General features: G+C 37.0%; 9 protein-coding genes and 2 long non-coding RNA genes across 14 annotated transcripts; 1 reads left to right on the plus strand and 10 right to left on the minus strand.

Annotated features, from left to right (window-relative positions):
* Positions 1-23,158: 23,158 nt before the first annotated feature.
* On the minus strand, positions 23,159-27,064 carry LOC122035949. The gene is made up of 4 exons (XM_042595108.1): positions 26,408-27,064; positions 25,774-26,338; positions 25,613-25,692; positions 23,159-23,296 (listed from the first exon to the last, which is right to left on the minus strand). Exons 1-4 carry the CDS (start codon positions 27,062-27,064, stop codon positions 23,159-23,161), a joined length of 1,440 nt encoding a protein of 479 aa, XP_042451042.1.
* Positions 27,065-41,835: 14,771 nt separating this feature from the next.
* Positions 41,836-42,869, plus strand: LOC122035969. The gene is made up of 3 exons (XR_006127295.1): positions 41,836-42,343; positions 42,427-42,471; positions 42,547-42,869. It is a non-coding gene; the product is annotated as an uncharacterized LOC122035969 (long non-coding RNA).
* A 20,479-nt stretch (positions 42,870-63,348) lies between these two features.
* Positions 63,349-65,146, minus strand: LOC122035964. Of its 3 annotated transcripts, XR_006127290.1 has the most exons (4): positions 65,006-65,146; positions 64,711-64,896; positions 64,175-64,383; positions 63,349-63,362 (listed from the first exon to the last, which is right to left on the minus strand). It is a non-coding gene; the product is annotated as an uncharacterized LOC122035964 (long non-coding RNA). The 3 variants fall into 3 exon arrangements; XR_006127289.1 differs by lacking the exon at positions 63,349-63,362 and having other exon boundaries at positions 63,995-64,383; XR_006127288.1 differs by lacking the exon at positions 63,349-63,362 and having other exon boundaries at positions 63,998-64,343; positions 65,006-65,139.
* A 3,474-nt stretch (positions 65,147-68,620) lies between these two features.
* Positions 68,621-69,190, minus strand: LOC122035950 (zinc finger protein ZAT10-like). The gene has a single exon (XM_042595109.1). It carries the CDS (start codon positions 69,188-69,190, stop codon positions 68,621-68,623), a length of 570 nt encoding a protein of 189 aa, XP_042451043.1.
* Positions 69,191-77,166: 7,976 nt separating this feature from the next.
* On the minus strand, positions 77,167-78,670 carry LOC122035951. The gene is made up of 2 exons (XM_042595110.1): positions 77,975-78,670; positions 77,167-77,907 (listed from the first exon to the last, which is right to left on the minus strand). Exons 1-2 carry the CDS (start codon positions 78,668-78,670, stop codon positions 77,167-77,169), a joined length of 1,437 nt encoding a protein of 478 aa, XP_042451044.1.
* Positions 78,671-83,581: 4,911 nt separating this feature from the next.
* Positions 83,582-87,114, minus strand: LOC122035952 (zinc finger protein 36-like). The gene is made up of 2 exons (XM_042595111.1): positions 86,363-87,114; positions 83,582-83,735 (listed from the first exon to the last, which is right to left on the minus strand). The coding sequence occupies exons 1-2, from the start codon at positions 87,112-87,114 to the stop codon at positions 83,582-83,584; spliced, it is 906 nt and encodes a 301-aa protein (XP_042451045.1).
* Positions 87,115-91,801: 4,687 nt separating this feature from the next.
* On the minus strand, positions 91,802-94,087 carry LOC122035963. Of its 2 annotated transcripts, none has more exons than XM_042595124.1 (6): positions 93,884-94,087; positions 93,522-93,580; positions 93,145-93,280; positions 92,979-93,051; positions 92,340-92,406; positions 91,802-92,230 (listed from the first exon to the last, which is right to left on the minus strand). In XM_042595124.1, exons 1-6 carry the CDS (start codon positions 94,033-94,035, stop codon positions 92,199-92,201), a joined length of 519 nt encoding a protein of 172 aa, XP_042451058.1. In that variant the 5' UTR covers positions 94,036-94,087; the 3' UTR covers positions 91,802-92,198. The 2 variants fall into 2 exon arrangements, with proteins under 2 accessions (XP_042451058.1, XP_042451057.1); XM_042595123.1 differs by having other exon boundaries at positions 92,328-92,406.
* Positions 94,088-109,657: 15,570 nt separating this feature from the next.
* On the minus strand, positions 109,658-114,832 carry LOC122035953. Its single transcript, XM_042595112.1, has 4 exons — positions 114,137-114,832; positions 113,333-114,058; positions 109,972-110,056; positions 109,658-109,905 (listed from the first exon to the last, which is right to left on the minus strand). The coding sequence occupies exons 1-4, from the start codon at positions 114,830-114,832 to the stop codon at positions 109,658-109,660; spliced, it is 1,755 nt and encodes a 584-aa protein (XP_042451046.1).
* Positions 114,833-129,046: 14,214 nt separating this feature from the next.
* Positions 129,047-129,700, minus strand: LOC122035954 (zinc finger protein AZF2-like). The gene has a single exon (XM_042595113.1). It carries the CDS (start codon positions 129,698-129,700, stop codon positions 129,047-129,049), a length of 654 nt encoding a protein of 217 aa, XP_042451047.1.
* Positions 129,701-135,211: 5,511 nt separating this feature from the next.
* LOC122035956 (zinc finger protein AZF2-like) lies at positions 135,212-135,856 on the minus strand. Its single transcript, XM_042595114.1, has one exon. It carries the CDS (start codon positions 135,854-135,856, stop codon positions 135,212-135,214), a length of 645 nt encoding a protein of 214 aa, XP_042451048.1.
* A 2,699-nt stretch (positions 135,857-138,555) lies between these two features.
* LOC122035945 (KAT8 regulatory NSL complex subunit 3-like) lies at positions 138,556-140,824 on the minus strand. Its single transcript, XM_042595104.1, has 6 exons — positions 140,595-140,824; positions 140,229-140,287; positions 139,851-139,986; positions 139,682-139,754; positions 139,031-139,096; positions 138,556-138,921 (listed from the first exon to the last, which is right to left on the minus strand). The coding sequence occupies exons 1-6, from the start codon at positions 140,744-140,746 to the stop codon at positions 138,694-138,696; spliced, it is 714 nt and encodes a 237-aa protein (XP_042451038.1). The 5' UTR covers positions 140,747-140,824; the 3' UTR covers positions 138,556-138,693.
* Positions 140,825-144,179: the final 3,355 nt, after the last annotated feature.

Genomic DNA, 144,179 nt, shown 5'->3' on the forward strand with positions numbered 1-144,179 from the left:
TCCCGTATCTACACACCAGGTGCTTGTAGATAACACCGCTAAACATGTTTCAACAACTAGAGTATGAGATATACCTTTGTTTTGGTTCTTACGAGGACAATCCGCCTTCCAATGTCCCGGCTTGCAGATGAAGCACTTGCCCTTCTTCTTCTTCATTCCAACTTTAAATCCAGTACTTCGAGATTTATTTCTTTGTTGAACCAGTTTGTTTCTTCTTCTTCTTACCTTTCGGTTTAGAAGTAGAACCATTTTCAAGATAGTGAATTTGAGCATTGTGACGAAATAACCCTTCTGTGAAGTTCCGTCAGGAGTTCCCCTAATGAATAAATCCTTTTATTCATATTATAGTTCAGGAACTGCTCAAAACTTCTAGGTAGGGTTTGGAGGATCATATCGATCCGGTTTCCCATCAATTTCTCCTCCAAGGATCTCTATTTCGTTTCGGATAAGCCATCATGTTTAGGATATGATCCCTTACAGGAGTACCCTGCATGGTGGCTGTCATTATCTTTCTCATAGCTTCTTGTCTAGAAGTCCTATCCTGATGACCAAAGAGTTCCTTGAGATTGTTCATAATATCATAAGCTGTTGGTAAATCTTGATGTTGATGTTGCAATACATTTGACATTGAATCCAAAATGTAACACCGCGCCATCTCATCTGCTTTTACCCATTTCTTTTGATATTTAATTTCCTCTTGGGTAGATTCACCAGTGGGTGCATCAGGGCAAGGCTCAGTCAGTACAAACTTATAGCTTTCAGCAGTAAGAACAATGTCTAGGTTCCTTTCCAATCTATGTAGTTAGGACCAGTAAGTCTGTTCTCTTTTAGTATGATAGCCAGTGGGTTGAAAGTCATCCTAAGAATCACAAATAACTTTTGGTCAGAACTCTAAATTTAGAATAATATTGATTCCTCAAACAATACTATTTTAAATTAACCAACGCCTTAAAACACCGAGAATTTTGTATGCCACGATAGTGTGGACGTATACAACTTCAACATTTGTAAAAGGAGGGTTTTACCCATTAATTTTATTATCTTGTCAACCTAACTTTTTGACAAATAAAATTAAAAGTTGGTTTACTTTGGTCACACGAATAATAGCAGTGACTTCGATGGGGAGGATACTATTAGACGTGCCTAAGTGTGTACCATTACTTGACACTAAGTCCATTAATAAGATTGTGCCCCTTCCGATGGGGAAGATCACACGCTCTTAATTAACTTCCTATAGTCATCCAAAAATAGAAGTTTAATCTAGTGATTCGCAAACAAGCTCATCCGATATGGAGGAAGGCACTCAGAGCCAACGCGCAAGCTTGTTGCATCACTTATAAACCAGTAATGGAGACCGTGGAATTTATTTAAAAATAAATCCCTCTCCCACTTAGTTATTTATAAATGAGGAATTTTAACTATGCTAGCCTACTAAACTTGTAAACTAACATGCACAGACAAGACAATATAAAAGCAATAAATAGAAAATCTAATTTTCAACTATTATGGCTTTTATCTTTAATTGTCCTCCGTGTGTTGTCATCCGAAGCTGCTGCCATATTTAGCCACCGCCATCGGGTCTAACTGTCGCATCCATCTTGCTCCGAGTTCCGCTGCGCCTCTGGTCCTTAGAAGGTTCCACGCTTTGCAAGATTCGATCCGCGACATAAATAGAATTTTACATTTTGATCCTATATTCCATAAAAGGAATGTACATGTATCTAGATCAAAAATAAAATCCTAATAAAACTAAATACAGCTCCTGCTGTATTTTAATACAATCATGCACACACATATAAATTGCCCTTGACATGTCCAAGGGTCCAATCACACACATAATTAACTAAAAGTCATAATAGTTGGATCCTGCATCCATAGAGTTAGCACATCCTACTATTAACCTGCCTAAATTATGTATGACATGTGCATAATTAAACTAAATACCAAATACACAGAGGCAAAACCCTAGCTCTGATACCACTTGTTGGTTGCTACTCGGAAAGCCTATAGGTTCCACTGTACAAAAATTTTGTACAAAGATCTGAACCTTTTCCTAGCTACCATGTGTTCTTTTAAATTAAATTTTGGATCTCCTGCGGAACTTAACACGTTTGATCCAAAACTTAATCTATTTGTTCTTTTAGGTTTTGACTTGGATCTCCTGCGGAACTTAACACGTTCGACCCAAGTCTCCTTAAGTTATTAATTCCATTAAATATTAATTTCCATAAAAGGTTCGACGTGGCGAGGCACATGGCCTTCTTGGATATGGGAGCAACCACCACCGACTAGACAAAACCTTTAATAGAAAGCTAATATTTAATTTCCTAAAATAACTTTAGGTTAACCAAAGAGAACAATCAAATCACAAGGAAAAGAAAGAAACAAAAGAACACAACTTCGAAAAAACATATTCGAAATACTAGAACGTAAGCCTCTTGTATTTGGTATTATTTCCATAAATAACTAGCATGATGCGGAAATAGAAATTACTAGTTATACCTTGTAGAAAAAACCTCTTGATCTTCTACCGTATTCCTCTTCTAACCTCGGACGTTGTGTGGGCAACGATCTTCCAAGATGAGAAACCACCAACCACCTTCTTCTCCTCCAAGCAAGGTTCGGCCACAAAAGAAAAGCTTCACCAAGGAGAAAAACCAAAATACTAACCAAGCTCCAAGAGATGCTAGCTTTCTCTCCTTCTTCTTCTTCTTCTCCGAGTAGTATCCGGCCACCACAAGAACTCCAAGGGAGAGGGAGAGGTTCGGCCACCACAAGAGGAAGAGAAGGAGATGATGGCCGGCCACACCAAGGAACAAAAGAGGGAGAGGAATAATAGATGTTGTGTCTTGTGAAGGCACCCTCACCCCTTCTTTTATATTCCTTGGCCTAGGTAAATTAGGAAATTTAATTACAATAAATTTTCCTTAATTTCCTTGACATGATTTAATTGAGAAAAATAAAATAATATTTCCCCAATTAAACAATGATGGCCGGCCAAAACAATAGGAAGCAAATTGGACAAGTTTCAATCAACAATTAAAACTTTCTTTATTTGTTTCCGGAAATTTTTAAAAAATAAAATTTCTCTTTAAAATCTCTTCATGGTTAATAAAAGGAAATATCTATAATTTTAATTTTATTATCATGTGAATAATTTTAAAGAGAAAATAAAACATCTCTCCAATCTACAAATAAGGAAAGAGATCTAGTCTCTTTCTTTAATCTTTTGTAAATCTTTTACAAGAGAGATATTTTAATTTTAATTCTCTTTTAAATTAAATCTTCCACATAATAATAAACATTAAAATTAAATTTTCTTTTTTAATTAATTATGGCCAGCCCTACTAGCTTGGGTTCAAGCTAGGGCCGGCCACCTTAAACCCAAGCTTAGGCCGACCCTAGCTTGGTTCCCAAGCTAGCTTGGCCGACCCCCTTTAGGTGGATATAGAAGGTGGGTATATGTGGGTATAGTACTCTATAAATAAGAGGCTACGATAGGGACCGAGAGGAGGAATTGGTTTTGGTCTCCCGATAAAATTAAGCATCCCATGTTCGCCCCGAACACACAACTTAATTTTATCAATGATAATTCATTCCACTAGAGAACTATCATTGAACTACCGCACCAATCCCAAATTACATTTTTGGGCTCCTTCTTATTATGAGTGTGTTAGTCTCCCTGTGTTTAAGATATCGAATGTCCACTAATTAAGTGAGTTACTGACAACTCATTTAATTAATATCTAAGTCCAAGAGTAGTACCACTCAACCTTATTATCATGTCGGACTAAGTCCACCTGCAGGGTTTAACATGACAATCTTTATGAGCTCCTCTTGAGGACATTATCAACCTAGTATCACTAGGACACGGTTTCCTTCTATAATCAACAACACACACTATGAGTGATACCATTTCCCAATTTATCGGGTTTATTGATTCATCGAACTAAATCTCACCCATTGATAAATTAAAGAAATAAATATCAAACATATGTGCTTGTTATTATATTAGGATTAAGAGCACACACTTCCATAATAACTGAGGTCTTTGTTCCTTTATAAAGTCAGTATAAAAGGAACGACCTCAAATGGTCCTACTCAATACACTCTGAGTGTACTAGTGTAATTATATAGTCAAGATAAACTAATACCTAATTACACTACGACCTTCTAATGGTTTGTTCCTTTCCATTCTGGTCGTGAGCTACTGTTTATAATTTATAAGGTACTGATAACATCATCTTCTGTATGTGACACCACATACTATGTTATCTACAATATAAATTAAATGAACAACTACAAACAAATGTAGATAATTAGACCAAATGTGATTCTTTATTCATAATGAATGTTTACAAAGCTTAGGCTTTCAGTATACACTCCAACAGGTTTAAGGTCGCCACTCGACTGCTGATGACGACTAGCGTTTAAAGTCGTCGCTCGGCCGCTGATGACGACTAGGATTTAACATCACCGCTTGACGATTTGACGTAGACCAGGGTTTAACGTTGCCGCTCAACAATTTGACGTGTCGTTCGACTTAAAGTTTATAAACCTTGGTTTTATTCTCATCCTGCATTTAAAGAGGATGTACAAATATATTGTTATTCACTTGCGTGCCTTATCCTGCTCTGTAAGGTTGGAGGTGATTCCCGCATCTCGGTTGTTCGAGAAACCTTCCATCCTTGCTCTCCAGGTCGGCCGCTATGAACGTGGTTGCCTCCGTCTAGCTGGGATGGATATGCACTTCCTCCTTTTCTTTGTATACCAGAGTGAGAGGCTTTTCAGTAATAGTGTTTACCTCTATGCGCGGATTCTTTCAAGTAGCCTTTGTTTCGGACTTGACCATTTTGACGAAACATCATCGAGCGACCCGCTGGTCGCCTTTAACTTCTCCCACCTGGTCGTCAATCAAGAATTTGATCTTCTGATAGTATGTAGATATTACTACTCGGAACTCATTGAAGGTCGGTCAGCCTAGGATGACGTTGTAGGCTGACGGTGCATACACCACTATGAAGTTGGTGGTCCTGGTTCTCCTCAATGGCCCCTCTCTCAGCGAGATGGCCAACCTTGCTTGGCCGATCGACAAAACTTCGTTGCCTGTAAACCCGTACAACAGGGTCGCTATGGGCAGCAGCTCACCTCAATCAATCTGCAGCTGATCAAACATCTTCTTGAAGATAATGTTCACCGGACTTCCTGTGTTAACAAAAGTCTGTGAATAGTGTAGTTGGCGATCACCGGTCGAATAATCAGAGCATCATCATGAGGGATTTCCACTCCCGCCAAGTCTCTAGGACCAAAGCTGATCTCCGGTCCCTCGGCCCTGTCCTTGCTGCATCCAACAGTGTGGATCTCGAGCCGTCGAGCATTTGATTTCCTTGCTCAATTGGAATCACCGCCGATCGGCCCACCGGCGATCATTCCTATTTCTCCTTGGGCAGTGTTGCTTTTGTTTTCTTCCTCCCGAGCGGAATGCCTATTTCACTCAGCTGGGACTCGGGAGGGATCGGTGATATCCCTCTGCTGATGCTGATGGCATCGTTCGGGCGCCCATCTTTCGTCCTCTCACCACCCAGTGGATTGGTGTCTCTCTTGCCGATCAGGAGATGAGGATCGGCGACGATATCCTCTGGGTGTCGATTGACTGATGATCGACGTTAGACCGCGACAATCGTGCGTGTCGTGTGTTGCCGACTAATCAAAAGAACAGAACATCGGCATCCATACCTTGCCTCTTGCCGCCTTTTGCCGACCGGCGGACACATGTTATACGGCATGTGTCCTGATCTCCAGGTGTGGTCATGCTCCCTCTGCTCTTGGCCCTTTGGGCGGTTGGTGGCTACTCGTCGGACGCTACTCGAGTGCCAGTGGGCTATTTTTGAGGGAGTTTGGAACAAACCCCGATAAAAAGGGATGGGTGCGGGCAGCACTTCCCCGTGCGTGCCGGGCGTGTTAGAGTGTATACTAAAAGCCTAGCTTTTGGTATAAATATTTATCTAGAAATAAGAATCACATTGGTCAAAAGTCTACATTTATGATAAATGTAGTTGCTCAATTAATTTATATTGTAGATAACATGGTGTGTGGTGTCACACACAGAAGATCATGTTATTGGTTCCTTATAAATTATAAACAGTAGCTCACGACCAAGATGGAAAGGAACAAACCATTGGAAGGTCGTAGTGTAATTAGGTATTAGTATATCTTAACTATATAATTACACTAGTACACTTAGAGTGTATTGAGTAGGACCATTTGAGGTCGTTCTTTTTATACTGACTTTATAAAGGAACAAAGACCTCAGTTATTATGGAAGTATGTGCTCTTAATCCTAATATAATAACAAGCACATATATTTGATATTTATTTCTTTAATTTATCAATGGGTGAGATTTAGTTCGATGAATCAATAAGCCCGATAAATTGGGAAATGATATCACTTATAGTGTGTGTTGTTGATTATAGAAGGAAACTGTGTCCTAGTAATCTAGGTTGAGAATGTCCCCAAGAGGAGCTCATAAGGATTGTCATGTTAAACCCTGCAGGTGGACTTAGTCCGACATGGCGATGAAGTTGAGTGGTACTACTCTTGGAGCTAGATATTAATTAAGTGAGTTGTCAGTAACTTACTTAATTAGTGGACATTTGTTATCTTAAACACAGGGAGACTAACACACTCATAATAAGAAGGAGCCCAAAAAATATAATTTGGGATTGGTGCGGTAGTTCAATAATAGTTCTCTAGTGGAATGAATTATTATTGATAAAATTAAGTTGTGTGTTCGGGGCGAACACGGGATGCTTAATTTTATCGAGAGACCAAAACCAATTCCTCCTCTCGGTCCCTATCGTAGCCTCTTGTATATAGAGATTTATACCCACCACATACCCACCTTCTTACCCATCCAATGGGGCCGACCAAGCTAGCTTGGAACCCAATCTAGGGCCGGCCAAGACCAAATGGATGAGCCAAGTTGGTGGCTGGCCAAAGCTTGGGTCCCAAGCTTAGGTGGCCGGCCATTAGAATATTAAAAAGAGTTTTTATTAAAATTATTTCTTATGTGGATATCATGTTTTTAAAAGAGAGTTTAAAAATTAAAAATTTCCTTTTATAGCTTTCTACAAAAGATTAAGAGAAGAGATTAATCTCTTTCCTTATTTGTAGTTTAAAAGGATGGTTTTAATTTTTGGTAAAAACTTTCCTTATTTGTAAATCATCTACATGTTTAAAAGAGAGTTTAAAATTTGAAATCTTTCCTTATTTGTTGATTAAAGGAGGATTTTAAATTTTAAGAAAACTTTCCTTTTAAATCATGTTCATGATTTAAAAGAAAGTTTAAAAATTAAATATTCTCTTTTATAAGTTTCTACAAGAGATTAAGAAAAGATTTGATATCTTTCCTTATTTGTAGATTAAAAGAGATTTTAATTTTTAGAGATAACTTTCTTTTTATCCACATGTTTAAAAGAAAGATTTTAATTTATTAAATTTCCTTTTTATAAACCAATCATGAAGGGATAAAAATTATTGGAGAAATTTTATAAATTTCCGGAAGCAAATAAGGAAGTTTTAATTTGTGTTTAAAATTTTATTTGCTTGGAAATTTTATGGTGTGGCCGGCCAAATAAATTGGAGAAGAAAAATTATTTTTAATTAAATAAAATTTTCCTTTTCATGGCAAAAGAATTAAGGAAGTTTTTATTAAATTTTCCTTATTTGCCAAGACCAAGGATTATAAAAGAGGGGGTAGAGGAGGCTTCAAGGCTAACGAATCTATTCTATTTTTCTCTCCCTCTTTTCTTCTTCTTGTGGCCGGCCCTAGCCTTTCTCCCTTCTTCTCTTTTGGTGGCCGAACCATACATCTCTTGGAGTTCTTGTTGGTGACCGGACCTAGGAAGGAAAAGAAGAAAAGGAGGAAGCCTCATCTTGAAGATCCCTTGGAGTATTGGTGGTGATCAAGTTCTTCTTCCTTGGAGGTGGTTCTTCTTGTGGCCGAACCTTGCTTGGAGAAGAAGAAGGTGCATGGTGGTTCTCGTCTCGGAAGATCGTCGCCCACACGACGTCCGGGATAAGAAGAGGAATACGGTAGAAGATCAAGAGGTTTTTCTACAAGGTATAACTAGTAATTTCTATTTCCGCATCATGCTAGTTATTTATGGAAATAATACCAAATACAAGAGGCTTACGATTCTAGTGTTTCGAATTTGTTTTCGAAGTTGTGTTCTTTTGTTTATTTCTTTTCCTTGTGATTTGATTGTTCCTTTCGGTTAACCTAAAGTTATTTTAGGAAATTAAATATTAACTTTCTATTAAAGGTTTTGTCTAGTCGGTGGTGGTTGCTCCCATATCCAAGAAGGCCATGTGCCTCGCCACGTCCAAACTTTAATTTAAAATAATATTTAATGGAATTAATAACTTAAGGAGACTTGGGTCAAACGTGTTAAGTTCCGCAGGAGATCCAAGTCAAAACCTAAAAGAACAAATAGATTAAGTTTTGGATCAAACGTGTAAAGTTCCGCAGCGATCCAAAGTTTAATTTAAAAGAACACATGGTAGCTAGGAAAAGGTTCGGACCTTTGTACAAAAATTTTGTACACTGGAACCTATAGGTTTTCAGTAGCAACCAACAATTGGTATCGAGCTAGGGTTTTGCCTCTGTATTTGGTATTAGTTTAATTATGCATGTCATACATAATTTAGGCAAGTTAATAGTAGGATGTGCTAACTTTGTGGATCTGAGGATCCAACTATTATGGCTTATAGTTATTATGTGTGTGATTGGACCCTTGGACATGTCAAGGGCATTTTATTGTGTGTGCATGATTGTATTATAAAATACAGACTGTATTTAGTTTTATTAGGATTTTATTTTGATCTAGATACATGTACATTCCTTTTATGGAATATAGGATCAAAATGTAAAATTCTATTTATGTCATGGATCTAATCTTGCAAAGCGTGGAACCTTCGAGGACCCGCAGTGGAACTAGGAGCAAGATGGATGTGACAGCTAGACCCGGTGGCGTTGGCCAAATATGGGAGCAACTTGGGATGACAACACACGGAGGACAACTAGAGATAAAAGCCATAATAGTTGAAAATTAGATTTTCTATTTATTGCTTTTATATTGTGCTGTGTGTGCATGTTGGTTTACATATTTAGTAGGCTAGCATAGTTAAAATTCCTCATTTATAAATAACTAAGTGGGAGAGGGATTTTTAAGTAAATCCCATGGTCTCCATTACTGGTTTGTAAGTGATGCAAACAAGCTTGCGCGTTGGCTCTGAGTGCCTTCCTCCATAACGGATGAGCTTGTTTGTGGATCACTAGAACAGACTTCCATTTTTGGATGACTATAGGAAGTTAATTAAGAGCGTGTGATCTTCCCCAACGGAAGGGGCATAATCTTATTAATGGACTTAGTGTCAAGTAATGGTATACACTTAGACACATCTAATAGTATCCTCCCCATCGGAGTCACTGCTATTATTTGTGTGACCAAATGAAACCAACTATTAATTTGTCATAAAACTATGTTGACAAGATAATAAAATTAAAGGGTTAAAACCCCTCTTACAAATGATTGATTTTGTATACGTCCACACTAACGTGGCATACAAAATTAACGGTGTTTGAGATAATTTTATTTGTCATAAAGATACGTTGACAAGATAGTTAATGGGTAAAACCTTCCTTTTACAAATGTTGAATTTGTATACGTCCACACTAACGTGGCATGCAAAGTTCACGGTGTTTGAGGTGTTGGTAAATTTAAATAATATTGTTTGAGGAATCAATGTTATTTTAAATTCAAAGAGTTTTGACCAAATATTTGATCAAAGACAGATCAACTATTAATTTTATTCGTCATAAAGTAAAGTTGACGAGATAATAAAATTAATGAATAAAATATCCTCTTCGATTTTGTATACACAAAATTCATGGAGATTTTAAGGAGTTGATCTTGACCAAATGTTTTTGATTCTTAGGATGTTTGTCAATCCCTAGTAGTCATACTATAGAAAAAGACTTAGTAGTCCCAATTGTAATGATTGGAAATAGGACTTGGACATTAAGGTAGACTGTCTTCTTAGAACTAAGAACAATTTAGGTGTATTTAATTCATTAGTTGAAACATGTCTAGTGGTGTTATCTACCAGAACCTGGAGTGTAGATACAAGATGTCATTAATCATGTCTGCAATTCATTGCAGGGTTCCAGGAAACCCGACAACTAAATGAAAGGTAAATCACCGTCCACATGGGCACTACTGCAAAAGTAGCAGCTATTGCAGTGGGAGAGGTTTATTCTCTAAAAGGAATAAAATTTGGATTATCAGAAATTGTCTTTACGTACTAAGTTTAGAAAGAATCTGATTTCAGTTTCTAAACTATTATAGAATAGATATTGTGTCTATTTTGATAACAAAGCTGTTATCAAGAAAAATAGAGAAGTTATCAATTCTGGTATGTTGGTTGACAATTTATAATCCAATAACTCCCACGATGTAATAAATGGAAATTATAACACATCTTCTAACTTTAAGAGGAAGCAACCTTCGAAAATGAACAAATATATCTTTGGCATCTAAGGCTAGGTTATATTAACTTGAGTAGGATTCATCGGTAGCTGATGAACTTTTGGGTTCATTAGTAGTGGAAATCTTTCCAACCTGCGAGTCTTACTTAGAAGGAAAAATAACCAAGAAGCTTTTAAGTCTAAGGGGTATGGAGCCAAAGATATGTTGAAATTGGTTCATTCTTATTTATGTGATCCTATGACTATCCAGGCAAGAGGTAGTATCGAATATTTCATCTATTTTATAGATAACTATTCAAGATACAAATACATTTACTTAATGTGCCGCAAGACTAAGTACTTTGATTAGTTCAAAGCGTACAAGGCTGATGCGGAGAAACGTCAAAGTAAAAGTATTAAGACACTACGGTGAGATCGTAGTGGCAAGTACCTTTTGGGAGAATTTAGGAGTCACTTATCAAAAGTAGGGATTCAATCCCAACTAACTACACCTGGTACACCCCTACAGAATGGTGTAGAAAAAGGAAGGTATAAGGCTCTTATGGAATAATTAGATCGATGATGAGTTATTACCAAATTTGTTTTAAGGATATACACTAGAAACAGAAGTGAACATAATACCTTCTAAAGTCAGAACTCTCTACTCCCATAGAATTGCAGAATGGGCATAAGCCTAGTATATTCGGATTTGGGTGGTCTAGCACATGAGAGACACTGATAAGTTGGGCAGGAGTTCACTTGTTTGTGAGTTATCCTAGATAAACAAAAGTAGGTTTATAGTCTTAAAAATCAGAAGGTCATTATCAATGACCGATTTTTAGAAAATGACTATGTAATAAACCATGTGCCCATAAGAAAATTTGTTCTTAAGGAAATAATAGAAGATATGTCTAATCTAGTACCAACTGTACAAGATGAGATACCACAAGGAAACTGCAACACGTATCACAAATGATACACAATTGCAGAAAGTGCCTTGTCGTAGTGGGAGGGTTGATAAGCAACCTAAAAGGATTCATGTTTTGGGAGAGTTTTTTGACTTGATCCCTAGAGAACATGAACCTGATCTCCGGACATATGACGAAGCACTCCAAGATAAAAATGCAACATCTTGGCAAAGAGTAATGAATAACAAAATTAGAATATATGTATTCTAATAAAATCTGGAAGCTTGTAGAAACACCAAATGGTGTAAAAGCCTTTGGGTGTAAAAAGGTCTATAATAGGAAAAGAGGGATAGACAGGAAGGTAGAAACTTTCAAAAGCAAGGCTTGATGAAAAAGGAAACTTTTTCACTGGTAGCCATGTTTAAGTCTATCCAGATTCTTTTATCTATTTGGCAAGTGGATGACAAGACAGCATTCCTTAATGGAAGTCTTGAAGATAGCATCCACATAAAGCAAACCAGAAGGGTTCATTACAAAGGGCTAAGAGCATCTTGTGTGAAAGCTCAATTAGTCTATGGACTGAGGCAAAGCTTCAAGGTCTTGGAACATCCAGTTTATCAAAGTAATCCAGACCTTTGGATTTATTGAGTAAACGGATAAGTCTTGTGTATACAAATGGTGTGATGGAAACGTGGTGGTGTTTCTTGTACTATACGTAGATAACAATCTTGGTAGTTGGAAACAATATCAAAATGTTGTCAGAAGTAAGGGTATGGTTGTCCAAATAATTCGATATAAAGGACTTGGGAGAATATATATATTTTTGATCAAAGTAATAAGGGATCGCAAGAAAAATATATATATAGATATATCCCAAGTTTAATACATCGAAAAAATCCTTGCTCGTTTTTAGCATGCAAGACTCCTAGAAAGGTTTCTTACCTTTTAAGCATGGAGTGTCTTTATCTAAAGAGATGTCTTCAATGACATCAAAGGAGATTGAGGACATGTAGGCAGTTCTTTATGCTTCGGCAGTTAGACAACCTAATGTATGCTATGCACGAGATCAGAAATCTATTTTGCCAAGGGCATAGTTAGCAGATATCAAAGTAACCCAAGACAAGGACATTGGACTGCAGTAAAGCATATAAGTACCTTAGAGGCACTAGAGATTATATGCTAGTTTACAAGGCAGTTATTTTGGTCCCTGTGGGTTGCATGGATTTTGACTTCCAATTGGATAGGGACAATATTAAGTCAACCTCGGGGTTTTGTGTTTACTTTTGGAGGTAAAGTCATGACTATGGAAGAGTGATAAGCATAGGTGTTTATCTGGACTCCACCATAGAAGCTTAGTATATGGTAAGCCTCTAAGGTAGCCATAAAAGCTGAATGACTCAATAACCTCAAGATAGATTTAGATATGATTTCTGGTTTGTCCAAAGATTATTACAATTTATTGTAATAATGTTGGTGCAGTAACAAACTCGAAGAAACCATAAGTCTATAAGGCAAGTAAACACAATAGAGCGCAAGTACCACCCAATACGAGAAATCGTATAAACGAGGAGAAGTTGTTGCCGCCTAGATTGCATCAGATGATAACCTAAGGTCCTTAAGGCAAGAGCTTTTTGAAAGGCATGGGAATCAGATGTATGGCAGCAGCAGCTTAGTCTTTTAGTATAAGTGGGAGATTGTTAGGATGTATACTAAAAGCCTAGCTTTTGGTATAAATATTTATCTAGAAATAAGAATCACATTGGTCAAATGTCTACATTTATGATAAATGTAGTTGCTCAATTAATTTATATTGTAGATAACATGGTGTGTGGTGTCACACACAGAAGATCATGTTATTGGTTCCTTATAAATTATAAACAGTAGCTCACGACCAAGATGGAAAGGAACAAACCATTGGAAGGTCGTAGTGTAATTAGGTATTAGTTTATCTTAACTATATAATTACACTAGTACACTTAGAGTGTATTGAGTAGGACCATTTGAGGTCGTTCCTTTTATATTGACTTTATAAAGGAACAAAGAGCTCAGTTATTATGGAAGTATGTGCTCTTAATCCTAATATAATAACAAGCACATATATTTGATATTTATTTCTTTAATTTATCAATGGGTGAGATTTAGTTCGATGAATCAATAAGCCCGATAAGTTGGGAAATGATATCACTTATAGTGTGTGTTGTTGATTATAGAAGGAAACTGTGTCCTAGTAATCTAGGTTGAGAATGCCCCCAAGAGGAGCTCATAAGGATTGTCATGTTAAACCCTGCAGGTGGACTTAGTCCGACATGACAATGAAGTTGAGTGGTACTACTCTTGGAGCTAGATATTAATTAAGTGAGTTGTCAGTAACTTACTTAATTAGTGGACATTTGTTATCTTAAACACAGGGAGACTAACACACTCATAATAAGAAGGAGCCCAAAAAATGTAATTTGGGATTGGTGCGGTAGTTCAATAATAGTTCTCTAGTGGAATGAATTATTATTGATAAAATTAAGTTGTGTGTTCGGGGCGAACACGGGATGCTTAATTTTATCGGGAGACCAAAACCAATTCCTCCTCTCGGTCCCTATCGTAGCCTCTAGTATATAGAGATTTATACCCACCGCATACCCACCTTCTTACCCATCCAATGGGGCCGGCCAAGCTAGCTTGGAACCCAAGCTAGGGCCGGCCAAGACCAAGTGGATGAGTTAAGTTGGTGGCCGGCCACTAGAATATTAAAAAGGATTTTTATTAAAATTATTTCTTATGTGGATATCATGTTTTTAAAAGAGAGTTTAAAAATTAAAATTTTCCTTTTATAGCTTTCTACAAAAGATTAAGAGAAGAGATTAATCTCTTTCCTTATTTGTAGTTTAAAAGGATGGTTTTAATTTTTGGTAAAAACTTTCCTTATTTGTAAATCATCTACATGTTTAAAAGAGAGTTTAAAATTTGAAATCTTTCCTTATTTGTTGATTAAAGGAGGATTTTAAATTTTAAGAAAACTTTCCTTTTAAATCATGTTCATGATTTAAAGAAAGTTTAAAATTAAATATTCTCTTTTATAAGTTTCTACAAGAGATTAAGAAAAGATTTGATATCTTTCCTTATTTGTAGATTAAAAGAGATTTTAATTTTTAGAGATAACTTTCTTTTTATCCACATGTTTAAAAGAAAGATTTTAATTTATTAAATTTCCTTTTTATAAACCAATCATGAAGGGATAAAAATTATTGAGAAATTTTTATAAATTTCCGGAAGCAAATAAGGAAGTTTTAATTGATGTTTAAAATTTTATTTGTTTGGAAATTCTATGGTGTGGCCGGCCAAATAAATTGGAGAAGGAAAATTATTTTAATTAAATAATTTTTCCTTTTCATGGCAAAAGAATTAAGGAAGTTTTATTAAATTTTCCTTATTTGCCAAGACCAAGGATTATAAAAGAGGGGTAGAGGAGGCTTCAAGGCTAACGAATCTATTCTATTTTTCTCCCTCTTTTCTTCTTCTTGTGGTCGGCCCTAGCCTTTCTCCCTTCTTCTCTTTTGGTGGCCGAACCATACATCTCTTGGAGTTCTTGTTGGTGGCCGGACCTAGGAAGGAAAAGAAGAAAAGGAGGAAGCCTCATCTTGAAGATCCCTTGGAGTATTGGTGGTGATCAAGTTCTTCTTCCTTGGAGGTGGTTCTTCTTGTGGCCGAACCTTGCTTGGAGAAGAAGAAGGTGCGTGGTGGTTCTCGTCTCGGAAGATCGTCGCCCACACGACGTCCGGGATAAGAAGAGGAATACGGTAGAAGATCAAGAGGTTTTTCTACAAGGTATAACTAGTAATTTCTATTTCCGCATCATGCTAGTTATTTATGGAAATAATACCAAATACAAGAGGCTTACGTTCTAGTGTTTCGAATATGGTTTTTCGAAGTTGTGTTCTTTTGTTTTTTTCTTTTCCTTGTGATTTGATTGTTCTCTTTGGTTAACCTAAAGTTATTTTAGGAAATTAAATATTAACTTTCTATTAAAGGTTTTGTCTAGTCGGTGGTGGTTGCTCCCATATCCAAGAAGGCCATGTGCCTCGCCACGTCAGTACTGGGAACCTTTTATGGAAATTAATATTTAATGGAATTAATAACTTAAGGAGACTTGGGTCAAACGTGTTAAGTTCCGCAGGAGATCCAAGTCAAAACCTAAAAGAACAAATAGATTAAGTTTTGGATCAAACGTGTAAAGTTCCGCAGGCGATCCAAAGTTTAATTTAAAAGAACACATGGTAGCTAGGAAAAGGTTCAGACCTTTGTACAAAAATTTTGTACAGTGGAACCTATAGGTTTTCCGAGTAGCAACCAACAGGGCGGCTCTCTATTTTGCCCCCAGATGAAAATTTGCTCCAGTCGATCCTCGTGTCCAGCTCGGCCTCCTGCGGCCGACGTCGCCAGCTGCTGAGCTTGTTGGTCGGCTAACACCTGTTGCTGCTGCTCGACTATCTTTGCCACTCGGGCTTGCACGAGCATGTCGAGCTCCTCCTTGGTGAGCATCACTATAGTGAGCCGTCTAGCGTCCTCCATCTTCTCAACTCGAATGCAGGCTACATTCCCACAGATGGTACCAAATATGATCATGTTTGAAAGTTGAAGAGACGGAATGCTGGGGATGTGGCGCTCCTGCTGACCGCTTATAGACTCCGCTTCGACCTGCAACACAGCTCACGTCAGTGTTGAGCCAGGGAAGGGGTCCTCGGTGTTGGCCCTCCGATGCTCAAGTCAGTCACCGGCGATGTAGAGAAACGGAGCAACAAGAACAAGAATGAACAGTAGCAATAATAGTGTATTGTGCATACCTCCGCCGATGCTTGGACCCCCCCTTTATATAGAGCTCCTATAGCGTGTGTGCACGCTTCTCAAGTTTTCCCTGAAAAGACTTGTCAGTAAAGTATCACTGGCACAGTATCTTAACATGACAAGCATATCTTTGAAGTGACAGTGGAAGATTCCGCCGTACGATCTTCTGTCTGACCATACCGACTGTCAGCGACACTAACTCCCAAAAGGATGGCACTATGGATCTGTCGTTAGGCCGAGCAGGCATGCCGCTCAGCCCTTACTTAGCAGACCGGGTACACCCGTCCGCTTGGCTAGCACTCCACCGCACCTGTGTCTCATCCGCTCGGCTGATATCCCGCTGCACATGTCCCGAATCCTATCGCTCGACCTACCTTGCACATATCTTTGGCACTCCTTTATTGAGTGTCGGCTGCTCGACTCAGTGCCGAGCCAGAGGTGATGTCGGATCGACCACCCTTTCTCCCGGTCGGGCGACCCACAGGTCGACTGGCCGATGATATCGGAGTGTTGACCGCCTTGACTTTGACCTCCACCGTGGCAACGGTCCTCCACAGGGTGGGCCCCTCCTTATCACCGCATCATGTAGCAACTACAAAATCATAGCTGCTACAACATAAACTTAACACATCATGACCATGTTGTAGCAGCTACGGAATCATAGCTGCTACAACACAAACTTAATGTCTGTCACTGCTACAGTAAAAAAAAATTGTTACAGTCAAAATCAGGTGAGCGATTTCACCATAGCAATGCCCCGTCACTTTTTTTAATTTTTTTACCATAGCAGTGCCCCATCAAAATTTAAAAAATCACACATCTATCCTTTGAGTACAATATGCATGCATCGTCTCTCTTCTGACACATGCATGTATCTGATACATGCATTACCTCATACATAATTGTAACAACTACAGTTTTGTAGCTGCTACAAGTATAATTATTTCGTAGTTGCTACAACTATAATTGTTTTTCATGTTGTAGCAGCTATGGTTGCATAGCTATTAAAACTACTACGAACAAAGTTATTGCAACTGTGTAGCAAACTTTCGAAAATCATAACTTTTGACTTGGATATTAGAATAAACGTTTTTTTTCATTATAGAGCTCTGAACGAGTTTCGATTTAAAAAAAAAATATTATCTCATTATGATATCCGAGTCAAATGTTATGATCTTCATAAGTTTGCTACAAAATTGTAGTAGCTCTACATGTTATAGCAGTTATGGTTTTGTAGCTGCTACAACTGTGTAGCAGCTACAAAACCATATATATCATAACATGAAAAATAATTATAGTTGTAGCCACTACTCATAGTAACTACTACACATCACAACAACTACTATGTTGTGGCAGCTGTACGTTGTAGCAGCTACTACACAGTAGCAGGTACTATGTTGTAGCAGCTATTAATTGCTACATGTTATAGTAGCTACTACACATTAACTGCTAGATATTATAATTGCTACTAATTGCTACTCATTTATAGTAGCTACTATGTTGTAGTAGTTATACTACTCTAGCGTTGGTTTTAAAAATTAATATCATAATAATTATTGTAATTAAAAAGGAAAGAGTGAAAAATTGTTAGATGTAGATAAGTGAGATAAAAAAAATATAAATTTGGGTAATATAAAATCATCCAAGTTTAATATCACCAACCAACGGTCACTCACGTAACGTCAGAACGATATAGGGTTTAGGGTATTTTGCCTGAGCATTTATAACCAAGTATTAACAGATCTGACATATAAGTTAAAATGAATATAATTATATTCAAGCCCGAAGTTATTATCTTTATTTTATTAAACTATATAGTCTTCCTTCTAGAGTATATTTCTTCCTTAATTCCCCTTACGACTCCCTCAATGGGCGCTCGATTATGTTCGCTAAAAGCATTTTTTTTATCTTAAGCATAAAATTTATTTTAATTTCTATATTTTATGAATAAAATTTTTATATCAACTATCCTATTTATTCCTTAAATTTCATTTTATAAATAATACTTATATAAATTTTAAAAAATAAAATTTATTTTTTAAATATTAAAATATCATTTAATTTAGGAGAAAGAAAAAAATAAAGAGAATGAGTAATGAAAAAATATAGAACCATTATATCAGCGGCCCTCTAGTCCCATGAATATAGAGGGAATTAAATATAAATACAGATAGACATTAGATAATGAAAAGTAGATATTACGTATGAAGAAAAAGATATGTTATATAGAGAGAGTGTGTGAAATTAGTTATCTAAATCTAATAAAATAAATAAGTTATGTAACTATTAAAAATATATTAAAAAAATTGATATATACTATTAGATGAGACGGACACTGCTCACCATCTACTCCGCCTTTTCTATTTGTTTTAAAAAATTATAGTTGCAAGACTCAAACCACCATGACTCCATTTGATAGGATATAATCTACCTTATAATATTATCAGGATTATATTATAAGGTTAATTATTTTATTTGGTTTAACTTTAAACTTATAATATAATATAATCTCGATTACAAAAGGTAGTAAATTTTGTAATTTGGATTACAAAGTAAATACTATGTAATCCGATTATATTACGAAGTCACTGTTTAACTACAATTTGAATGTCGAATATATCCCTAGTCAACTGCCGCCCACCCGCCGCCCCCCGGCCTCCCGCCCGCCCGCTTCCCCCCGTCATCAGCGATCGCCCGCTAGTCGCCGACCGCCCGCCACCGACCGCCCGCCGGCATCCGGTCGCCACCCGCCGACAGAGGTGCAGCGGCCTCGGTAGAAGTCGCAGGATATTTTTATCATTTTATAATAATACGAATTACATTCCTTATAAAAAATAATGTACACCAAATAAAAGAACATAATGACCCTTGTAATCAAAGATTACGTACATTATATTAACAAAGGTAATAATGTAATCAAGATTAAATAATTACATTTTCGGTTCTCCTTCTTAACCTAATTTTTTTGTCGCCCCTGTTATTACTTCCTATTATTGCTGTCATATCCTACTACTACTATCAATTTCGGTATCGACATTTTTTTCTGTTGATTTTGACGCTAACACCCTATGCTGCCAATTTTTACGCCAACATTTTTTCTGTCAATTTCAACGCCGACGTCCTGTCCTGCCGATTTCGGCGCCGATGCTCTTTTCTGACGATTTCAGTGACAATGCCTTGTGTTACCGATTTTGGCATTGACGTCCTTTTTACTAATTTCGACAATGATGCCTTATGCTGTCGATTTCTACGTCTGACATCATTTTCTGCCTCGAATTTACCACGGTTCGTCTTGACACCAATTTTTACGGATTGTACAGATGTGTATCCTTACAGTTTAGTTATTTTGAGCATTATTCATTCTATCATCATGTCTGGTCGTGTAGATACTTCATAGAAATATGATTCATATATGTCGGAGTAGTTTCAACAGTTCCATGATTCACAATCCTCTGCCAAGTCAGCTTCCCCTCATATAGGTTTGTCATCGTCTGGTATTTCAACTATATCTTCATCCTTATAGATTTTGGACTCTACTGTCTCCCATTATATGTCATCTAATTTATAATATTTTGTTTCTTTTTCTCCCTGTTCATGTATATCTATTATGACTGTTGATGGTACTCCTATGTCATTAGTAGGTGTCGGTTTAATTGTTACATCTTGTTTATCTCTTATTGATGTTTATTATATTCTGAGTTTTGCTTTAAATCTTATTTCTATTAGTCAATTATGTGAGTCTGGATACCTAGCTAGTCTCTTTTTTTTCGTCCAGTTGTTATGTTAAGGATCCATAATCTCATAGATTGATTGAGACAGGTCGTAGGCAAGGAGGACTCTATGTTTTAGATCAACTCAAAGTACCAGAAGTTGTACTTTCGAGTGTGGATTTATCATCTTTTCATCTGAGTCATTCATCTTCTAATTTTTAATTTTTATTTATGGCACTCTCGTTTAGGTCATGTTTATCTTGTTTGCAGTTTTTAGTTTCTACAGGAGTATTAGGACATTTAAAAAGTTTTGATATTTCTGATTATAGTGGTTATAAACTAGCCAAATTTTCTGTCTTACCATTTTCTAAAAGTCTTTCTTTTTCCTCTGCTTCATTTGATATTATCCATTCTGACATGTAGGGACCCTCTCCTATTCCTACAAAAGAGGGGTTAAGGTATTATGTTTCGTTTATTGATTGCACTCACTACATTTGGTTCTATCTTATGAAACACAAGTCTGATTATTTTACCATTTTCAATAACTTCAAAGCTATTGTAAAACTAAACATTGTAGTATCATAAAGTGTTTTCGTTATGATTTGGGGGGGGGAGGTGAATACACTTCAAATCATTTTTCACAATTACTTATTCTGATAGTATTATTCATCAAACCTCTTGTACAGATACTCTTGAACAGAATGGTGTGGCTGAATGAAAACATAGGCATTTTGTTGAAATAGCCCGTTCATTTTTATTATCTGTAGTGTTCCTAGTACCTTTTGGGGGGAGCAATCCTTACCACTGCTCACATAATTAATAGAATTCTAACCTCACACAATTTAGGTTTGTCACCTTTTGAAAAATTGTATGGGCATTCTCCTCTCTATTTCTCTTTCTGTGTTTTTTGTTGTACTTACTTTGTCTTTCATCCACATGTCGAGTGTAATAAATTAGCCTCTCGGTCTGCTCTTTGTATCTTTTTGGATTATGATGTTACTCAAAAAGGATATCGTTGTTTTGATCCCGTTAGTCAAAAAGTGTATGTCTCTCATCATGTTGTGTTTTTGAACATATTCTATTCTTTTCTATTCCAGCTAGTTCACATAATATGAGAAAGTCGGATCTGCTTTATATTGATCCTTTCAATACCAACATTGAGGAAGTTTCACCCATAGCTCCTACTGGTAGCTAACTAAATTTGGTACTTTGGTTTCTGAGATATCTACTCCACATGCTCCTTTTACCACTATCCAATCATCTCCTGAGATTACGAATGATCTTTCTCTCCACCGTCGTCAATCTACTCGTGTTCGTAAGTCTACTAAACTACCAAATTTTGCTTACTCTTGTTATTCTTATTCTTTTACTTCATTTATTGCATATATTCATTGTCTTCTGAGCTTGTACCCTATAGAGAAGCTGTTTGTAACCCACTTTGGCAGAGTGCTATGGCTGAGGAACTAACTATTTTACATTAGACTCATACATGGGATTTGACTCTGTTGCCATCAAGAAAACACACTATTGGTTCTCGTTGGATATAAGATCAAAACTAAATCTGATGAATCTATCGAACGATACAAAGCTCCTTTTGTTACTAAAGGTTATTCTCAGGAGTATGACATGAATTTATGAAGAAATATTTACTCCTATTACAAAAATGATGATTGTTCGTACTTTGATTGTTGTTGCTTCTACTTGTCGATGAAGAATATCTCAAATGGATGTCAAAAATGCATTTCTAAAGGGTGATCTTCATGAAGAAGTTTATATAACACCTTATCCTGGTATTTCACACCAACCTGGTGAAGTTTACAGGCTTCGTAAAGCGCTTTATGGTCTCAAACAAGCACCTCGTGCTTGGTTTGAGAAGTTCTCTACAATGATTACTTTGCTTGGTTTTCATCCTAGTAATCATGATTCAACATTGTTTGTTAGATGTACGAGTACAAGTCGTATTCTTTTATCAATATATATTGATGACATGATTATTACTTGTGATGATTATGATGGAATTTCTTCCATAAAGTATGAGTTGGCTCATTGTTTTGCTATGAAAGACTTGGGTATATTACACTACTTTCTAGGCATTGAGGTTGTTTATTCTCCGTAAGATTATTTTTTTATCCCAGCCAAAGTATATATCTGATCTGTTTGAGCGTCCTTGTCTTATTGATAATAGAGTCGTTGATACTCCTATTGAGACTAATACTTGATATTCTCCATTTGATGACTCATCTTTATCGGATCCTAGTTTATATAGAACTATTGTTGGAAACTTGGTTTATCTTAACATGATTCGTCCAGATATTGCGATGTTCATGTGGTTAGTCAATTTGTCGCTGCACCAACTACAGTTCATTGGGTTGTTGTTCTTCGTATTCTCAGATATCTTCGGGGCACTCAATTTAAAAAAAACCTTTTATTTCCTTCTACTTCATCTCTTGAACTGCATGCATACTCTAATGCGGATTGAGTTGGTGATCCTACGGATCATAAATTTACCACTGGCTTCAGTATTTTTTCTTGGTGATTCCCTTATTTCTTGGAAGAGTAAGAAGCAAGATGTTATTTCTAGATCTTCCACAGAAGTTGAGTATCATGGCATGACCTCAATTACTTGTGATATAATTTGGTTGTGTTGGTTGCTTGCGGATATTGGTATCTCTATTCATCAACCTACTCTGTTATATTATGATAATCAGAGTGCTATTCAAATTACACGCGATTCAGTTTTTCACAAGCAGACAAACCATATTGAAATTGATTGTCACATTACGCGTTAACATCTTCAGATTGACACCATCACATTGTCTTTTGTTTCTTCAGAGCTGCAAATTGTTGATATGTTTACCAAGTCACATTCCGCTTCACACTTCATTTCTTATTTGAAAAAATCCTCAATGCTTCTAGCTGTAGCATCGTAAGTTTGAGGGAGGATGTTAGATTATATATATTTATTTGTTTATAACTTTTAGGGTAATTTGGTATTTTTTTCCTTTTATATTTAGAGTTTAGGGTTTCTTACTTTGTATTTTTAAATATCAATTTTAAATTTAATAATATGACTAATTTTTTCTATTTCTTAATTTTTACTATCTAGGATGAGAATTATTAGTTAATTAATTTTAAAATGACTCAGGATGAGCATGCTAGTGCAACAATTGAGGGGTCAGGCGCATGTCCCCATTTGCAGCACCACGACAATCGTGTGAGCATGCTCGTGCAACGATTGAGAGGTCAGGCGCATGTCCCCATTTGCAGCACCACGGTAATCGGGCACACTTGAATGCTGTAGTCGAGGCTGCGCCTGACGGAGATCCATCAAATTGTGGTGGTAAATTTCGACAATTTACAAAAAGGTATGTCTAGGTTTTTAAATTTATCAACAGGCACATATTACTTTGGTATTTATCAAAGGACATACATTTTTATAATATTCTTCCCATTCTACCCTTCTGACAAATTTTACTTTTTTCTTTTTCTTTTCTCTGTCATTTCTCTCTCTTTTCTCTTTTCTCCTATACATACAACATCTCTTCTCTTTCCTCTCCTCTTTTTTCTTTCCTCACTTTTATCGATTCTATTAAAGATATGTTTAACATCTCTGAGAAGCTGAAATAAATAATGGATAGTAAATTTGAACTCCTTGCAGCCCCAGAAATCTACAGGAACTGAAATGGGTGCAATCAGAACTCTCTAGGTCCATCAGTGAATTTTGGTTAAAACTTATTGATGGACCTAAAGAGCTCTAATTGCACCCATTTTAGTTCCTGTGGATTTCTTGGGTTGCAAATAGTTCAAATTTGTTATCCATTGTTTATTTTAGCTTCACAGAGGTGTTAAAATGTAATAAACAAGAATTTTCAAAATTCTCCACATTGGGCCTGATATGATTTTATATTAGGTCCAATGTGGAGAATTTTAATAAATCTTTCTTATTACATTTTTAACACCTCTGAGAAGTCGAAATAAATAATGGATAACATATTTGAACTCCTTACAACCATAGAAATCCACAAGAACTAAAATGAGTGCAATTGGATCTCTCTAAGCTCGTTCGGCCTGATATGATTTCATATCAAGCCCAACGTGGAAAATTTTGACGATTTTTCCTTATTACATTTTAACATCACCAAGAAGAATTGAAATAAACAATGGATAGCATATTTAAACTCCTTGTAACCCTAGAAATCCATAGGAACTGAAATGGGAGTAATCGAAGCTCTCTAGGTCCATCAGTGAATTTTGACCTAATCAGGGCTCTCTAGGTCTGTCAATGAGTTTTGACCAAAATTCATTGATGGACCTAGAGAGTTCCGATTACACTCATTTCAGTTTTTATAAATTTCTGAGGTTGTAAGAAGTTAAATAGTATTATCCATTGCTTATTTTGACTTCTCAGAGGTGTTAAAATATCTTTAGAAGAATCAGCTAAAAAATCGATTTTTTAATTAAGTTGCATGCATAGGAGAAAAAAAAAAGAAAGAAATATAACATAGAAAAGAAAAAAAATTAAATTTATCAGAGTATAACCTTTTAGTAAATTGCCATAAAACATCTCATCAGTAGGGGAAGGAGAAGCCGGAAGGGGAAGCTAAGAGAGGATAAAAGAGGCTAAAGATAGATTCACAATCAGATCATAGTATAGCAATGCGCCCACCGTGGCTATGATCTGCAGTCAAGCTGTGATTTAATTTGAATTGTGGCCGGAACTCAATCTAATTGCGATTTGGCCGTGAGATTCCAGTCATGGCAGTGGTGATTTAATTTGCTGCAAATTAAAATTTTCGTTTACGGTGGCTATGATTTTATAGTGTTTATGATTTCACAGGCCCAGCCAATTGAACTGGGACAGCAGCTGTGGCATTGAGATAATCCATGTGCATGTAACTCATGTCTGAAAATATAAGTGAATTATCCATTGTAAATTTGAATCATCCATCCATTTGACCAATTTAAACTCCTTCAACTAATCTAGATAAATGTCCGACAACAATTTTAAGGCTACACCTACATGGACAATCATGACCACTATGGATATCCCATTCGTAGTGAAGGCGAAACAAAAAAATTGGAATTTACTTGGACCAATGACACGGAAAAAAAAATGAATACATGTTGAGATGGCATATTAAAAGTTGAACCCCAAAAGTATGCTAACAATGTAATTTTTGACCAGTACAATAGTTTTTATTTATTTCTTTCCTATGCATATGACATGCATATTCATTTGAACTCTTTGGTACTTGTGTTGGAAGAAAAAGCCTTCGTCAAATTCATATTCGATAATAAACTTGCTTTCAAAAGTTTCAAACCCTACATATAAAAAAATCAATAATTAGAATAGAACTAAAGAATTATAATAAAAGGAAATGCAAAAAAAAACGAGAATGATTATTATCAATGGGTCCTATATATATATATATATATAATTTAATGTAAGAGTAAGTGTTGCTTTTATTCAATTCAATGCCCAAAAGTAATAAATGTTAATTTATTAAAAAACAATTACTGAATATTGTGTTTAAAAATTAATATTCATAAATGACTAATTGGAATGAAAACATTAACAAAAGAAGAATTCAATTATTAAATCAGAAAGGAAGATAAGATTATTGCGTACCTCTGCTTCTCCTAATGTAATCGTCTCTTCTTCCATATCGTCCAAGTGCAAAATGTTGGATTTTTTCATAATATCCCACGCTGTTAAACATCTAAAAGGATAAACACACATTGCGTCTGTTACTAAAAACTTATTCGATCCTTTCATAAATCTCCCTGTACCTTTTGAATCACAAACGGGAGACTTAGGATCAACAAGTGTCATCATTGACATTTCAGAGTTGGAAGCAGCTCCTCGAGGGAAGACTCTTAAATAAAACCAATAGTCTTCTCCTATTTTTAATAGTTGATTATCAGAACGATAGTGGGAGGCCACAATTGGAAGTGTAAGATCCCATAAGCACTGCTTTGATTTGATGCATTTATACAAGTAATGTAATTCTCGAACACTTTGATATAGATTGTCAATGCTTCCGATGCCAGAGACCCCATCTGATAGATTCACCACAGACCCCAAAGTAAGTGTAAGAAAACTAAATAGATAATCTACAAGATCCGCTCCCGCTTCAACATAAACAATATCGCCATTAGTTTTGTTCCGTTGTAACTTGACAGTTATTTGTTGAGGTCTAGATTTCCTTAAATGAGATAGTGGGGATATATTTCTAGAGATTTCCTCAAGTGCTGCTTCACCATTGCCATTTTGCTCTAATTTCCTCTCTTTCAGGAAAACATTTGTCAATACAGTTTTGGATCCTGCCAATGAGTTTTTGAGTATATCCAGAACCTACAGAAACAAATTCAATTACAAGAATTATATAAGTAGATCTATTAAAAAATATATATATATACGTACCGTAGATCTTTGGAGCGTCACTTTCCTTTGCTCCAAGGGGCAGCTGTCAAAAGTTTCAATTCCATGTTTTTTCATCTCTGCCAAAGTATTCTTCGTGGAGCTCTGCATCACATATAGATCATCTGTAACCAGAAACCTCCCCCCTTTTACTACAAAAACGCCGCCATTTTCTTCCTTTTTCTCTTTAGCAATAATATGATCCTTTTCCTTGTCCACATGGAATTCACATGCAATTCTATCAATCGACGAATAATAATGTGTCATGGTGTGGCCACACTGTGAACACATAGTATGTGGTTCTCTGCTACAAGCCTTGATTCCTCTGTAGAAGCAATCCGGGGTCTCGCAAATGTAAATGCTTCGTGGATATGAATCGTTAGGGCGAATCTTTAGATCCTCGCATCTTAAATCAGACAAGCTTCTCGGAGCCAGCAGCATCGTTTTGCAGGCTTCTGTGCTGAAGTAATCGATATCTAGTTTCTGGACGCTGTCGTAAAGGCGATCCATGCAGCCGAGGGAGGATTGCTTCTCGAGGATACGGACGATGGTGCCCAGCGGCAACGTCAGAAAGCTAAACAATACGTCTATAAAATCGCTATTTGACTCCGCCAATATCACACGTTCCTTTTTCACGTCGATCGCAAGATTGATTTCCATAGTTATTAGTAGTTTCCAACCTGCATGCAGATCATCCAATTTAATCGTATCTGCTAAAACTAATATAGAAAGTGACGATGACTTGCCTGCTGAACGATGTATATATGTATGAACACAAGTTTTTTTTAAACCAAAACTTAATATAATGCGATTGATGAGGAGATATGGCTTAGCTTAAAAGGGGCACTAATTTGACATGGTCATTGTTTATCTTTAAATTATACAAAAAAAAAAAAGATGATTCTATTTTTATTTTAAAATTTAAAAAACAAATATTAACGCTTGTTAATTGACTGTTTCAATTAGGGAATTACTTTTTGCCATGTCTCTTAGATATATATTTTAAAGTACCTAATTCAGCATTATTTATATATATTTTAAGCTATAGCTACTAAACTAACTTTGAAATAAAAATAATATATTTTAATGGATCTCAAAATAATTTAGGGGGAAAAATTAAAATTAAATACATGTATCAATTAATTATTTTAAAATATATTGACAACAAAGTAAAAGATAATTATATAACTTAGTAATATACTGATGTTGTGGATATGTATTCAATTAAATTTTACAAAATTTAAACAATTAAAAAAATTTAGGATCATGCTCTTCAGAAAGCAAATTAACCTTCTAGTTATATCTATCTATTAGGATTAATTCCAACTCCGTGGTTTCCTTTCACGTGTTTCCTAATATTTATTTTTCCACTTGGTACTTTAGTACTCATATAGATCGTTGCTCTCCATGGTACAAGTAGCTGCCTCCCCATCCCCGATCAAGGTAATATTAATAATTTAGATGAATGAAAAAATAATAATAAATAATATATATAGTCTGATTTTCGTTATTTTTTTATAATTTTTTTCCTTTATTTGTTTACTTTGACTGTGATCAAGTTGTCATGTGAATATTGTACTTTGATGAAAAAGTACAATCAAATTCTACGGAGTAGAGAACAATCCTCTTCTACAGAACAATTGCAACAGCACAATGTTGCTGACAGAAAAAGACGTGGACTTATTAATTGTGCTTATTTTATGTTTTCTTTTCATGAAGTTTACTATTATGGTTAGTTTGCTGCTTAAACTAAAGTATAATTTATCCCAAATGTACTTAGATTTTTAAATTTATTAAAAATTACATATTACTTTAGTATTTACAAAAAAAACGTATTTTTTTTACAATGATTTTTCTATTCTACCTTTTTAATAAATTTAATTAATTTTTTTTTTTCAAACCTGTCATAGGAGATCAGACTCACGTTGAACCTGATATCTCTCCATATTAGGTCCAATATGGGTTTGATATGGGGAGATATCAGGCCTAACAATAAGAAAAAAAGAAAAAAAGAAAGAGAGATTTAGGTGTTTCAAAACCTCTGGTTCACCATTAAGAATGTCGAAAATAATAATGGCGAGCATATTTGAACTCATTGTAATTTTAGAAATCCACAAGACCTGAAATGACTACAATCTGAGATCTATAGGTCGATCAGTGGGTTTCGATCAAAATCCGCTGATGGACTTAGAGAGCTCCGATTGTACCCAATTCAGTTTCTATGGATTTTTGATGTTGTAAGGAGTTTAAATATGCTATTTATTATTTATTTCAACTTCTAAAAGATGTTAAAATATAATAAAAAAGAATCAATAAAATAATCCCCACATGTTTTAGGTTTTTCAAAATCTCTAGTCTACTACTAGGAATGCCGAAAATAATAATGAAGAGCATATTTGAACTCCTTGCAATATTATAAATCCACAAGAACTGAAATGAGTGTAATTGGAATTCTGTAGGTCCATTAATGGATTTTAACCGAAACTCATTTATCAATCTAGAAACCTCATATTGCAGTCATTTCAGGTCTTGTGGATTTCTAAAATTACAAGGAGTCCAAATATGCTCTCCATTATTATTTTCGGCATTCCAAGTGGTGGACCAAAGGTTTTAAAACACCTAAATCTTTTTTTTTTTTTTTTTGTTATTGGACCTAATATGAAGAGATATCTGGCCCAACGTGGCCTGATATTATCAGGCCAAAAAAAAAGAGATATTTAAATTTTTAAAACCTTTGGTCCATCACTAGGAATGTCAAAAATAACAACGGAGAGCATATTTGGACTCCTTGCCATTTAAGAAATCCACAGGACTTGAAATGACTGCAATATGAGGTCTCTAGGTCGATCAGTGAGTTTCGATCAAAATTCACTAGTAGACCTAGAGAGCTCCGATTGCACCCATTTCAGTTTCTGTGGATTTCTAATGTTGCAAGGAATTTAAATATGTTATCTATTATTTATTTCAACTTTTAAAAGATGTTAAAATATAATAATAAAGAATTAGCAAAATAATCCCCGTACATTTTTGATTTTTCAAAGCCTCTGATCCACCACTAGGAATGCATAAAATAACAATGGAAAATATATTTGGACTCCTTGCAATATCAGAAATCTACAGGAACCGAAATAGTTACAATCGGAGCTCTCTAGGTCCATCAGTGGGTTTTGGTTAAACTCACTGATGGACCTATAGAACTCTGATTACACCAATTTTAGTTCCTGTGGATTTTTTGGGTCTGATATAGGGAGATATCTGGCCTAACAACAAAAAAAGAAAAAAAATGAGAGATTTAAGTTTTTCAAATCTCTAGTCCACCACTAGGAATGTCAAAAATAACAATGGAGAGCATATTTGGACTCCATGCAATTTTAGAAATCCACAGGACCTGAAATAACTACAATCTGAGGTCTCTAGGTGGATCAATGAGTTTCGGTCAAAATCCACGGATTGACCTAGAGAGCTCCGATTGCACTCATTTTAGTTTCTGTGGATTTCTGATGTTGCAAGAAGTTTAAATATGCTATCTATTATTTATTTCAACTTATAAAAGATGTTAAAATATAATAAGAAAGAATCAGTAAAACAATCCTCATACATTTTAGGTTTTTCAAAACCTCTAGTCCACCACTTGGAATGCTGAAAATAATAATAAAGAGCATATTTGAACTCTTTGCAGTATCATAAATCCACAGGAATTAAAATAAGTGCAATCGGAGCTCTCTAGTTCTATAAGTGAGTTTTGACCGAAACTCACTGATCGACCTAGAGACCTCAAATTGCAGTCATTTCAGATCCTGTGGATTTCTAAAATTTCAAGGAGTCCAAATATGCTCTCCAATATTATTTTCGGCATTCCTAGAGGTTTTAAAAACCTAAATCTCTCTTTTTTTTCTTTGTTTTTGTTATTGGGCATAATATCTCCCCATATATCGAGCCCAATGTGGGTCTGATATCTCCTCATATATCAGGCCTAATGTGGGTCTAATATGGGGAGATATCAGGTCTAACAACAACAAAAAAAAGAGATTTAATTTTTTCAAAACCTCTGGTCCACCACTAGGAATGTCAAAAATAACAATGAAGTGCATATTTGGACTCCTTGCAATCTTAGAAATCTACATGACCTGAAATGACTGCAATATGAGGTTTCTAGGTCGATCAGTGAGTTTCGGTCAAAACTCATTGATGGACCTAGAGAGCTCCGATTGTACCAATTTCAGTTCTTGTGAATTTCTGATGTTGCAAGGAGTTTAAATATGATTCATATCAGGCCCACGTATGGGGATTATTGCCAATTCATAATTATTACAATTTTACACCTCTGTAGAAGATGAAATAAATAATGGATCAGTTTATCTTGATTTATAGGGTTGTAAAGAATTCAAATATATCATCTATTGATTATTTCGACTTCTCCAAATGTATTCTAATGTTATCAAAAAATCAACTAAACTCTAAACGTTGTGGGTCTGATATGATTTATATATCATGCCTATGTTATGCATGTATTCACGGGAAAAAAAAAAGAGAGGAAAGAGATTTGTTGCATCCATAGGAGAAAGTAAATAGAAGAGAGAATGAGAAACGACAGTGAAAAGAAAAAAATCAGATTTATCATAATGATAAAATAGGAAATACACTTAAAAAGGTACGTTCTTTAGTAAATATCAAATTAATGTACGTTTTTTGATAAATTTATATCTTTACCTGCGTCATTTGATAAATTATCGTAAATTAAAATTATTCAGAGTTAGAATTCCTTTAATCGATGTAGGTCAATGTTCCACTAAAATGCCTGTTATGCCTCATATTAGTACACGGTATTCTTTGTCCTTTCATTAGTTTTATACATTATTCTTTTTTATAATAAGAAGAAGACTAGGCAATCTGCTTGGGAGAAGCCCCTTGAATTGATGACGCCTATTGAGATAAGTCATTTATGAAACACTGATATTCTTGTTAATTTTAGTACGGACTTATTATCACACTAATGTTTCTTTTAGGTTCATGTTTGCCTTGGTATAAAAGTTTAACATGGCCATGTCGATTAAGTTACTTGATTAATTTTAAAATTTATCACACTGGTACTTCAAAATTCTCACACAAATTAAAGGTATCTTCCCTGCATGGTTATTTTCTGTAGTATTTAATTTATCGATGCGTATCTTAGCATACATCTGCCAATAACACGTTTTATACGAATATAATTTAAGGGTAAAGGAGAAATTAAGAAGGGGAAAAGGGATATTTTTGTCATTTTAATGTAGCAACCATTTTTTAGGGCATTGTAGACGTATGAAGGGGGACGGTTTTTGGGACGCTCCATGGAGGAGGCTTCGGCTTCAAGGAGTTCCTCCACCGCCAAGGACATTGCCGATTGGCCTCCCTCTCACGCTCCTCTCCTCGTCGAGTTTGGTCATCGCTCCTTTTCTTTTCTTCCTCCTGATGCCACCACTGCAATCATGCGTCGCTGCCCCCTCCCTTCTCTACGCCGACGCCGTTGGGGTCAACAACGCCACTACGCAGCCGCCTCCTCTTCATGCTGTCGGGATCTCGCCCACGCTGCTTCTCCCTCTCCTCTCCCACGGGACACGCCGCCGTCGTCGAACATAGAGGAGAGACGAACAAAGCCTCTCCTCTCTTCCCACTTTAGATTCACTCACACCGACGACACTGATACTGCCTCTCCTCTTCTCTCTCCATGAGACACCATCGCCTCCAGCGCCATTGCTTTCGCCGGCCAGCCACTGACCAACCACGACCCACTCCAGCGCTGTGGGTCTTGCCGTTGCACTTCACTGCCCTCACTTTCACGCCAAGCCCTACTCCTCCTTCTCCCTCCTTGCCTTGTCGCCCACCCCAGCAGCATTCCGGCCACTGCCATGAGCCGCTCGCAGTCCTCACTACATGTCAGGCCACTGTCACGCGTGTCATCTCATGCTCCCTTGGCACACCAGAATTTTCATCCACTTCCAGCGGATACCAACACACAAGCGCTACCTCTATCTCCATCTTTTCCGATGTCCACGGTCGTCCATTGGCGATCTCCTCCATGACGCCACAGCACCGCCTCTGTTGCCGTCTCATCGTAGGCCACCTCTGGCCATCCGCACTGTCAAACGCCCTCAGGCCTCCAAATCATCGCCGTCGTTGTGTCTGATTTGACTTGTTCTGTTCTAGCTTTGTGCCAATGTGGTCTTCTGGTATTTGCATCGCTATTATCTCCCGGCCTGTGTGCCGGTGTCATATCGCGGCCTATATGCCGATGTTCTATCTCGGCCTGTGTGCCGATGTTCTATCCCAGTCTGTGTGCTGATGTTTTATCCTGATCTGTGTGACAGTGTCCAATCTCAGCCTACATGCCAATATTACCTCCTGGCCTGCGTGACGCTAGTACCTCCTGGCCTGCGTGACGTTATTACCTCCCGACCTGCGTGCCACTACTATCTCCCGACCTGCAGCTAGTCTTTTGGCTCCGTGCCGCATCCTGCTCCGCTCCATCATATCCAACTCTTCATCCAACTTATTCATCTACGCTTCCGGGTCACGACAACTCGAGCAGCGTCCCATCCAAGAGCGCCCCCTGGGTCAGGGTACGTTACCGTACTCACTTTCCATTCATTTGATTATTCTAGTATTAGTCTGTTACTTATACATTCGTTGGATCTGTCCCGAGCATCAGAGTACCAGGGACTGCGGTGACCTGGTCGCTGGCTGCAGGTAGCGTTGACCAGAGGACTTCTGACGACTTGGTCAACATAGAAGTCATCTCAACATACCCCCTATGGGACATCGTGACTCGGTCAACATTCCATCCACCTCACTCAGCGGTCCGTCTGACTCAGATTCCTGACAGGATTAATTTGGCGCCGTCTATGGGAATCTTCTCCGCCTATTCTGGAACGTGAAGATGGACGACGTCGGAAGGTTCTTTGTCATTATCACAGTCCCGGAGGATCCCGATGAATATATTATCTTCTACCCTCACTCCAAGGGTATTCGAGAGTCGAGGGATTGAGTTGGAGCTTCAGCTGACCGACAGATTAGTTTTTCCATTGTATTTTTTCCCTAACTCCACATGTATTCGAGAGTCAAGGGACCGAGACAAATCCTTAATCGATTGGCACGGCTCCCCGATTAGGTACATTATAGGCTCTACCCCCTTTTTACGGTTATAGGAGCTATAACTCTCTGATAAGAGAGTAAGATCCTAGTTCCTTGATCAAAGACTAAGACCTTCGATTTTTGATCGAACACTAGGGGCCCAACTTCTCAATCAGACATTAGGGGCACAGCTCCCCGCTCATACACTAAGGACACAACTTCTCGATCAGTGACTCGCATTACAGAACTTCATCTTCTTAAATACTAACTTCTTCATTTAAATTAAATGTGAAATTACTGTTTGTATTTCTATTTGTGTTAGACACACAATTATACTATGAAGATGATAGAATATTTGTTCTAGATAATTCTCCTACATTAGCTCCATGTCCAATGCTAGAATTTGTATCAAGTGTATTCCATATCTCAGAGAGAATTTCTTCATTTATATGATCATCCCTAATAAATAAATTACAAACTAATTTAGTAAATTTGCAATTACATAATAAGGTGTTGTTGTTAATTTGTAATTTTGCAGAATTCAAACCACTAGGAAGAGTTGAGCGAGGAAAAGATCTATATGATGTAAAAGCAAAGTTTTAACCTCAGATCATGTTAGACCTAATATTGATGATATCAGACCCACGTTGGGCCTGATATCATCAATATCAGGCCCCTATTGAAGCAAACAATTCTTGTAAATTAGGGCCACCACTGACAGAATGTGAGGCCTAAATAAAAAATGATTAGCCCAATTTAACTAACAACCTCAGAAACTAACAACATATTAAATTGGTGTAATCAAACAAGTTTAGGTCCATAAGTGGCTTTTGGTCAACACACATTGATGGACCAAGGGTAATTGGATTTATGGAAACTCTCAATCACTATGAAGGGTTGAGCGAGGAGATAAGGTAGATATGGGAACAAACAAAACTTTTGATCAAGTCAGAAAATGGGCCTGATATGATCAAGGTCTCGATACCTATCATAATTAACCTAACATGCATGAGCAAGGTCTAGCTCAAATATATCATCATACTGGAGCAACTTGCAAATCGATTAAGTATTCCCCATACAACCAAACGAAACCATAACCAAGATTTTTTTTCATCACCATTTGCAATAATACTGTAATTTTTTTTTTACCATCACTACCCTATTTTATAATAATAAATCTATACATACATGTCTACATCTTTAAATGTATTATTCTACTAATTTCACTTTTGCTAGAAGTTTGTCCTTCTCGGTTGACGTTCTTAACTACAGTTGTCCTTTGAACTCCTCTTGAAATTCTTAGAGTGTGTTTGGTTTGGGATTATTCTTGATAACCTTGGTTATCCATCCAAGATTATCAAAAAAAACCTTATTTGGTTTAGGTATTCGATGATTCCCGAGTAATGGTCCATGCCCGACACATCATCAAAAAGGTCATGCAGCTCGAAATCGGAAAACCTCAGAAAACTAAGGTTTTTCTTGATTCCGGGGTTAACGAATTTTTTTTACCAAAAATACCCTCCGATAAGAAAAAACATAAAAAAAATATAAAAATTTGTTTAAAAATGTTTAAAAATAAATAAATAATTTTTTTATAAAAAATAAAAATTTTAAAAATAAAAATTTTAAAAAATTTAAAATTTTTTAAAATAAAAAAATTTTAAAATTTAAAAAATTAAAAAAAAACAAATTAAAATTAAATTAAAATTAAAAAAATGTAAAAAAATATAAATAATATAAAAAAAATATAAAAACATTAAAAAAAATAAAAAACACATAAAAAGTAAAAAAATATACCGAAAAAAGAAAAGTAAAAAAATATTAAAAAATAAATAATAATAAAACAATATTATTATTATTATTATTATTATATATAGTTGATTTTGTAACTGAGGGTAATACGGTAAAATATTAAATTAGGGTATTCATTAAAATATTCAAACAAACAAATTTTTGTTGCATTACCTAGGTTGAACCAAACAACATTTGGTTATGTTTTATTCCCCATAACCTTGGTTATGTGATTACCTGGTAATCACATAACTAAGGTTATACATGATAACTTGAACCAAACACACCTTTACGGTAATATCCCAAAACCCTACTTGGTCTTTTGTAATCCTGCCAACCAGCACGAGCAGGAATGACAAGCGCATGCAAGAGGTTTATATTTTTTTCGTGTTTATAACACTACGTAGAGGGATGGAAAGAGAGACGGTGAGAGGATGTGCATCTGAACCATAAAATAATTTTCAAATCTATTTGTGACTTAGTATGTTTAAAAAATGATAATTGAAAAAGATAATTGATGGATAGCCAGAAGAATAATGTGAGAATTGAATTTCTTAACTTGTGTCTTTTGATATAAATCAAATTATACTACGTTTTTTTGATAAATACAATTATATATATGATAAATTGTCGAACTAATTAATGGGACGAGTATTTAAATAGTTTATTAGCTTTGATATACCGGGCCGGCGATTACATTCTAGTACAACGCAGCCACGTGTTATGCCCGATCGAACAACTCAGTTACGTCACACTATGTAAACTTTTTTGACCGGATTGATTTAACAAATCAACTCCAAGACGAGTCAATCGAAAAGTATGATATCACGTGATACAGTGAGTCACTCAGAGCTACCTCTTTCTCTCTCTTGTGTTGGACTCACTCACTAATTAATCTGGAAATAATTAAGAGTAATCAGTTGACACATGGCGCCATTCCTTATAAAAACAGAGATAGCTAGTTAGGGAACATCCCGAATGAGAAGATGTCCGTATGTGCCTTTTTCAACATGATAACAAATATGGATTTAAAAAATCGGAAACCTTGTATAAAAAATTTAATATTAAATCATCATTAATTACAATATATATAAACAAAAAAAATATGAGAATTTATTGTAATATATAGGGGGAAAATATTAATATTTCATGGGCAATAGGTCTCATTTAAATTTTCTTTTACTAATGCATGAAAATAATGGTAAATTTGAATTTATTTAAAAATTAATAAATTACTGATAAAGTCCTTTTGACAAATTCTATCCATGCAAAATTTGATGCCCGTTCCAATATAATATCTAGAAATTAATAATATAATATAAATTAATTGGTTTAGATATTGCAGCACCATGCGATCTGATCCTCTTGCCTGATAGTTATATTCAGGGTTCGTAAGCCATCGTTTCGTATGTTTTCTGAAAATTTAGTTCAGCCACTTACTTAGTTTGGGAGTACTTCTTGTATATCGATCGAGATCGTCTCTCTCTCTCCCATGGTGCGCTACGCTGCTTGGTTTTTTAAATGCTTTACAGGATGTACAGCCGAAGGCAGCCGTCGCAATAAGAAAAAAAATGGAACCACCTCTCCGATCAAGGTAAGATTAATAATTAAGATAACTAAGTGAGTTTAGTATATAGTCTGTTTAATTTTACCGAAAGGACAACGTAATCATGCCAATTGCTCTATCGTCTTATATAGTTGTTGCTGCACAGTTAAGTAATTGGCGGCTTTTTTATAATCTTTTTATTTTTTTTAAATACTTATAATGCTATCAAATTGCAGACCAGTTTATCAGACGAAATACAAATTGATATATATAAAAATATTGATGAATGTGCTAGACAATTTTTTGGAATCCAAGAAGGTTTCAAAAATGTGGCAGCAGAAATTGCTGTTATGAAAAATGATATAAAAACTTAATAGGCAAAGGGAAGACTGTGGAAGCTGCGCCACCCACTGTGATAGGTAATAAAATTCTGAATTAATGTAATGTTATATTATATGTTAATGATATTTTCCTACGTGTTACTCAAATAAACATTTGAAGGGTCTTCGATCGGAACACACGATCCTAGGCAAGAGGTGTCCACCCCAATAATGCAGATATCAGATCCAAGGCAAGAGGTGCCGGTCCCATTGCATGCACCAATGTCATTGATACTAAATCCGATCCGAGAGTGACATGAGTACTCTTTTAGTATAAATATCATTATAATTAATATTTTAGAAAATATATTTTTTAGAATTTTTTTATGTACACTTTTGCTGAGAAATGATTTCGTCTGGGGATAGTACTTATATTATTTTCTGCCGGTTTGACTCTGTCTATTAAATCAGTAGCGTTTCCTGACTCATATCTTGGGGTATTTGGTAATGTCATATACATTAGGTTAACTTTACTGCAGTTTTACTTCTTGTAAAATTAAGCACTTTACTTCATCTAGGATTAAACTACTTAGACAATTTTTTTTACTGTTGTTTTATTTCAGTACTACACTCATGTTTTCTACTTAGTACTACTTACCTATTTATCTCGGGTGATGGGTGATTGATATATTAGTATCATATTAATGTTATGAATTCTTATTATCCTACTTAGTAATATTTTATTTATTTATTTATTTTAAGTATGTATATATATGATTATAATATATAGATTATAATCATGTATTAAAAAAAAAATATTCTTAATAATTATTTTTACTTTATAATTTAAATTTGGTAGAATAGTTAGTTATTTGCAATATTTTATATTTATTAATTAAGTAAATTGTCAAATATATCAATTGAATTTTTTTTTTTGAAGAATAAAATATGACATGTAAGATAATAAAATCATTACTAATATTTATTTTATAATAAATATTTTGCTAAAAAAATATTTCTTATAATAATTCAATAACACTTTTCTATTATCATCATCGCCAGTAAAACTAATTTTAGTGATCAAAATTTCAATCACTAATTGCATTTAGTGACCGATTAACTATCGAAATTTTAATGTCATCGCTAAATGTAATGATGAAATTTTATTTTCATTGCTAAATGTAACGATGGAATTTTAATTCTGTTGCTCATTTCTTAACTTGTAAAATGAGATGTCAATGTAGTTCTTTAAAATAGATTCATCCTTTCCAACAATAGTTAGTCCGTCTATTTCCCAGGATATAATGACAGACTATAATCACCGTCAAGCACAGATTGATGTTGTGACCTAAAATTATATCCGAACACTATCATGAGTAAACTGTCGAGCGAAAAATGTACGACGGAGAGAAAAATTGAATGAATGAAGGTGGAGTAATTTGCTTTTGCTTCTCTTAGTGTGTCTTTTTATCTGTGGTTGATTTGTTTGGTTGATTCATTTGGGTAAATTTTATCATGATTGATCTTGTATTTGACGCATTCAGATTATGTTTGTACATAAGTCAACTTTAACCCAGTACAATTCATACCCTGAATTTATGCCCCCTAAGTAGAGAGAGTTTTTTCTAATGCCTATGTTCATACCATCCATGCTTATACACTGTAAAACAACTTTTCAAGTCAAAACTTCACTACATTTTCATTCACAATGGATTTTTTTTTCATCCACCTCTTCTCGTTTTTTATTCAAGTTTTCAACAAATGCACTTTTGTCATGAAAACATTATTGCAGTAGAATACACTAATCTGAATTGTATAAGTGATATAAGAAATAAAATTACATTTGAGATGTAATACCTGTGAATATAAATTTTTATTTCGACAATTTAATTTTGATTAATATAATACATGATTTTCACTCTTTATACATGTGCCAAGTAGAAAGTCCTATTTTTAATTATCTGCTAAAAAGCTTACTTTCAAAACTCAAACCCAACACATAAAAAATAAAAAGAAAGAATATAAATAAAAATTTATAAAAATAGGAAATGTAAAATATATGAAAATAAAAAAATTTTCATATACAAGAGTTAAATATTAATATTTCGTCTGTAGTAAGTACCATTAAATTTTAGCGTTTTTTGAGAAGAGATACAAAACCAATATTTTCCTCCTCCCAACCGAAACTGCAACTATCAAAAGGAATTGTAATATATAAGTAAATCTTTTTATTCAAATAATTTTTTGGAATTATTATTTTTTCTAAGTCAGTACACCATCAGAAGATCGAGGCGTCATCAATTGGGAACAATAAAAATCAGTTCAAGAGATCCGAAGTTTTTTGAGATTGGCTAGATATTACAGACGGTTCGTCGAGGGTTTCTCCTGGATTACTATGCCGCTGACACGCTTGACCAGGAAATGCGTGAAGTTCACTCGGACAGAAGACTGCGAGGCCAGCTTTCAGGAGCTGAAGCGGAGACTAGTGTCGGCACTAATTTTGATTTTGCCTTATGGAGAGGACGACTTCATACTATACACCGACGCTTCTTTACAGGGTTTGGGTGCTGTGTCGATGCAGCATGACAGGGTAGTCTCCTATGCTTCTCGTTGGTTGAAGGTGCATGAGAAAAACTACCCAGTACATGATTTGGAGTTGACCGTCATTATATTTGCTTTAAAGATTTGGCGATATCACCTTTATGATATTGCTTTTGAGATTCTCACTGATCATAAGAGTCTCAAATACCTTTTCACTCAGAAGGAACTTAATCTTCGACAGAGAAGATTGATGGAGTTCATGAAGGATTACGACTGTACTATTAGTTATCACCCGGGGAAAGTTAATGTGGTTGCCGATGCACTTAGCAGGAAGTCCAGAGGGACTTTGGCTTGCCATCGAGTTGTGGTCACGGACTCGATTCAGGATTTCTCTGAGTTAGGCCTTGAGGAGCAGGGACGGATAGAGCTGGGTATTCTGGTTACCATGGTTACTCAGTCGTAGATCACGACAAGGATCCGAGAGGCCCAGGCCGGTGATCAACACTTACTGTCCATTGGCAGTCAGATAGCTTCCGGGCAGCAGACAGAGTTCACCCGAGATGACACGAGTATTATATAATTCCGAGGTCGATTATGCGTACCTACATCTCACCCGGTCAGGGAAGAGTTACTTCAGGAGGCTTATCGCTCTCGATTTTTTATACACACAGGCGGGACCTGCATGTATCGAGATTTGAGGCGTTCCTATTAATGGAACGACATGAAGAAAGACATCGCGAAGTTTGTAGCTAGATGTTTTGTCTGTCAGCAGGTGAAGGCTGAGCACCAAAGACCTGCCGGATTACTTCAAAGGATTCCGATTCCAGAGTGGAAATGAGAGCCCATCACAATGGATTTTGTGGTGGGATTGCCTAGGACACGACGAGGCCATGACGCGATTTGGGTAATCGTTGATCGATTAACTAAATCCGCACACTTCCTAGCAATTTGAAAGATCGACTCTCTGGACCAATTGGCAGAGTTTATTATAGAGAGGTCATCAGATTACATAGTGTTCCTATGAGTATTATATCAGATAGAGACCAACAGTTCACGTCCTGGTTTTAGCAGAGTCTGCAACAGGCCTTAGACACACAACTCCATTTTAGTACAGTCTTCCATCCGTAGACAGATGGGCAGTCAGAGCGGACCATTCAGAGTCTAGAGGACTTGCTAAGGTTTTGTGTTATGAATTTTGGAGGCAGTTGGGAGGATCACTTGCCATTGGTAGAGTTCGCCTACAACAACAGCTATCATTCGACTATCCAGATGACACCTTTTGAAGCGTTGTATGGTAGGCTTTGTCGGATACTCATCCTCTGGTAGGAGGTTGGGGAGATCTAGCTATTAGGACCTCATAGAGCTCAGCAAGAGGCAGAGTTTGTCCGTACTATTAGACGGAGGATGTCAGAGGCGCAGGATTGTCAAAAGTGTTATGCTGATTGGAGACGTAGACTCCTAGAGTTCTCCACTGGCGACCATGTATTCTTGAGAGTCTCATCTATGAAAGGGGTGAAGAGATTTGGCCTCCGAGGTAAGCTAGCTCCACGATATATTGGGCCTTTCCAGATCTTGGAGAGGATTGGAGCAGTAACTTATCGTCTGGTGCTATCACCGGCTCTAGCAGGCGTTCATGATGTATTCCATGTATCGATGCTGAGGAGATATGTAGCCGACCCAACAGATGTACTGTCAGATATACCAGTTCCCATTCAACCTGACATTACTTACGAGGAGGTTCCGATACGGATTCTGGACCACAAGGAGAGTCAGTTGTGGAACAAGACTATCCGACTGGTCAAAGTCGGATACTATTTATACTATTTATCTATTGCTATTACTTGCTGATGGTAAATAACTAAATTTGTGCATCAAATTTTTATTAGTGGGGGAAAATATAAAATAAGGCAACAAATATTAATTAAATAATAAGGTTAAATAGAGGAATAACTTTAATGGATTTTTTTAGAATTTTTAGAAATTTTCTAGAAATTTTTTGGAGACCGTATGGTATAGATTATAGGGATAAATATTAGATCACGGAAAAGGCTATTTACACTATCCCATTTAAGTGAGGAGAAGTTGGATTTTTTTCCTTTTGTTTTTCCATTTCTTTTTCAATATGTTTCTTTTTTTTTTACCCGTCGTCACCCTACTTCTCCACGCCGCACCATCTCCCCTCTTCTTCTTCCTCTCCTCTCCAACTCGACGGCCACCCGATCATCTTCCCTAACTCGTCGCCACCTCGCGACGCCTCGCCTTCTCCCCGCATACAAGACTCCTCGGCCAAGGAAGCCTCAAGCCGATCCCTCCCATTCTTCTCCTCCTCTGCCCCATCGTTCCTTACCGCGAAAATCCCCAAATCGCACCGAGCAGCATCGTCGCCACTCCGATCCAAAGTCGTGCCCTAACTTGATCCACCGCCACTCGACCCGTGCTCTACTCCCTGAGTGTCGGCGCCACTCGACCGTCGGCCAACAGCCTTGAACCGGCCAAGAGAAGGAGATCCGAGCCCTAGCTGACAGTCCATCATCGGCGATCTTCTTCCTCCCTTGTCATAGTCGGAGCAGAGCTGCCTTCCCTCTGCCCTAGCGTAGCGTCGGCAGCCTGATCCCTTTCCACCTCCGACAAAGGGTAAGCTGCTAGCACAGATTTGGGATCTGGCCACTGGATTCTGGCAGTAATCTCTCTTAGGGCTAACTACTTCGTTTTGGCAGCAAGTTGTCTTTGCTGTGGAACACCAGCTGAGGCTTCAGATTTGGGTAAGCTTGTAGTGTTTGGGGGTTTTAATTTAATTCTAGTAAGGAGTGGTTGTGCTAACCGGGAGTTGTTTGCAGTAACTTCATAGCAACACCAGTTTGCTCCGGCCATGTTTTTCCGACAGCAAGCACATCCGGCAGTGACTCAACAATTGGGCATTCAGGTTTGAGTGATATTCCATGTGTTGAGTTTCAGCAAATTGCTGCTTATTGGTAAGACTTGACTTATTTCGAGTAGAGTTTATGGATGAATAGGTGTTCTGGGTAGCTGTTGGCATAGGCTTATAAGGCTGTAAGTTTTATATTTCGGCTATATCTTAACGTAAGAATGTTGTACAGTGAAGTAAAGAAAGAATTGTTACTAGATTTGGTTTGGGCTTAGATTTAAATCCAATGGAATAATGGACCCATTAGGGTTAAGAAAACTAATCCTAATTGACCAAAAGATTAAATTTAGATAGGATGAATGTTCATGTTGATTAGGATTTTTCCTAATTAAGTTTGAGCATTTTCTTTAGTTACTTAATTTATTTGAATTTAGTTAAATAAAACTATATATGTACGATTTATTATAATACTCTAATTTGTAACGAGTTGTCTTATTTGAGATTATTTTTAGCACGTGCGATATTAGAAACGAGTACCTTAATTTATCTCTTTGATATATTATATTATATATAAAATAGATTATAATCTTTAATAATAATTATATTTATCATTATTTAGATATATCACTACATGATTTCTGTGACATGCAATTTTAAAACTCTAACAAATAAAATATATAAACTAATTAATGGGAAGATGTAGTATTGACTATTTTAAGTACAGCGCAGCCACGTGTTATGCCCGGTCAAACAACTCAGTTACGTCACACTATGTAAACTTTTTTGACTGGATTGATTTAACAAATCAACTCCAAGACGAGTCACTCGAAAAGTACGATATCACATGATACAGTGAGTCACTCAGAGCTACCTCTTTCTCTCTCTTGTGTTGGACTCACTCACTAATTAATCTGGAAATAATTAAGAGTAATCAGTTGACACATGGCGCCATTCCTAATAAAAAGAGGTAGCTAGCTCGGGAATATGCCGAATGGGAACATAGCCACTCTATTGGCACAAAGCCAATTCATTAGAGTTTAATTTACGAGAGCATGTCAGAATCTGTTGGACAATCAATTCTAACATTCCTAACCGATTGAGTCAATTACTTAGGAAGTGCTGAATTGATTGTGAAAAAAACTCAATCGATTGGGAGCTTCCCGATAGAAATTTATGACAACAAAGGTTGAATTGATTGACTCAGTTGATTCAGTTATTGTAAATCGATTCGGTCAATTGATTGAACAGTAATTTATCACAAAGAGATGGAATCAATTGGGACAATCAATTTTGACATCTCTAATCAATTATGGTAATTGATTATGAGCTAGTTCATGAAAGCACAAAGAGTTAAGGAATCAATCGACCAATTGGTTCATACCAAACCAATTGATTAAGGCAATTGATCGGGAAAAACAGAAAAGAGTAGAGTTAGGGAATCAATTGGCCAATTGGTTCATCCCAAACCAATTGATTAAGACAATTGATTGGTAAAACACAGAAAAGAGGCATTGCATGATTTGGACGATTGAATTTAATTTAATGTGTCAATCGATTGGAGATAAGATCAATCGATTAGGAGACTTAATAATAACTAGGTTATTGACATTTGGGACACATGTAAATGTTAATTTATCTTCCAAAAATTTAGTATTTTGCAATAAAAACAAGGAATTGTTGCAGGGAGGGAACAATAAAATTTGGTACGATTCGTCGCTACTGTTTTTTTTAACAATATAGTTAATTTATCCTAAAAAAAGGTATTGTTATTTTCTGAAACAAAAAATAATAACATGTATTTAAGTATTTTTTTTTTTGAAAACTTAGAAGTCAATTTATATATAGTTAAGTACGATTCTTTGAGTATTATTTTTTTCCGAAGCAATATAGTTAATTTATCCTTCAAAATTAAGGTATTGCTATTTTCTGAAACAAAAAAAAAAAAGAATAAAAACATGTATTTAAGTATATGTTTTGGAAAGTAATATGCCAATTTATAAAATAAACCAACATTAAGACTAGACACTATTTAATTTTAATTATTAAGATAGCTAGATAGATTAGTGCAATTTTTCTAAAAAAACATAAAAAAATTTATACCAACAAGCAAATATCATGTCTATATATGTCTTAGGAAACATAAACTTGAGGAATAACAAACTAACAGACAACTTATTAACACACACCATTAAAATCGGAATAGCACATTGATTAAGATGGAGCAATATTAATTTCGAGGGGCCTTCTTCTTCTCCTCCGTACTGCTGTATTTTTACTGCGTAGAAAAAAATAAATAAATAAACAAATATAGTATGCAATAATATCAAATATCTTTTTCAAAACGTTATAGTTAAAAAATATATAAAATACTTACAATCTCATCTTACATCAATGTAGAAGTTCTTTATCTTGTAATTATTTTTTGTTGCTCAGGCAAATTCTGATTTATAGAGCTGATGTCTGGTTTGGTAAAACCTATATCTTGGGGGATTCTTAACTCTGTGTGAGAAGGAACTTACTAAATCCGGTGTTAAATCCTGATCGACAATATTAAATACATTTTTAAAAAGTGAAGAAGCCACAACGGTAAACAATAGTTAATATTACCAGTGAAAAAGTGATAATATGAGGGATAATTTCTTCTGGAACAGCAGCATCAGTAACTCCTTGAATTGAAGATTTGCAAATTACAAAATGTAAGAAATAAACTACAAGTAATCAAATGTTGGAACACGAATATATAATAAAATGGATTTTATTATGTGAAACTACGCACGTGCAATTACCAGTTACTAGCTAGTAAACATCTAATTGATACACAAAATTAGTTAACATTAAAAAAAATTAATACCTCTTGTTTCTGCAATGTTAATTGTAGTTTCATTTCCTCTGGATAAAGGATCTTCACGGGAAAAAAGACAAGGAAGCACTAGTTAATTAATTCAAAATATAAGTAGCTAATAAACAACTGATAGATGAAAATATTAATAGAGTGGTGGCCGTACGTGTATCCTTCACAGGTGGGCCAATAGTTGATTCTTGCTCTCTCTCGACCTTGTTTATAAGACGATAGAGCAATTGGCATTAATTATTATTACGTTATCCTTTCAGTAAAATTAGACAGACTATATATATACTAAACTCACTTAGTTATCTTAATTATTAATGTTACCTTGATCGGAGAGGTGGTTCCATTTTTTTTCTTATTGCGACGACTGCCTTCGGCTGTATAACCTGTAAAGCATTTAAAAAGCCAAGCAGCGTAGCGCACCATGGGGAGAGAGAGAGACGATCACGATCGATATACAAGAAGTACTACTCCCAAGCTAAGAGGCTGAACTAAATTTTCAGAAAACATAGGAAACGATGGGTTACGAACCCTAAATATAACTATCAGGCAAGAGAGGATCAGATCGCATGGTGCTGCAATATCTAAACCAATTAATTTATATTATATTATTAATTTATAGGTATTTCATTGGAACGGGCATCAAATTATGCATAGAATAGATTGAATTTGTCAAAAGGAAACTTTATCAGTAATTTATTAAATTTTAAATAAATTCAAACTTACTATTTTCATGCATTAATAAAACAAAATCTAAATTAGACATATTAATTAATATTTTCCCCTATATATATTACAATAATTTTCTCATATTTTTATATTTTTTTTTATATATATATTGTAATTAATGATGATTTAATTTTAATTTTTTTTTATGCATAGGTTTCCGATTTTTAAATGCATATTTGTTATCATGTTGACAAAGGCATATACGTGCATGTTCTCATTTGGGATATTGTGCTGGGGACGAGTCTTTTTACCCCAATAATCTCATTTGGGATATTCCCTAGCTAGATATAATAGTGCCATGTGTCAACTGATTACTCTCATTTGGGATATTGACCTGGGTGCTTGTCTAAGTATGTGCAGAGCTTTCGTCTGATCGTCCCCATCATCACCCCCCGTCATCCGCCCGTGGGAGCTTTTTCCGCAGGCGCCAAATCGACCAGGCATCTCCGTGACTTTCTATCAACGTCGAAGATAGCACAATCCGCCTCTGTCCGACTCAAACTTTCGGATAAGATCATTTACGATACAAACCCAACAACCATGACATGACATGGGACACAATTCATAATCATGAACTTTTAAAATACTGCAACAACTGTCCACAGCTGGAACAAGGAATGCCTTGCCACCTCTTGCCCAAAGAGGTGCAAGTTTCTATGGAATCTAGCCGATATTATCTTATTCTTCAATTTTTTTTACAGCAAAAGAATTATATATTTTGAAGAGTACCATCGGATTAAAAATACAAAAGTCAATTTTTTAAAAAAAAATAAAAATAAAAATAAGCACTCTATTATGCATGACGGAATGAACTGAGTTCTTAGGGTGAACTGCAGATTTGCCTTACGATCTAGAGTAATTGAATAGATGGGCAATTAATTAGAAGCCAAATAGACTCCGATCTCATTTAGATATTTGGTGGAGCTGCCAAAGAATCCAACAATGCGACCATTGATTACCGGAACATTGAATCTCCTGCCTTCATTGATACTCCCAAAAGGCCCGTAGTGCATCCCAAAATTGGTGGTAAATTCGAGTTGAGAGATACACGTGTCGCTGAAAAATTCACAGACGATCCCAAGCATCGCGCGAGTTGATATATTCACCAATCTGTAGATGAATCTGCAAGATCGATCGATCGATCGATGTATATAGTTGTAAACTCGGAATGATAATCCATAAAATTAAAATGTTGGCGAGTTGACTGACCACGTGTTGGGCGCCGCCGTTGCCGCCTACTAGAGGTGTTTCGACGTTGTTCCGGTCAACATTAACATAGGAGACCTGCAAACCATCGACGATGCTTCCTGCTTGGACTCTGATCCTTGTGATTCTGGAGACAGATCCACCGGTGTCAAAGCTACTGACTCCGTTGCCTCCCCATGGCCCAATCTTGATGTTCTCACGAAAAACTAAACATCAGAATTTAATTTGTCATTAGTGTTAGAAACAAGATCAACCTCACATTACACTAGGAAAAAATGTTGGAAGTTGGGAGAGTGAAATTATGAAGGATTAACGAATAAACTGGTTATTGGTGAAGTTATAATTAATTACTTAATTAAGAAGGGAAAGGTATAGGAGAATTAATTAATGCTCACTGATGCGTGTGAAATTCTCAAAGATAACAGCTACTTGGCCTTCCAATGACTCCAGGTCACGCTGCCACTGCTTGGCTTCCTCAGTTGCAAGTCTTCCCTCGTGCGTGGCAACTTGGATCTTGTTTCTGATATCGTTCCGTTCAGCTCTCAGCTTTTCCATTTCTGTCATCAACTTCCTGATGTCGGCTCTGGGCTGTCTGCCGCCGGAGTTCCATAACCCGCTGAAGCAATTGTCGAAGATTACGTTGAAGTTTAAAGTGGGCCAAACCATGGCTAACTAGCTGCAGGCCGATCGAGGCTTTGGTGGCGATAGAGGATTGACAAGGCTGGGCGAGAGACATCTCTTTTATAGACTCAAGAGACAGAGAGACAAAGACGAAATTAAGAGCAGGGAGAAGAAGAGGTTTATCATTGCCATGATTAGTTTAATCAGTACTCATAAGTGTTTTTTAAAATCTGGTAATGTTGGTCCAATTACATAAACAAAGTCAATAAGATCCGTTTGAATCAATAAAAAGATTTTCTCCTCTATTGCTAGTATTTTTAATCTCCTCAAGCACAACCACTTGCAACCAAACAATATATTTATTTCCTTCTCTTCAGTTTTTTCTTTTATTTTTATTTCTGTTGTTCTTTCCTCCTCTTAATTTCTCTTTAGTTCTTATTATTTCTTCAAACTAAAGGAACGTGTGAAGGAATCAATCTAAGAATCTACAATCGTGCCGAAAGAATTACAGATATGCAAGAGTACTCTTAGATTAAGAAATACAAAAGTCAAATAAAAAAATTAAACATTAATTCTATTATTCATGATGGATGAGTTGAGCGACCCCATAGGTCATCCGAGTTGGTATGTGGTGGGATGCTTGCCACATGAGGTCGCGGGGTCAAAACTCGGGGTAGTCGGGGCGTAAATCTCCGGTCCCTGTGCAACTCACCCCACCTGCCACATGCTCGCTCAGGATGCTATGATTTACCTCCCTCGTGATGGCCTTGGGTCGGGTGCGGCGGGGGCGCTGGGGGCGAGCGATTTCGCCTTTTTGCCACATGATGGATGAGTTGAGCAGATCAAGCGGGAAGGATTATATACCGCATGATATGGTGCATAAAGGAGACGTGGCACGGGTTCCCAGGAGGATATCGCCTGATCATCCTTTTGTCTGCTACTGGGCTGAGCTGGAGAGCCGCTCGGCCAGCCATCGGGGCGATCTTGCCCATCGGCCGAGCGGAGTGGCCGCTCGGCCAACATCCCACTATCCGAGTTCCGCTGTTGTGCCAAGCGAAAGAGCTGTATCTGAATGTAATCTGCTTGGTTGTGATTCCGCTTTGTCGTTTCTGAGGTTCCATGTGAGTCTGAGCGGGCTGGCCGCTTGGCGAATGCTTCGCCTGTACATGGGTCTTTGAGCACTGGAAGCTCGGTACGTAACCGAGCTGTGATAACACATGATTCATATCGGCTCGGTCATTCTCCATCCCGGTCGGACAAGTGAATTGTCCGACCAGACGGTGATTTAGGGGCGTTAATCAACTTGACTTTGACCTCCACCTGGCCCCTGACCCCCTGCGGGATGGACTTCTCTTTTACCACCGGATCAATATATATGCCCGGGATTAAGATAGGAAACCATTGCGCGCAGGTTATTAATTAGCAACATCTTAATTATCGCTAATATGGATATATTAGCTATAATTTTTGTAGATATATATTTCACTAATCTATATTCTAAATCTATCAGTGTTATTATAATGACAAATGCATAGAAAAAAAATGCTTTTGGGATATGCATGCAATTGTAAAACTCTAACAAATAAAATATATAAACTAATTAATGGGAAGATGTACTATTGACTATTTTAATAGTTGTATTAGCTTTGATATACCGGGCCGGCGATTACATTCCAGTACAACGCAGCCTGTTCAATAAGTGGAACGTATTAGTTGTCCGTTCTCCGGTTGGGCAGTAAGGGTCGGAGAAGAGCAATCACTTATTCTTAAAACCAGCATTCTTAAGATCAAAGAGTCGGACGGAAAAAGGGGGAGAGCTCTCCATTCCTGGTTCTCCTGTAGCTGGATTCTCCGGAACCACAATAATCCTTAGAATAGGATTCCGATTCTTACGCGAGCACAGAAGGTGTCAAAATCAATTAGATAATCAATTCCAACATTTCTAACTGATTGAGTCAATTACTTAAGAAGTGCTGAATCAATTGTGAAGAAAGATCAATCGATTGGGAGCTTTTCGAAGGAAATTTATTGTGCAGCAAAGGTTGAATCGATTGGCCTAATTGATTAAGTTATTGCCAATCGATTCGATCAATTGATTGTGCAGCTATTTATCACGAAGAGATGGAATCGATTGGGACAATCAATTTTGGCATCCCTAATCGATTAGGACAATCGATTATGGGCTAATTCATGAAAACACAAAGAGTTAAGGAATCAATTGACCAATTGGTTCATCCCAAACCAATCGATTAAGACAATCGATTGGGGAAAACAGAAAAGAGTCATTGCGTAATTTGGACGATTAAATTTTATTTAACATGACAATCGATTAAAGGTAAGATCAATCGAATAGGAGACTTAAAAGCAACTAGGTTATTGACATTTGGGATGACATGTAAATGTTAATTTATCTTCCGAAAATTTAGTATTCTGCAATAAAAACAAGGAATTGTTGCAGGGAGGGAACAATAAAATTCGGTACGATTCTTCGGGTACTGTTTTTTTTTTTAACAATATAGTTAATTTATCCTCAAAAAAGGTATTGTTATTTTCTGAAACAAAAAATAATAACATGTATTTAATTTTTTTTTTTTTTTTGAAAACTTAAAAGTCAATTTATAGTTACGTACGATTCTTTGAGTATTATTTTTTTTTCGAAACAATATAGTTAATTTATCCTTTAAAATTAAGGTATTGCTATTTTCTGAAACAAAAAAAAAGAATAAAAACATGTATTTAAGTATATGTTTTGGAAAGTTATATGCCAATTTTATAAAATAAACCAACATTAAGACTAGACACTATTTAATTTTAAATATTAAGGTAGCTAGATAGATTAGTGCAATTTTTCTAAAAAAACATAAAAAAAATTTATACCAACAAGCAAATATCATGTCTATATATGTCTTAGGAAACATAAACTTGAGGAATAACAAACTAACAGACAACTTATTAACACACACCATTAAAATCGGAATAACACATTGATTAAGATGGAGCAATATTAATTTCGAGGGGCCTTCTTCTTCTCCTCCGTACTGCTGTATTTTTACTGCGTAGAACAAAAATAAATAAACAAATATAGTATGCAATAATATCAAATATCTTTTTCAAAACGTTATAGATAAAAAATATATAAAATCCTTACAATCCCATCTTACATCAATGTAGAAGTTCTTTATCTTCTAATTAATCTTTGTTGCTCAGGCAAATTCTGATATATAGAGCTGATGTCTGGTTTGGTATAACCATATCTTAGGGCATTATTCTTGATTGTTTGTGAGAAGGAACTTACTACATCCGGTGTTAAATCCTGATCGGCAATATTAAATACATTTTTAAAAAGTGAAGAAGCCACAACGGTAAACAATAGTTAATATTACCAGTGAAAAAGTGATAATATGAGGTATAAATATTCCTTCTGGACCAGCAGCATCAGTAACTCCTTGAATTGAAGATTTGCAAATTACAAAATGTAAGAAATTAACTACAAGTATTCAAATGTTGGAACACGAATATATAATAAAATGGATTTTATTATGTGAAACTATACACGTGCAATTGCCAACTAGCTAGTAAACATGTAATTGATACACAAAATTAGTTAACATTTAAAAAAAAAAAAATTAATACCTCTTGTTTCTGCAATGTTAATTGTAGTTTCATTTCCTCTGGATAAAGGACCTTGACGGGAAAAAAAGACAAGGAAACACTATTTAATTAATTCGAAATATAAGTAGCTAATAAACAACTGATAGATGAAAATAGAGTGGTGGCCGTACGTGTATCCTTCATAGGTGGGCCAATAGTTGATTCTTGCTCTCTCTCGACCTTGTTTATAAGACGATAGAGCAATTGGCATTAATTATTATTACGTTGTCCTTTCAGTAAAATTAGTTATCTTAATTATTAATCTTACCTTGATCGGAGAGGTGGTTCCATTTTTTTTCTTATTGCGACGGCTGCCTTCGGCTGTACAACCTGTAAAGCATTTAAAAAACCAAGCAGCGTAGCGCACCATGGGAGAGAGAGAGACGATCTCGATCGATATACAAGAAGTACTACTCCCAAGCTATATAAGTGGCTGAACTAAATTTTCAGAAAACATACGAAACGATGGGTTACGAACCCTAAATATAACTAACTATCAGGCAAGAGAGGATCAGATCGCATGGTGCTGCAATATCTAAACCAATTAATTTATATTATATTATTAATTTCTAGATATTATATTGGAACGGGCATCAAATTATGCATAGAATAGATAGAATTTGTCAAAAGGAAACTTTATCAGTCATTTATTAATTTTTAAATAAATTCAAACTTACCATTATTTTCATGCATTAATAAAAGAAAATTTAAATGAGACCTATTGCAATGAAATATTAATTAATATTTTCCCCTATATATATTACAATAATTTTCTCATATTTTTATAATTTTTTTGTTTATATATATTGTAATTAATGATGATTTAATATTAATTTTTTTATGCCTAGGTTTCCGATTTTCAATGTATATTTGTTATCATGTTGACAAAGGCATATACGTGCCACAATGTTCTCATTTGGGATATTCCCTAGCTAGAATATAATAGCGCCATGTGTCAACTGATTACTCTTAATTATTTTCAGATTTATTAGTGAAGAGCCGAGCCAGCTCCGAGTGACTCACTATACCTCGTGATATCGTACTTTTCGATCGACTCACCATGGAGTTGATTTGTAGTCGAAAAAGTTCACATGGTTGTTTGAACGGACGTAACACGTGGCTGAGTTGTCTGAGTTGACTAGAATGTAATGTCCGGCCCGGTATATCAAAGCTAATCAAACTATTAAAATAGTCAATACTACATCTTCCCATTAATTAGTTTATATATTTTATTTGTTAGAGTTTTACAATTGCATGCATATCCCAAATGCCTTTTTTTTTTTTTTTTTGCTATGCATTTGTCATTATAATAACACTGATAGATTTAGTCATTTAGAATATAGATTAGTGTAATATATATCTACAAAAATTATAGGCTTATAGCTAATATATCCCTACAGTGAAATCGGATAACTAATAATTAAGATGTTGCTAATTAATTAATAACCTGCGCGCAATGGTTTCCTATCTTAATCCCAGACATATATATTAATATTATCCTGGAACTCTAAATCTAGAGTACTCTATGATGCTTAAATATAGTTTTCTATGTCAGTCTCTATTAGAAATATTATCCTAGATCCATCTGCATTGAACTATCACTATCAGCAGGGGCAACCATGAAACGATCAATATAAATGCATTAAACTCGAATAACGAGCAACCATGATGCGTGTTTAACTAATTAATTAAAAGATTTATTTATTTCTTTTATTATTTATATAAGTTTTATCTTAAAAATTATTTTAATTAAGTAATTAATACTTACGTTCCCCAAATATAGATTACTAATAACATTAATTAGTACTGCTCAATAATTGTTTAAATTTTGTAAAATTTAACGAGGATATATATATGTCCGCAACATTATATATATAATTATATAATTTTGCATGGAGAATTTATAATCAAGTATTAACAGATCTGCCATATAAGTTAAAATGAATATAATTATATTCAAGCACGAAGTTATTATCTTTATTTTTATTAAATTATATATTCTTCCTTCCCTTATATATCCCTTCCATAATTTTCCTCCTGTTTTACTCTCTCAACATATGATTCATTATGTTTACTAAAGCATCCAATTCCGTTTCTCTAAACATAAAATTTATCTTAAATTTTATATTTTATTTAAAATCAATCTTTACATTAGTTACCTTATCCATTCCTTAAATTTAGATTTCATGAATAATAATTCTCTAAATTTAGGAAATGAAATTCATTACCTAAATATTAAAATATCATTTAATTTGAGAGAGAAAAAAAAATAAAAGAAATGGATTGGGTAATGAAAAATAATATTTCATCTAAAGAGAGAAAAAAATAATTTAAAAATGAAAGAGAGAAAAAAATAATAAAAAATAAAGATAATAGAAATTTTAGGATAGCTTATGTACTTTATAAAGATAAATGATTATCTAAATTTAATAAAGTGGATGATTTATTTTAAATTTTAAAAATATTATAGAAAAATTAATATAGATGCTCTAACATGAGAACCCAGCCTCAATCACCATCCACTCCTCCACCTTTTCTATTTATTTTCAAAAATTATAATTACAAGACTCAAAACACTAGATATTATTAAATGATTACATTTTTTTTTTAGAATTTTGTTCAGCATAATTTTTTCTTATATAATATTTTTATTAGATAAGGCTAATCTGATGCTAGAATTCTTAAATTTTAGGAATATTATAAAAAAACTGATATATAGATACTCAAAGACATGACACAGGTACTGCTCAGCTTCAATCATCATCTACTCCTCCTCGGCCTTTTCTATTTGTTTTCAAAAATTATAGTTAGAAGACTCAAAACACTAGATTTTTATTAGAGAAGGCTAATCTCATGCTAGAATTCTTTCTTATTATATTATTTTCTTAGAAATATCTTTTCCAAACTAATTTATCAGATAACAATAAGTTAATATTTTGAAATTATTCGAAGATAACAAAATATATTGGTTCGTACAGAGTATAATTTATAGACGTACATGAACAAGAGCATCCACACCAGTTTCTCTATCCAAAATATATAATTTAGGGTAAAAAAATTACTTTATTAAATTTGGATATCCATTTTTCAAAATATCATATACCAGTTTCCCTATTTCTTCTCTCTCCTCTATAATGTTTAGGGAATGAAATCCATTTCCTAAATTTAGAGAAGTACTGTTCATAAATGCATAATTTAGAGAATGGATAGGATAGCTGATGTAAAGATTTTTTAGCTACACTATCTAAAATTTAAAGTAAAATATTTATATAGGGTATCTGATACAGATGCTCTTAACTCGTGCATTGCTAAAAATAATATTATGGTGGGATCACAAATAGGCTGATGGCTGGCCTGGGATGAGAATTTTATTAGTTAATTAATTTTAAAATGGCTCTGAATGAGCATGCCATATTAATTATATTAAAAGATGCCATATTAATTATATTAAAAGTTGAGCCCCAAAAGTATGCTAACAATTTAATTTTGACCAGTACAATAGTTTTTATTTCTTTCTTTACATTTGAAATCTGCCGACTGAATATCGCATGTGGCATCGTATTCATTTGAACTCTTTGGTACTTGTGTTAGGAAGAAAAAACCTTCGTCAAATTCTTATTCGATAATAAACTTGCTTTCAGAAGTTTCAAACCCTACATATAAAAAAATTAACAATTAGAATATAAATAAAGAATAATAATAATAAAAGGAAATGCAAAAAAAAATACGAGAATGATTTTTATCGATCAATGGGTCCTATTAATTTTTTTAAATATATATATATATATAATAAATTTTAATTTATTAAAAAACAATTACTGAATATTGTGTTTAAAAATTAATATTTATAAATGACTAATTGGGATGAAAACATTAATTAACAAAAGAAGAATTAATTCAATTATTAAATCAGAAAGGAAGAAGATTATTACATACCTCTGCTTCTCCTAATGTAATCGTCTCTTCTTCCATATCGCCCAAGTGCAAAATGTTGGATTTCTTCATAATATCCCACGCTGTTAAACCTCTAAAAGGATAAACACACATTGCGTCTGTTACTAAAAACTTGTTCGATCCTTTCATAAATCTCCCTCTGCCTTTTGAACCACAAACGGGAGACTTTGGATCAACAAGTGTCATCATTGACATTTTAGAGATGGGAGCAGCATCTCGAGGAGGGAAGAACGCTCTTAAAGCAAACCAATAGTCTTCTCCTATTTCTAAAAGTTGGTTATCACAACGATAGTGGGAGGCCACAATTGGAACTGTAAGATCCCATAAGCACTGCTCTGATTTGATGCATTTATGCAAGTAGTGTAATTCTCGAACACTTTGATATAGATTGTCAATGCTTCCGATGCCAGAGACCCCATCTGATAGATTCACCACAGACCCCAAAGTAAGTGTAAGAAAACTAAATAGATAATCTACAAGATCCGCTCCCGCTTCAACATAAACAATATCGCCATTAGTTTTGTTCCGTTGTAACTTGACAGTTATTTGTTTAGGTCTAGATTTCCTTAAATGAGATAGTGGGGATATATTTCTAGAGATAGCTACACCATTGCCATTTTGCTCTAATTTCCTCTCTTTCAGGAAAACATTTGTCAATACAGTTTTGGATCCTGCAAATGAGTTTTTGAGTATATCCAGAACCTACAGCAACAAATTAAATTACAAGAATTTATAAGTGGATCTATTAAAATATATACAAGGATCGGAGTTAGCAGTACGTACGTACGTACCGTAGATCTTTGGAGCGTCACTTTCCTTTGCTCCAAGGGGCAGCTGTCAAAATTTTTAATTCCGTGTTTTTGCATCTCTGCCAAAGTATTCTTGGTGGAGCTCTGCATTACATATAGATCATCAGTAACCAGAAACGTCCCCCCTTTTAGGACAAAAACGCCGCCATTTTCTTCCTTTTTCTCTTTAGCAATATTAATATGATCCTTTTCCTTGTCCACATGTAATTCACATGCAATTCTATCAATCGACGAATAATAATGTGTCATGGTGTGGCCGCACTGTGAACACACACTGTGTGGTTCTCTGCTACAAGGCTTATTACTTCTTTGGTTGAAGCAATCAGGGGTCTCGCAAATGTAAATGCTCCGTGGATATGAATCGTTAGGACGAATCTTTAGATCCTCGCATCTTAAATCAGACAAGCTTCTCGGAGCCAGCAGCATCGTTTTGCAGGCTTCTGTGCTGAAGTAATCGATATCGAGTTTCTGAACGCTCTCGTAAAGGCGATCCATGCAGCCGAGGGAGGATTGCTTCTCGAGGATACGGACGATGGTGCCCAGCGGCAACGTCAGAAAGCTAAACAATACGTCTATAAAATCGCTATTTGACTCCGCCAATATCACACGCTCCTTTTTCACGTCGATCACAAGATTGATTTCCATAGTTATTACTAGTTCTTCAACCAATTTAATCGTATCTGCTAAAACTAGTATAGAACGTGGCGATGACTCGCCTGCCGAACGATGTATATATGTATGCTCGTGAACACAAGTTTTTTTTTTAAACCAAAACTTAATATAATGCGAGGAGATCTGGCTTAGCTTTTGCACTAATTTGACATGGTCATTGTTTATCTTTAAATTAAACCAAAAAAAAAAAGACGATTCTATTTTTATTTTAAAATTTAAAAACAAATATTAACGCTTGCTAATTGACTGTTTCAATTAGGGAATTACTTTTTGCCCTCAACTCTTTTATATTTTATATATATATATTTTAAGCTATAGCTACTAAACTATCTTTGAAATAAAAATAATATATTTTAGTGGATCTCAAAATAATTTAAGGAAAAAAATTAAAAATAAATTCATGTATCAATTAATTATTATAAAATATATTGACAAGAAGGTAAAAGATAATTATATAACTTAGTAATCTACTGACGCTGTGAATATGTATCCAGTTAAATTTTACAAAATTTAAACAAATAAAAAAATTTAGATTCATGCTCCTCAGAAAGAAAACTAAATAAGGTAAACGGTCCGTGTGAAGCAAATATCCCTTCTAGTTATATCTATCTATTAGGATTAATTTCCACGCCGTGGTTTCATTTCACGTAGGGGTGTAATCGAGTTGAGCCAAGCCGAATTCTTAGATGCTTGAGTTTGGCTCGTTTATAATCGAGTCGAGCTTGAGTTTTATTTAACGAATATATTCATAATTCACGAGCTTAATAAATATAAATTATAAATTTAAATATTCATTAAAAACTAAATTATATATTTTTTAAAAAAAAATATAATATTCTTGTTAAAATTTATAATTTTATTCTAATAAATAAATTTAATATATTTGTCTATGTTTTTCATAAGTAGAGTGTAAAATTTATAAATTCAATATCAAAACTATTATTTTTTATTTAAAAGTTTATTCATGAGCTTAACGAATATGTTCACGAGCTAACAAGCCGAATATTGTGAAGCTTAGCTTGAGCTTGATTTATTTATCTTAACGAGCCTCATTAAACGAGTTCAAATGAGTTTTTATCGAATCGAGGTTTGAATAGCTCACGAACGACTTGACTCATTTACACTCTTAATTTCACGTGTTTCCTAATATTTATTTTTCCACTTGGGACTTTGGTACTCATATAGATCGTTTCTCTCCATGGTACAGTAAATTAGTCGCCCCTCCATCCCCGATTAAGGTAATATTAATAATTTAGATGAATGAAAAAATAATAATATGTAATATATATAGCATGTTTTTCGTTATTTTTTTGTAATTTTTTTCTTTATTTGTTTATTTTGATTGTGATCAATGTTCTGTTGGTTGCTACTCGGAAAACCTATAGGTTTCACTGTACAAAAATTTTGTACAAAGGTCTGAACCTTTTCCTAGCTACCATGTGTTCTTTTAAATTAAATTTTGGATCGCCTGCGGAACTTAACACGTTTGATCCAAAACTTAATCTATTTGTTCTTTTAGGTTTTGACTTGGATCTCCTGCGGAACTTAACACGTTCGACCCAAGTCTCCTTAAGTTATTAATTCCATTAAATATTAATTTCCATAAAAGGTTCCCAGTACTGACGTGGCGAGGCACATGGCCTTCTTGGATATGGGAGCAACCACCACCGACTAGACAAAACCTTTAATAGAAAGCTAATATTTAATTTCCTAAAATAACTTTAGGTTAACCAAAGAGAACAATCAAATCACAAGGAAAAGAAAGAAACAAAAGAACACAACTTCAAAAACCATATTCGAAACACTAGAACGTAAGCCTCTTGTATTTGGTATTATTTCCAAAATAACTAGTATGATGCGGAAAGAAAATTACTAGTTATACCTTTTAGAAAACCTCTTGATCTTCTACCGTATTCCTCTTCTTATCCCGGACGTCGTGTGGGCGACGATCTTCCGAAACGAGAACCACCACGCACCTTCTTCTTCTCCAAGCAAGGTTCGGCCACAAGAAGAACCACCTCCAAGGAAGAAGAACTTGATCACCACCAATACTCCAAGGGATCTTCAAGATGAGGCTTCCTCCTCTTCTTCTTCTCCTTCCTAGGTCCGGCCACCAACAAGAGCTCCAAGAGATGTATGGTTCGGCCACCAAAAGAGAAGCAAGGAGAAAGGCCGGCCACACAAGAAGAAGAAAAGAGGGAGAAAAATAGAATAGATTCGTTAGCCATGAAGCCTCCTCTACCCCCTCTTTTATAATCCTTGATCTTGGCAAATAAGGAAATTTTAATAAAAACTTCCTTAATTCTTTTGCCATTGAAAAGGAAAATTTATTTAATTAAAAATAATTTCCTTTCTCAATTTTATAATGGCCGGCCACAATAAAAAAACTCCAAGCAAATAAAATTTTAAACACCAATTAAAACTTCCTTATTTGCTTCCGGAATTTTATAAAATTTCTCAATAATTTTTATCCCTTCATGATTGGTTTATAAAAAGGAAATTTAATAAATTAAAATCTTTCTTTTAAACATGTGGATAAAAAGAAAGTTATCTCTAAAAATTAAAATCTCTTTTAATCTACAAATAAGGAAAGATATCAAATCTTTTCTTAATCTCTTGTAGAAACTTATAAAAGAGAATATTTAATTTTTAAACTTTCTTTTAAATCATGAACATGTTTAAAAAGGAAAGTTTTCTTAAAATTTAAAATCCTCCTTTAATCAACAAATAAGGAAAGATTTCAAATTTTAAACTCTCTTTTAAACATATAGATGATTTACAAATAAGAAAAGTTTTTACCAAAAATTAAAACCATCCTTTTAAACTACAAATAAGGAAAGAGATTAATCTCTTCTCTTAATCTTTTGTAGAAAGCTATAAAAGGAAATTTTTAATTTTTAAACTCTCTTTTAAAATCATGATATCCACATAAGAAATAATTTTAATAAAAATCCTTTTAATATTCTAGTGGCCGGCCACCTAAGCTTGGGACCCAAGCTTTGGCCGGCCACTTACTTGACTCATCCACTTGGTCTTGGCCGGCCCTAGCTTGGGTTCCAAGCTAGCTTGGCCGGCCCCATTGGATGGGTAAGAAGGTGGGTATGCGGTGGGTATAAATCTCTATATACTAGAGGCTACGATAGGGACCGAGAGGAGGAATTGGTTTTGGTCTCCCGATGAAATTAAGCATCCCGTGTTCGCCCCGAACACACAACTAAATTTTATCAATAATAATTCATTCCACTAAAGAACTATTATTGAACTACCGCACCAATCCCAAATTACATTTTGGGCTCCTTCTTATTATGAGTGTGTTAGTCTCCCTGTGTTTAAGATATCGAATGTCCACTAATTAAGTGAGTTACTGACAACTCATTTAATTAATATCTAAGTCCAAGAGTAGTACCACTCAACCTTATCGTCATGTCGGACTAAGTCCACCTGCAGGGTTTAACATGACAATCCTTATGAGCTCCTCTTGGGGACATTATCAACCTAGTATCTCTAGGACACAGTTTCCTTCTATAATCAACAACACACACTATAAGTGATACCATTTCCCAACTTATCGGGTTTATTGATTTATCGAACTAAATCTCACCCATTGATAAATTAAAGAAATAAATATCAAACATATGTGCTTGTTATTATATTAGGATTAAGAGCACACACTTCCATAATAACTGAGGTCTTTGTTTCTTTATAAAGTCAGTATAAAAGAAACGACCTCTAATAGTCCTACTCAATACACTCTGAGTGTACTAGTGTAATTATATAGTCAAGATAAACTAATACATAATTACACTACGACCTTCCAATGGTTTGTCCCTTTCCATTTTAGTCGTGAGCTACTGTTTATAATTTATAAGGAAACTGATAACATGATCTTCTGTGTGTGACACCACACACCATGTTATCTACAATATAAATTAATTGAACAACTACATTTATCATAAATGTAGACATTTGACCAATGTGATTCTTATTTCTAGATAAATGTTTATACCAAAAGCTAGGCTTTTAGTATACACTCTAACATGTTCCACTAAAATGTCTGTCATGCCTCATATTAGTGCACGGTATTCTTTGTCCTTTCATTAGTTTTGTACATTATTCCTTTTATTATGATTCATCCAAAAAGAAAAACTTTTTAGATACTATTATAATAAGAAGACTAGGCGGTTACATGATTAATTTTAAAGTTTATCACAATTGTACATGCTTCAACATTCTCACACAAATTAAAGGTATCTTCCCTACATGGTTATTTTATGCAAGATTTAATTTGTCGGTTCGTCTCTTTTCATACATCTGCCAATGACACGTTGATTGTACTGTAATTAATTAGCCAAGTTGTCACTAAGCATTCGTTACTAAGACTTACTACACTAAGGGTTGACGAGCATGGCCGTTCGACAGATATCCAAGTATACTTCTGATTAATTATCTCTTTGTTGAAGATGTATTCGGTGTTGGTCAATAGTCACAGTTTTCATCATGTTATCTTCTCGGTCGGCGGTAATGGCAACGTTAAGGAGAGGGCTATAGACGACGAAATGCTTGGGGGAGTGGGTCTGCATGACTTTGGATTGAGTTGGTAACAATACTTCATATTATGAGTTGTCGAGCGGTGATAAGAGCGGGGTCCACTGTCAGGGCTCAGTGATTTTTGCTCGCTCGACTTCCACAGATTGGACCACATGGGCTCGAGACTCCTGATGTTGTTGCCTTGCATCTACTCAACGCCCTTTTGGCGGTTGATGGGTGTGGGACTCTCGGTGCTCCAGGTTAGTCACTAGCTCTTTTTTCCGAGCTGACTGGTCTCTTCAACATTGATGTACTTAGTAGCTTATCTGAGCAGATGATCAAAGTCTCTTGGAGGTTCCTGATAAGCGAGCGAAAAAAATCATTATCAATAAGTCCTTGGGAGATGACACTTACCAAAATTTTCTAGGTGGCTGATGGGACGTCCATGACTACTTGATTAAATCTCTTAAAATATGTTTGTAACGCTTCCTAAGGCCCTTTTTTGATTGCGAACAAGTTCATGCATGTTCGTCTTTTGGTAGCGGCGACTGATAGAAAAGTACTGTAGAAAAGCTGCTTGGAAATCTTTGAAGTTACAGATCGATCTGATAGACAAGCGCTTGAACCACCTATGTGTCGATCCAGAGAGTGTGGTGAGGAACACTCAGCACTTGACTCCATCGGTGTATTGGTGGAGCTTGACTATGTTATCGAATTTCAATAGATGATCCTCGGGGTCAGTTGACCCTGTGTACTTTCGGATCATTAAAGGTTTGAAGTGAGGTGACAATTGATCGTCAAGGATCTCTTAAGAGAATTGTCTGTTGCTCCGCTCGGGAGAGTCATTGAGTCGAGTTGCTTTGCCCTTTTTCATGTCCCAGACGAGCGCATTCTCGGAAGATGATCCTTGTGTCCACTACAAGAAAAAAAGCCTAACAACAACGTTTTTTCACCATTGTCGTAGCCTCTTTCGGACTGTTGTTAAAGGCCGTGTTATTAAAAGGGGTGCCCAAAGACAACAGTTTTTAACCGTTGTCTTTGAAAGCAAAGACAACAGTTTTACAACGGTGAAAAACCGTTGTCTTTTCCTTCAAAGACAATAGTTTTTCACCATTGTCTTTGAGCGTCTACCTTTAATAACAGGGTCTTCAACAACAGTTTTAAACTATCTACGACAACGGTGAAAAATCGTTGTCTTTTTTAGATAAAAAATAAAAAAAATTAATACATAATTTTCCAATATTATAAATCATTCAAAATACTAAATTTCAAAATAAAATTTAATATACAATTTTCTAACATTCAAAAATAATATCTATAACATTCTGAAGAAATTTCATAAGCAACCAACAAAATTTCATAAGCAACCAACAAAATGATAACACTATTAAAACAAAGGTAGAACAATATAACATGAGATTTTCTAATATGTTTTGACTGTTGAACTTTTGCTCCTAATCTGTTTCAAGGATCGCAGCGTTGCTACAGTGCTCTTCATGTATAAGCTCTACATATATTTAATCTCCTCCAACTCCGGAACCCTCCCACCTGATTGTGCCGGCTTTGGCACTCCATTTTGTCTGTCGCATTCTGCTGAAATTGACAGGTTGTTGCTGGGGAAGAGGTGGTCGAGCATAGCCACACACTCCTTCACGAGTTTGTATAGGAGATCAGTTGTAAAGAATGGCTGCTGCAGCACCTTTTCGATGAAGGGCTGCCTGATAAGTGCTCCTGTTCTCTTGTCATACTTCTTCCCTATTTTCACTAGACCTGAATTCATCACAACAAGAATAATAAACCATCTAAATGAGTGCACAAATTAAAAAAAAAAAAGAACCAGAAGAAAGGACAGAACAGTTAATCAATAACACTCAGATAATTGTAAACTATAATTAGGCTCTGATCATGACTATGCTAACATGAGTTTCTTTGTTAACAAATTGAGAAATAATGGTTTGGAGAAATTAACAAACAAGACATGTAATATCTAAAACAAATGGGAGAGTTTGATACCTAAATAAAATCAACCTTGTTCAGTCAATGTAAAATCAGTTAAACTGCATTGGTAGTAGGCAAATAACATAAAATTTTCTGTTGTGGAAGTTATAATGAGAGTGGATTGATTGTTTCACCAATGAAAAAAGAAATATTACTGTGTGATTTGAAGAAGAAATCCAAACATCTATTCCGCTGAATGCTAATTTATCATAACCTAGCAAAACAAATTTACCAAGCTACTCCAACGCCCTTCTTAATCAATCTGATCAATTAGTAAAGATGATTGTAGAATAAAACCCATAAATTGCCTCTGAAGCGAAAGTGCTAAGTTTATACTGGACTGAATGTAATTCATACACCATATGGATTGTTTGCAATGAAAATTACAAGCTCTAAAAAAAAACAAAGGTTTGGAACATAAAGGGATATCAATCCATCACAACTTAGATTGTTTGGAGGATCCACATAAGTGTATTAATTTACATGTTAGAATACTGAAAATAAGCTACAGTGAAATCTTTAATGTGTACCATGGACTACATAAGAATAGATCAAGAAAAAGTTGAATTCTTACGGAAACCTACCCGTGTAGTTAATTACGTGATCTTCTCCTTAGCCTTTACTTTCCTTTGAACATTCTTCCTTGATAGTGATCTTCAAAATTATATTAATTGTCAAGATGCATGCTATAAAACTGTTCAAACAATCACTTAGATAAAGCACAAACAATCACTTTGTTTGTGCTTCAAGATCCTACAAAGATTGAATTGCACATGGCAAAGATGTCGTCAGCCTGCAAACTTCTCGCGTAAATCAATTTCCAAACATGAAATACTAGTAGCGATATTGAACTATTTTTCTAGTTGTCAGTCTTTCTTGCAAAGGATGCAGTTTAATTTTCATTGACAGATAACATGTTGCATAAATACTTGACTAGCTGTAATATGAGTATGAAATACTCGGGGATTAACTGTTGGAGTTATCTTTCAAATGTTGAATTAATGGAGAAGGACCTAACCTATCATAGTTTTCAAATAAAACATCTCAATAACCTAGGAAATGATGGGATAAAATGATTATCACGACAATTTATATTAAACAAAAAGAGATTCCTACTTACATTGCAGGATAAGCCTATGAGTTTTTTGAATTAGATGATGATGCAGATTGACTGCCTTTTGTTTCCTTGACATTCTCTTTCATATCAGGACAATCTTCATTTTTTGGGTTCAAGGTACTTGAATCCATCTTCTGGACCTCCTCTTTTGTGTATATAAAAATCTGACGGACCATAGCACAAAATTTCCTGCAGAAAATTATACAACACCAGTTGTCAACATATCCACTTTATACATAGAAAATGGAAGATATATATACATAAGAGAAGAACATTAGGAATGTAGAAGCATGCTTACTGCCAAGGGTCATCTCCAACAAGCATCATATCATCCTCATTATCAGTAAATACAATCATCCAATTTTTATTTGGAGCCATCAATTCTCCTTTGAATTCAAATAGCTGATCTAACTCCTTGATCAATTGGTCATAACCGTCAAACCTTGTCAAGTCAACAGATCTTCCAAGTGCAACACCCTGCTTATGAACCTGATATCAAAATGGAAACAGAATCATCTTCTCCAATAAAAAAGAGGTACATTCTATATCATGACATTCTTGATCTACTAAGGGACTGAATGGAGATGGACACTACACATTAAGTCAAATCTGAAAATGTGATTTAAAATCATTGGATCTTGCATATACATCAAAATTCAAAAAGAAAAGGAATTAGAAAGATATTAATCAGTCAGAAGCGAAGAACTAAATGGATGTTACTGCAAAAGGGAGAAATCATTTGATTTTAATGGAAGTTATCAGTTCTAGCATATGCAGCATAAAGACTGTTGAAGAGTCACAGAGAAGTGGAGGGGATCGTCTTCGCCGTCGGCGGAGGAGGCGTCAGGGTGCTTCTCAGTGAGGGCGCGGTGGGGGAGTTGCGGCTGGCGGTTGAGAAGGCGGCATATGTTTTTTGGCCGGACGGATCTGTAATAAATGATCACACAACCAAACTCAACATCCCAAACAATGTATACAATCAAGTCCACACAAATCTAGCACTAACAACAACTTACCCTCGAGCCATATCTGATATCTCTCTCGGAGGGCTCGGGAGGTTATTGTGGCGGTGAGCTGGGACAGAGGAATAGGGCAATGCCAACACTAGAGTAAAGATCGGTTAGAGCAAACCTGGTTCGATCGTCGAAGCTGCGATGTGTAGAGAGGCGCCGCAGGAGGTTAGATCTAGGGTTCAAACCCCTCTTAACCGGAGATCCACCAATGCAGGGCCGGTGACTCTAGGAGAAGAGAAATCTCCGGATGGACTCCAGTGATCAGTGGAGAAGAGCCTTAGCCGGCGGTGGACGCTTGGTGCTAGCGCGATCGATTTCCTCGTGGCTCCGGCGTCGGGGAAGAGTTAGGGCTCGGCGACGGCAGCTATGGCGTTGATCGGAGCAAGGCACGACTCAATGAGGCTTCAGCCGGCGTTGAGTAACTCTTGGCTGGTGGTTATGTATGCGGGGAGAAGAAGTATCGCGGCGTCGATAGGCGGCGAGGATCAACGTCGAGTTGGGAAGGAGGGGAAAGGGGAATCGGCAGTGGTGACTAGCCTCACGCAAACAAAAAAACTCTTTGTTCGTGAGTTTTTTTTCGTGAAGTTAAAAAAAACTATTATTTTTTTGGGATTCAACAACATTCAATAGACAACAGTTTAATAAAACTGTTGTATATTATCATGTAAGCAACGCTAAAAGACAACAGTTTTTTAAAACTGTTGTCTTTGACATACATTAGACAACAGTTTTTTAAAAATCGTTGTCTTTTACATACATTAGACAACAGTTTTTAATAAAACCGTTGTTAAATGGCAAAAAGACAACAGTTTCTCGAAAAACTGTTGTCTATTAGGTGTGGTTAAATATAAAATTTCTTGTAGTGGTCCTTTCAGCTCGACCATGCTCTCCCGAGGGCGTGCGAAATAACGCCTTGTGGTATGGGATCAACGCATTCGGTACTTGTTGGTGGTTTGGTTTGCAGTCAACAGGGTCTTCTGCTCGGGCTCTTTGGTCAGCTCGCTGACCTGTCACCAATATAGCTAGGTCATTGGGCGCTCGACAGTCGGTTACCATCTCATGTTGTTGATGCACCATCTTTGCAGCTTGGACATTAATTAGTATCTCTAACTCTTTTTTAGTTAATGTTACTGTGGCGAGTCGTCCAACATCTTCCATCTTCACATCTCGGATGCAGGTGTAGTTCCCATATACGACGCTAAATGTGATCCTGTCCGAAAGCTGAGAAGATGGTTGACTGGGTACGCAGCTTTGTAGTTGACTGGAAGAAGACTCTGTTGTGGCTCTAGTGTTGACCAGAAGAAGACTCCGCGGTGGCTTTGGTGTTGACGGAAGAAGACTCCGCAGTGGTCAGTGTTGACGGGAAGAAGACTCCGTGATGGCTCTGGTGTTGACTGGAGGAAAAATTCGCACTGTCCTGCAATATCAAGAGCGTTAGTCTGGGCTAGGGAAGGGTTCTCGGCGTTGGCCCACCGATGCTCAAGTCAGTGATCCGTGTACGAGGAGAAGAATAGTAAGTAGACTGTAGCAATGAGCATGCTCAACTATGAAATATCACATACCTCCGTCTGTGAATGGAGATCCCCTTTTATAGTGGCGCTATAACGTCTGTACACGTATCTCAAAGTATATGTATATTTTTCAAAGCGTCTTAAGAAAAGAAAAGTCAAAAAGTGTCTTCAGCTGACATATTTACTTAAGCAAGTACGTAAATATCTGATATGACAGGCTAGCAGCTTCTAAAGTACAAACTTTCAAAAGAGTACAATAAGATGTATAGGTGAATCCCGTTGTAGGCCGACTGCAAGTCACCAGCTCAATCGTACTGAATGGAGCTATCGGCCTATTCTTCACTCAACCGTGCTATTATCGAAGGGGTGCATTGCGTTCGATTAGACCCGAGGTCATATTGGTCAGGACGGGGGATCAGATAGCTTAGTGTCTTCTGACACATTTACTTAAGCAAGTACGTAAATATCTGATATGTTTGGTTAGAAACTTCTAAAGTACTATTTATTTGCTTATATTCTCTATTATTGATGACACAAACTTTCAAAAGAGTAGGATAAGATGTATAGGTGGATCCCGTTGTAGGTCGATTGCGAGTCATTCGGTCGGGATGTCACCAACTCAGCCATACTTAATGGAGGTATCAACCTATTCTTCACTCGACCGTGCTATTGTCGAAGGGGTGTATTGCGTCCGATCAAATCGGAGGTCCGATTGGCTAGGATGATGGATCGGATAGCTTAGTGTTAGACTCTTAACCTTGACTGCAAGTGCTGAGGACGATTGCTCGGACGGTCCGGTCAGCCTTTTAAGTCCGCCCTGCCATGTAATCCGCTCGGGCAACCGATAATATTACGGATACTTTTGACCTCTTATTAACTTTGACGGCTATATCAACCGATCTATATTATCTTGACCCACTTTCAGAGGGACACATTTTATCATCGTATCATATATTTTATTAAATTCACCAAAGATCTCTTTTAAATATTAAATTACATACTTCTAATAAAATTAGTTTTAAATAGTTAATAGAAAAGAAAGTTTCCTCTTATTGTAATTTAAAATCATTCTGTCCTTTAATTAGCAGAATTGTTATTTAAAATTGATCAAATAAGATGACATCAGTTAGCTTAATAACTAAGTTAATGGTGATAACAAATTTTGAACACCTTAAAAATATATCCATCAAAAATATATTTCATTACTTTCCAAAATAATTACATAATTCTTCAACAGACAGATATCTCCAAATTGACCACAAATATCAAAGAAAATTTAATCTAGCAGTTTATAACAATCAAATAACAGACACCTTTTCTTAATTTGCATTTTTTTCCTTTCTTTTTTTTTTGAAATGTTTAATCAAACTAATCAGATTAATTAATGTCTTAAAAGAAAGTAAAGAAGCGAGGAGGGGGAGAGGTGGCCGCCGCCGGCAGATGAGAGCTCACCGTTTCCTCTTCCTTAGCCAATTCCGCTTCCGGCATCGCCTCCTGGTTGAGGTCAATTAACAAGCCCATCGCCGTCGAGCACTCAGTCAGCGAGGACGATGGCCCAGCCATCGGCCTGTTCTCGGCTGCGGCTTGCCGTCTCTTCCTCTCGTAGTGAGCCCTCATGTGCCCGCCTAGCGCTGGCCCCGTCGCGAACGACTTGGAGCAAAAAGAGCAAGCGTGAGGCTTGTTTTCGGCGGGGAACTTATGATGGCTGGCTTTGTGGCCCCCCAAGGCCTGGTAGGAAGAGAACACCTTACCGCACTGGGAACATACGACATAACTCGCCTGGTTGCGCTGTGTCGGAGCCGGAGATACAGACGGAAACGGCTGTCGGATAGGCGGCTGCGGCGGAAGTGGCTTGTCCTGCTGCGACAGCGACAGAGGCGATGGGTGGCGACGCTGTGTTCGCCTGCCCTTAGGCACCTTGGAGACGAACGGCAGAGAATGGTAACCGCGGGTCGCCATTGCTCTGTTTCTTGTTGTGGAAGGGGAGAAGAGACGGTAGATTTTGGTTGCGTTATATTTATAGGGAGAAGAGGAGAATCAGAAAGGGAGTGGGATTCGTTGTAGTAATAGGAACTACAAACGAATTAAGCAACTGGACGATGTTTTTGTTAACGAATCAATCAAATCAAATCAAATAATTCATTATTTTTTTCCTTAACAGCGCTCGACTCGAATTACTCCGTGTATATCTATCTTCTTTTCTTCGTCACGTATATTCAAATTTATTTTAGAAAATAATTTTATAAATGTACCAAATTTTGATTACAGTTTATGAGGCGAAATTAGAAAGGTGCGCTAGTTATAGTTTGCATTATTTTAATCTTATCCAAATTACTAGTATGGTGACGGTAATCTTTATATTACTAATAATGATCTAATTAAAATAATTGGGACAAAGTTAATATTAAATATATAGTAATATATTAAAAAATTCCCTTATGGTGATTTGTCCATTTTCGTTATTTTAGATAGGCCCTTATTTGATTGCGAACAAGTTCACGTTCGTCTTTTGGTGGCGACGACTGCTAACAAAGTATTGTAGAGAAGCCGCTCGGAAATCTTTGAAGCTGCAAATCAATCTGATAGGCAAGCGCTTGAACCACCTCTACGTCGATCCAGAGAGTGTGGTGAGGAACACTCGATACTTGACTTCATCGGTGTATTGGTGGAACTTGGCTATGTTATCGAATTTCAGTAGATGATCCTCGGGGTCAGTTGACCCTATGTACTTTCGGATTGTTAAAGGTTTGAAGTGAGGTGGCAATTGATCATCGAGGATCTCTTGGGAGAATTATCTGTTGCTCCGCTCGGGAGAGTCATTGAGTCGGGTTGTTTTGCCCTTTTGCGTGTTCCGGACGAGTGCATTCTCAGAGATGATCCTTGTGTCCTTTCAGCTCGGCCATGCTCTCCCGAGGGCGTGCGAAATAACAGCCTGTGGTATGGGATCAACGCATTCAGTACTTGTTGGTGGTTTGGTTTGCGGTCAATAGGGTCTTTTGCTCGAGTTCTTTGGTTAGCTCGCTGACCTGTCACCAATACAACTAGGTCATTGGACGCTCGGCAGTCGGCTGCCATCTCATGTTGCTGTTGCACCATCTTTGCTGCTTGGACATTAATTAGTATCTTTAACTCTTTGAGTTAATGTAACTGTGGTGAGTTGTCCAACATCTTTCATCTTCACGTCTCGGATGCAGGTGTAGTTCCGATATACGACGCTAAATATGATCCTGTCTGAAAGCTGAGAAGATGGTTGGCTGGGCACACGGCTCTGTTGTTGACTGGAAGAAGACTCCGCTGTGGCTCTAGTGTTGACTGGAAGAAGACTCCGCGGTGGCTTTGGTGTTGACTGGAGGAAGACTTCGCGTTGTCCTGCAAGATCAGAAGCGTTAGTGTCGGGCTAGGGAAGGATTCCCGGCGTTGGCCCACCGATGCTCTAGTCAGTGATTCGTGTACGAGGAGAAGAATAGTAAGTAAACGGTAGCAATGAGCATGTTCAACTATGAAATATCACATACCCCCGCTTGTGAATGGAGATCCCCTTTTATAGTGACACTATAGCGTTTGTGCACGTATCTCAAAGTATATGTATATTTTCCAAAGCGTCTTAGGAAAAGACAAGTCAAAAAGTGTCTTCTGACACATTTACTTAAACAAATACGTAAATATCTAATATGACTAGCTAGAAGCTTCTAAAGTACTATTTGTTTGCTAAACATTCTCTGTTATCGATGATACAAATATTCAAAAGAGTACGATAAGATGTGTAGGTGGATCCCGCTGTAGGTCGACTGCGAGTCGTTCGGTCGGGATTGTTGGTGCAACCTTAGGTCAAGGTTGACCTGGTTGACCTGACTCGAGTTGACCTGACTCGAGTTGTATTTTGATGTTTGACGAGAATATAAAAGTTCTATTCTGATGTTTGACGAGAGTAGAAAAGTTGTATTATGATGTTTGACAGAATACAAACTTGGGAGATTGTGGGTGCAATCTTTGGTCAAGGTTGACCTGGTTGACCCGAGGTGAGTCGACTTGATTCGGTAAATCCTGGTGAGTGAAGCCAGGTGAAAGTCCTGGTGAGTGAAGCCAGGCAGGTGAAAGTCCTGGTGAGTGAAGCCAGGCAAGGGAAAGTCCTGGTGAGTGAAGCCAGGCAGTTGGAAATCCTGGTGAGTGAAGCCAGGTGAAAGTCTTGGTGAGTGAAGCCAGGCAAGGGAAAGTCCTGGTGAGTGAAGCCAGGCAGTTGGAAAGTTCTGGTGAGTGAAGCCAGGCAAGGGAAATCCAGATAGGTCAATGTTGACCAGACATTTGGTGAAAAGTCCAAGCAGGGAGCTTGGCACGAGAAAAGTCCAAGTAAGGAGACTTGGCACGGAAAAGTCCAAGCAGGGAGCTTGGCACGAGAAAAGTCCAAGCAGGGAGCTTGGCAAGGGAAAAGTCCAAGTATGGAGACTTGGCACGGAAATGTCCAAGTATGGAAACTTGGCATGGGAAGTCGGAGAGGGCTTGGGAGCTCGTTCTCTGAACTGTGGTCAGAGAGGGCTCGGTAGCTCGTTCTCTGGACCGGATGGAGTCGGAGAGGGCTCGGTAGCTCGTTCTCCGGACTAGGTCAGAGAGGGCTCGGTAGCTCGTTCTCAGGACCAGGTAGGGTTTAGGGCTGGGAGCTCTAAACCTGGATCGGTCTGGTGACCGATCCAGTGATACGCTGGTTGACTGATCGGTCTGGTGACCGATGATCGGTTTGGTGACCGATCAGTAATCATACAGAAGCGAAGAAGATCGGGAGAAGAAAGAGGGGGATCGGTCTGTGGACCGATCCACCTGAGTCCTGATCGGTCCACAGACCGATCAGAGAGTTGGGCAACTCTCTGTGAAGCGTGCTGATCGGTCTGGGGACCGATCAGAATAGGTCCTGATCGGTCCCAAGACCGATCAGAGAAGGTCTGGACCGATCAGGCTCCACCCTGATCGGTCCAGCTCTAGCGATTGAGTCACAACGGCTAGATTTCTGCTGTGTCTTCTCCCCTCTTCGCAGGTTCGCAGGTTCAGGGATATAAAGGGGTCGAGTGCCTCTACAAAAAAAAAAAAGGGTGACTGCCTCTCTTTTCTTTCTGATCTTACTGCAATCAGAGCTTCGCTGAGCCCTCATTTTCCTGAAGCTTCGTGGAAGCTTCCTTCGGCTGGTTCCTGCTGTTGTAGGTGTTTCGTGAAGTTGTTGCTTCATCCAGTCGACGAGAAGGCAAGCTGTGTTTTTACATTCTTACTGCCTTTGTATTGTGCTGTATCTTTGTACTCCTATCTTGCTGTTGCAAGAAATTTGTAGCGAGGTTTCTCCACCAAGAAGGAGTTTATATTAGCCGGTTTTCCGAGGTCTCATCCACCGACGGATTGATAGGCTTCGTCCACCTTACGGACACGCCGAGGAGTAGGAGTATCATCTCCGAACCTCGTTACATCATCGTGTTTGAGGTTTGATCTTCTCCACTTTCGTTTCTACTCTTTATTTCCGCTACGCTAACCTAAATTGTAGGAAGAAACGATAATGTGAGGTCGGCTATTCACACCCCCCCTCTCTAGCCGCTATCCGAAGGTCCTAACCTAAATTGTTGTCTAGAAAATGCATGAGAACTTAACTTAAGATGACCTAAACTCATATCTCACATCAAAATTGACTTGGATGTATTTGATACACCTTAGATGTGTGTGAGATATTAGGATTATGAGTTAGGATCAAAGTGCATAGCTCTTGTACCTAGATGAGCCTAGTTCGTAATTGAGGATCATAGGGAAAGCTTGTGTACAAGTCATGTACATTTAGCCCTAAGATTGTGGTCCTAAATTGAATGGTTTAAAATCATTTCAAAATTGATTTGAAAAACCTTGAGTAGGAGTTTCACCTTACGGACACGCCGAGGAGTAGGAGTTTCATCTCCGAACCTCGTTACATCGACGAGTTTGAGGTTTGCTATTCTCCGTTGTCGTTTCTATTGTTTATTTCCGCTGCGCTAACCCTAATCGTAGGAAGAAACGCGAAGATTTTGGGGCGACTATTCACACTCCCCCTCTCTAGCCGCGTCCATCGATCCTAACAATTATGAGGGCATTCTCAAAGGCAGCTTTAAGAATTGTGGCAACTGTAATAAAAGAAGTATTTTTAGTTAGTTAGAAAATAAGAATCAAGGAAAGGAGCAGGATGGTACCAACAGATAGTTGAAGAGGAGTTGGAAGACGGTTTAGCCTAAACATGTTAAGCGGCCCCTTCTTGAGCAAAGAAGTGTTGTTGAGCTTCATATTTTAAAGTTACTCAGAAACACAGAAGTAGCCGCCTCATATCAGGTGATTGTCTCTTACAGGAGAAGTAGGTAAATCTCGTTGCAAACGGCTCAGCTAAAACATGAGAATAAGAGGTCGAATGAAGAAAAATTGAGATTTCCACCCCTTATGAGAAGTAGGAAGGTTCTAGAGCAGACCATGACCCACTCGAGAGAAGAGAAATACCCCATCTTCCTAGGATAAAAGAAACAGTGGAACAAATGAGCACTCAGAGATAAGCAATATAAATAGAACAAAATAACTATGTCAGTCAAGATGCGAAAGGATTTAGGCCCTAACTAGGACAAGGGACTGTAGTATTACAATATTCAGAGAAAAAAAGATGAACGAGGTAGCGTAGTCCTCTTATCAAGTGACTGCGGAAGAAGGTGGCACATCCTGGTGGTGAACGGTCAAGACGATCATTACCATTAGGAAATATCAAGACGTGATTATCCAAAATCTCGTAGGTGGTTCTTAAGCGATCTAAGAAGGCATTACTAAAACTAGACTCTATAGATCAGTACCAGGAAATGGACGAGGAGGAAGATCATGTCGCCATCACAAAGATCGACACCAAAATGATGAAGAACTAAAAGTAGACTGGAGAACGTTCAAACAACGGAAAAAGATAAAAACTTTCTCTGGTATGAAAATGCAAGAAACTTGAAGCGGAAGCAAAGAAGAAAGTTGAAGGAAATAAGGGCAGGGTTGCATAAAATGATAAGGGCTTCTCCACCATATTTATACCCATTAGCATTTAATCGGAACTTTTAGATCATGATCATAATAGGAGTAGGGGAATACTATTGGTCGTTGGATCGAGCTCGTATTACGAGAATGAAATAATCATTATGCTAAAGATAGGCGGTTCTTCTTCGTTAAAGGTCACATCACATTAATTTGATATAACCTTGGAGATAAAAGTATTCTTTAGGATTGGAAGTGATGGCTGACAAGGCATGCCCAACTTTAAGAGGTATGTTAATAATTTAAGCGAGGATCTCATTAAAGATAAGCTAAATATTTTCTTATCCATGTGTACAACGGACCAAACTAAAACTTGGTTGCATGATGCTGCAATCCAGTGAGTCGGACTTACACCTCCTTCGCCTAGACCTAAAAGGGGGATTAGTGATGCAAGGGTATTTCCTAGATACCATGTGGCCAAGAGGGTCAATAATCAAGCTATAGGATGGCATGCCGGGTCAACACGAGATGACTCTCAACTACTCCCGACTCCCAATTATGTCCAGCGCCCGACACTCCATTATTTCCGACTCTCAGCTACTCCCGATTACTTCTGACTCTCAGCTACTCCCGACTCCCAGCTACGCCCGATACCTGACTTCCGATTACTTCCGACTCTCAGCTACTCCCGACTCCAGGCTATGTCCGGTGCTCGAATCCCGGATACTTAGAGCAACAAAGTGTTATGTTATTCATGGGAGATAATGAATAGCACAACTGTTACTACAAGAAAGCTGTAAAACGCAGCTATTAACTTTGACATAAATGGGTCGTAATGGACATTTATTTCGGGGAAGGTGGCAACGATAGCTAGAAATAAGGGGGCATGGGGAGTACATGATGGAGAGGTCCTATCCTATAAAAGGTATTCAACTCTCATGAGTAAAGGTGAAGGAACACATACTTTCAAAACTCTAATTTCTAACAATTACTTTCTTCTTCATAAAAAGTTTACTTGAGCGTCAGACTAACTACACTAGGGATTTCCCCGGCCATCATTCTAACTTATTTTGTTGTGAGTCTTCTTCTTCACAGAGTGGAAGCCGTGCCAACCTCCTGGTCAACAAGAATAGCAACGTATTACCGGCGAGTCAACCGTCTCCATTCTCAGACAGATATCATGTGCTTTAAAGTTTTCTAGAAAGTGGACAACCACATTTGCTTTTCATAAGAGATCATTGCTGAACACAGTTACGGATTTATAGCAAGTAAACATGTTCTATAGTATATTGTCGATGCTACAGACATCGGATATAGATTGGTCATATTAAGAATGTTCATTTTTCTCAGAACAGATATCCATATACTTAACTTGACATGACATTCACAAATGTAGAATTGTTAGCTATAATTACCAGAGAAAAAAAAAAGAATTTTAACTAGAATATAGCGATTATTAGTTGTATCGGGTTGGTTGTTGCAATTGGGCATTTGAAGAACTTTAACAAGAATTAACTTCAGTTATGACCATTTAAATGTGTTTTGCTTGTTTATATACAAAGACATGATATTTTGTTTATTGGTATAATTTTTCGAAAGTTTTTCACTAATCTATCTTAATAATTAATAGCTTCAAATGTGATTTCTAAGTTGTCAAAAAAATATTGTTTAGAATCTTTTTGTAGACTCCAAATGTTTGTTTAATTGTCTAAAGGTTGTCTTTTGTTACTGTAAACTCTTGAGCGCGTCTGGTGGTTGTGATTTTATAGTGTTCACATGGCTTAATTGTAAGCTAGCTAGCATATGTGGCATTAAAGATCCATATAGAGATGACAATTCAGATCGGAGCCGGATTAACAGGTTTAGATTGGCATGTTAATACGTTGGAATATTAAAATCTGAATCTGACATGATTAATATTTTAGATCAAATTATTCGATTTAATTTTGATCTGTTTATCTGTATTTAACTTAATTCGACCTGAAATAACTCACAATCTGAATTCAACCCTAACACAATCCGACCTGAAATGACTCATTTATAAAAACATGTTCATCTTAATTTAAATTCAACCCGAAACCGACCCAAAAATATCTGTTTTATTAAAATATGCTTATTTTAACTTGAATTCAATCCAACCCGAATTCGATCTAAAAATATTTATAAATAAATTCATATATTGTAATCGGATTATTTCAAATTTATCTGATCCATTAATTAATCATGTCAATCAAATCGATCCAAATTTAATCAGAATCTAATAAGATCTTATCTTAATATCATTTTTTCATATTTGATTTAGACCATGTTGGATAAGAAATACCATCCCTAATCCATATATGCATGCAACTCATGGAGTCGTCTGAAAATACAAGTGACTCTTGTCCGTTGAAAATTTAAAACATCGATCTATTTGACCAATTGACCTCCTTAAAGTAAGCTCATTAAACATAAAGATAAACTATATTGCAACAATTTTAAGACTACATTTGCATTATTATAGCCACCATAAATCATCCCCTTCATGGAAGAGAAAAAAAAAAAGAATTACTTCAATCAATGACAGAAAAAAATATTTATTTAAATACATGCAAGCGTTCATATCATAGGATGCCCTGTTATATTCAAAGTCGAACCACAAAAGTATACTAACAATTTAATTTGATGACTAATACGGTAGTTTTAAACTTCCTTTCAAAACTATCAAACCCTACACATAAAAAGAAACAAAAAAAAATTAGAATATAAATAAAGAATTATGAGGAAAGGAAATGCAAAAAATACGAGAACGATTATTATCGTGTGTATATATATTTATTTAAAAATAATAATTACTGATTTATTGTATTTTTAAAAAAGTAATATTCATAAACGGAAAAGTGGTCGTTAGTAGAAAAATATTAATAAAAAAACAATTTAATTATTACAGAAGAAAAGTAAGATCATACCTCTCGTCCTCCTAGTGTAATCGTCTCTTCTTCGATATCGTCCAAGTGCAAAGTGTCGTATTCAGTGTTGTATTTTTTCATAATATCCAACGCTGTTAAAGAACTAAATGGATATACACCCATATCTTCCGCTACTAAAAACTTATTCGATCTTTTCATGAATCTCCCACCGCCTTTGGAACCACCAACGGGAGACTTTGGATCAACAAGTATCATCTTTGACATTTCAGAGTTGGAAGCAGCTCCTCGAGGGAATAATGCTCTTAAATCAAGCCAATAGTCTTCTTCTCTTATTTCTAAAAGTTGATTATCACAACGATAGTGGGAGGCCACAATTGGAAGTGTAAGTTCCCATAAGCACTGCTCTGATTTGATGCATTTATACAAGTAATGTAATTCTCGAACACTTTGAGATAGATTGTCAATGCTTCCGATGCCAGAGACCCCATCTAATAGATTCACCACAGCCCCCAAAGTAAGTGTAAGAAAACTAAATAGATAATCTACAAGATCCGCTCCCGCTTCAACATAAACAACATCGCCATTAGTTTTGTTCCGTTGTAACTTGACAGTTATTTCTTTAGATATAGATTTCCTCCCTAAATGAAATAGTGGGGATATACTTCTAGAGATAACTACACCATTGGCATTTTGCTCTAATTTCCTCTCTTTCAGGAAAACATTTGTCAATACAGTTTTGGATTCTGCCAATGAGTTTTTGAGTATATCCAGAACCTACACAAACAAATTCAATTACAAGAATTATATAAGTAGATCTATTAAAATATATATATATACGTACCGTAGATCTTTGGAGCGTCACTTTCCTTTGCTCCAAGGGGCAGCTGTCAAAATTTTCAATTCCATGTTTTTTCATCTCTGCCAAAGTATTCTTCGTGGAGCTCTGCATCACATATAGATCATCTGTAACCAGAAACCTCCCCCCTTTTACTACAAAAACGCCGCCAATATTTTCTTCCTTTTTCTCTTTAGCAAAATTAATATGATCCTTTAATTCCTTGTCCACATGGAATTCACCTGCAATTCTATCATCAATCGACGAATAATAACGTGTCATGGTGCGGCCACACTGCGAACACACAGTATGTGCTTCTCTGCTACAAGGTTTTCTTCCGTTGTAGAAGCAATCAGGGGTCTTGCAAATATAAATGCTCCGTGGATATGAATCGTCAGGGCGAAGCTTTAGATCCTCGCATCTTAAATCAGACACGCTTCTCGGAGCCAGCAACATCGTTTTGCAGGCTTCTGTGCTGAAGTAATCGATATCGAGTTTCTGGACGCTCTCGTAAAGGCGATCCATGAAGCCGAGGGAGGATTGCTTCTCGAGGATACGGACGATGGTGCCCAACGGCAACGTCAGAAAGCTAAACAATACGTCTATAAAATCGCTATTTGACTCCGCCAATATCACGCGTTCCTTTTTCACGTCGATCAGAAGACTGATTTCCATAGTTATTAGTAGTTCTTCAACCAGCATCAGCCAATTTAATCGTATCTACTAAAACGATGTATATATGTATGCTCGTGAACACAAGTTTTTTTTTTAAAACCAAAACTTAATATAATGCGATTGATGAGGAGATTTGGCTTTGCTTAAAAGGGGCACTAATTTGACACGGTCATTGTTTATCTTTAAATTAATTAAACAAAAAAAAAGACATTCTATTTTTAGTTTAAAATTTAAAAACAATTATTAACATTTGTTAATTGACTGTTTCAATTAGGGAATTACTTTTTGCCATCATATCTTAGTGGATCTCAAAATAATTTAGGGAAAAAAAATAAAAATAAATCCATGTATCAATTAATTAATTATTATAAAATATATTGACAATAAGGTAAAAGATAATTATATAACTTAGTAATCTACTGACGCTGTGGATATGTATCCAGTTAAATTTTACAAAATTTAAACAATCAAAAAAATTTAGGGTCATGCTAAAGAAAACTAAATAAGGTAAAATCAAACAGGATTTTTGTTGATAATCTTGGATGGATAATCAAAGTTATCAAGGATAATCCCTAATCAAACGCACCCTTATGGTTAATTCCCAAGCAGTGGTTTCATTTCACGTGTTTCCTAATATTTATTTTTCCACTTCGACTTTGGTACTCATATAGATCGTTTCTCTCCATGGTACAGTAAAGTCCTCTCCATCCCCGATCAAGGTAATATTAATAATTTAGATGAATGAAAAAATAATAATATATAATATATATAGTATGTTTTTCGTTATTTTTTTATAATTTTTTCCTTTATTTGTTTACTTTGATTGTGATCAGCGTTCCACTAAAATGTCTGTCATGCCTCATATTAGTATACGGTATTCTTTGTCCTTTCATTAGTTTTGTACATTATTCTTTTTTATTATGATTCATCCAAAAAAAAGCATTTCAGATACTATTATAATAAGAAGACTAGGAAATCTGTCTGGGAGAAGCCCCTTGAATTGATGACGTCTATTGAGATAAGTCATTTTATGAAACACTGATATTCTTGTTAATTTTGGTACGGACTTCATATCACACCAATTTTTTTTCTTTAGGTTCATGTTTGCCTTGGTATAAAAAGTTTAACATGGTCATGTCGATTAAGTTACTTGATTAGTTTTAAAGTTTATCACACTTGTACTTGCTTCAAAATTCTCACACAAAAGTATATAACTTCCCTACATGGTTATTTTCTACGGTATTTAATTTGCCGGTGCATATCTTATCATACATATGCCAATAACACGTTGATTGTACTATAATTAATTAGCCAAATTGTCACCAAGTGTTCGTGATTAAGACGTACTATGCTAAGTAGGATATATATTCTTTGCCTCCTATTTTAAAGTACAACTCTTCTCAAGCATGGTATTTGCTTGCCCGTTTTATTTGATCAGACACACATGGTGTTTGTATCCTTCTTCTGCCCTCAAACATGTGTCTCATTCTTTGCTCGATCAAGGGCTTTCCTTGTTTTTAAATAGATTTAGCTCCGGCAAATACATTATTCATTAACTTGGGCGAGTTTGGTGCATGGTTCAAATTATGTTGTACCTAATATCTAGTGAACAAGAAAATATTTCACTACAAGATTGTTTCTTGGCCTTGACTTCATTCGTGGCTTGTATATATATCTTGAATTTGACATGTTATCCTGCCAAATTTCATCTTGCTTTCTTTACTTAAATGTATCTGGTTGAACTTCCTCTTTACAAAATTTTTTATTGGTCTTTATTTATTGCTCCTCACTTATTCTTTTATTGGAAATCTCATTAATTAGTCTTTGGAGTACCATAACATTTTTTCTTTTTGTATCAGAGGGCAGATGCATCCACAGGCCGGAAGGAGTTTACTACCTCAGATGGTCAAAAGTATGCACTGATTTCTCCCTTTAACAATTTCTTCTAGTTTTCTAAGTTCCTCCAGCACCGCTGTTTTTGTTCCATTGGTAAGATTATTTTTATTTGTTGTAGATACTACTATAACAAGACCACAAAGCAATCCAAATGGACAATTCCTGATGATCTTAAGGTTCTAGTTGGCTTTTCATTTTTATTTCATCTGTTATATCTTTTTGTCCTGTTATACTTTTACGCCAATAGCTAAACATGCATGGCTTTATATATGATGAGATAATTTTTACTCACACTTTGATTTTAGCTAGCCCGGGAGCAGACAGAGAACACTGCTGCTAATCTGACATCAAATGAAACATGGCTTTCTGCTGCCCTATTTTCTTTATGATTATGAATGTGACATTATGATAATGCATTACTTAATACCTTTGTGGGACTAGGATTTATTGGGAATCTAATCTACCTATATATTTGAAAATTTTGGGCTGTAAATTGTTTGTTATTGCAATTAGAGCACCTAATTATTGCCAACTTGGTGTACCATAATGGAATACAGAGCATTTCTTGAATCCTGTGACTTTATAAAGGCATATTACTCAACTTGATCATAGTATAGTATAGTATAGTATAGTATAGTAGTAGAGTCAATTGTTTTACTTGAATGTATTTTGATTTTGTTCTATCCCTATACTTTAGGCAAACAAAACAGCCAGTGGAGAAATTAAAGTCCAAGACCGTCTGGAGGATGACGAAAGATGCTACCGACTAGAAAAGTTTGATGGGTTGCAAATTTTTCAGGTTAGTTAGTCATTTTTGTTTGTGACCTTTACTTGTACAGGAATATATTGATGATTTAGAGAAAGAGGAGGAGCAGAGGAAGATACAGAAGGTGCATCAGACTTCGTATGGCGCCAATTTCATATAGATTTTTTACTAGATATATAGATAACTCACTTCATTCTTTCAATGTTTGCAGGAACAATTACGGCGTGTGGAAGAACGTAAGAATAGTGATGAGTTCCGTATGTCGATGGAAGAAGATATTGCTGCTGGAATTCTTAACATTACAGATACAAGAGGTATTAATTCGATTTTCTTTTTTAATTATAATGTTAAGTATAATCTTGTGTATCAACTATATGCTTACTAGTTGGTAAATGCACGTAACGTACGTGCATAGTTTCACATAATAAAATCATGTTTATTATAATTCATGTTTACGTACATAATTTCGTGATTCGTCTACACTTGAATACTTGTAGTTTCTTACAATTCAAAAAAAAAAAAATGACGCCTTTATTCCAGAAGGAATACTTCCTTTCGTTATCACTTATTCACTGGTAATGTAAGCTATTGCTTAACGTTGTGGATCCTTCATTTTCTTAAAATGTTTTTAATGTTGTTGATCAGGAATTCACACCGGATACATTGAGTATGTTCTAAAAAAAATTTAAGAATCTCCGAATATATAATCCAGACATGAGAGTTATAAATCAAAATTTGCCTGAGCAACAAAAATTAATTAGACGTTGTTAAATGAGATCGTAAGTATTTTATATATTTTTCAACTGTGGCATTTTGAAAAACATATTATAATTTAATATGTATTATTATTGTATATAGTTTTTTTTTCCTATACAGTAAAAATACAGCAACACATAGATGAAGATGAAGGTCCGTCAAAATTAAGATTGCTCCATCTTAATCGACATGTTATTTTGATTTTAATGTTCTCCTTTGATCGTACTCTCCTTAGCCAACTCAAAAATATTAGAAACTCAGTCAGTATATGTACATTTAGTCAGTCACCTTATCCTAACTCTAGGGGCTTAGCTCTTCCAGACTCTCATTCCAGTGCGAGTTATAAGTGAGCATATTCTTACGGTCAATAACTCACAGGTCAGCCTTTTACACTCTTATTCCCGAGCGAGTTATTAGCAAACAAAGAAGTACTAGGAAAAAGGAAAAAGAAACAAAGGCTGAGGCCCGACTAAATTTGCATTTATTTAATGAAGTATAGAGGACACTATGGTGAAAGGGGCAGCATTTGAGGACGTTATGATGGAACAAGTAAATCAGAGCCTGAGTCTAGTCAGTTGGACCTGAGCCTCCTTTGACCAGACTTGGAGGGGAGGCTTGTGATACGGTGCGTAATAGTGGGATCTGATAAGTTGGATAGTCAGAAGTTAAGGGGATGTGACAGTTAGAAGCCAAGTGAATGTGACAATTAAAAGTCAAGGGGGCGTGACAATCAGAAGTCAAGGGGACGTGTCAGTCAGAAATTATGGGGACGTGACAGTCGAAAATCAAGGAGAGGGGCAGTCAACAGGTAGGGAAAGAGGAGGTAGGACCATGTAACGACGTTAACAACATGATTCCCAGTCAGGTTCTCATAGACTGAAACTCCATATCTGAGATACTTTGGTAGGCAGTCGGGGTGATACCTGACCTAGATCTGACTGGTCGGGCTATCACAGCCTGGTTGTACCTGCTCTCAGTAAGCTAAACTCCTGGTAAGCTAACTCCCGATCAGCTCTTGAACGATCTCTCTGCAACTCTCGACCCTCAAGGTTTAAGCCATGTGGTATACCCGATTGATTATCCCGAGCTGCCCTATTCATACCCGATCGGGACAGAAGACGCTACATGATAAGAAGGTCAGGGAATAGTATCAGAGAATAACTGCTGCGTGTCAGAGAATATTTCGATGGTTTGCGGTCATCTGCGAATGGAGGCTTCCTTCAGCCTACCAGAGGATGCCACGTGTCCTCCATCACTCGACAGGACCTGACACCCGACATTCTCTGACATCGATCAGCCTTCAGAGGTGTGCACTGACATATAAAAAGGGATGTCCTCTCCCTTGCGTAGGTACGCTCTCTCACACATTCGCACTTGTCTTCTACTTTCTTTCTCCTTCAGACACTGTTCTTCTGGGGAAAAAGTACTTGACTTGAGTGTCGGAGGGCTTGTTGCGGGGACTTTTTTTTCCTGGTTTTTGGCCTCTAACGCCTGTGTGCTTGTTTGAGTGTGCGCAGAGCTCAGGTACCACCAGCCCAGTCATTGTCGGTCATCAGCATCACGTGGGAGTCCGTTTTCATAAGCGCATACGAGAAAGGTATCTCAGTCACCCCTCCGTCAACACCAGTAACAGTACACCCGCCTTTAATCCGACTCATATTCCGGACAAGATCACTACACATTAGAAAAAAAGAATATAAATAAATAAATATGAGGAAAGAAATGAAAAAAAAATACGAGAATGATTATTACCGTGTATATATATATATATATATATATAACTTATTTAAAAATAATAATTACTGAAGTATTGTATTTTTTTTAAAAAAAATAATATTTATAAACGAAGAAGTGGTCGTATGTTTTTATATTATTTAAAAAATAATAATGTTTTTATATTATTTTTTTAAAAAATAATATTTTTATATTTATTTAGATATATGTATGTTTAACTGTTATAAAAAATTTTAAAATTATCCCACGGATAAAAATATTTTTTCAAATAACTTTGTTTAAAATGGTTTACAAATTGTAAAAATTTAGATTTTTAAGTTTAAAGTTTATGAAATTTTTTGGATGATACTTTAGACTCTATTTTGAATTTATTTCAAGTAATACCATTATTTTTAATATGATCAAAGGGGGAGAACTAGAAGTCAAGTTTAGGGGAGGGTACATCTTGATTTTTTGACCATTTTTTTAATTGCAAAGTTTATACTAATTACCTTACTGTTATTTGATTTTGGTTTACCCTACCTTAACTTGAATTGCTCACATAAAAAAAGAAGAAATTGTAAATATCCCATGATAGTTTTGATGTAATCAACCAAGTCAAAGTTAGATTCTGTTGTCTTTTGATGCCTTGTGTTTAAGTGTGAAGGACTATAAGAGAATAGAAAGTCGAACGAAAAATGCAACTAGCAAGAATGACGCCACAGGAGAGAGTTGACGGACTCGGTGCATCTGAGGGACGAGGCGCTGCAGAAGAGTACGTTGGTGAATAACAAGGAGGCATTGATGTTTCCGAGAGATGAGAAGTCAGAACGGAAGATTGCACGTGAAAGTTGAAAAATGGATTCGGGTGAGCCCTATTCCGGATGGCCGAAATCACCCAAGTGAGCGGAGCCGGAGCGAAAAACCCGGACAGAAAGTCAACATAAAGTTGACTGGCATCCAAGCGCCCAGAGCTATTCCGAGCGCTCGAACTAGTTTAGTTCAACCGGGGCCCCTTGGCGAGGCGCCCCTGTGCGAAGGCAATCAGGGCGCCCGGAGCTATTCCAGGCGCTCGGACCATAGAAATTTATCCAGATCGAGTTGTTGCGATCCGTTGCACCGTGGATAACGTTTTATTCATACCAAGGCACCCGAAACCCTTTCAGGTGCTCAGAGCAAGACTATAATAATCTTAACACTCAAAACAACACACTCTATACTCCAATTCTATTTCTGTTTTAGTTTACGAGTTTAATTTCCTTGTACGAGGTTTTTCCGCCTCCAACGTTTTGTTCGAGAAGAAGGAGATTTGTGTATTGAGCCAACTTTTCTTGGAGTAGCAATCCTCTTATTGTCATCCAAATAAAAACTCTTTTGTCTCGTACTTGTTTCATTTCATTCTTTATTATTTAAAGTGTGTAATTGTGTTAAACCCCGATTGTTTGAGAAAAGTATTTTTTTTATTTTATATTGTGCAATATAATCTTCACCTCTTTTTGTCGGCCGTCAAAGGACCAACAATGATATTTTACTTGTTGGTATAATTTTTCTAAAGTTTTTTTTAGTGAAATTGCACTAATTTATTTTAATAATAGCTTCATTTGCGATTTATAATTAAGTTTTTGGATATGAAAAATATGGTTTAGAATATTTTCAAAGGCTGCGTATGTTTGTTTAGTTGTTTAAGGGTTTTCTTTTATTATCGAATAAAATTTCTTTCTTATAAAAAAAACCTCTTTGTTTGTCAATATAATTTCTCATCTTCTTCAATCGGTCTACAAAATAATCATTATTTTAACCGGTGTAATTTGGCCGTGTGAATATTGTAGCAGTGGCAGCGGTGGTTTTAATTTGCTCCAAATTAATTAAAATTTTCCACTGTAAACTCTTGATCGCATCCGGTGTTTGTGATTTTATAATGTTCACGATTATTTAACATTACTTAAACCGTATGCTAGCAGCTGTGGCATTAGAGATACATATATGCATATGCAACTCATGGAGTCGTCTGGAAATATAAGTGACTCTTGTCCGTTGAAAATTTGAACCATCGGTCTATTTGACTAATTTGAACTCCTTAAACTAATCGGTATATATATATATATATATTTAATTTTTTAAAAAAGAATATTTACTGAATTATTGTATTTTAAAAAATAATAATATTTATAAACGAAGAAGTGGTGGTTAGTAGAAAAATATTAACAAAAAAATAATTCAATTATTAAAGAAGAAAAGTAATATCATGTGTAATCGTCTCTTCGTCATATAGTTCAAGTGCAAATTAGTGTATGCATTTATACAAGTAGTGTAATTCTCCAACACTTTGATATAGTCATATAGATTGTCAATGCTTCCGAGATGCTAAATAGATAATCTACAAGATCCGCTCCCGCTTCAACATAAACAATATCGATCGCCATTAGTTTTGTTCCCTTGTAACTTGACAGTTATTTGTTGATCAGGTCTAGATTTCCTTAAATGAGACATTAATTAATCAAACTAACCAGATTAATTAATGTCTTAAAAGAAATTAAAAGAAAGTAAAGAAGCGAGGAGGGGGAGAGGCCGCCGCCGCCGGTTGAGACCTCACTGTTTCCTCTTCCTTAGCCAATTCCGCTTCCGGCATCGCCTTCTGGTTGAGGTCAATTCTCAAGCCCATTGCCGTCGAGCACTCAGTCAGCGAGGACGATGGCCCAGCCATCGGCCTGTTCTCGGCTGCGGCTTGCCGTCTCTTCCTCTCGTAGTGAGCCCTCATGTGCCCGCCTAGCGCTGGCCCCGTCGCGAACGACTTGGAGCACAAAGAGCAAGCGTGAGGCTTGTTTTGGTCCGCTGCTCCGGTGACGACGGCCCTTGATGCGGCGGCTCTGTATTCGGCAGGGAACTTCCGAATATGGCTGGCTTTGTGGCCCCCCAAGGCCTGGTAGGAAGAGAACACCTTACCGCACTGGGAACATACATAACGCGCCTGGTTGCGCTGTGTCGGAGCGGGAGATACAGACGGAGACGGCTGTCGGATAGGCGGCTGCGGCGGAAGTGGCTTGTCCTGCTGCGACAGCGACGACAGTGAAATTGGAGACAACTCTTGCCGCTGTTTTGGTGGAGACGGGTATGGCGACGGAAGTGACTGGCTCCGTTTCTCCACCTCCGGCTGAGAAAGCGGGGACCTTTCTTCCTCTGCCGGAGTCATCTTTGATAAGTCCACGAGCGTGAGGGCACACTCCTTCTCTTTTTCGGTGTGCCATGAAAACGACAGAGTCGATTGGCGGCGACGCTCTGTTCGCCTGCCCTTAGGCACCTTGGAGAAGGACGGCAGAGAATTGTAACCGCCGGTCGCCATTGCTCTGTTTCTTGTTGTGGAAGAGGAGAAGAGATTAGAAGAGATTAGTTGTGTTATATTTATAGGGACAAGACGAGAATCAGAAACGAATTAACTGGATGTTGTTTTTGTTAACGAATCAATGCAAATCAAATAATTCATTATTTTTTTCTTAATAGCGCTCGACTCGAATTACCCCGTGTATTCATTATATTAGGAAATACTTTTTATAAATGTAGAAAATTTTGATTAGAGTTTAATTTTATTAGAGGAATTAATTTATAATGTATATCAATCATGATTTAATTTCCTATATTGGGTTTGTAAATATTACCAGATAACAACAAATTTCATTAGACAACTAATTAGGTTTAGAATATTTAATTAATTATTTACTAATATGATTGGGAAATCAACCCGATCTTTTCTCGTATTTGTAAATATATCTTATTTTTATGAAGAAAAGAGCAAAACAATATTATTCTAAATCTTCCGATTTTTCTACAATCATAACGATTTCCATGTAAGTCGTTCTTGAACCTGAAAACAATTTAATTGTATCTAGGAAAATCATCTAATTAATATAGAAATATTTAACAAAGAGCGTCTGCTCAAAATAGTATAGAAATAACTAACAAAGAGTATCTGCTCAAAAAATACTATAGAAATAATTAACAAAAAAAGTATCTGCTCAAAATATATAAATATTTTAATTGATCGGATATCAATTAATTATTATAAAATATATTTATTCACAACAAGTAAAAGATAATTATATAACTTAGTAATATACTGATGCTGCAGATATGTATCAGTTAAATTTTACAAAATTTAGGATCATGCTCCTCTATCAGAAAGAAAATTAAATAAGATACACGTGTTTTCTAACATTTATTTATGAGATAAGTCATATTTTATGAAACACTGATATTCTTATTAATTTGGTACGGACTTTATATCACACCCAATTTTTTTTTTTAGGTTCATGTTTACTTTGGTATAAAAAGTTTAACATGGTCACTTGATTAGTTTTAAAGTTTATCATAATTATACTTGCTTCAAAATTTTCACACAAAGGTAGCTTCCCTATACGGTTATTTTTTGTAGAATTTAATTTGTCGGTGCGTCTCTTATCATACATCTGTCAATAGCATGTTGATTGTACTGTAATTAATTAGCCAAGTTGTCAGTAAGTGTTCGTGACTAAGATGTACTACTCTAAGGGCTAACGAGCGTGGTCATTCGGCAGATATCCAAGTATACTTCTGATTAATTATCTCTTTGTTGGAGCTATATTCGGTGTTGCTCGATAGTCACACGATTTTCATCATATTATCTTTCTGGTTGATGGTAATGGCGGCGTTCAGGAGAGGGTGATAGACGGCGGAATGCTTGGGAGAGTGGGTCCGCACGGCTTTGGGTTGAGATGGTAACAATACTCCATATTATGAGTTGCCGAGCGATGATAAGAGCAGAAGAGCGGGGTCCACTGTCAGGGCCCAGCGAGTTTTGCTCGCTTGATCTCCACAGATTGGACCACATGGGCTCGGGGCTCCTGATGTTGATGCATTGTGCCTACTCGAGGCCCTTTTGGCGGTTGATGGGTGTGGGACGCTCGACGCTCCGGGATAGTCACTGGCTCGGAATCACTTCTTTTTTCGAGCTAACTGGTCTCTTCAACATTGATGCAATTCGTGGCTTGTCTGAGAAGATGATCAAAGTCTTTTGGAGGTTTCCTGATAAGAGAGCGAAAAAAAAATTATTATCTATAAACCCTTGGGAGAAGACATTTATCAAGATTTTCTATGTGGCTGATGGGACGCCCATGACCACTTAATTGAATCTCTTAAAATATGTTTGTAATGCTTCCTTAGGCCCTTGTTTGATTGCAAACATGTCCACGTTCGTCTTTTTGTAGCGACGACTGCTAGCAAAGTATTGTAGAGAAGCCGGTCGAAAATCTTTGAAGCTGCAAATCGATTTGATAGGCAAGCGCTTGAACCACCTCTGCGTCGATCTAGAGAGTATGGTGAGGAACACTCGGCACTTGACTCCATCGGTGTATTGGTGGAGCTTGGCTATGTTATCGAATTTCAGTACATGGTCCTCGGGGTCAGTTGACTCTGTGTACTTTCGGATCATTAAAGGTTTGAAGTGAGGTGGCAATTGATCGTCGAGGATCTCTTGGGAGAATTGTCTATTGCTCCGCTCGGGAGAGTCATTGAGTCGGGTTGCTTTGCCCTTTTGCGTGTTCCGGATGAGTGCAGTCTCGGAGATGATCCTTGTTTCCTTTCAGCTCGGCCATGCTCTCCCGAGGGTGTGCGAAATAACAGTCTGTGGTATGGGATCAACGCATTCGGTACTTGTTGGTGGTTTGGTTTGCGGTCAATAGGGTCTTTTGCTCGAGCTCTTTGGTTAGCTCGCTGACCTGTCACCAATATAGCTAGGTCGTTGGACGCTCGGCAGTCGGCTGCCATCTGATGTTGCTGTTGCACCATCTTTGTAGCTTGGACATTAATTAGTATATGTAACTCTTTGAGTTAATGTTTCTGTGGTGAGTTGTCCAATATCTTTCAACTTCACGTCTCGGATGCAGGTGTAGTTCCGATATATGACGCTAAATATGATCCTGTCTGAAAGCTGAGAAGATGGTTGGCTGGGCACATGGCTCTGTTGTTGACTGGAAGAAGACTCCGCTGTGGCTCTAGTGTTGACTGGAAGAAGACTCCGCGGTGGCTTTGGTGTTGACGGGAAAAAGACTCCGCGATGGCTCTGGTGTTGACTGGAGAAAGACTTTGCGCTGTCCTGCAAGATCAGGAGCGTTAGTGTCGGGCTAGGGAAGGATTCCCGGCGTTGGCCCACCGATGCTCAAGTCAGTGATTCGTGTACGAGGAGAAGAATAGTAAGTAAATTGTAGCAATGAGTGTGTTCGACTATGAAATAGCACATACTCCCGCTTGTGAATGGAGATCCCCTTTTATAGTGACACTATAGCGTTTGTGCACGTATCTCAAAGTATATGTATATTTTCCAAAGCATCTTAGGAAAAGACAAGTCAAAGTATCTTCTGACACATTTACTTAAGCAAGTACGTAAATATCTAATATGACTAGCTAGAAGTTTCTAAAGTATTATTTGTTTGCTAAACATTCTCTGTTATCGATGACACAAACATTCAAAAGAGTACGATAAGATGTGTAGGTGGATCTCGTTGTAGGTCGACTGCGAGTCGTTCGGTCAGGATGTCACCAGCTCAGCCATACTGAATGGAGCTATCGACCTATTCTTCACTCAACTGTGCTATTGTGGAAGGGGTGTATTACGTTCGATCAGTTCGGAGGTCCGATTGACTAGGACGGTGGATCGGATAGCTTAGTGTTAAGGTCTTAACCTTGACTGCAAGTGCTGAGGACGATCGTTTGGACGGTCCGGTCAACCTTTTAACCTTGACTACTATATCGATCGATCTATACTATATTGACCCACTTTTAAAGGGACACATCTTATCATCGTATCATCTATTTTATTAAATTCATCAAAGATCTTTTTTAAATATTAAATTATAGACTTCTAATAAAATTAGTTTTAATTAGCTAAGTAATGAAAAAGAAAGTTTCCTCTTATTTTAATTTTAAATCATTCTCCATTCGATCTTTAATTAACAGCATTGTTATTTAAAATTGATCAAATAAGATGACATTAGATTAATAACTAAGTTAATGCCGGTAACAAAATTTTAACACCTTAAAAATATTTCCATCAAAAATATATTTCATTACTTTTCAAAATAATTATATAATTTTTCAACTGACAGATATCTCCAAATTGACCACAAATATCGAAGAAAATTTAATATAACAGTTTACAACAATTAAATAACAGAGACCTTTTCTTTAACTTGCATTTTTTTTCCTTCCTTTGTTTTTTTTTGAAAATGGTTAACTAAACTAACCAGATTAATTAGTGTCTTAAAAAAAATTAAAGAAGCGAGGAGGGGGAGAGGTGGCCGCCCCCGCCGCCACCGCCGGATGAGAGGTCACCGTTTCCTCGTCCTTAGCCAATTCCGCTTCCGGCATCGCCTTCTGGTTGAGGTCAATTCTCAAGCCCATCGCCGTCGAGCACTCAGTCAGTGAGGACGATGGCCCAGCCATCGGCCTGTTCTCGGCTTCCGGCATCGCCTTCTGGTGGAGGAATTCTCTTGCTTTTGCTTCGCTTTCGCTTTGCTTTCGCTTCCACTTTTTTCGCTTCGCTTCGCTCAAGATCCAGCCTCCTTATATAGGAGCTCTCATCTTGCCTGCAATAAATGATCAAATTATGATCATTTAATGCTGAGTTTAATTTCGTCATTAATGGGTTTAATGTCTTCATTAATGTCAAAACGTTACAGAATCATTATTAATAAGATTAATGTCACATTAATTTCACATTAATGTTTCCATTACACCCTTGAACAAGATTCAAGTGGCAATATGTTGGTTCATTCTTTTGGGTAAATTTTACCTTAACCGGTCCGATATTCGACATGCGCAAGTCGTGCTCGCGCACGAGTCAACCTTGGTTCAGTACAATCCGGGTCCTGGATTTGCACCCACCCCTACACACTCATGCGTGAGAGTCTCTCCCATGCATATGTTTACAACGTCAATGGATGTGTCATAATTTAAACCAACAATAAACCCAAGAGACTTCTAATGTGGAACTAAACTCATGCACAATAAAATCTCTTCGTCTCCACCTCATTATTTCATTCACATTTCCACCAGCGTATGCCATGCATAAAGTACTTCAAAATAACCACTCTGCTTAAGTTACATAAATGTTGCACCAAACTGAAAACGAGCAGATGATAACTACATTAAATTTAAAAGGAGGATTACTAGTGCTAACAGCCATTAGATTTAAAAGTGTCTCATACACGTCCCTCTTCTTCGGGGATAGACTTGCTGACAAATTCAGCCATTGCTTTCATAGCTCCTTGTTCAGCTTCATCTTGACCCACCCCAGTTGACTGTTGTTGCTTCTTTCCAATTTTGAACGAATGATCACCTCCATCAATTACATGCAGCACACTGGGACACTTCATTTTCTTTCGAGTGTTTTCCAACTTATCCAGTGGGCGTAAACCATCCTTGCTTCCCTGTATTGATGTCCATTTTTGAGTCAGTAGATAACATAGCAGAAGAAACGAATAAGGCCCGAGCTAGCATCTTCTAAATAAAAAACAACACACTGACCATGAATCAGACCTGCACGAACAATAGTTGGAGTTTCTAGCTGCAACAAAGTCTCATCACGGATTGCTCCATTGATTCCCTAAAACACATGATAATAAGCTGAATACATCATAATGCCCAACTTGTTAGACTACATGTTCCATTCAACTGGACAGTGAGTTGGGATGTGTAAGAGAAGCACAATCAAACTGATGGATGTATGCAACCTTTTGAGTTACAAAAGATCATTTCTGGTTGAAATGAATGCAGGATTAAGTAGTGAAGACTTCATCAATTATTACATCATCAAAGTAAAGAGTGGATGACGGGGTTTAGTGCAATCAAAATTGAGTTTATAACTCTAAACAATTTTGAGAGATCAAAAGACTACCAAGTAGAGGAACATATTCATCATGGATCTTACTTTTCAAATGCTGATTCAATTACTTTGTTGTTTCTGTAATACAAGACATTCAACTTGAGACCTAAGAACTAAGAAGCCAAACTCAAACAGTAGCCAGTTGAAGCCTTCAAAGGAACCAAGAGAGGGAGAAAATCAATCGATCAAGATCTTCTCAGTCACACAATAATTCTTATTGCTTTTTCATCAAGAATAGACTCACATAGCTTTCAGAACTTATTTAATCGATGCTATAAGGAAAATATAGGCACCTTTAGTGGATAGCCCAAGCAAACAATTGCTGCGACAGGGATATCTTCTTTTGTAGTCACCATGCAGCTCACTCTATTAGAACGGCAAGTGTAAAGTAAAGATTAACATGAACAAAAAAAAAAAAGGACACAGAATTAGCTGATTGTCCCAATAAAGGTTCGTTACCTTGATCCCATGGACTTTCCTACCAAAACAAGAGGATGCCCAGGATGTTTGCTAACTGCATCTTTTACAACATCCAAGTGATGATCGACTAACTTTTCTGCTTTGGGAGGAGCCTTGCGTTTTCCACCAGATATATCTGCAAACCAAGTAAGCCATGTGCAGGATCACCTTTTTCCATATTGAGGAGCAGATCTTCCTCATCAAGTTTAAAGAAAAACATAGAGATTTCTTTTACAAACAATTTGCTGATAGCCAGAGTACGTATTATTTGTCCACTGAGCAAAGGAGTTTATATCTTTAGAGCTGATTGCCTGATTCCAACACAGTCAATTCCATAAAGAAACATTTAATGAATCATTCCAGGGGGGAAAACTCACAGGGATAGTCAAAAGTGACAACAATGGCATTCAATTCTTCCTCAATCTTTTTCTTCCATCTGAAAGGAGAACCAGTAGGATCTTAAGTCAGTAAAGGAACTCCTAAAGGTGTAAGCATCACTCGATCTCAACGAGATCACTTGAAAACGACTCAGAATAATGCTTAAGTCTGTTATAACCGAAAGAAAGGGGAATTTTTTCCCCCTTTGATTAAGAATTTCATATGACGATTCGGACAGAAACAAAGAGAAGAAAATAGGTATATTCACCGATAAAAACTGCAGCATCAGTAACCCTTCTGATTTTTGTCAACCATGAAGCAGACTCGATTTGGTGCAAATAGGAAGAGGAATCGGTGTCACCTGAGCATCCACTCGGAAGTGGACGGGGCTCCGGCGCCATGTGCGAAGACCACCAGAGGCGTGTTCCCCTTCGTTGCGGAGCTCTCGCTGATTGCCTTATCGTGCTGGTCCTGCCGACGGCGCTTCGACGGTGGAGGTGCGGCGGTAGCCATCGAGGCGGAGTTCCTCGGCCAAACCCTTCGAGGCCTAAATGAAAGTAGTTATAAAATAGAGAAAAACAACAAAACAAATTCCTCAAAAAGCGTTTCTTCATTTTTGAGCGCGGATCGGTCTTGTGTCACCCGCCGGATACTGCATTACTCAAAAAAAAAAAAAAAAAAAAAAAAAAAAAAAAAAACAAACTTTGGAAGAATTTTTCATTTGTCAAAATCAGGTTGGACGAGAGAGTGCAAATGGATATAATTCTTCAAAATATTTGAAGGGTATCTTTGGTTTGTGGTTATTTTTAATAATTTTTATCAATGAAAATTTTATTTGATTTAGGTAATCGATGATTCCCGAGTAATATTTCATATCCGATACATCAACAAAAGGGACATGTAATCCGGAATCGGAAAATTGAAGTTTTTCTTGATTCCGGGGTTAATGAAATTTTTTTACCCAAAATATCCTCGAATAAGAGAAAAATATGATAAAAAAAATAAAATAAAAAATAAAAAACTTTTTAAAAAATAAAAAAAAACATTAAAAATTTTAAAAATAGAAAAAACTTTAAAAAATTAAAAATAAGAAAAAACATTAAAAACTAGAAAAAATGTAAAAATAAATAAAAATAATAATATATATATATATATAAATAGAAAAAATATAAAAAAATAAAAAACATAAAAATAGAAGAAATAGAAGAAATAAAAAAAATAAAAAATGAAAAGAAATAAAAAATGGAAAAAAATAAAAAAACATTAAAATAAAGAAAAATATGAAAAATAAAAAATAAAAAACGTAGAGTTTAAAATAATAATAATAATAATAATAATATTATTATTATATGGTTAGTTTTGTAACTAAAGGTAATATAGTAAAATATTAAACTAGGTTATTCATTAAAATCTTCAAACAAATAAGTTTTTGTTGCATTACCTAGGTTGAACCAAACAACATTTGGTTATGTTTTATTCTCTATAACTTTGATTATGTGATTACTTGGTTGATATGGATATGGTTTAGGGTAGGGGAGGAATTAGGGGAAAAGAGAGGGGTAATTTGGGAAAGTCACGAGGTAGGGTTTTAAGGGGGTGTTTTCTTCTCCGTCGTCGCCAACAGGAAGGAAGAGGAGGTCTTTCTTCCTCCCTCCCAGGATCCTCGTCTGCGCCAACGCTGGGCGCGCTCATCCCTCTCCTTACCGCGCTACCACCACTACTCCCTTTTTCGCCGCTACCCTCTAGCTACGGCCGCCAGCAACGACCTTGGTCTTCTTCTTCCTCCTTCTCTCGATGCCGGCGACAACAACCTTTCTCTCCTTCTCCTTCTCCTTCTCACGACGCGCCACTGGATGGACTCGGCGCTGCCCTCCTCACACAGCGCAACCTCCTCTCCTTTCTCTTCTCCATGTTGCTGCGAGCACTGTTTCTCACTCCCGCTGACGCTGTCGACCATGAGCGGCCCTGACCGCCAGACGCCCACGCTCTACCCCCTTCCCCGCTTCACTCCAGCCACTCACCGTGGCTCCGACGACAACCCCAGTGTAGTTTCACGGCCCTCGCCACCGATCTAGCCTCTAAGCCTTGGCTGTCGTAGGCCCTGCTATCACCAATACAACTGTCTCCACTTCCATTGTGTTCCGACCTTCGCGCCGAATTGGCATGTATTCTGTGTTTCGACCTTTGCACTGAGCTGGTTTGTGTGTCATGTATTGATCTTTGTGTCGCTATTATTATCCGGTCTATGTGCCAATGTCATATCTCGGCTTGCGTGCCAAAATCATATCTTGGTCTGCGTGTCGACGTCTTATCTTGGCCTGCGTGCGGTGTCTTATCCCGACTTGTGTGTCGATGTCATAGTCCGGCCTGCGTGCCGAGGTCGCATCTAGTTTTGTGTCATTGCGTTCGGCTCCTCACCATTAGATTCATCCTACTCATAGTCATCTGCTCTTTCGGGTCACAACAACTCGAGTAGCGTCCCATCCAAGGGCATCCCCCTGGGCCAGGGTACGTTACCATACTCACTCTTTATTCGTTTCATTATTTTAGTGTTAGCCTGTTACTTTCGTTGGATCCGCCTCAAGCATCAAGGTACCAGGGACCAAGGTTGCCCGGTCACTGGTTGCAGGTAGCGTTGACCAGAGGACTTTTGATGACCCGGTCAACATTCTATCCACCTTACCCGACGGTCCATCTGACTCAGATTCCGGACAGGATCATTGGTAATCACATGACCAAGGTTATACATGATAACTTGAACCAAACACATATATAAGGTTTGTAGTACAACACATAATTTATGGGATTATTGTGGCACAAAAGCGAATACGCTCGCCCCCAGCGCCCCCGCCAACCCGTCCCAAGTTCAACACGGAGGAGGTAAATTACGGACGACTACTAGCCTTTAGAATAGTCACTAGCACATAAGGGAAGTATTTATCTCGACTTTGCCGAGATTCGAACCTCAGATCTCATTGTGGCAACACATCATGCGCTAGCCACTAGATCCATTCGAGGGGACCATAATTTATGGGATTATGATCTTATAAAGATTGATTTAGGGTCAGAATTAGATCGGTAGAATGGGATTGAAGGTAAGATCATATTTTTAAGGTCTAGGGTCTCTAAAAAAAGACTACAAGATGATTAGTGTTAGGAAAAAAAACTAAAATATTTTTATAATAGTATATGATATTGTCCACTTTGGGGGAAAAAAAATAAATCTGAAACTTTAGTTCTTCCCAGAATTCAGATTTCCTTTTGATACATATAAATCATATAAGATTAAACCGTGGATCATCCAATCAAATTATTTCTTTCTAATCAGAATTTAAATAAAAAAAATTAGTCAAAATAAAAGTGCCAAAGATTCTAATTTAATAAAATTAAAAAATAAAGAAAAAAATAAAGAAAAGATAAATCTTGTCTCAAATTCAAGCAAACAAAACAAAAAAAAAACCTTCAAAAGTATTATGTGAGATCTGAACTAGATTTATCATAAAATCTCTCAGTCCACCCATATAGCTTAATTGAACCATGACTCTTTTGGCGGTTAGTCTTTCTGTTATGACCAAAAGAATTAAAATATATATCTCTAGATATCATATTGTCTATTTTTAGATCTAAGTCCTCGTGATTTTATTTTTGATTTATACTTCAAAGGTTTTATACTAATGGAGATATTTTTCTCTTATAAGTTCATGATCATTTTCATATATTTTGAATATGAAATTTTGTTTACAACCATTGCAACTAAACAATTATAAGATGGTTCGGTTAAAAGGTTAGTAAAAACTATTAATTCCATTGATTTAAACACGAATATTGAAAATAATCTTTTAAAGACAGATTGATTCAATTGAATATCAGGAAATATGTGTCTATAATTCATAATTTTAGGGAAAGGAACAAAGAAAAAAATATTTTTGATGATCAAAACTGCAAGGATTAACTGAGCAAATGTTTTAAATAGTCTTAAAGCATTAACTCCGTAAAAGATGAAAATAATCTCAAATATAAAATATGAACTTGTGAAAAGATTTATATGATATTTTTTACTGGTTACAAAGATAAATATATCAAGGAGCTTCAATTTTGTATACTATGAGTCTTGTGATTCAATCCAAGTCAAAAATTTTAACCTCCTAATATATAGATTCATGGTAACGTAGGATCGTATCAATTCTATGATTGCGACTGATTTCACCAATCCTGCTCCGACATCACTATAAAAAATGATTCTGAACATTCTTGGATCATTTTGATACTTCTGAATCATATGATCGTATCATCCGACAAGATCGTACAATTATCCTACTCGTTATTTTGCAAACAAATATGGTACAACACACAAATGACTTTAAATATTTTCTGCTTCTCTTTGATGTTTCTTCTGGGAGAAGTCCGAAAGAGAAAACTCCTAACAAATTGAAAATTTAATATGTCAAAGAGAATCAGACGATTGACATGAAATTCAAATAGAAAAGTTTCTAATGAAATTTAATATGTCATCAAGTGTTCATGACTAAGACTCTGCTAAGTAGTATATGCTTTGCCTCCTATTTTAAAGCATGGTGTTTTCTTATCCGTTTTATTTGATCAGACACACACGGTGTTTGTATCCTTCTTCTGCCCTCAAACATGTGTTTCATTCTTTGTTCGATCAAGGGCTTTCCTTGTTTTAAAAGAGATCTAGCTCCTGCAAATATATTATTCATTATGCTGTAATATCTTGTAATATTTCAATACAAGATTGTTTCTTAGGCTTGATTTCATTCGTGACTTGTATATATATCTTGAATTTGAGATGTTATTGTGCCAAATTTCATCTTGCTTTCTTTACTTAAATGTATCTCGTTGAACTTCCACTTTACATAATTTTTTATTGATCTTTATTTATTGCTCCTCACTTTTTCTTTTATTGGAAATCTTGGTAGTCTTTGCAATAACATTTTTTTTCTTTTTTATCAAAGGGGAGATGCATCCACTGACGGGAAGGAGTTAACTACTTCAGATTGTCAAAAGTATGCGCTGATTCCTCACTCTAACAATTTCTTCTAATTTTCTAAGTTCCTCAATCGAGCACTGCTATTTTTGTTCCAGTGGTAAAATTATTTTTATTTGTTGTAGATACTACTATAACAAGACCACTAAGCAATCCAAATGGACAATTCCTGATGATCTTAAGGTTCTAGCTTGCTTTTCATTTTTATTTCATCTGTTATCTTTTTGTCCTGTTATAGTTTTACGCCAATCGCTAAACATGGCTTTTATATGATGAGATAATTTTAATTCACATTTTGATTTTAGCTTAGCCCGAGGGCACACAGAGAACATTGCTGCTAATCTGACATCAAATGAAATATGACTTTCTGCTGCCGTATTTGCTTTATGATTATGAATGTGACATTATGATAATGCATTACTTAATACCTTTGTGGGACTAGGATTTATTGGGAATCTAATCTACCTATAAATTTGAAGAATTTGGGCTGTAAATTGTTTGTCATTGCAATTAGAGCACCTAATTATTGGCAACTTGGTGTACCATAATGGAATACAGAGCATTTCTTGAATCCTGTGACTTTATAAAGGCATTACTCAACTTGATCATAGTATAGTATAGTATAGTATAGTATAGTATAGCTAGTATAGTAGTAGAGTCAATTGTTTTACTTAAATGTATTTTGATTTTGTTCTATCCCTGTACTTTAGGCAAACAAAACAGCCAGTGGAGAAAAGTCCAAGACCGTCTGGAGGATGACGGAAGATGCTCTGGACTAGAAAAGTTTGATGGGTTGCAAATTTCTCAGGTTAGCTAGTCATTTTTGTTAGTAGTTAACCTTTACTTATACAAGAATATATTGATGATTTAGAGAAAGAGGAGGAGCAGAGGAAGATACAGAAGGTGCATCTGACATCGTATGGCGTCAATTTCATATAGATTTTTTACTAGATATATAGATAAACTCACTTCATTCTTTCAATGTTTGCAGGAACGATTACGGCGTGTGGAAGAACGTAAGAACACTGATGAGTTCCGTATGTCGACGGAAGAAGATATCGTTGCTGGAATTCTTAACATTACAGAAACAAGAGGTATTAATTTTATTCTTTTTTTAATTATAATGTTAACTATAATCTTTTGTATCAACTATATGCTTACTAGTTGGTAAATGCACGTAACGTACGTGCATATTTTCACATAATAAAATCATGTTTATTATAATTCATGTTTACGTACATAATTTCGTGATCCGTCTACACTTGAATACTTGTAGTTTCTTACAATTAAAAAAAAAATGACGTCTCTGTTCGAGAAGGAATACTTCCTTTCGTTATCACTTATTCACTGGTAATGTAAGCTATTGCTTAACGTTGTGGATCCTTCATTTTCTTAAAATGATTTTAATGTTGTGGATCCTTCAGAATTTGCCTGAGCAACAAAAATTAATTAGACGTTGTTAAATGAGATCGTAAGTATTTTATATATTTTTCAACTGTGGCATTTTAAAAAACATATTATAATTTAATATGTATTATTATTATATATAGTATTTTTTTCCTATTCAGTAAAAATACAGCAACACATAGATGAAGATGAAGGTCCGTCAAAATTAAGATTGCTCCATCTTAATCGACATGTTATTTTGATTTTAATGTTCTCCTTTGATCGTACTCTCCTTAGTCAACTCAAAAATATTAGAAACTCAGTCAGTACATGTACATTTAGTCAGTCACCTTATCCTAACTCTAGGGGCTTAGCTCTTCCAGACTCTCATTCCAGTGCGAGTTATAAGTGAGCATATTCTTACGCTCAATAACTCACAGGATCAGCCTTTTACACTCTTATTCCCGAGCGAATTATTAGCAAACAAAGAAGTACCAGGAAAAAGGAAAAAGAAATATCAAAGACTGAGGCCCGACTAAATTTGCATTTATTTAATGAAGTATAGAGGACACTATGGTGAAAGGGGCAGCATTTGAGGACGTTATGATGGAACAAGTAAATCAGAGCCTGAGTCTAGTCAGTTGGACCTGAGCCTCCTTTGACTAGACTTGGAGGGGAGGCTTGTGATACGGTGTGTAATAGTGGGATCCGATAAGTTGGATAGTTAGAAGTTAAGGGGATGTGGCAGTCATAAGCCAAGGGGGTGTGACAATTAAAAGTCAAGGGGGCGTGAAAATCAGAAGTCAAGGGGACGTGGCAGTCATAAATCATGGGGACATGGCAGTTGAAAATCAAGCAGAGGGGCAGTCAACAGGTAGGGAAAGAGGAGGTAGGACCATGTAACGACGTTAACAACATGATTCTCGGTCAGGTTCTCACAGACTGAAACTCCATATCTGAGATACTTTGTTAGGCAGTCGGGGTGATACCTTACCTGGATATGACTGGTCGGGCTGTCACAGCCTGGTTGTACCTGCTCTCAGTAAGCTAAACTCTTGGTAAGCTAACTCCCGATCAGCTCTTGAACGATCTCTCTGCAACTCCCGACCCTCAAGGTTTAAGCCATGTGGTATACCCGATTGATTATCCCGAGCTGCCCTATTCATACCCGATCGGGACAGAAGACGCTACATGATAAGAAGGTCAGGGAATAGTATCAGAGAATAGCTGCTGCGTGTCAGAGAATATTTCGATGGTTTGCGGTCATCTGCGAATGGAGGCTTCCAGAGGATGCCACGTGTCCTCCATCACTCGACAGGACCTGACACCCGACATTCTCTGACATCGATCAGCCTCCAGAGGTGTGCACTGACATATAAAAAGGGAGGTCCTCTCCCTTGCGTAGGTACGCTCTCTCACACATTCGCACTTGTCTTCTACTTTCTTTCTCCTTCATACACTGTTCTTCTGGGGAAAAAGTACCTGACTTTAGTGTCGGAGGGCCTGCTGCGGGGACTTTTTTTCCTGGTTTTTGGCCTCTAACGCCTGTGTGCTTGTTTGAGTGTGCGCAGAGCTCAAGTATCGCCGGCTCAGTCATTGTCGGTCGTCAACATCACGTGGGAGTCCGTTTTCATAAGCGCATACGAGAAAGGTATCTCAGTCACCCCTCTGTGATCAACACCAGCAACAGTACACTCGCCTTTAATCCGACTCATATTCCGGACAAGATCACTACACATTAGAAAAAAAGAATATAAATAAAGAAATATGAGGAAAGGAAATGAAAAAAAAATACGAGAATGATTATTACCGTGTATATATATATATTTTAAACTTATTTAAAAATAATAATTACTGAAGTATTGTATTTTTTTTAAAAAAATAATATTTATAAACGAAGAAGTGGTCGTATGTTTTTATATTATTTAAAAAATAATAATATTTTTATATTATTTTTTTAAAAAATAAAATTTTTACATTTATTTAGATATATGTATGTTTAACCGTTATAAAAATCTTTAAAATTATCCCACGGATAAAAATATTTTTTCAAATAACTTTGTTTAAAATGGTTTACAAATTGTAAAAATTTAGATTTTTTAAGTTTAAAGTTTATGAAATTTTTTGGATGATACTTTAGACTCTATTTTGAATTTATTTCAAGTAATACCATTATTTTTAATATGATCAAAGGGGGAGAACTAGAGGTCAAGTTTAGGGGAGGGTACATCTTGATTTTTTGACCATTTTTTTAATTGCAAAGTTTATACTAATTACCTTACTGTTATTTGATTTTGGTTTACCCTACCTTAACTTGGATTGCTCACATCAAAAATGAAGAAATTGTAATTATCCCGTGATAATTTTGATGTAATCAACCAAGTCAAAGTTAGGTTCTGTTGTCTTTTGATGCCTTGTGTTTAAGTGTGAAGGACTATAGGAGAATAGAAAGTCGAGCGAAAAATGCAACTAGCAAGAATGACGGCACAGGAGAGAGTTGACGGACTCGGTGCATCTGAGAGACGAGGTGCTGCAGAAGAGTACGTTGGTGAATAACAAGGAGGCATCGACGTTTCCGAGGGATGAGAAGTCAGAACGGAAGATTGCTCGTGAAGGTTGAAAAATGGATTCGGGTGAGCCCTATTCCGGATAGCCGAAATCATCCAAGTGAGCGGAGCCGGAGCGAAAGACTCGGACAGAAAGTCAACATAAAGTTGACTGGCATCCAGAGCTACTCCGAGCGCTCGAACTAGTTTAGTTCAACTGGGGCCCCTTGGCAAGGCGCCCCTGTGCGAAGGAAATCAGGGCGCCCGGACCATAGAAATTTATCCAGATCGAGTTGTTACGATTCGTTGCATCGTGGATAAAGTTTTATTCATACCAAGGTACCCGAAACCCTTTCAGGTGCTCAAAGCAAGGCTATAATAATCTTAACACTCAAAACAACACACTCTATACTCCAATTCTATTTCTGTTTTAGTTTACGAGTTTAATTTCCTTGTACGAGGTTTTTCCGCCTCCAACGTTTTGTTCGAGAAGAAGGAGATTTGTCTATCGAGCCGACTTTTCTTGGAGTAGCAATCCTCTTATTGTCATCCAAATAAAAACTCTTTTGTCTCGTACTTGTTTCATTTCATTCTTTATTATTTAAAGTGTGTAATTGTGTTAAACCCCGATTGTTTGAGAAAAGTATTTTTTATTTTATATTGTGCAATATAATTCACCTCTTTTTGTAGGCCGTCAAAGGACCAACAATGATATTTTGCTTGTTGGTATAATTTTTCTAAAGTTTTTTTTAGTGAAATTGCACTAATTTATTTTAATAATAGCTTCATTTGCGATTTATAATTAAGTTTTTGGATATGAAAAATATGGTTTAGAATATTTTCAAAGGCTGCGTATGTTTGTTTAGTTGTTTAAGGGTTTTCTTTTATTATCGAATAAAATTTCTTTCTTATAAAAAAAACCTCTTTGTTTGTCAATATAATTTCTCATCTTCTTCAATCGGTCTACAAAATAATCATTATTTTAACCGGTGTAATTTGGCCGTGTGAATATTGTAGCAGTGGCAGCGGTGGTTTTAATTTGCTCCAAATTAATTAAAATTTTCCACTGTAAACTCTTGATCGCATCCGGTGTTTGTGATTTTATAATGTTCACGATTATTTAACATTACTTAAACCGTATGCTAGCAGCTGTGGCATTAGAGATACATATATGCATATGCAACTCATGGAGTCGTCTGGAAATATAAGTGACTCTTGTCCGTTGAAAATTTGAACCATCGGTCTATTTGACTAATTTGAACTCCTTAAACTAATCGGTATATATATATATATATATATTTAATTTTTTAAAAAAGAATATTTACTGAATTATTGTATTTTAAAAAATAATAATATTTATAAACGAAGAAGTGGTGGTTAGTAGAAAAATATTAACAAAAAAATAATTCAATTATTAAAGAAGAAAAGTAATATCATGTGTAATCGTCTCTTCGTCATATAGTTCAAGTGCAAATTAGTGTCGTATTAAGTGTTGTACTATTTTTTTTCATAATTAATTTCCAACACTGTTAAAGAACTAAATAATGATGCATTTATACAAGTAGTGTAATTCTCCAACACTTTGCTATAGTCATATAGATTGTCAATGCTTCCGAGATGCTAAATAGATAATCTACAAGATCCGCTCCCGCTTCAACATAAACAATATCGATCGCCATTAGTTTTGTTCCCTTGTAACTTGACAGTTATTTGTTGATCAGGTCTAGATTTCCTTAAATGAGACATTAATTAATCAAACTAACCAGATTAATTAATGTCTTAAAAGAAATTAAAAGAAAGTAAAGAAGCGAGGAGGGGGAGAGGTGGCCGCCGCCGCCGGATGAGACCTCACTGTTTCCTCTTCCTTAGCCAATTCCGCTTCCGGCATCGCCTCCTGGTTGAGGTCAATTAACAAGCCCATCGCCGTCGAGCACTCAGTCAGCGAGGACGATGGCCCAGCCATCGGCCTGTTCTCGGCTGCGGCTTGCCGTCTCTTCCTCTCGTAGTGAGCCCTCATGTGCCCGCCTAGCGCTGGCCCCGTCGCGAACGACTTGGAGCACAAAGAGCAAGCGTGAGGCTTGTTTTGGTCCGCTGCTCCGGTGACGACGGCCGCTGATGCGGCGGCTCTGTATTCGGCAGGGAACTTCCGAATATGGCTGGCTTTGTGGCCCCCCAAGGCCTGGTAGGAAGAGAACACCTTACCGCACTGGGATACAGACGGAGACGGCTGTCGGATAGGCGGCTGCGGCGGAAGTGGCTTGTCCTGCTGCGACAGCGACGACAGTGAAATTGGAGACAACTCTTGCCGCTGTTTTGGTGGAGACGGGTATGGCGACGGAAGTGACTGGCTCCGTTTCTCCACCTCCGGCTGAGAAAGCGGGGACCTTTCTTCCTCTGCCGGAGTCATCTTTGATAAGTCCACGAGCGTGAGGGCACACTCCTTCTCTTTTTCGGTGTGCCATGAAAACGACAGAGTCGATTGGCGGCGACGCTCTGTTCGCCTGCCCTTAGGCACCTTGGAGAAGGACGGCAGAGAATTGTAACTGCCGGTCGCCATTGCTCTGTTTATTGTTGTGGAAGAGGAGAAGAGATTAGAAGAGATTAGTTGTGTTATATTTATAGGGACAAGACGAGAATCAGAAACGAATTAACTGGATGTTGTTTTTGTTAACGAATCAATGCAAATCAAATAATTCATTATTTTTTCCTTAATAGCGCTCGACTCGAATTACCCCGTGTATTCATTATATTAGGAAATAATTTTTATAAATGTAGAAAATTTTGATTAGAGTTTAATTTTATTAGAGGAATTAATTTATAATGTATATCAATCATGATTTAATTTCCTATATTGGGTTTCTAAATATTACCAGATAACAACAAATTTCATTACACAACTAATTAGGTTTAGAATATTTAATTAATTATTTAATAATATGATTGGGAAATCAACCCGATCTTTTCTCGTATTTGTAAATATATCTTATTTTTATGAAGAAAAAAACAGCAAATCAATATTATTCTAAATCTTCCGATTTTTCTACAATCATAATTAACGATTTCCATCGTCAGTTGTTCTTGAACCTGAAAACAATTTAATTGTATCTAGGAAAATCATCTAATTAATATAGAAATATTTAACAAAGAGTGTCTGCTCAAAATAGTATAGAAATAACTAACAAAGAGTATCTGCTCAAAAAATACTATAGAAAGAATTAACAAAAAAAGTATCTGCTCAAAATATATAAATATTTTAATTGATCGGATATCAATTAATTATTATAAAATATATTTATTCACAACAAGTAAAAGATAATTATATAACAAAATTTAGGATCATGCTCCTCTATCAGAAAGAAAATTAAATAAGATACACGTGTTTTCTAACATTTATTTATGAGATAAGTCATATTTTATGAAACACTGATATTCTTATTAATTTGGTACGGACTTTATATCACACCCAATTTTTTTTTTAGGTTCATGTTTACTTTGGTATAAAAATTTTAACATGGTCATGTCATTAAGTTACTTGATTAGTTTTAAAGTTTATCATAATTATACTTGCTTCAAAATTTTCACACAAAGGTTGTTTCTCTACACGGTTATTTTTTGTAGTATTTAATTTGTCGGTGCGTCTCTTATCATACATCTGTCAATAGCATGTTGATTGTATTATAATTAATTAGCCAAGTTGTCAGTAAGTGTTCGTGACTAAGATGTACTACTCTAAGGGCTGACGAGCGTGGTCATTCGGCAGATATCCAAGTATACTTCTGATTAATTATCTCTTTGTTGGAGCTATATTCGGTGTTGCTCGATAGTCACACGGTTTTCATCATATTATCTTTCTGGTTGATGGTAATGGCGGCGTTCAGGAGAGGGCGATAGACGGCGGAATGCTTGGGAGAGTGGGTCCGCACGGCTTTGGGTTGAGATGGTAACAATACTCCATATTATGAGTTGCCGAGCGATGATAAGAGCAGAAGAGCGGGGTCCACTGTCAGGGCCCAGCGAGTTTTGATCGCTTGATCTCCACAGATTGGACCACATGGGCTCGGGGCTCCTGATGTTGATGCATTGTGCCTACTCGAGGCCCTTTTGGCGATTGATGGGTGGGGGACGCTCGGCGCTCCGGGATAGTCACTGGCTCGGAATCACTTCTTTTTTCGAGCTAACTGGTCTCTTCAACATTGATGCAATTCGTGGCTTGTCTGAGCAAATGATCAAAATCTCTTGGAGGTTTCCTGATAAGAGAGCGAAAAAAAAATTATTATCTATAAACCCTTGGGAGAAGACATTTATCAAGATTTTCTATGTGGCTGATGGGACGCCCATGACCACTTAATTGAATCTCTTAAAATATGTTTGTAATGCTTCCTTAGACCCTTGTTTGATTACGAACAAGTTCACGTTCGTCTTTTGGTAGCGACGACTGCTAGTAAAGTATTGTAGAGAAGCCGGTCGAAAATCTTTGAAGCTGCAGATCAATATGATAGGCAAGCGCTTGAACCACCTCTGCGTCGATCTAAAGAGTGTGGTGAGGAACACTCAGCACTTGACTCTATCGGTGTATTGGTGGAGCTTGGCTATGTTATCGAATTTCAATAGATGGTCCTCGGGGTCAGTTGACCCTGTGTACTTTCGGACCGTTAAAGGTTTGAAGTGAGGTGACAATTGATCGTCGAGGATCTCTTGGGAGAATTGTTTGTTGCTCCACTCGAGAGAGTCATTGAGTCAGGTTGCTTTGCCCTTTTGTGTGTCCTCGACGAGCGCATTCTCAGAAGATGATCCTTGTGTCCTTTCAGCTCGGCCATGCTCTCCCGATCGGGCGTGCGAAATAACGCCTTGTGGTATGGGATTAACGCATTCGGTACTTGTTGGTGGTCAATAGGGTCTTCTGCTCGAGTTCTTTGGTTAGCTCGCTGACCTATCACCAATACAGCTGGGTCCTTGGACGCTCGACAGTCGGCTGCCATCTCATGTTGCTGCTGCACCATCTTTGCAGCTTGGACATTAATTAGTATCTCTAACTCTTTTTGAGTTAATGTTATTGTAGTGAGTCATCCAACATCTTCCATCTTCACGTCTCGAATGTCGGTGCAGTTCACATATACGACGCCAAATATGATCCTTTTCGAAAGCTGAGAAGATGGTTGGCTAGGCACGTGGCTCTGTAGTTGACTGGAAGAAGACTCCGTTGTGGCTCTAGTGTTGACTGGAAGAAGACTCCGTGGTGGCTCTGGTGTTGACGGGAATAAGACTCCGCAATGGCTCTGGTGTTGACTGGAGGAAGACTTCGCGTTGTCCTGTAAGATCAGGAGAGTTAGTGCCGGGCTAGGGAAGGGTCCCCGACGTTAGCCTACCGATGCTCAAGTCAGTGATCCGAGTATGAGGAGAAGAATAGTAAGTAAACTGTAGCAATGAGCATGTTTGACTATGAAATATCACATACCTCCGCTTGTGAATGGAGATCCCCTATTATAGTGGCACTATAGAGTCCGTACACGCATCTCAAAGTATATGTACATTTTCCAAAACGTCTTAGGAAAAGACAAGTCAAAAAATATCTTATGACATATTTACTTAAGCAAGTACATAAATATCTGATATGACTGGCTAGAAGCTTCTAAAGTACTATTTATTTGCTGTACATTCTCTATTATCGATGACACATACTTTCAAAAGAGTACGATAAGATGTGTAGGTGGATCCCGCTGTAGGTCGACTACAAGTCGTTCGGTCGAGACGTCACCAGCTCAGCCATACTGAATGGAGCTATCGACCTATTCTTCACTCGATCGTGCTATTGTCGAAGGGGTGTATTGCGTCCGATCAGATCGGAGGTCCGATTGGCCAAGACAGTTGATCAGATAACTTAGTGTTAGGCTCTTGACCTTGACTGCAAGTGCTAAGGACGATCTCTTGGACGGTCTTGTCAACCTTTTAAGTCCGCCCTGCCATGTAATCCACTCGGGCAACTGATAATATTACGAGTACCTTTGAACTCTTATTAATTTTGACCACTATATCAGCTGATCTATACTATCTTGACCCACTTTTAGAGGGGTGCATCTTATCATCGTATCATATATTTTATTAAATTCACCAAAGATCTTTTTTAAATATTAAATTACAAACTTCTAATAAAATTAGTTTTAATTAGTTAATTAATAGAAAAGAAAGTTTCCTCTTATTGTAATTTTAAATCATTCTCCATTCGATTTTAATTAACAGCATTGTTATTTAAAATTGATCAAATAAGATGACATCAGTTAGATTAATAACTAAGTTAATGGTGATAACAAAATTTGAAAACCTTAAAAAAAATTTCATCAAAAATATATTTCATTACTTTCCAAAATATTTGCATAATTCTTCAACAGACAGATATCTCCAAATTGACCACAAATATCGAAAAAAAAAATTTAATGTAGCAGTTTACAACAATCAAATAACCTAGACCTTTTCTTTAATTTGCATTTTTTTCCTTTCTTTGTTTTTTCAAAATGTTTAATCAAATTAATCAGATTAATTAACGTCTTAAAAGAAAGTAAAGATCCTGTCGGATACAGGTATAGTTCCCATATATGATGCTAAATATGATCCTGTCTGAAAGCTGAGAAGATGGTTGGCTGGGCACGCATTTCTGCAATTGACTAGAAGAATAATCCGCAGTGGCTCTGGTGTTGACTGGAAGAAGACTTCGCGGTGACCCTGGTGTTGACTGGAAGAAAACTTCGCGGTGGCTCTAGTGTTGATTGGAGGAAGACTTTGCGCTGTCTTCCAAGATCAGGAGAATTAGTGCCGGACCAGGGAAAGGTCTCCGACATTGACTTTTTGATGCTCAAATCAGTGATCCATGTATGAGCAGAAGAATAGTAAGTAGACTGTAGCAATGAGCATATTCAACTATAAAATATCACACACCTCCACCTGTGAATGGAGATCCCCTTTTATAGTAGCATATAATATCTGTGCACGCATCTCAAAGTATATGTATATTTTCCAAAACGTCTTAGGAAAAGACAAGTCAAAAAGTGTTTTCTGACACATTTACTTAAGCAAGTACGTAAATATCTAATATGGATGGCTAGAAACTTCTAAAGTACTATTTGTTTGCTGTACATTATCTGTTATCGATGACACAAACTTTCAAAAGAGTACGATAAGATGTGTAGGTGGATTCCGCTGTAGGTCAACTGCCAGGAGGAATCACCTCTAGTAGAGGGGCCAGAGGCAAAGAGGTATCCCCATCAAGGGGCACTGGAACAACCTCCATCAGAGCTAACGAAGGGGGGAATGTGATGACAGGTGCTGAGGTAGGTGTGGCAATTGTAGCGATCTCCGCCTTGGTTATATCAATCATTTCAACACCTTGTACCTCCAATTCAATATCAGTCATTATAAAGGCATTCTCAAATGCAGCTTTAAGCATTGTGGCAGCTGTAATAAAAGAAGTATTTTTAGTTAGTTAGAAAATAAGAATCAAGGAAAGGAGCAGGATGGTACCAACAGATAGTTGAAGAGGAGTTGGAAGATGGTTTAGCCTAAACATGTGAAGCGGCCCCTTCTTGAGCAAAGAAGTGTTGTTGAGCTTCATATTTTAAAGTTACTCAGAAACACTGAAGTAGCCTCATATTAGGTGATTGTCTCTTACAGGAGAAGTAGGTAAATCTCGTTGCAAACGGCTCGGCTAAAACATGAGAATAAGAGGTCGGATGCAGAAAAATTGAGATTTCCACCCCTTATGAGAAGTAGGAAGGTTCTTGAGCAGACCATGACCCACTCGGGAGGAGAAGAGAAATACCCCATCTTCCATCTTCCTAGGATAAAAGAAACAATGGAACAAATGAGCACTCAGAGGTAAGCAATATAAATAGAACAAAATAACTATGTCAGTCAAGATGCGAAAGGAGTTAGACCCTAACTAGGACAAGGGACTAGTATTACAATATTCAGAGAAAAAATGATGAACGAGGTAGCGTAGTCCTCTTATCAAGTGACTGCGGAAGAAGGTGGCACATCCTGGTGGTGAATGGTCAAGACGATCATTACCATTAGGAAATATCAAGACGTGATTATCCGAAATCTCGTAGGTGGTTCTTAAGCGATCTAAGAAGACATTACTAAAACTAGACTCTATAGATCAGTACCAGGGAATGGACGAGGAGGAAGACCATGTTGCCATCACAAAGATCAAAACCAAAACGATGAAGAACTAAAAGTAGACTGGAGAACGTTCAAACAACGGAAAAAGCTAAAAACTTTCTCTAGTATGAAAATGCAAAAAACTTGAAGCGGAAGCAAAGAAGAAAGTCGGCGGAAATAAGGGCAGGGTTGCATAAAATGATAAGGGCTTCTCCACCATATTTATACCCATTACCATTTAATCAGAACCTTTAGATCATGATCATAATAGGAGTAGGGGAATACTATTGGTCATTGGATTGAGCTCGTATTACGAGAATGAAATAATCATTATGCTAAAGATAGGCGGTTCTTCTTCGTCAAAGGTCACATCACATTAATTTGATATAACCTTGGAGATAAAGGTATTCTTTAGGATTGGAAGTGATGGCTGACAAGGCATGCCTGACTTTAAGAGGCATGTTAATAATTAAAGCGAGGATCTCATTAAAGATAAGTTAAATATTTTCTTGTCCACGTGTACAACGGACCAAACTGAAACTTGGTTACATGATGCTGCAATCCAGTCAGTCGGACTTGCACCTCCTTCGCCTATACCTAAAAGGGGGATTAGTGATGCAAGGGTATTTCCTAGATACCATGTGGCCAAGAGGGTCAATAATCAAGCTAGGATGGCATGCGGGGTCAACACGGGATGACTCTCAACTACTCCCGACTCCCGACTATGTCCAGCGCCCAACTCTCCATTATTTCCGACTCTCAGCTACTCCCGACTCCCAACTACGCCCGATACTTGACTTCCGATTACTTCCGACTCTCAGCTACTCTTGACTCCAGGCTATGTCCGGTGCCCGAATCCCGGATACTTAGAGCAACAAAGTGTTATGTTATTCATGGGGGATAATGAATAGCGCAACTGTTACTACAAGAAAGCCGTAAAACGCAACTATTAACTTTGACATAAATGGGTCGTAATGGACATTTATTTCGGGGATGGTGGCAACAATAGCTAGAAATAAGGGGGCATGGGGAGTACATGATGGAGAGGTCCTATCCTATAAAAGGTATTCAACTCTCATGAGCAAAGGTACGAGAACACATACTTTCAAAACTCTAATTTCTAACCATTACTTTCTTCTTCATAAAAAGTTTACTTGAGAGTCAGACTGGCTACTCTAGGGATTTCCCCGGCCATCATTCTAACTTATTTTGTTGTGAGTCTTCTTCTTCATAGAGCGGAAGTCGTGCCACCCTCCTGGTCAACAAGAATAGTAGCGTATTACCGACAAGTCAACCGTCTCCGTTCTCAGACAAATATCATGTGCTTTAAAGTTTTCTAGAAAGTGGAAAACCACATTTGCTTTTCATAAGAGATCATTGCTGAACACAGTTACGGATTTATAGCAAGTAAACGTATGTTCTATAGTATATTGTCGATGCTACAGAAGTCGGATATAGATGGGTCATATTAAGAATGTTCATTTTTCTCAGAACAGATATCCATATACTTAACCTGACATGACATTCACAAATGTAGAATTTTTAGCTATAATTACCAGAGAAAAAAAAAGGAATTTTAACTAGAATGTAGTGATTTATTAATTAGTTGTATCGGGTTGATTGTTGCAATTGGGCATTTGAAGAACTTTAACAAGAATTAACTTCAGTTATGACCATTTAAATGTGTTTTGCTTGTTTACATGCAAAGACATGATATTTTGTTTATTGGTATAATTTTTCGAAAGTTTTTTTAGAGAAATTGCACTAATCTATCTTAATAATTAATAGCTTCAAATGCGATTTCTAAGTTTTCAAAAAAATATTGTTTAGAATCTATTCGTAGACTCCAAATATTTGTTTAATTGTCTAAATGTTATCTTTTGTTAATGTAAACTCTTGAGCGCGTACTGTAAATTCTTGTAAATATTTATAAATGGATTCATAGGCTGCAATCGGATTATTTCAAGTTGATCTAAATCCGACCTATTAATTAATCATGTCAATTAAATCGATCCAAATTTAATCAGAATCTAATAAGATCTTATCTTAATATCATTTTTTTCATATTTGATTTAGACCATGTTGGATAAGAAATACCATCCCTAATCCATATATGCATGCAACTCATGGAGTCGTCTGAAAATACAAGTGACTCTTGTCCGTTGAAAATTTAAAACATCAATCTATTTGACCAATTGACCTCCTTAAAGTAATCTCATTAAACATAAAGATAAACTATATTGCAACAATTTTAAGACTACATGTGCATTATTATAGCCACCATAAATCATCCCATTCATGGAAGAGAAAAAAAAAAGAATTACTTCAATCAATGACAGAAAAAAATATTTATTTAAATACATGCAAGGGTTCATATCATAGGATGCCCTGTTATATTCAAAGTCGAACCACAAAAGTATACTAACAATTTAATTTGATGACTAATACGGTAGTTTTAAACTTCCTTTCAAAACTATCAAACCCTACACATAAAAAGAAACAAAAAAAAAATTAGAATATAAATAAAGAATTATGAGGAAAGGAAATGCAAAAAATACGAGAACGATTATTATCGTGTGTATATATATTTATTTAAAAATAATAATTACTGATTTATTGTATTTTTAAAAAAGTAATATTCATAAACGAAAAAGTGGTCGTTAGTAGAAAAATATTAATAAAAAAACAATTTAATTATTACAGAAGAAAAGTAAGATCATACCTCTCGTCCTCCTAGTGTAATCGTCTCTTCTTCGATATCGTCCAAGTGCAAAGTGTCGTATTCAGTGTTGTATTTTTTCATAATATCCAACGCTGTTAAAGAACTAAATGGATATACACCCATATCTTCCGCTACTAAAAACTTATTCGATCTTTTCATGAATCTCCCACCGCCTTTGGAACCACCAACGGGAGACTTTGGATCAACAAGTATCATCTTTGACATTTCAGCAGCTCCTCGAGGGAATAATGCTCTTAAATCAAGCCAATAGTCTTCTTCTCTTATTTCTAAAAGTTGATTATCACAACGATAGTGGGAGGCCACAATTGGAAGTGTAAGTTCCCATAAGCACTGCTCTGATTTGATGCATTTATACAAGTAATGTAATTCTCGAACACTTTGATATAGATTGTCAATGCTTCCGATGCCAGAGACCCCATCTAATAGATTCACCACAGCCCCCAAAGTAAGTGTAAGAAAACTAAATAGATAATCTACAAGATCCGCTCCCGCTTCAACATAAACAATATCGTCATTAGTTTTGTTCCATTGTAACTTGACAATTATTTCTTTAGATATAGATTTCCTCCTTAAATGAAATAGTGGGGATATATTTCTAGAGATAACTACACCATTGCCATTTTGCTCTAATTTCCTCTCTTTCAGGAAAACATTTGTCAATACAGTTTTGGATTCTGCCAATGAGTTTTTGAGTATATCCAGAACCTACATAAACAAATTCAATTACAAGAATTATATAAATATATATATATATATAGATTTCGTTTAGCAGTACGTACGTACCGTAGATCTTTGGAGCGTCACTCTCCTTTGCTCCAAGGGGCAGCTGTCAAAATTTTCAATTCCGTGTTTTTTCATCTCTGCCAAAGTATTCTTCGTGGAGCTCTGCATCACATATAGATCATCTGTAACCAGAAACCTCCCCCCTTTTACTACAAAAACGCCGCCAATATTTTCTTCCTTTTTCTCTTTAGCAAAATTAATATGATCCTTTAATTCCTTGTCCACATGGAATTCACCTGCAATTCTATCATCAATCGACGAATAATAACGTGTCATGGTGCGGCCACACTGCGAACACACAGTATGTGCTTCTCTGCTACAAGGTTTTCTTCCGTTGTAGAAGCAATCAGGGGTCTTGCAAATATAAATGCTCCGTGGATATGAATCGTCAGGGCGAAGCTTTAGATCCTCGCATCTTAAATCAGACACGCTTCTCGGAGCCAGCAACATCGTTTTGCAGGCTTCTGTGCTGAAGTAATCGATATCGAGTTTCTGGACGCTCTCGTAAAGGCGATCCATGAAGCCGAGGGAGGATTGCTTCTCGAGGATACGGACGATGGTGCCCAACGGCAACGTCAGAAAGCTAAACAATACGTCTATAAAATCGCTATTTGACTCCGCCAATATCACGCGTTCCTTTTTCACGTCGATCAGAAGACTGATTTCCATAGTTATTAGTAGTTCTTCAACCAGCATCAGCCAATTTAATCGTATCTACTAAAACGATGTATATATGTATGCTCGTGAACACAAGTTTTTTTTTTAAAACCAAAACTTAATATAATGCGATTGATGAGGAGATTTGGCTTTGCTTAAAAGGGGCACTAATTTGACACGGTCATTGTTTATCTTTAAATTAATTAAACAAAAAAAAAGACATTCTATTTTTAGTTTAAAATTTAAAAACAATTATTAACATTTGTTAATTGACTGTTTCAATTAGGGAATTACTTTTTGCCATCATATCTTAGTGGATCTCAAAATAATTTAGGGAAAAAAAATAAAAATAAATCCATGTATCAATTAATTAATTATTATAAAATATATTGACAATAAGGTAAAAGATAATTATATAACTTAGTAATTTACTGACGCTGTGGATATGTATCCAGTTAAATTTTACAAAATTTAAACAATCAAAAAAATTTAGGGTCATGCTAAAGAAAACTAAATAAGGTAAAATCAAACAGGATTTTTGTTGATAATCTTGGATGGATAATCAAAGTTATCAAGGATAATCCCTAATCAAACGCACCCTTATGGTTAATTCCCAAGCAGTGGTTTCATTTCACGTGTTTCCTAATATTTATTTTTCCACTTCGACTTTGGTACTCATATAGATCGTTTCTCTCCATGGTACAGTAAAGTCCTCTCCATCCCCGATCAAGGTAATATTAATAATTTAGATGAATGAAAAACTAATAATATATAATATATATAGTATGTTTTTCTTTATTTTTTTATAATTTTTTCCTTTATTTGTTTACTTTGATTGTGATCAGCGTTCCACTAAAATGTCTGTCATGCCTCATATTAGTATACGGTATTCTTTGTCCTTTCATTAGTTTTGTACATTATTCTTTTTTATTATGATTCATCCAAAAAAAAGCATTTCAGATACTATTATAATAAGAAGACTAGGAAATCTGTCTGGGAGAAGCCCCTTGAATTGATGACGTCTATTGAGATAAGTCATTTTATGAAACACTGATATTCTTGTTAATTTTGGTACGGACTTCATATCACACCAATTTTTTTTCTTTAGGTTCATGTTTGCCTTGGTATAAAAAGTTTAACATGGTCATGTCGATTAAGTTACTTGATTAGTTTTAAAGTTTATCACACTTGTACTTGCTTCAAAATTCTCACACAAAGGTATATATCTTCCCTACATGGTTATTTTCTACAGTATTTAATTTGCCGGTGCATATCTTATCATACATATGCCAATAACATGTTGATTGTACTATAATTAATTAGCCAAATTGTCACCAAGTGTTCGTGATTAAGACGTACTATGCTAAGTAGGATATATATTCTTTGCCTCCTATTTTAAAGTACAACTCTTCTCAAGCATGGTATTTACTTACCCGTTTTATTTGATCAGACACACATGGTGTTTGTATCTTCTTCTGCCCTCAAACATGTGTCTCATTCTTTGCTCGATCAAGGGCTTTCCTTGTTTTTAAATAGATTTAGCTCCGGCAAATACATTATTCATTAACTTGGGCGAGTTTGGTGCATGGTTCAAATTATGTTGTACCTAATATCTAGTGAACAAGAAAATATTTCACTACAAGATTGTTTCTTGGCCTTGACTTCATTCGTGGCTTGTATATATATCTTGAATTTGACATGTTATCCTGCCAAATTTCATCTTGCTTTCTTTACTTAAATGTATCTGGTTGAACTTCCTCTTTACAAAATTTTTTATTGGTCTTTATTTATTGCTCCTCACTTATTCTTTTATTGGAAATCTCATTAATTAGTCTTTGGAGTACCATAACATTTTTTCTTTTTGTATCAGAGGGCAGATGCATCCACAGGCCGGAAGGAGTTTACTACCTCAGATGGTCAAAAGTATGCACTGATTTCTCCCTTTAACAATTTCTTCTAGTTTTCTAAGTTCCTCCAGCACCGCTGTTTTTGTTCCATTGGTAAGATTATTTTTATTTGTTGTAGATACTACTATAACAAGACCACAAAGCAATCCAAATGGACAATTCCTGATGATCTTAAGGTTCTAGTTGGCTTTTCATTTTTATTTCATCTGTTATATCTTTTTGTCCTGTTATACTTTTACGCCAATAGCTAAACATGCATGGCTTTATATATGATGAGATAATTTTTACTCACACTTTGATTTTAGCTAGCCCGGGAGCAGACAGAGAACACTGCTGCTAATCTGACATCAAATGAAACATGGCTTTCTGCTGCCCTATTTTCTTTATGATTATGAATGTGACATTATGATAATGCATTACTTAATACCTTTGTGGGACTAGGATTTATTGGGAATCTAATCTACCTATATATTTGAAAATTTTGGGCTGTAAATTGTTTGTTATTGCAATTAGAGCACCTAATTATTGCCAACTTGGTGTACCATAATGGAATACAGAGCATTTCTTGAATCCTGTGACTTTATAAAGGCATATTACTCAACTTGATCATAGTATAGTATAGTATAGTATAGTATAGTAGTAGAGTCAATTGTTTTACTTGAATGTATTTTGATTTTGTTCTATCCCTATACTTTAGGCAAACAAAACAGCCAGTAGAGAAATTAAAGTCCAAGACCGTCTGGAGGATGACGAAAGATGCTACCGACTAGAAAAGTTTGATGGGTTGCAAATTTTTCAGGTTAGTTAGTCATTTTTGTTTGTGACCTTTACTTGTACAGGAATATATTGATGATTTAGAGAAAGAGGAGGAGCAGAGGAAGATACAGAAGGTGCATCAGACTTCGTATGGCGTCAATTTCATATAGATTTTTTACTAGATATATAGATAACTCACTTCATTCTTTCAATGTTTGCAGGAACAATTACGGCGTGTGGAAGAACGTAAGAATAGTGATGAGTTCCGTATGTCGATGGAAGAAGATATTGCTGCTGGAATTCTTAACATTACAGATACAAGAGGTATTAATTCGATTTTCTTTTTTAATTATAATGTTAAGTATAATCTTGTGTATCAACTATATGCTTACTAGTTGGTAAATGCACGTAACGTACGTGCATAGTTTCACATAATAAAATCATGTTTATTATAATTCATGTTTACGTACACAATTTCGTGATTCGTCTACACTTGAATACTTGTAGTTTCTTACAATTCAAAAAAAAAAAAATGACGCCTTTATTCCAGAAGGAATACTTCCTTTCGTTATCACTTATTCACTGGTAATGTAAGCTATTGCTTAACGTTGTGGATCCTTCATTTTCTTAAAATGTTTTTAATGTTGTTGATCAGGAATTCACACCGGATACATTGAGTATGTTCTCAAAAAAATTTAAGAATCTCCGAATATATAATCCAGACATGAGAGTTATAAATCAAAATTTGCCTGAGCAACAAAAATTAATTAGACGTTGTTAAATGAGATCGTAAGTATTTTATATATTTTTCAATTGTGGCATTTTGAAAAACATATTATAATTTAATATGTATTATTATTGTATATAGTTTTTTTTTCCTATACAGTAAAAATACAGCAACACATAGATGAAGATGAAGGTCCGTCAAAATTAAGATTGCTCCATCTTAATCGACATGTTATTTTGATTTTAATGTTCTCCTTTGATCGTACTCTCCTTAGCCAACTCAAAAATATTAGAAACTCAGTCAGTACATGTACATTTAGTCAGACACCTTATCCTAACTCTAGGGCTTAGTTCTTCCAGACTCTCATTTCAGTGCGAGTTATAAGTGAGCATATTCTTACGCTCAATAACTCACAGGTTAGCCTTTTACACTCTTATTCCCGAGCGAGTTATTAGCAAACAAAGAAGTACCAGGAAAAAGGACAAAGAAACAAAGACTGAGGCCCGACTAAATTTGCATTTATTTAATGAAGTATAGAGGACACTATGGTGAAAGGGGCAGCATTTGAGGATGTTATGATGGAACAAGTAAATCAGAGCCTGAGTCTAGTCAGTTGGACCTGAGCCTCCTTTGACCAGACTTGGAGGGGAGGCTTGTGATACGGTGCGTAATAGTGGGATCTGATAAGTTGGATAGTCAGAAGTTAAGGGGATGTGGTAGTCAGAAGCCAAGTGGATGTGACAATTAAAAGTCAAGGGGGCGTGGCAATCAGAAGTCAAGGGGACGTGGCAGTCATAAATCATAGGGACGTGGCAGTCGAAAATCAAGGAGTGGGGCAGTCAACAGGTAGGGAAAGAGGAGGTAGGACCATGTAACGACGTTAACAACATGATTCCCAGTTAGGTTCTCATAGACTGAAACTCCATATCTGAGATACTTTGTTAGGCAGTCGGGGTGATACCTGACCTGGATCTGACTGGTTGGGTTGTCACAGCCTGGTTGTACCTGCTCTAAGTAAGCTAAACTCCTGGTAAGCTAACTCCCGATCAGCTCTTGAACGATCTCTCCGCAGCTCCCGACCCTCAAGGTTTAAGCCATGTGGTATACCCGATTGATTATCCCGAGCTGCCTTATTCATACCCGATCGGGACAGAAGACGCTACATGATAAGAAGGTCAGGGAATAGTATCAGAGAATAACTGCTGCGTGTCAGAGAATATTTCGATGGTTTGCGGTCATCTACGAATGGAGGCTTCCTTCAGCCTACCAGAGGATGCCACGTGTCCTCCATCACTCGACAGGACCTGACACCCGGCATTCTCTGACATCGATCAGCCTCCAGAGGTATGCACTGATATATAAAAAGGGAGGTCCTCTCCCTTGCGTAGGTACGCTCTCTCACACATTCGCACTTGTCTTCTACTTTCTTTCTCCTTCATACACTGTTCTTCTGGGGAAAAAGTACTTGACTTGAGTGTCGGAGGGCTTGCTGCGGGGACTTTTTTTCCTGGTTTTTGGCCTCTAACGCCTGTGTGCTTGTTTGAGTGTGCGCAGAGCTCAGGTACCACCGGCTCAGTCATTGTCGGTCGTCAGCATCACGTGGGAGTCCGTTTTCATAAGCGCATACGAGAAAGGTATCTCAGTCACCCCTCCGTCAACACCAGAAACAGTACACCCGCCTTTAATCCGACTCATATTCCGGACAAGATCACTACACATTAGAAAAAAAGAATATAAATAAAGAAATATGAGGAAACGAAATGAAAAAAAAATACGAGAATGATTATTTCCGTGTATATATATATATATATATATATATTAAACTTATTTAATAATAATAATTACTGAAGTATTGTATTTTTTTTTAAAAAAATAATATTTATAAACGAAGAAGTGGTCGTATGTTTTTATATTATTTAAAAAGTAATAATATTTTTATATTATTTTTTTAAAAAATAATATTTTTACATTTATTTAGATATATGTATGTTTAACCGTTATAAAAATTTTTAGAATTATCCCACGGATAAAAATATTTTTTCAAATAACTTTGTTTAAAATGGTTTACAAATTGTAAAAATTTAGATTTTTTAAGTTTAAAGTTTATGAAATTTTTTGGATGATACTTTAGACTCTATTTTGAATTTATTTCAAGTAATACCATTATTTTTAATATGATCAAAGTGGGAGAACTAGAGGTCAAGTTTAGGGGAGGGTACATCTTGATTTTTTGACCATTTTTTTAATTGCAAAGTTTATCCTAATTACCTTACTGTTATTTGATTTTGGTTTACCCTACCTTAACTTATTGCTCACATCAAAAAAGAAGAAATTGTAAGTATCCCGTGATAGTTTTGATGTAATCAACCAAGTCAAAGTTAGGTTCTGTTGTCTTTTGATGCCTTGTGTTTAAGTGTGAAGGACTATAGGTGAATAGAAAGTCGAGCGAAAAATGCAACTAGCAAGAATGACGGCACGGGAGAGAGTTGACGGACTCGGTGCATCTGAGGGACAAGGCGCTGCAGAAGAGTACGTTGGTGAATAACAAGGAGGCATCGACGTTTCCGAGGGATGAGAAGTCAGAACGGAAGATTGCTCGTGAAGGTTGAAAAATGGATTCGGGTGAGCCCTATTCCGGATGGCCAAAATCACCTAAGTGAGCGGAGCCGAAGCGAAAGACCCGGACAGAAAGTCAACATAAAGTTGACTGGCATCCAAGAGCCCAGAGCTACTCCGAGCGCTCGAACTAGTTTAGTTCAACCGGGGCCCCTTGGCGAGGCGCCCCTGTGCGAAGGCAATCAGGCGCCCGGAGCTATTCCAAGCACCCGGACCATAGAAATTTATCCAGATCGAGTTGTTGCGATCCGTTGCACCGTGGATAAAGTTTTATTCATACCAAGGCACCCGAAACCCTTTAAGGTGCTCAGAGCAAGGCTATAATAATCTTAACACTCAAAACAGCACACTCTATACTCCAATTCTATTTCTGTTTTAGTTTACGAGTTTAATTTCCTTGTACGAGGTTTTTCCGCCTCCAACGTTTTGTTCGAGAAGAAGGAGATTTGTCTATTGAGCCGACTTTTCTTGGAGTAGCAATCCTCTTATTGTCATCCAAATAAAAGCTATTTTGTCTCTTACTTGTTTCATTTCATTCTTTATTATTTAAAGTGTGTAATTGTGTTAAACCCCGATTGTTTGAGAAAAGTATTTTTTATTTTATATTGTGCAATATAATTCACCTCTTTTTGTAGGCCGTCAAAGGACCAACAATGATATTTTGCTTGTTGGTATAATTTTTCTAAAGTTTTTTTTAGTGAAATTGCACTAATTTATTTTAATAATAGCTTCATTTGCGATTTATAATTAAGTTTTTGGATATGAAAAATATGGTTTAGAATATTTTCAAAGGCTGCGTATGTTTGTTTAGTTGTTTAAGGGTTTTCTTTTATTATCGAATAAAATTTCTTTCTTCTAAAAAAAACCTCTTTGTTTGTCAATATAATTTCTCATCTTCTTCAATCGGTCTACAAAATAATCATTATTTTAACCGGTGTAATTTGGCCGTGAGAATATTGTAGCAGTAGCAGCGGTGGTTTTAATTTGCTCCAAATTAATTAAAATTTTCCACTGTAAACTCTTGATCGCATCCGGTGTTTGTGATTTTATAATGTTCACGATTATTTCATATTACTTAAACCGTATGCTAGCAGCTGTGGCATTAGAGATACATATATGCAAATGCAACTCATGGAGTCGTCTGGAAATATAAGTAACTCTTGTCCGTTGAAAATTTGAACCATCGGTCTATTTGACTAATTTGAACTCCTTAAACTAATCGGTATATATATATATATTTAATTTTTTAAAAAATAATATTTACTGAATTATTGTATTTTAAAAAATAATAATATTTATAAACGAAGAAGTGGTGGTTAGTAGAAAAATATTAACAAAAAAATAATTCAATTATTAAAGAAGAAAAGTAATATCATGTGTAATCGTCTCTTCGTCATATAGTTCAAGTGCAAATTAGTGTCGTATTAAGTGTTGTACTATTTTTTTCATAATTAATTTCCAACACTGTTAAAGAACTAAATAATGATGCATTTATACAAGTAGTGTAATTCTCCAACACTTTGATATAGTCATATAGATTGTCAATGCTTCCGAGATGCTAAATAGATAATCTACAAGATCCGTTCGCTCCCGCTTCAACATAAACAATATCGATCGCCATTAGTTTTGTTCCCTTGTAACTTGACAGTTATTTGTTGATCAGGTCTAGATTTCCTTAAATGAGACATTAATTAATCAAACTAACCAGATTAATTAATGTCTTAAAAGAAATTAAAAGAACGTAAAGAAGCGAGGAGGGGGAGAGGTGGCCGCCACCGCCGGCTGAGAGCTCACTGTTTCCTCTTCCTTAGCCAATTCCGCTTCCGGCATCGCCTCCTGGTTGAGGTCAATTAACAAGCCCATCGCCGTCGAGCACTCAGTCAGCGAGGACGATGGCCCAGCCATCGGCCTGTTCTCGGCTGCGGCTTGCCGTCTAATCCTCTCGTAGTGAGCCCTCATGTGCCCGCCTAGCGCTGGCCCCGTCGCGAACGACTTGGAGCAAAAAGAGCAAGCGTGAGGCTTGTTTTCGGCGGGGAACTTATGATGGCTGGCTTTGTGGCCCCCCAAGGCCTGGTAGGAAGAGAACACCTTACCGCACTGGGTACATACGACATAACTCGCCTGGTTGCGCTGTGTCGGAGCCGGATCATGAGATACAGACGGAAACGGCTTTCGGATAGGCGGCTGCGGCGGAAGTGGCTTGTCCTGCTGCGACAGCAACGGTAGTGAAATTGGAGACAGCTCTTGCCGCTGTTTTGGTGGAGAAGGGTATGGCGACGGAAGTGACAGGCTCCGTTTCTCCACCTCCGGCGGAGAAAGCGGGGACCTTTCTTCCTCTGCCGGAGTCATCTTTGATAAGTCCTGGAGCGCGAGGGCACACTTCTTCTCACTTTCGGTGAGCCAAGAAACCGACAGAGGCGATTGGCGGTGACGCTGTGTTCGCCTGCCCTTAGGCACCTTGGAGAAGGACGGCAGAGAATTGTAACCGCCGGTCGCCATTGCTCTGTTTCTTGTTGTGGAAGAGGAGAAGAGATTAGAAGAGATTAGTTGTGTTATATTTATAGGGACAAGTCGAGAATCAGAAACGAATTAACTGGATGTTGTTTTTGTTAACGAATCAATGCAAATCAAATAATTCATTATTTTTTCCTTAATAGCGCTCGACTCGAATTACCCCGTGTATTCATTATATTAGGAATTAATTTAATTTTGATTAGAGTTTAATTTTATTAGAGGAATTAATTTATAATGTATATCAATCATGATTTAATTTCCTATATTTGGGTTTGTAAATATTACCAGATAACAACAAATTTCATTACACAACTAATTAGGTTTAGAATATTTAATTAATTATTTACTAATATGATTGGGAAATCAACCCGATCTTTTCTCGTATTTGTAAATATATCTTATTTTTATGAAGAAAAAAACAGCAAATCAATATTATTCTAAATCTTCCGATTTTTCTACAATCATAATTAACGATTTCCATCGTCAGTTGTTCTTGAACCTGAAAACAATTTAATTGTATCTAGGAAAATCATCTAATTAATATAGAAATATTTAACAAAGAGTGTCTGCTCAAAATAGTATAGAAATAACTAACAAAGAGTATCTGCTCAAAAAATACGATAGAAAGAATTAACAAAAAAAGTATCTGCTCAAAATATATAAATATTTTAATTGATCGGATATCAATTAATTATTATAAAATATATTTATTCACAACAAGTAAAAGATAATTATATAACTTAGTAATATACTGATGCTGTAGATATGTATCAGTTAAATTTTACAAAATTTAGGATCATGCTCCTCTATGATATCAGAAAGAAAATTAAATAAGATATACGTGTTTTCTAACATTTATTTATGAGATAAGTCATATTTTATGAAACACTGATATTCTTATTAATTTGGTACGGACTTTATATCACACCCAATTTTTTTTTTTAGGTTCATGTTTACTTTGGTATAAAAAGTTTAACATGGTCATGTCATTAAGTTACTTGATTAGTTTTAAAGTTTATCATAATTATACTTGCTTCAAAATTTTCACACAAAGGTAGCTTCCCTACACGGTTATTTTTTGTAGTATTTAATTTGTTGATGCGTCTCTTATCATACATCTGTCGATAGCATGTTGATTGTACTGTAATTAATTAGCCAAGTTGTCAGTAAGCGTTCGTGACTAAGATGTACTACTCTAAGGGCTGACGAGCGTGGTCGTTCGGCAGATATCCAAGTATACTTCTGATTAATTATCTCTTTGTTGGAGCTATATTCGGTGTTGCTCGATAGTCACACGATTTTCATCATATTATCTTTCTGGTTGATGGTAATGGCGGCGTTCAGGAGAGGGTGATAGACGGCGGAATGCTTGGGAGAGTGGGTCCGCACGACTTTGGGTTGAGATGGTAACAATACTCCATATTATGAGTTGCCGAGCGATGATAAGAGCAGAAGAGCAGGGTCCACTGTCAGGGCCCAGGGAGTTTTGCTCGCTTGATCTCCACAGATTGGACCACATGGGCTCGGGTCTCCTGATGTTGATGCATTGTGCCTACTCGAGGCCCTTTTGGCGGTTGATGGGTGTGGGACGCTCGGCGCTCCGGGATAGTCACTGGCTCGGAATCACTTCTTTTTTCGAGCTAACTGGTCTCTTCAACATTGATGCAATTCGTGGCTTGTCTGAGAAGATGATCAAAGTCTTTTGGAGGTTTCCTGATAAGCGAGCGTAAATAATCATTATTTATAAGCCCTTGGGAGAAGACATTTACCAAGATTTTCTATGTGGCTGAGTCACCGGACCAGCGGAGTATAACAGCAGAACTGCCACACATCCTGCCTGACATACTACTAACCCATAAGTCGTGGTGTGTGTAAATCTATGTAACTGATGATGTGCTCAACAATAATGGAGCCCACTATCGCACAGCATGCAATCATGCGAGATGGTGCATGACACTAAGCATGGAAATATCCTGATCCTATCCATCTCTACATAATGTGTATCATACGATAAATAAATTCAATCAATAGTTTAGGTACACAGATCAGATAAGGTATAAAATCCTAGGTCATGAACATAATAAGACATGGTTATATCACTACCTCTATAAACATATAAAAATCAAGTGGGTACTAACATGGAATGCATAAAAAGTAAGCAAAAAATAATCATGTAACAGGTATCCAGTAGTGACAAATCGATACAGATAAGAAATATAATTATTACTATTTGTTAAAAATTACTATACATATCAAATGACATATCTAAAAAGATAAGTCAAAGTACCCGCCTCCAATAGAAAGGTCCAATCCGGTCTAAATCCACCATCGAGAGATACTCGTCTCGCGTCAAAGTCCTATAATTAATCGTACAGTTTAGCTAAGTTTAATTATAAGAAAATAGCTAAACCAAATTATTTTCTCTAGGAACCCTAATTAAATAGTTAATCCCAGTTAACTATCTCTAATCTGAAACTTAGGGTTCCATTCCACTGTTCGATTACATTAAAACCTACACATGATCCTAATTCATCCACATATATAATATTCATTTCATTACCCTACTCCTTACCTCAATTTACAGCCGTATTCACAGCCGTAGAAACTCATCGTCAAAATCTAGTGGCCGAAATTACAAAGAATTTGCTGTTGGAAACCAAAAACCCTAATCAGCAATTTCCCTGTCAAACCAAATACCCAAAACCAACCATCCCACATTTACTCACCCAAATCAGTGGTTAGGGTTGAGGACTACCTCGGATTCGGCCGCAAGGAGTGTGAGGGAAGAAGCTCCGTGACTGTGAACGAAAATAGGAGAGGTTGGCTGACCGGGAGTCCTCACGTCGAAGCAAGAGGAGAAGGGAAATGACTTCGTGCCCGAGAGAGAAATCGGAAGGCTAGGGCTCCAACAGCGTCGACAACAAGAAGAATCGAGGAATAAGGCTTGGTCGCCTATGCTAGGGCAGAAGAGAAATTGGTCGGCGCTAGGGCTGAGGAGGAGCGACACCCGGCGATCAGTGGCGTCGGCTGTGGTGGCGATCGACGTCGTCGCTCGGCGAAGTGGCGAAGCAAGGGTGGCGCGAGGTATCTGCGTGCGTCGGGTGTGTGACTCGGGAGGGAAGGAGAAGAGAGGGGGACAAACGGCAAGGGTTGGGAGACGATCAGGTTCGGGAAGAAGAAGAAGAAGAGGCTTTGGCTTCCCTTGGCCATTGCTTTTGTACCGGGGGGAAGAAACCGTCGCGGAGCGGTTTGGGCAAGGGAGGAGACGACGCGAAGGAAAAGAGGGGAACGACGTTCAGCTGGGGAGAACAAAAAGAAATAAAAACAACTTTTCCTTGCTTAAATGGGGTACCTTAAACAGGCTTTTCCCGGGACCCTGTTTTTATCCCCGTAACTGAAATCATACGATGTTCGAAAAATTTCGGAAAAATTCCAGAAAATTTCGGAAAATTCCCTTGTGCTGATTTGTCAATTTTCGGTATTTTAGATAGGCCCTTATTTGATTGCGAACAAATTCACGTTCGTCTTTTAGTGGCGATGACTGCTAACAAAGTATTGTAGATAAGCCACTCGGAAATCTTTGAAACTGCAGATCGATTTGATAGGCAAGCGCTTGAACCACCTCTGCGTCGATCTAGAGAGTATGGTGAGGAACACTCGGCACTTGACTCCATCGGTGTATTGGTGGAGCTTGGCTATGTTATCGAATTTCAGTACATGGTCCTCGGGGTCAGTTGACTCTGTGTACTTTCGGATCGTTAAAGGTTTGAAGTGAGGTGGCAATTGATCGTCAAGGATCTCTTGGGAGAATTGTCTATTGCTCCGCTCGGGAGAGTCATTGAGTCGGGTTGCTTTGCCCTTTTGCGTGTTCCGGATGAGTGCATTCTCGGAGATGATCCTTGTGTCCTTTTAGCTCGGCCATGCTCTCCCGAGGGTGTGCGAAATAACAACCTGTGGTATGGGATCAACGCATTCGGTACTTGTTGGTGGTTTGGTTTGCGGTCAATAGGGTCTTTTGCTCGAGCTCTTTGATTAGCTCGCTGACCTGTCACCAATATAGCTAGGTCGTTGGACGCTCGGCAGTCGGCTGCCATCTCATGTTGTTGTTGCACCATCTTTGTAGCTTGGACATTAATTAGTATATGTAACTCTTTGAGTTAATGTTTCTGTTGTGAGTTGTCCAATATCTTTCATCTTCACGTCTCGGATGCAGGTGTAGTTCCGATATATGACGTTAAATATGATCCTGTCTGAAAGCTGAGAAGATGGTTGGCTGGGCACACGGCTCTGTTGTTGACTGGAAGAAGACTCCGCTGTGGCTCTAGTGTTGACTGGAAGAAGACTCCGCGGTGGCTTTGGTGTTAACGGGAAAAAGACTCCGCGATGGCTCTGGTGTTGACTGGAGAAAGACTTCGCGCTGTCCTGCAAGATCTGGAGCGTTAGTGTCGGGCTAGGGAAGGATTCCCGGCGTTGGCCCACCGATGCTCAAGTTAGTGATTCGTGTACGAGGAGAAGAATAGTAAGTAAATTGTAGCAATGAGCGTGTTCGACAATGAAATATCACATACCTCCGCTTGTGAATGGAGATCCCCTTTTATAGTGACACTATAGCGTTTGTGAACGCATCTCAAAGTATATGTACATTTTCCAAAGCGTCTTAGGAAAAGACAAATCAAAAAATATCTTATGACATATTTACTTAAACAAGTACGTAAATATCTGATATGTATATTTTCCAAAGCGTCTTAGGAAAAGACAAGTCAAAAAGTGTTTTCTGACACATTTACTTAAGCAAGTACGTAAATATCTAATATGGATGGCTAGAAACTTCTAAAGTACTATTTGTTTGCTGTACATTATCTGTTATCGATGACACAAACTTTCAAAAGAGTACGATAAGATGTGTAGGTGGATTCCGCTGTAGGTCAACTGCGAGTCGTTCGGTCAGGACGTCACCAGCTCAGCCATATTGAATGGAGCTATCGGCCTATTCTTCACTCGACCGTGCAATTGCCGAAGAGGTGTATTTGCGTTCGATCAGACCGGAGGTCCGATTGCTAAGGACGGTGGATCGGATAGCATAGTGTTAGGCTCTTAACCTTGGCTGCAAGTGCTGAGGATAATCGCTCGGACGGTCCAATCAGCCTTTTAAGTCCGCCCTGCCATGTAATCCGCTTGAGCAATCGATAATATTACGAGTACCTTTAACCTCTTATTAACTTTGACCGCTATATTAGTCTTTTTATACTGTCTTGACCCACTTTTAGAGGGATACATCATTTTCATCATTGTATTGTATATTTTACTAAATTCACTAAAGATCTTTTTTAAATATTAAATTACAGACTTCTAATAAAATTAGTTTTAATTACTTAATTAATAGAAAAGAAAGTTTTCTCTTATTGTAATTTCCATCTTTAATTAACAGCATTGTTATTTAAAATTGATCAAATAAGATAACATCAGTTAGATTAATAACTAAGTTAACGGTGATAACAAAATTTGAACGCCTTAAAAATATATCCATCAAAAATATATTTCATTACTTTCCAAAATAATTGCATAATACTTCATCAGACAGATATCTCCAAATTGACCACAAATATCGAAGAAAATTTAATCTACCAGTTTACAGCAATCATATATAACAGAGACATTTTCTTTAACTTGCATTTTTTTTCCTTTCTTTTTTTTCCAAGATGTTTAATCAAACTAATCAGATTAATTAATGTCTTAAAAGAACGTAAAGAAGCGAGGAGGGGGAGAGGTGGCCGCCACCCCCGGCTGAGAGCTCACTGTTTCCTCTTCCTTAGCCAATTCCGCTTCCGGCATCGCCTCCTGGTTGAGGTCAATTAACAAGCCCATCGCCGTCGAGCACTCAGTCAGCGAGGACGATGGCCCAGCCATCGGCCTGTTCTCGGCTGCGGCTTGCCGTCTAATCCTCTCGTAGTGAGCCCTCATGTGCCCGCCTAGCGCTGGCCCCGTCGCGAACGACTTGGAGCAAAAAGAGCAAGCGTGAGGCTTGTTTTCGGCGGGGAACTTATGATGGCTGGCTTTGTGGCCCCCCAAGGCCTGGTAGGAAGAGAACACCTTACCGCACTCGGAACATACGACATAACTCGCCTGGTTGCGCTGTGTCGGAGCCGGAGATACAGACGGAAACGGCTGTCGGATAGGCGGCTGCGGCGGAAGTGGCGTGTCCTGCTGCGACAGCAACGGTAGTGAAATTGGCGGAGCCCTTGATAAGTCCTGGAGCGCGAGGGCACACTTCTTCTCACTTTCTGTGAGCCAAGAAACCGACAGAGGCGATTGGCGGTGACGCTGTGTTCGCCTGCCCTTAGGCACCTTGGAGAAGGACGGCAGAGAATTGTAACCGCCGGTCGCCATTGCTCTGTTTATTGTTGTGGAAGAGGAGAAGAGATTAATTGTGTTATATTTATAGGGAGAAGACGAGAATCAGAAACGAATTAACTGGATGTTGTTTTTGTTAACGAATCAATGCAAATCAAATAATTCATTATTTTTTCCTTAATAGCGCTCGACTCGAATTACCCCGTGTATTCATTATATTAGGAAATAATTTTTATAAATGTAGAAAATTTTGATTAGAGTTTAATTTTATTAGAGGAATTAATTTATAATGTATATCAATCATGATTTAATTTCCTATATTGGGTTTGTAAATATTACCAGATAACAACAAATTTCATTAGACTAACTAATTAGGTTTAGAATATTTAATTAATTATTTAATAATATGATTGGGAAATCAACCCGATCTTTTCTCGTATTTGTAAATATATCTTATTTTTATGAAGAAAAAAACAGCAAATCAATATTATTCTAAATCTTCCGATTTTTCTACAATCATAATTAACGATTTCCATCGTCAGTTGTTCTGAACCTGAAAACAATTTAATTGTATCTAGGAAAATCATCTAATTAATATAGAAATATTTAACAAAGAGTGTCTGCTCAAAATAGTATATATAGAAATAACTAACAAAGAGTATCTGCTCAAAAAATACTATAGAAAGAATTAACAAAAAAAGTATATATCTGCTCAAAATATATAAATATTTTAATTGATCGGATATCAATTAATTATTATAAAATATATTTATTCACAACAAGTAAAAGATAATTATATAACTTAGTAATATACTGATGCTGTAGATATGTATCAGTTAAATTTTACAAAATTTAGGATCATGCTCCTCTATTAGAAAGAAAATTAAATAAGATACACGTGTTTTCTAACATTTATTTATGAGATAAGTCATATTTTATGAAACACTGATATTCTTATTAATTTGGTACGAACTTTATATCACACCCAATTATTTTTTTAGGTTCATGTTTACTTTGGTATAAAAAGTTTAACATGGTCATGTCATTAAGTTACTTGATTAGTTTTAAAGTTTATCATAATTATACTTGCTTCAAAATTTTCACACAAAGGTAGCTTCCCTACACGATTATTTTTTGTAGTATTTAATTTGTCGGTGCGTCTCTTATCATACATCTGTCAATAGCATGTTGATTGTACTGTAATTAATTAGCCAAGTTGTCAGTAAGTGTTCGTGACTAAGATGTACTACTCTAAGGGCTGACGAGCGTGGTCTTTCGGCAGATATCCAAGTATACTTCTGATTAATTATCTCTTTGTTGGAGCTATATTCGGTGTTGCTCGATAGTCACACGGTTTTCATCATATTATCTTTCTGGTTGATGGTAATGGCGGCGTTCAGGAGAGGGTGATAGACGGCGGAATGCTTGGGAGAGTGTGTCCGCACGGCTTTGGGTTGAGATGATAACAATACTCCATATTATGAGTTGCCGAGAGATGATAAGAGCAGAAGAGCGGGGTCCACTGTCAGGGCCCAGCGAGTTTTGCTCACTTGATCTCCACAGATTGGACCACATGGGCTCGAGGCTCCTGATGTTGATGCATTGTGCCTACTCGAGGCCCTTTTGGCGGTTGATGGGTGTGGGACGCTCGGCGCTCCGGGATAGTCACTTGCTCGAAATCACTTCTTTTTTCCGAGCTGACTGGTCTCTTTAACATTGATGTACTTCGTGGCTTGTCTGAGCAGATGATCAAAATCTCTTGGAGGTTTCCTGATAAGAGAGACAAAAAAAAATTATTATCTATAAACCCTTGGGAGAAGACATTTATCAAGATTTTCTATGTGGCTGATGGGACGCCCATGACCACTTAATTGAATCTCTTAAAATATGTTTGTAATGCTTCCTTAGGCCCTTGTTTGATTGCGAACATGTTCACGTTCGTCTTTTGGTAGCAACGACTGCTAGCAAAGTATTGTAGAGAAGCCGGTCGAAAATCTTTGAAGCTGCAGATCAATATGATAGGCAAGCGCTTGAACCACCTCTGCGTCGATATAAAGAGTGTGGTGAGGAACACTCAGCACTTGACTCCATCGGTGTATTGATGGAGCTCGGCTATGTTATCGAATTTCAATAGATGGTCCTCGGGGTCAGTTGACCCTGTGTACTTTCAGACCATTAAAGGTTTGAAGTGAGGTAGCAATTGATCGTCGAGGATCTCTTGGGAGAATTGTTTGTTGCTCCACTCGAGAGAGTCATTGAGTCAGGTTGCTTTGCCCTTTTGTGTGTCCCCGACGAGCGCATTCTCAGAAGATGATCCTTGTGTCCTTTCAGCTCGGCCATGCTCTCCCGATCGGGCGTGCGAAATAACGCCCTGTGGTATGGGATTAACGCATTCGGTACTTGTTGGTGGTTTGGTTTGCAGTCAATAGGGTCTTCTGCTCGAGTTCTTTGGTTAGCTCGCTGACCTATCACCAATACAGCTAGGTCCTTGGACGCTCGACAGTCGACTGCCATCTCATGTTGCTGCTGCACCATCTTTGCAGCTTGGACATTAATTAGTATCTCTAACTCTTTTTGAGTTAATGTTATTGTAGTGAGTCATCCAACATCTTCCATCTTCACGTCTCGAATGTCGGTGCAGTTCACATATACGACGCCAAATATGATCCTGTTCGAAAGCTGAGAAGATGGTTGGCTAGGCACGTGGCTCTGTAGTTGACTGGAAGAAGACTCCGCTGTGGCTCTAGTGTTGACTGGAAGAAGACTCCGTGGTGGCTCTGGTGTTGATGGGAAGAAGACTCCGCAATGGCTCTGGTGTTGACTAGAGGAAGACTTCGCGTTGTCCTGCAAGATCAGGAGAGTTAGTGCCGGGCTAGGGAAGGGTCCCCGACGTTAGCCTACCGATGCTCAAGTCAGTGATCCGAGTATGAGGAGAAGAATAGTAAGTAAACTGTAGCAATGAGCATTTTTTACTATGAAATATCACATACCTCCGCTTGTGAATGGAGATCCCCTATTATAGTGGCACTATAGAGTCCGTGCACGCATCTCAAAGTATATGTACATTTTCCAAAACGTCTTAGGAAAAGACAATTCAAAAAATATCTTATGACATATTTACTTAAGCAAGTACGTAAATATCTGATATGACGGGCTAGAATCTTCTAAAGTACTATTTGTTTGCTGTACATTCTCTGTTATCGATGACACAAACTTTCAAAAGAGTACGATAAGATGTGTAGGTGGATCCCGCTATAGGTCGACTACGAGTCGTTCGGTCGAGACGTCACCAGCTCAGCCATACTGAATGGAGCTATCGACCTATTCTTCACTCGATCGTGTTATTGTCGAAGGGGTGTATTGCGTCCGATCAGATCGGAGGTCCGATTGGCCAGGACAGTTGATCAGATAGTTTAGTGTTAGGCTCTTGACCTTGACTGCAAGTGCTAAGGACGATCTCTTGGACGGTCTTGTGAACCTTTTAAGTCCGCCCTGCCATGTAATCCACTCGGGCAACTGATAATATTACGAGTACCTTTGACCTCTTATTAATTTTGACCACTATATCAGCCGATCTATACTATCTTGACCCACTTTTAGAGGGGTGCATCTTATCATCGTATCATATATTTTATTAAATTCACCAAAGATCTTTTTTAAATATTAAATTACAAACTTCTAATAAAATTAGTTTTAATTAGTTAATTAATAGAAAAGAAAGTTTCCTCTTATTGTAATTTTAAATCATTCTCCATTCGATTTTAATTAACAGTATTGTTATTTAAAATTGATCAAATAAGATGACATCAGTTAGATTAATAACTAAGTTAATGGTGATAACAAAATTTGAAAACCTTAAAAAAAATTTCATCAAAAATATATTTCATTACTTTCCAAAATAGTTGCATAATTCTTCAACAGACAGATATCTCCAAATTGACCACAAATATCGAAAAAAAAAATTTAATGTAGCAGTTTACAACAATCAAATAACCTATACCTTTTCTTTAATTTGCATTTTTTTTCCCTTTCTTTGGTTTTTCAAAATGTTTAATCAAATTAATCAGATTAATTAATGTCTTAAAAGAAAGTAAAGATCCATACAGGTATAGTTCCCATATATGATGCTAAATATGATCCTGTCTGAAAGCTGAGAAGATGGTTGGCTGGGCACGCGTCTCTGCAATTGACTAGAAGAATAATCCGCAGTGGCTCTGGTGTTGACTGGAAGAAGACTTCGCGGTGACTCTGGTGTTGACTGGAAGAAAACTTCGCGGTGGCTCTAGTGTTGACTGGAGGAAGACTTTGCGCCGTCTTCCAAGATCAGGAGAATTAGTGCCGGACCAGGGAAGGGTCTCCGGCATTGACTTTTTGATGCTCAAATCAGTGATCCATGTATGAGGAGAAGAATAGTAAGTAGACTGTAGCAATGAGCATATTCAACTATAAAATATCACACACCTTCACCTGTGAATGGAGATCCCCTTTTATAGTAGCATATAATATTTGTGCACGCATCTCAAAGTATATGTATATTTTCCAAAACGTCTTAGGAAAAGACAAGTCAAAAAGTGTTTTCTGACACATTTACTTAAGCAAGTACGTAAATATCTAATATGGATGGCTAGAAACTTCTAAAGTACTATTTGTTTGCTGTACATTATCTGTTATCGATGACACAAACTTTCAAAAGAGTACGATAAGATGTGTAGGTGGATTCCGCTGTAGGTCAACTGCGAGTCGTTCGGTCAGGACGTCACCAGCTCAGCCATATTGAATGGAGTTATCGGCCTATTCTTCACTCGACCGTGTAATTGCCGAAGGGGTGTATTTGCGTTCGATCAGACCGGAGGTCCGATTGCTAAGGACGGTGGATCGGATAGCATAGTGTTAGGCTCTTAACCTTGGCTGCAAGTGCTGAGGATAATCGCTCGGACGGTCCAGTCAGTCTTTTAAGTCCGCCCTGCCATGTAATCCGCTTGAGCAATCGATAATATTACGAGTACCTTTAACCTCTTATTAACTTTGATCGCTATATTAGTCTATTTATACTGTCTTGACCCACTTTTAGAGGGATACATCATTTTCATCATCGTATTGTATATTTTATTAAATTCACTAAAGATCTTTTTTAAATATTAAATTACAGACTTATAATAAAATTAGTTTTAATTAGTTAATTAATAGAAAAGAAAGTTTTCTCTTATTGTAATTTCCATCTTTAATTAACAGCATTGTTATTTAAAATTGATCAAATAAGATAACATCAGTTAGATTAATAACTAAGTTAACGGTGATAACAAAATTTGAACACCTTAAAAATATATCCATCAAAAATATATTTCATTACTTTCCAAAATAATTGCATAATACTTCATCAGACAGATATCTCCAAATTGACCACAAATATCGAAGAAAATTTAATCTACCAGTTTACAGCAATCATATATAACAGAGACATTTTCTTTAACTTGCATTTTTTTTCCTTCCTTTTTTTTCCAAGATGTTTAATCAAACTAATCAGATTAATTAATGTCTTAAATGAAATTAAAAGAACGTAAAGAAGCGAGGAAGGGGAGAGGTGGCCGCCACCGCCGGATGAGACCTCACTGTTTCCTCTTCCTTAGCCAATTCCGCTTCCGGCATCGCCTCCTGGTTGAGGTCAATTAACAAGCCCATCGCCGTCGAGCACTCAGTCAGCGAGGACGATGGCCCAGCCATCGGCCTGTTCTCGGCTGCGGCTTGCCGTCTAATCCTCTCGTAGTGAGCCCTCATGTGCCCGCCTAGCGCTGGCCCCGTCGCGAACGACTTGGAGCAAAAAGAGCAAGCGTGAGGCTTGTTTTCGGCGGGGAACTTATGATGGCTGGCTTTGTGGCCCCCCAAGGCCTGGTAGGAAGAGAACACCTTACCGCACTGGGAACATACATACCTCGCCTGGTTGCGCTGTGTCGGAGCCGGAGATACAGACGGAGACGGCTGTCGGATAGGCGGCTGCGGCGGAAGTGGCTTGTCCTGCTGCGACAGCGACGGCAGTGAAATTGGAGACAGCTCTTGCCGCTGTTTTGGTGGAGACTGGTATGGCGATGGAAGTGACAGGCTCAGTTTCTCCACCTCCGGCGGCGGAAGCGACTGGCTCAGTTGCTCCACCTCCGGCGTAGAAAGCGGGGACCTTTCGTCCTCTGCCGGAGTCATCTCGTCGTCGTGAACGGGCGGAGAAGAGATTAGAAGAGTCGGTGTGTGTGGATTAAGGAGATTTTCGTTGTGTTATATTTATAGCAAACGAATTAATCAACTGGACGTTGTTTTTGTTAACGAATCAATCAAATCAAATAATTCATTATTTTTTCCTTAACAGCGCTCGACTCGAATTACTCCGTGTATATCTATCTTCTTTTTTTCGTCACGTATATTCAAATTTATTTTAAGAAATAATTTTATAAATGCATAAAATTTTGATTACAGTTTATGAGGCGAAATTAAGAAGGTGCGCTAGTTATAGTTTGCATTATTTTAATCTTATCCAAATTACTAGTATGGTAACGGTAAGCTTTATATTACTAATAATGATCTAATTAAAATAATTGGGACGAAGTTAATATAAAATATATAGCAATTTTAATAAATTAAATTTAAAAATATTAAGTTGATTTACTTTAATATGTTATAATAATGATTTATAGATACACTTGTCACGTGCATCCATAATATATGATGATTTAAAATAAAATTATATATATATATATATATATATATATATAGAAATGTTCTCCTGCGGTGTAATTCTTGCAGTAGAGATGATTTGGCATTCCACGTTAAAGCTAAAAAAAAAAAAAAAAACACGGCATCATCTCTCTTCTCGTCTTCTTCGCCGACCTCGCCAAACCACCGACTGCCGACCTTCCACTGGACGCCCGGCCACCGACGACCGGATCGCGGCCGGATTCCGGCCGGAATCCGGCCGTTTCGTGGCCAAAATCTGCCGCAACGCTAGCAGACACAGCGCTGCCGATTCTGGCCGCGATCCGGCCGGAATCCGGTCGCGATCGGACGCTGCGGACAAAGCCGTGCGGACCGCTGCGGACATGCCTTCCTGATCGGTCACCAGTCCGATCAGGGAACCTCCTGATCGGTCTGTAGACCGATCAGAAAAGAATCGGCAGCGCTGTGTCTGCTAGCGTTTTCGGCAGATTTTGGCCACGAAACGGCCGGATTCCGACCGCCATCTGGCCGGAATCCGATCGCGATTCGGCCAGAATCCGGTTGTGATCCGGCCGAGGGTGATCCGCCAGCGTCTCGTGAAGATCAGCTGCAACCGCGGGGAGAAGCGGAGAGATCGCGGCTGCGGTAGTGATTTTTCCTTTTATATTTTTTTTTGCTTACGTGGCGCGTCCAGCTCATCATAGCCACACCAAATCGCAGGGAGAAAACCGCATGCGAGCGAAATCGTATATATATATATATATATATATATATATATAAAAGTGGATTACTTTTTACCATCACCATCGCATCTTATATATATTTTAATATACTAAATTAACTTTGAAATTAAATATATATATATTTTTACTACGCGGATGGAAAAGCACATAGCTATAGGCTCCAAGACCATGGCATTGATCGTGGGGCCAATCTTCTGGCTCATTGGTTCCGTCCACAACATAAGTCAACTGATTTACGAGACGACAAATGTCCATGTTCAGATCCTGAATAAGTGCGTTCAGCTTCCTTTGCTTCTTCCTCTGCTAGTGGGAAGCTTGCTGTTCTTGGTCGCCGGAGTTCTCATGTAACTCCCCGGCTCGGGCGGCCTCCATCTGGATTGAATTAGAAACTTCATCAGAATTGTCTATCAGGTTGATGACTAACTCCACAGACTACCAGAGGTCATTTCAATGTACTTTGTCCTCACTCGCACGCACTCTGGAAAACTTTCCAGGAGATCACTCATCCTCAGATTTCTTCAAATTCAGCACGCTTAACTTTAAAATTCTTAAGTTTGGACTTCCGAAAAGAAAGGTGCATCTTGGTGATATGGATAGTACCCTCTAACCTTTTAAGTGATACTTAACCAGAATCTCAAAACCGGGATATTACAATCACCCCCACTTAAAGACACAACGTCCTCGTTGTGTAACCACGAATCACACCACAAAAAAATCCCAGAATCTCCCTCGCTAAGTGGTGCTCTGGGTGCTCCTGCCACAGGCGCACTCACGGTCGCAAGGTCGCTCTGATACCATCTGTAACTCTCCGGCCGAGCGGGTCCCACCCAGACCGAACTGGAACGCCACCAGAATTGCCCATCAGGTTGATGACTAACTCCACAGACCACCGAAGGTCCTTTCAACGTGCTTTATCTTCACTCGCACGCACCCTGAAAACCTCCCAGGAGGTCACCCATCTTTAGATTTCTCCAAGTCAAGCACGTTTAACATTGGAATTCTTAAGTTTGAGCTTCCAAAAAGAAAAGTGCACCATGATGATATAAATAGTGCCCTCTAACCTTTTAAACCATACTTAATCAGAATCTCAAAATCACAGTATTACATCTCAACGATCATGGCGTGTTTTATTCAATCCATTTAAACCATTTAATGGTGATCAGTTGTTTATCAGCTGTCACAAACCTACTTTTACTTATCCTGTTTCCTTGTGGGCAGGGGCATGCTTGGATTTGGCTGTGCTTACCCGGTAGTGTTCTGTTCTTCGCTGGGGGATTGACGAATGCTGTCAGAGTGATCGCAATGCAGAGAATGGAGAGAGTGACCATTGATAAGCTTCGAGGATCTGCATGATCTGTTGGAGAAGAAAAGACAGGGTCAGCAACCATTATTGATACATGAAAGCAGCAAGAAGAAAAATCTGCATTGCCTAAGGAACGACGCACCACCAAGCCAAGCATTTGAGACGTTTATCAGTAGCGTATGCCATGCATAGAGTACTTCAAAATATCCACCATTCATAAGTTACATAAATGTTGCACCAAAATGAAAACGGCCAGATGATAACTACATTAGATTTAAAGTGTCTCATACACGTCCCTCTTCTTCGGGGATAGACTTGCTGACAAATTCAGCCATTGCTTTCAGAGCTCCTTGTTCAGCTTCGTCTTGACCCACCCCAGTTGACAGTTGTTGCTTCTTTCCAATTTTGAACGAATGATCACCTCCATCAATTACATGCAGCACACTGGGACACTTCATTTTCTTTCGAGTGTTTTCCAGCTTATCCAGTGGGCATAAACCATCCTTGCTTCCCTAGATTGATGTCCATTTTTGGGTCAGTAGATAACATAGCAGAAAAAACGAATAAGGCCCGAGCTAGTATCTTCTGAATAAAAAACAACACACTGTCCATGAATCAGACCTGCACGAACATAGTTGGAGTTTCTAGCTGCAACAAAGTCTCATCACGGATTGCTCCATTGATTCCCTAAAACACATGATAATAAGCTGAATACATCATAATGCCCAACTTGTTCGACTACATGTTCCATTCAACTGGAGAGTTAGTTGGGATGTGTAAGAGAAGCACAATCAAGAAGCACAATCAAACTGATGGATGTATGCAACCTTTTGAGTTACAAAAGATCATTTCTGGTTGAAATGAATGCAGGACTAAGTAGTGAAGACTTCATCAATTATTACATCATCAAAGTAAAGAGTGGATGACGGGGTTTAGTGCAATCAATATTGAGTTTATAACTCTAAACAATTTTGAGAGATCAAAAGACTAGCAAGTAGAGGAACATATTCATCATGGATCTTACTTTTCAAATGCTTATTCAATTACTTTGTTGTTTTTGTAATACAAGGCATTCAACTTGAGACCTAAGAACTAAGAAGCCAAACTCAAACAGTAGCCAGTTGAAGCCTTCAAAGGAACCAAGAGAGGGAGAAAATCAATCGATCAAGATCTTCTCAGTCACACAATAATTCTTATTGCTTTTTCATCAAGAATAGACTCACATAGCTTTCAGAACTTATTTAATCGATGCTAAAAGGAAAATATAGGCACCTTTAGAGGATAGCCCAAGCAAACAATTGCTGCGACAGGGATATCTTCTTTTGTAGTCACCATGCAGCTCACTCTATCAGAACGACAAGTGTATAGTAAAGATTAACATGAACAAAAAAAAAAAAAAAGAACACAGAATTAGCTGATTGTCCCGATAAAGGTTCATTACCTTGATCCCATGGACTTTCCTACCAAAACAAGAGGATGCCCAGGATGTTTGCTAACTGCATCTTTTACAACATCCAAGTGATGATCGACTAACTTTTCTGCTTTGGGAGGAGCCTTGCGTTTTCCACCAGATATATCTGCAAACCAAGTAAGCCATGTGCAGGATCACCTTTTTCCATATTGAGGAGCATATCTTCCTCATCAAGTTCAAAGAAAAACATAGAGATTTCTTTTACAAACAATTTGCTAATAGCCAGAGTAAGTATTGTTTGTCCAATGAGCAAAGGAGTTTATATCTTTAGAGCTGATTGCCTGATTCCAACACAGTCAATTCCATAAAGAAACATTTAATGAATCATTCCAGGGTGGGAAAACTCACAGGGATAGTCAAAAGTGACAACAATGGCATTCAATTCTTCCTCAATCTTTTTCTTCCATCTGAAAGGAGAACCAGTAGGATCTTAAGTCAGTAAAGGAACTCCTAAAGGTGTAAGCATCACTCGATCTCAACAAGATCACTTGAAAACGACTCAGAATAATGCTTAAGTCTGTTATAACCAAAGGAAAGCGGAAATTTTTTTCCCCCCTTTGATTAAGAATTTCATATGACGATTCGGACAGAAACAAAGGGAAGAAAATAGATATATTCACCGATAAAAACTGCAGCATCAGTAACCCTTCAGATTTTCGTCAACCAAGAAGCAGACTCGATTGGTGCAAATAAGAAGAGGAATCGGCGTGTCACCTGAGCATCCACTCGGAAGTGGACGGGGCTCCGGCGCCATGTGCGAAGACCACCAGAGGCGTGTTCCCCTTCGTTGCGGAGGTCTCGCTGATTGCCTTATCGTGCTGGTCCTGCCGACGGCGCTTCGACGGTGGAGGTGCGGCGGTAGCCATCGAGGCGGAGTTCCTCGGCCAAACCCTTCGAGGCCTAAATGAAAGTAGTTATAAAATAAAGAAAAACAACAAAACAAATTCCTCAAAAAGCGCTTCTTTATTTTTGAGCGCGGATCGGTCCTGTGTCACCCGCCGGATGCTGCATTACTCTAAAAAAACAAACTTTGGAAGAATTTTTCATTTGTCAAAATCAGGTTGAACAAGAGAGTGCAAATGGATTCTTAAGATAATTCTTCAAAATATTCGGAGGGTATATTTGGTTCGGGATTATTTTTAATAATCTTGATTAGTCATCAAAGTTTATCAATAAAAATCTTATTAGATTTAAGTAATCAATGATTTCCGAGTAATGTTTCATGTCTGACACACGTTAACAAAAGGGACATACAATTCAGAATCGGAAAACTGAAATTTTTCTTAATTCCGGGGTTAACGAAATTTTTTTACCCAAAATATCCTCGAATAAGAGAAAAATGTGATAAAAAAATATAAAGAAAAAATAAAAAAATGTAAAAATAAAATAAAAAACTTTTAAAAAAATAAAAAATATTAAAAAATTAAAAAAAATAGAAAAAACATTTTAAAAATTTTAAAAAAATAGGAAAAAACATAAAAAAAAATAAAAATATATATAAATATATATATAAAAATATAGGAAAAATATAAAAAAATTAAAAAGCATAAAAATAGAAGAAATAAAAAAAATAAAAAATAAAAAACTTTAAAAAAATGAAAAATGAAAAATGAAAAGAAATAAAAAAATAAAAAAACATAAAAATAAAGGAAAATATGAAAAAATAATAATAATAAAAAAACGTAGAGTTTAAAATAATAATAATAATAATAATAATAATATGGTTAGTTTTGTAACCAAGGGTAATATAATAAAATGTTAAACTAGGTTATTTATTAAAATCTTCAAACAAACAAGTTTTTGTTGTATTACCTAGGTTGAACCAAACAACATTTGATTATGTTTTATTCCCTATAACTTTAGTTATGTGATTACTTGGTTGATGTGGATATGGTTTAGGGTAGGGGAGGAATTAGGGGAAAAGGGAGGGGCAATTTGGGACAGTCATGAGGTAGGGTTTTAAGGGGGGTGTTTTCTTCTCTGCCGCTGCCAACAGGAAGGAAGAGGAGGTCTTTCTTCCTCCCTCCCAGGATCCTCGCCGGTGCCAACGCCAACTGCGCTCCTCCCTCTCCTTACCGCGCCGCCACCACTGCTCCCTTTTTCGCCGCCACCCTCTAGCTACGGCTGCCGGCAACGACCTCCGTCTTCTTCTTCCTCCTTCTCTCGACGCCGGCGAAACAACCTTTCGCTCCTTCTCCTTCTCGCGACGCCACCACTGGATGGACTCAGCGCTGCCCTCCTCACACAGCGCAACCTCCTCCCCTTTCTCTTCTCCACGTTACTGCGAGCACTGTTTCTCACTCCCGATGACGCCGTCGACCATGAGCGGCCTTGACCGTCGCACGCCCCCGCTCTCCCCCCTTCCCCGCTTCACTCCAGGCACTCACCGTGGCTCTGGCGACAACCCCAGTGTAGTTTCACGGCCCTCAACACCGATTTAGCCTCTAAGCCCTGGCTGTCGTAGGCCCTGCTATCACCGATACAACTGTCTCCACTTCCATTGTGTTTCGGCCTTCGCGCCGAATTAGCATGCATTCTGTCTTTTGACCTTTGCACTGAGCTGGTTTGTGTGTCATGTTTTGATCTTTGTGTCGCTATTATTATTCGATCTATGTGCCAGTGTCATATCTCAGCTTGCGTGCCAAAATCATATCTTGGTCTGCGTGTCGACGTCTTATCCCGACCTGCATGTGGTGTCTTATCTCGACTTGCGTGCTGATGTCATAGTCCGGCCTACGTGTCGAGGTCGCATATAGTTTCGTGCCATTGCGTTCGGCTCCTTACTGTCAGATCCATCCTGCTCATAGTCATCTGCTCTTCCGAGTCACAACAACTCGAGCAGCATCCCATCCGAGGGCGTCCCCCTGGGCCAGGGTATGTTATTATAGTCACTCTTTATTCGTTTCATTATTTTACTGTTAGCCTATTACTTATATATTCGTTGGATCCGCCTCGAGCATCAGGGTACCAGGGACCAAAGTTGCACTGGTTGCATGTAGCGTTGACCAGAGGACTTTTGATGACTCGGTCAACATAGAAGTCATCTCAGCATACCCCCCCCCTTCGGGACATCACGACTCGATCAACATTATATCCACCTCACCCAGCGGTCCATCTGACTCAGATTCCGGACAGAATCATTGGTAATCACATAACCAAGGTTATACATGTTAACTTGAACCAAACACATCTATAAGGTTTGTAGTACAACACATAATTGGTATTATTGTAGCACAAAGGTAGGGGTGTAAATGAGTCAAGCCGCTCGTGAGCTATTCGAAACTCGTTTCGATAAAAGCTAGTTTGAGTTCATTTAATGAGGCTGATTAAGATAAACAAACCAAGCTAACATAGACAAATATATTAAATTTATTTATTAGAATAAAATTATAAATTTTAACAAGAATATTATAATTTTTTTTGAATATATAATTTAGTTTTTAATGAATATTTAAATTTATAATTTATATTTATTAAGCTCGTTTAGGCTCGATAAAAGTTCGAATAAGCTCGTGAGCCATGAATATATTCATTAAATAAAGCTCGAGCTCGGCTCAATTATAAACGAGCCAAACTCAAACATCAAAGAGTTCGGCTCGGCTCGATTACACCCCTACACAAAGGCGAATACGCTCGCCCCCAGCGCCACCGCCAACCCGTCCCAGGGCCAACACAAAGGAGGTAAATCACGGCAGCTACTAGCCTTTAGAATAGTGACTAGCACATAAGGGAAGTATTTACCTCGTCTTTGCCGAGATTCAAACCCCAGATCTCATTGTAGCAACACCTCATGCGCTAGCCACTAGACCCATCCGAGGGAACCATAATTTATGGGATTATGATCCTATAAAAATTGATTTAGGGTCAGAATTAGATCGGTAGAATGGGATTGAATGTAAGATCAGATTTTTAGGGTCTAGGGTCTCTAAAAAAAGACTACAAGATGATTAGTGTTAGGAAAAAAAATTAAAATATTTTTATAATAGTATATGATATTGTCCACTTTAGGTAAAAAAAATTAAATCTGAAACTTTAGTTCTTCTCATAATTCAGATTTTCTTTTAATATATATAAAGCATATAAGATTAAACTGTGGATCGTCCCAATCAAATTATTTTTTCTAATCAGAATTTAAATAAAAAAATTAGTCAAAATAAAAGTGCCAAAGATTCTAATTTAATAAAATTAAAAAATAAAGAAAAAAAATGAAGAAGAGATAAATCTTGTGTCAAATTCAAGAAAACAAAACCAAAAAAAAAACCTTCAAAAGGATTATGTGAGATGAACTAGATTTATCAT

This window comes from Zingiber officinale, unplaced genomic scaffold (genome assembly GCF_018446385.1).
Source record: "Zingiber officinale cultivar Zhangliang unplaced genomic scaffold, Zo_v1.1 ctg127, whole genome shotgun sequence".
In the NCBI taxonomy this organism is placed as follows: domain Eukaryota; kingdom Viridiplantae; phylum Streptophyta; class Magnoliopsida; order Zingiberales; family Zingiberaceae; genus Zingiber; species Zingiber officinale.

Coding starts and splice junctions, on each gene's coding strand:
- LOC122035949 (XM_042595108.1), bottom strand. CDS start 27,064: ATGGAAATCAATCTTGCGATCGACGTGAAAAAGGAACGTGTGATATTG. Junction 25,693..25,773: donor TCCCGTTTGTGATTCAAAAG/GTACAGGGAGAT, acceptor GATGTTTAACAG/CGTGGGATATTATGAAAAAA. Junction 23,297..25,612: donor TTACATTAGGAGAAGCAGAG/GTACGCAATAAT, acceptor GATCTCCGTCAG/GCGCAGCCTCGACTACAGCA.
- LOC122035950 (XM_042595109.1), bottom strand. CDS start 69,190: ATGGCGACCCGCGGTTACCATTCTCTGCCGTTCGTCTCCAAGGTGCCT.
- LOC122035951 (XM_042595110.1), bottom strand. CDS start 78,670: ATGCTGGTTGAAGAACTACTAATAACTATGGAAATCAGTCTTCTGATC. Junction 77,908..77,974: donor TGACGCTCCAAAGATCTACG/GTACGTATATAT, acceptor TTGTTTGTGTAG/GTTCTGGATATACTCAAAAA.
- LOC122035952 (XM_042595111.1), bottom strand. CDS start 87,114: ATGGCGACCGGCGGTTACAATTCTCTGCCGTCCTTCTCCAAGGTGCCT. Junction 83,736..86,362: donor AAGGAAGAGGAAACAGTGAG/GTCTCAACCGGC, acceptor TCTAATGTGTAG/TGATCTTGTCCGGAATATGA.
- LOC122035963 (XM_042595123.1), bottom strand. CDS start 94,035: ATGGCTACCGCCGCACCTCCACCGTCGAAGCGCCGTCGGCAGGACCAG. Junction 93,581..93,883: donor ACTTCCGAGTGGATGCTCAG/GTGACACCGATT, acceptor TTCTCCTTTCAG/ATGGAAGAAAAAGATTGAGG. Junction 92,231..92,327: donor TCGTGCAGGTCTGATTCATG/GTCAGTGTGTTG, acceptor ACATCAATACAG/GGAAGCAAGGATGGTTTACG.
- LOC122035953 (XM_042595112.1), bottom strand. CDS start 114,832: ATGCTGGTTGAAGAACTACTAATAACTATGGAAATCAGTCTTCTGATC. Junction 114,059..114,136: donor TGACGCTCCAAAGATCTACG/GTACGTACGTAC, acceptor TTGTTTATGTAG/GTTCTGGATATACTCAAAAA. Junction 110,057..113,332: donor TTACACTAGGAGGACGAGAG/GTATGATCTTAC, acceptor TAAAATATGAAG/CTCAACAACACTTCTTTGCT.
- LOC122035954 (XM_042595113.1), bottom strand. CDS start 129,700: ATGGCGACCGGCGGTTACAATTCTCTGCCGTCCTTCTCCAAGGTGCCT.
- LOC122035956 (XM_042595114.1), bottom strand. CDS start 135,856: ATGACTCCGGCAGAGGACGAAAGGTCCCCGCTTTCTACGCCGGAGGTG.
- LOC122035945 (XM_042595104.1), bottom strand. CDS start 140,746: ATGGCTACCGCCGCACCTCCACCGTCGAAGCGCCGTCGGCAGGACCAG. Junction 139,755..139,850: donor GGAAAGTCCATGGGATCAAG/GTAATGAACCTT, acceptor TCGTTCTGATAG/AGTGAGCTGCATGGTGACTA. Junction 138,922..139,030: donor CTCCAACTATGTTCGTGCAG/GTCTGATTCATG, acceptor ACATCAATCTAG/GGAAGCAAGGATGGTTTATG.